The following is a 134,877-nucleotide window of genomic DNA, read 5'->3' as shown; positions in this document are numbered from 1 at the left end:
AGAAGCAGAATCCACAGGAAGAGAAAGAACATTATCACTCCTAGAATGCCTTTGGCATCCCCTGCAGGGATTGGTTGACTGTTAAAGCTCAGTTTTAACCCAGTCAAGGACTCTGACCAGGCAACCTGGTGGTGTAGAAAGTGATTTAGTGAAAGAAATTCTGCTTAGGAAGGGAACAAAGGGGTGGCAATAAGTAGACATCCCTTTCATGAGGATGACTTCTACTGACGCTGCCTCAATAGCTGCTTTTCCCATGTGGATAGGACATATTCCACGTGGACATTTTAGTCCCAGGGATCAGTGGTTGCTTGGGACAAGTCCCTAAAATGCTACCAAGTCAGATCCCATATCCTGGAATGCACTTGTGTGCAAGACCATTGACCAAGCCCTTAGGAGTTGCAAGGCAGAGCACCTCAGAGCTTATCACGGGGATTATTTCAATAGTTTATCTACACCGAGTAACTTCTCACACCCATGGATAATTTGACTTTGTAACTCTTTCGTCACCATGCAGAATTTAGGGGATTTCTCTCCTAATCAGACTAAAGAATAGTAGATGGTGGTGAAGACTGCGGACAGCATGCCCACCTGATTTAGTTCTGTGAAGGTAGAATGAGTGGATTGCACTTGGTTTATATTTACTTCCTGACCTAAGTTTACTTTCCATTTTTCTTGCTTAGTCTGTTTCATCCATACAAGTTAAAGACACTGATAGGCATTGGTGAAGTGTATAGAGATCAGGAATGATTGAACTACATCATTGTTACCCTCCTGACCTCTGCCTTGCCTAGAAGCAAAATGCCAGGATTAGCTTACATGGCACAGATGAAGATGTGGTAACAAAAAAGCTATTCCGTTAATCTGTAAATTTTTTTAAACTTCAATCTTGAGTTCAAAGAGATCAACAATATAATTTTAAGTCAGCTGTGCTGAACTTTCCAATTTGAATTTGTATGGTAAAGAATCAACATTCTTGTTTTTGTTATGTTTCTTAATTTTACCTTTCCATTTTTTCTATTTATCCGATTATTTAAGTTTTCATAAACTATGACCTGTGTTTTCTATGTAAAATGAAGATATTCAGGGTTAATATTTTAATATAAAGATTCTTGGGTTTTTTTTTTTTCAAGATCAGCCTGCAAATTCTGTAAATATTCTGAATAGGTATACTAACACAGGTGAAATGAAGTTAGCTTATTTTCACAGAGTTTAAGCTACATCAATAGTTAGGTAAGTTAATGTGAGGATAAATAATTATTTTAGGGCCCTGGTTCTCTGCCTTGGAACCCACTATCTCAATTCAAAGGTATTTGACAGCCAGTATGCACTTACATTGTCTTTAATGCTTGTTTGTTGGTTTGACTCAAGAATCAAGAAAACAAATTTCATGAACATAGCACCTTCTATAGTTTTATACTTTTATAAAACACTTCGTTAAAGAAGTATGGCAAATGTCTATGTATTTTAACATAACAATGGCTGCTCTTTTAATATTCACCTTTGGTACAGCTATAATAATTTATATTAGTCATTTTTATTCTCATAACTGGTTTCCTAAAAGAGAAATCACTATTAAAACAATATCCACATAAATGGAATAAATCATGAGGGAATCAGTACTAAGCACCTTGTAAATTATTGTTTAGACAATAGACTTCTATAGGTACATTAGCCTGTAAAGTCCATTTAAAATAGGACTTGATGAGATTAACTTTTTAAAAGATTTCCCTCTAAATAATTTACCTCCCTTGCATTGTAAATATATTGATGTTAATAAAACCCCAACTCCTACTCACAAGGTTTTGGCTGCTAATACGCTAATAAAAACTAGTTTGTGTAGGAGACAAATGTGCGCCTGTAGTGGGTGCAGAAAGAAAGCTGACTTAGAGTCTACTGAGGATCGGAATCAAATTGGGAAATTCAGCCCCCGAAAAATAATATCCTCTGTTAAACGAAAGAGGGTTAAAGAGACCTTATTGCTAAGAGTTTATTGTTTAATAGTAATAGTGTTTTAGAGTATCCCATTTAAATGCAATATAAATATGTAAATATTTTACTTTGAAAGCAAGTGTATGAATGTATTAATATTACCACTTCAGTGGCTCTTTGTGACTGTGTTTCTAAAACAAATAAGCCTTAAGCACTTTTGTTAAAATTGTCAAATAATCCTTGTATGTAGTTCTCCAGATATGAAACATGTTACAAGTTGTAAATTTAAAACAATGCTTGTGCTGAAATAAATAATTTAAATAGATGCACTGTTTGACTGGCTTTTCATACCTTCCAGGATCATTTTCAAAAGTAAAGGTTTCAGGGGAAATACAAAAAGGGGGGAGGAAGGGACAAAAAAGCTTCAATTTCTTTTCTGTGGCTGTTGCACAAGGCCAGCATTTGTGAGTGGTTTTAAAAACCAGTGACTTTGGTTCTTTCCTTTGTACCCAAAAGCAACCAGCGAAGAAATGGAGATCAGAGTGCTTGGTTGCATAAGAGAGCAATTGAGACGCCTGGCATTTTCCTCTGAGGTTCTCACAATTATAGAGGAAGAAGGAAATACTTGGAGTTGGGTGAGCCACTGCCTACTAGCACTGACAAAAGAGAAGCAGGTCTAGCTAGTTGAAATGTAAGACATACAACATTAATTCCTACTAAACAAATGAATAGAGTTGTGCTAATCTTTTATCTGTTCTAGAAAAGCCATCCAAAGCCATTTTTTCTACTAAGGACAAGAGAGTGACATTATCTTGAATACAGTGTTTTATTTTACTCTCCTTTATTAAAACACATTGCATCAGCTAGGATTTTTAATTGTAGAAAATATAATCATCTCTAGCTGGTGCAAGTGAAAAGCACGTACTTCCTACCACACACATTGCAAGGCTGAGGAAATTGATATTAAGCTAAAATTCCAGGACCAATTCTTAAAATCAAGTCACCAAATTGGACTGCCACAGGAGCTGCTGTTACTTATGACCAGGTAGTTGCAGAATCAGGAGGTGGACTGAGCCAATATATTGCATCACCATATTCATTTGCAACAAAATCACTCCAATAGAAATAAAAGCATCCCTATATAAAGACTTACACATAAGAAATCTTATTACCACAATGCTTGTTATGGTAAAAACTGGAGACAAAATGAAACCTCAGATATAGTCTCTCAACACATTACTATACATATGTATTATATAATATACACTATTTATATTTATCATTAACTAAATATATTATCCAACAGCCTCATAGGTAGTTGCCTCTTTGTTTTTCTTCTCTACTAAACTATAGGAGCTTTTAAGTCAACACAGAATGTCTAAAATATGTTAGACACTGAATCAGTGTTTGCTGAATGAATGAAATTTTATTTCTAATTAAGAATTTGGTCAAGGCATCAGTTGATCTGAAGAGATATGCTTTTTAAGAGATGGATTAAGATTAAAAAAAAAAACAGGCTGGTAGAGATTCAGCTAAATGAGTGGGCAGATAGAATTATTGGCTTTCTTGATATGTTCTCCAAAAAACTGGGTGTGACCACAGTGTTACATATTTTAGTGGGCCATATTTTAGTGTCATCCAGTACCAGCTAACCCTCAGATTATTTCTCTGGAAATTGTTTATAGAGTTTGACTTTGAAAAAATGTGAACAAATTGTGTTCCAATTTTTTGAGCGGTAGAGAGGAGGGAAGGTTCCTATTTAAAGCATGTAGGCGCCCCCACAAAATAAAATTTAGCAATGAAAGTAATACCAAGTACAGAGGCACTTTAGCTCTATAATTTACCAGTTCCTGAAAATCTTTGCAAAGTACACTGTCTACAGCCTCGACTTGGCATCACTGAAGCAGAACAAGAGAACTGATGAAAATACAGAGAAGGTTTAGCCCCAGTGACAGCCAGGACAGGCTCAAAGGGTGCCCCGGGGCCGGGTTCTGCTCAGGGCTGAGTTGGGCCCAGAGGGTGCTGATCCCGTGTCCATTCCGGGGGGTAGGGGCGGGGAGGCTTGGCCCAAACTCTCAGTGGATGCTCAGTAAACACTTGAAAGCAGCTGCGTGGAAGGGGAAGGAGAATTGGAGGGAAACCCTGGCCAGTGAGTCCAAAAGGGAAACAAAACAGACGACAGCGAGCTCTGCGGGCGCCGTGTCAACAGAGGGCTGCGAGCCATGGCACCGGGGGGCACAGCGGCGCCACGAGTGACCTGCCCCTGGAAAACCCACTGAAATTCCCTTCCAAAGGCCTTTCCCTACACCACACTTCAGCTCCGGGCGGCGCGGCCCTAGCCCTCGAGCCGCGCGCATCACCAGGGTGCCTGCGCCCTCCGGGTTCCTCCAAGGAGCTGACAAACTCCGGGCGCAGGAGGTGGGGGCAGGGCGCGCCAAGGCGGGGCGATGGCGGGCACAGACTCGCGCCCCGGGTCTCGGCGCCCGGGCCCCGATCGCGGTTCTTGCAGCAGACAGAGGGGAGGAGGGGCCGCTGCCTCCAGGACGCGGGACCCGCGCACGCCCCGCCGCCCCGGGGAGAGCGCGGGGGGCGGGCCGGAAGGCGAAGGCGCACAGGCCCGGCCCCAGCCCCGGCACTGCCCCGGCCCGCGGCGCTCTCGGCCCCTCCCCAACGCCGCCGCCGAGCCGGACCGCCGCGGCCCGGCCACCATGCGCCGCCTCCCGCGCGCCCTGCCGCTGCCCCTGCAGCTCGCCCTGCTCGTGGCCGCCGGCGCCCCCCAGGCGCCGGTCAGCGCGCCGCGGAGCCTGGTGTGGGGCCCCGGGCTGCAGGCGGGCGTCGTCCTGCCCGTGCGCTATTTCTACCTGCAGGCCGTCGCCTCCGAGGGCCAAAACCTCACCCGCTCGCCCCCAGGTAGCGTCCAGCCGCGGGCCTCCCCCGCCCGCTGCCCGCGCCCCGCGCCCCGCGCCCCGCGCCCCTCCAGGCCCCGCTGCGCGCGCCCGCCGCCCCCGCGCCTGGCCGGATGCTCCCGCCGCCTGCGTGGCGTCTTCCGGGCGTGCTGGGTTGCCCGCTTTCTGGTTTGGTCCACTCCTCCTCCCCGGACACACAGGGGCAAAGGAGTGACCACAAGTCTTTGGATGGATGAATGAATGGACGCCCAGGCCCTGCCACTTTCAGTGTGCAAGGCGGATGTCCCGAGTGTGCGCGCAGGGTGTTGGTGCTGTGTGCGTCCCTTGCTGGAGAGGGGCTTTCCTCCGCGATCGGGGTGTCTGAATTGTTACCGCGTCCAGGGAGTGCCTCTGCGAGCTGAGTGACCGCCTGGACGCGCGTGGATGGCCGTGGTTTGAGTCTGGTGGGCTGGAGACAGCTCCCTCCTTACTGCACAAAGAAAATGTCAGCAGGGTGAAAGGGGGCGGGTGTGCAGGCCAGATGCTGGAGCTCTTAGAGGTTTGAGCCGTTGAAAGCAGATTGCAGAAATTAGTGAAATTCCGTAGAACTCGCTAGGTGTCTCTACCTGGGGGGTGGATCTTGTCCTGAATGCCTCATTCTCAGCCGGCCTCCTATGTTCTCCTTTGCACCTACCTTTGCAACTTCTTGCAACTTGTCCTGCTGGTTTCAAGTTGTTGCCAGTCAGGATTTGCTAATTTATGTCCAGCCAACTGGCGCTTGTGTTTTCGCCAAAGAGGTAATCAGAGTAACTGCCTCCCCTGCCTGCCTCTGGACACGTGTCTGCTGTGTTTAGTTTAGACTTTCCCTGTCCCTGAAGACCAGATTCTTAGGCCTAGAGTCAAAGTTTTTCTTCTATGAGGTGCATTTTCTTTAGTTTCTAAAATAATTTTGTAATGTTATAATGAATGGGGGGATTTCAGAAAGAAAAGATTTAGAAGATGCCCAATCTGAACTGTCCATTGACAAAGGGTTAAGATGGTCAGTTTTATATTTTTACCATAATTAAAGTTAATTAAAAAGTTAAATGACTTTTAAAGAGATTATTCAATAATGCTTACCTAAGTGAAGGATGCAATAAACAGGAAAGAAGTGACAGTTTGTTTTTAATTTTATAATGAATCAGTGAATCTGTCGCTTATTCATCAGTGTAATCAGCCTTTAGACCATGAGGGTAAGGAATGTTGTGCATTCCTTTTCCTCAAAAGAGTTTCTCCCAAAATGATCATAAAAGTTTTACATATCAGGAAAAAGGCCATAAGAAAAGTAAGCCTTCCACCACATCTTTGAGACAACCTCACTTTCATCCCTTGAGGTTCTGTTTTGTTTCCTTCCAGGGGACTTGATTTTTAGTTTCCATTTAAAAAGCTGCCCTGTCTTTCTGAAAAGCTCAGCAATCCGTGGCTTATATTATCAGTCACCATCACTCACTTGCAAGTCCTGAAAGCTTTCCTTCCCCAAGAATGAACTGAAAGATGGTCTACTCAGTATAGACCATCATACATGTCTTACCAAGACCCCTTTATTATCACTCCCACTTAGCAGACTTGCCTTTTTTGAGCTTGAAGGGTCTCATGCAGGGGATCTCAAACTGGAGTCCACAGAGATTAGGGGTGGGGAAAAAACCCTGCCCATGTTTTTATTTTCACTTTCCTCTGACTTAAGTTGAACATTTCCTTCCACTATGACAGTAGGCCAGCATCTGGCCGGATGCCTGGCAGAGAGGCCCTTCAATATTGTAGAAGAAAGAATTGGTGGGGGTGGGTGCATGGAATATGAAACAATCAGCCTGTCTCTCCTTCCTAAGTCAACTCACCTCCTAGCTGCCTGGCACTTTAGTATTTTAATCTGTGCCTTTTGTTCTCTTTAATTATTTTGTGAGGTAGGAAGGATAGATAGTATTTTCTTCACTCTATGCATGAGAAATTGAGTCTCAGTGAAGCTAAAATGACTTGCCTGTGACTCCACAGCCACAAGGTGTCTGTCAAGACCAGACACCCAACACTTTGATTTCCAGAGCTCTCTCCCTTTTATCAAATCAGCTATCATAGGATTATCACGCATCAGTTTTCACTAAGGTGCTGGCGCACCCCAATGTGTGTGATGAGGCAACCAGACTTCTGGGGGAGGATTCCATTTAGTTTCAGGGCATTCTTTGCCTTGGCCAAAGGCAGGGTCAACATTTTTGGTGCAGCTGCAGAGGGCTGAGATATAGGCCCTGAACAATAGAGGTGATGACTCCAATTGTTCCTGGAAGTAGCAGAGGTTATGCCTCCAACTTTGAATTTTACAAACCCATAGGCTGACATTACCCACCTTAGAACCTTGGTTTCCTGGTCTGTAAAATGGGGGTGACAAATACCGACCTCACATGTTCTTACAGGAAATAAATAAGAGTAAAGGTATCTGAAAATCTCACACTCAGGAACTGGCACCTGAGTGCTAAGTGAGTCAATATTTTTAAAAATGTGTTTTGATTTATTTCCAAATCAAGAATCTTCAAAATGTCTGATTCTTATGATCTAATAAGACTTTGGTACTGCTGACCTCCCTTTGCATAGTCAATGCATTTCCATTCAATTAGCTGTCTCTCTTAAAGGAGCTTGAATTTGTAGAGCAGAGAGAGCTGAGAGTCCATTCTGTTAGCCCCAGGAAAATGAGAATTCACATTCCTTCCATTTGCAGCTATTTGATGTTGCATCTTCTCATTTTTCTCTTCTGAAACTAGAATTGCTCATTTCTGTTATTTTTCTGCTCATTATTTTGCATTGTTCCTAACAGTCTCACTCCAGCAATGACAGGGGCATGAAAGATTACTATAAAGATAACTGAACAGAGCCTCCCCGGTGGCCCAGCGGTTGAGCGCTGGGTTGCGAAGCTGCCCGCAGCCTCTGCAGTGCCGGTTCGATCCCCGGCTGCTCCCCGGCCACCGGAGGAGGGTCCCACATGGCGCGCAGACCTCTCCTGCCGCCCGCTGCTCCCCTCAGCAGTGTACTTCGGTCCTTCTGCCTGCTCTGCTCCCTGGCTCTGGCTCTGGTGAATTCTCTCACCCTCCCGCGCTTCTGACTGTACCCAGTGCTTGTATAAATAAATAAATAAATAAATAAATAAATAAATAAATAAATAAATAAATAAATCTTTAAAAAAAAACCTGAACGGCGCAGCAGACCTCTCCTGACTCACCCGCTGCTCCCCTCAGTAGTGTACTTCTGCCTGTTCTGGTCCCCGCTGTCTCTGATGAATCCTCTCACCACCCCCCCCCCACATCTCTGGCCTGTACCCCAGTTCTTGTATGCATAAATAAATCTTAAAAAAAACTGAACATTTTAAATAGGCATTTCCAATGGCCATCTTATATTTTTATATATGCGTTTGAAATATTAAATGTATTTTCATATACATTTATTAGTATCTTATAATACATGGCATTTAAAGTGCTATTTCAGCAACCAAAAATGTTATAACTGGAGGGAATCATAGGAATCTAGTCTAAATTTAAAAATAAGGAAACTTTCAATTTAAAAATAGTGAAATGTTTTGGAGTTAGTATTCTTCTGTAAATCCAGCCCCACCCCCCATCACACAGTTATTAATATCTTGCATTTATCGGTCTTATTTAAGATCAAAAATTTATGGAGAACAGGGTTATTTGATCAGGTGACAGGAAAACTGTGCTGTTTGGGGGCATGGAGGGGAGATAATATATGGCAGAAAAAAGAAGTGCCTAAGTGTCAATCCTGGGCCACAGTAAGTTCGTCCCAAGACCACTGTTTTAAACCCTAAGGAAGTCAGCTAATGCTCTTCAAAAAGAGAAGGGGAAGTTGTTAATTAGGTTTTGTCTGCCCTGGAACAGAAAACCCCCTGAATTTTGGAGTTAAATCTTCCTTGTATAACTCTTTTATTTCAACCTGAGGAAACAAGTTTAAAGAAGTAAACTCTACCAAGGGTGGGGGGGGGGGTTGGGGGGTGTGTGTGTGTGTGTGCACGCGCGCGCGCGTGCATGCATGCGAGTGTGTGTCTGTGGTGTTCTCTTTGTGCACAGACTGGTAACTGGCTATAATCTATCTCTACTAAAAGTGAATGGCCTTCGAGCTCTGTAGCAAGATGCCAAATACTATATTAGTATTCCTAAATGAAAGAGCTGGTGGATTTTTAACCCCAGGGGCTTTAAACCTACCCAAAGGAAAAGAGACCAAAGAAGCAAAAAGTTAATCTCTTCCTTGCTGTTTTATAAATGGATTTTGTTCATTCAATAACTCTTTATTGAATGATTAATGAATCATGTTGAATCAGATCTTTGGTTTGAAGGCACAAATCAGACATAACTCCTGGCCTGAGGGACTTTCCAAACTAAATTGGTTTGTCATTGATGCTAGAGGAAAAACGAACTTCTATGTGGAAACATCTCCCCAAATAATTGTTAAGACCGAATGACTATGAAATAGCAGATTATAAATATTTGTTTTTTCTTCCAGGTCAAACATTATTCAAAGTAGTCATCAAACCTCTTTCGCCTAAAGAGTTAGTCCGGATTCATGTTTCTAAACCTTTGGATAGGAACGATGGGACATTTTTGATAAGATATAGGATGTATGAAACCGCCAACGAAGGGCTGAAGATAGAGGTCCTCTATGGTGAGGAACACGTGGCTCAGTCTCCCTATATTTTGAAAGGTAAGTGACCATTGCAAAGTCCAGAGCCAGCTCTCCACACAAACCCCTGCCTTTCAGAATGGGTTACAATGACTTTGAAGTCGTGTGCAACAGTAAATATGGTCTAAGTATCTCCTGGAGCTCTTCAAATTGAACTTGAAATCCTTAGGGATAGAAAATGAAGTAATTAATGAGATTTAAATGGCCAGATAAAATCTTGTGTACTTACACAGGTGGTTTTCTCTTCATCCCTTTTATAGAGACATATTTCCATCTAGTGCCTTCTGCCTGAAAGATCCCTCAGCATTTCTTTTAGTGTTGAGGACGCTGGTGATGAAGTCTCAGGGAGGGGGGTACATTGGTCCATCTTACTCATCTTGGTCTGAAGTAGAAATCCTCAAGAATATGAAATACTTAAAAAATGCTTTTGAAGTAAATGTGAATATATTTTTATTAATTAATTTATTTGTATGTATTTTACATAATTATTCATTTTTGTACAATATTTGCTTTCGCCTATCAGGTATAGTCCCATAAAATTCCCACCTCCAGTTCACCTGAGCACCATCACCGAAGTCCTTTGTGCTCTTCCTGCCCCTGTTTTGAGGGAGAGGGATCTCCCTCCCCATTCCCTACAGAATGTCTCTGATTTATAGGTTCCTGTTAATTTTGATTTTTTTATTTGTAATTTTTTTCCCGATCTCTTATTTGGTTCCCCTATATTCCTCCAATAAGTTAAAACAACATAAATTTCTATCAATTCTCTTTGAAATGATGTTTCAGAGAAGTTTTATACTTATGACTGGGCACTTTTATTTATTTATTATTTTTTGAAGATTTATTTATTTATGCATACAAGAACTGGGGTGTAGGCCAGAGATGTGTGTGGGGAGGCGGAGGTGAGCGGATTCACCAGAGACAGAATTGGAGAGCAGAACAGGCAGATCTACTGAAATACACTGCTGAAGGGAGCAGCGGGGAGAACAGAGAGGTCTGCTGCACCATGTGGGTAGCTCCCTGGCCAGGGATTGAACTCCAGCTGCAGTGGCTGGTGATAGCTTGGTAAGGCTGTGTCTTTAACCATGCGCCACGAGGGAGGCCCCTGGCTGGGCATTTTTAAATTACCCTGCCTGATGCCCCTGAGTTATACCTTTTCTCCTTGAGTTGTGCTGTTGGGGGTGATTTTAGGAATTGAGAAGAAAAGAGGCCATGTTTTCTTAAACCTTCACTACCTCTACTACATAATAGTGCCTGCAAAGTAATACACTCACTCCCCTTTTCCTGGTTAAAATATAAGTTGTTTTATGTTCATCTGCTCTATAACTCACTAGAAATGAATTTCTGAGCAGATGGACCAAGAGCATGTGCTAGGCCAGGTTTTCTAGAAAGGATGAGAAAGGGTCCCAGAAAGTAGGATAGGGCTCTCACATGTCTTTTCACCACTGATGGGCGCAGGGCAAATTATCCCTGCCTGGACAATCTCAGATTTCACCAAGAAGCCACCCTGTGGTCCCAGCAGGGAAGCAGCATCTCCCTGTGTTGTTAATGGGGCGTGGCCCTATGTGTTGTGCCTTGTAGGACCCGTGTTCCACGAGTACTGTGACTGTCCTGAAGAGGACCCTCAGGCCTGGCAGCGGACCCTTTCTTGTCCACCCAACGAACCGCAGATTGCCAAAGATTTTGCTTCTTTCCCCAGCATCAACCTCCTGCAGATGCTAAATGAAGTTCCAGGAAGGTTCGGGGACGAGATGGGTGCCATTGTTCATTACACGATTCTCAATAATCACGTCTACCGGAGGCCACTGGGGAAATACACAGACTTCAAAATGTTCTCCGATGAGATTTTGCTGTCACTGGCAAGAAAGGTATGAGGATGAATTCACTGATTCCAAAACTATATATATATTTTTAGATGTAATATTTCAATGCCTGGATTAATAATGGCAAAGAATGGAAATGGATTCCAGGCTTGGAATTGTGCGACTAGGATATCTGTCACTCGAGTGCTCCTGAGTTCTTGACCTTTATAGATCTCTCTTTCCTTTCTTTTTTTTTTTTTTCAATTTTTATCTAGTTTTATATATTTTTGACATCATTCTTTTTTAAAATTTTTTTAAAGATTTATTTATGCATACAAGAATTGGGGTACAGGCCAGAGGTGTGAGGGGTGAGAGGATTCACCAGAGACAGAATTGGGGAACAGAACAGGCAGATGTACTGAAATACACTGCTGAGGGGAGGAGTGGGTGAGCCAGGAGAGGTCTGCTGCGCCATGTGGGTAGCTCCCTGCCTGGGGCTCAAACTCGTGCTGTTACAGGGCAGGGAGAGGGGCAGCCCAAACCCCACAAACCTGCCTATTCTAAATGGGTTCTGCCACCTGCCGCATCAACACAAAACATATGCTACTTTAATGGGAAGGAACTTTAATACAATTAGGAAACAATGCAGAAAAGGCGAAGAATCTAGTTTCTAAATGAAGCACCCAGAGTTACCCGCCCCCTTGTGGGTAAAACTCCATCCAAATGGGATTGGCCCAGAGCAAGGCCCCAAGGCCTGCCACAAGTCTAAAGCATCTTCCAGTGGGGACCCACAGAAAAGGGTCAGAAACAACCAAACAAGCCCGGAAGGAAAAGAACAAAATCAAAATCAAGATAAAAGCTGCCATTGTCACCTCCCCACGGGTCTCACCCACATCTGTGTCACCCAGTCCATGACCAAAGGGCAAGCGCAGTTTCTTCACGTGTCTCTTGGCTCCATGTGCCTCCACCAGGTCTCCTTCTGGCTCCATCCTGCTTCCTTCCTTCCTCAGTCTCCTCTGCAGCTTCTTCTCTCCCTGCTCAGCTCCACTCTCCCTTGGTTGGGACAAGGAACCTGGAACTCACCCTTTCCTGGGGACCACCCTGTTACAGTGCTGCAGTGGCTGTGGATAGCTTCATAGGTTTGCGTCTTAACCCCTCGCAGCACCAGGGAGGCCCTCTTTCCTTTCATTTTTAAGTGAAATGGGTTAAACCCTCACCCCTGGTGAGCAGGCAATACAGGGTGCTCCTAAGATTTCTGTGAATTCCCAAACTTTTACAGGTTTCACGGTCAGTTCTTGAAGTCTTGAAATCTTCCTGCTGAATATGCCTTCCATTCAAACCTCACTGTCTATAGCTACCTTCTGCTCATTACCTGAAAAGGACTTGACTTCAGAACATATTTCCTTCTTTACCCCAGGCACTTCTGAAAGGTAGTGTGCATAGCACATTTTGGTGAAGGTTGAATAGCAGAGAGATTATTTTGTCCCAGTGCATAATAAGCAAAACAAAACACACAAACCCCCCAGCATTTAAAAACAAGTAACCTTTATTAATCAGCCTCTGTCATTCCTGTCCTTGAGAATGTCTCACTGGCTCTCCTTGATCTTCAGGGTTTGGCTCCTTACTAAATATGGCTAGGGTCTGTTTTTCAGAAGACTTTTCCACATTCCTAACAACTGCCCTCTGCCCTCTGTTCAGCCTCTCTTCACATTTGCAAAACTGTGAAGCACAACAGTTCAATCTACCCCTCCCTTCGATTTTCCTGATCAGGCAGAGTAAGGGGTGAGGGTAAGCATTTATTTTTTCACCTTTCTTACCTACAAAGACCATCAAGATCATTTTCTAGACCAAAAGTCAACTTTGCTAATAAGATGAGCTCTGCAGGTTCCTGAGTGAGCTTAATGAAGGCCACAGCCCATTCTTACCCTTGATCAGCGGTCCCCTGCCTCTCTTCAGAGCCCATGCCAGGAGCATATGAGCACCGTAAGGTACCTGCTCACAAAGGTGGTGCTTTCCTCCTGGGCTCACGGCCAGTCCACTCGGCCCTGGGTGACTCTCTCACACCCACTCTGCCTCTACAGCAGTGGTTTTTAACTAGGGTGGATTGGGCTCCTCAGAGGACATTAGACAACACTAGAGACATTTTTGGTTGACACAAGGGGTCGGGGTGGAAAGTTGCTACTAATGTAGGGTGGCTCCAGGCTAAGGATGTTCCTAAATATCCTGCCATGCACAAGACAGCTCTCCGTGGCATAGAATTATCCAGACTAAACTGTCCTTTGTGCTGCAACTGAGAAACTCTGCTTTATAGTGAGAATTTCAGGTAAGTAGTTAATGAGACCCTAAATGACAGCAGAGAAGCAAGGGCATAACCTGTCATAGCTCTGGCCTTCTCCTATGTTCCAGGTTCCTTGTCCAGTGACTGGGAAGACTCTAAAATAAATGAGACTCACTTCTGGCCTTTGATCAGCTCTCTCCAGCAGGACTTAGTTTGTTATTTGGGAGTGAGGGTGGGGCATGCATACAAACAAATAATTGTACCACAACAGGCTAGCCCTATAAGAATAGTAGGAATCCCAAGTCCCAATGTCAGAGGAGAGTGAGTCAGCAGGAGGTCGCCTTAGACTAGGCTGTGAGGGGAGACCGCCACGTGAGTAGGCAGAAGAACGTCCAAGTGTAGAAAATTACTAAATTATTAAATTTTTACCCATTACTGTGGGTGTCATTTTCAGAGTATAGCCGAAAGTTTACTTGGCACATGCACGGATAGAAGAAAGAGCTTAAAGCTAAGCTGGAGCAAGATAGCTGGACTTGGGATTCCAGCCAGAGTCTAGGCCTCGTCCTGTGTGCTTAAGGTTCTGTTAAGTGCGGTGCATGAATCGGCACATACATTGCCCTGGTATCATTAATTTGGGTTTTATAAACCTGCCATGTGGAAAGCAGGTTATAGTACAGAGAGGGTGGAATCAGAAATGTTGTAAGGAGGCTATGCAACAATCAAGGCAAGAGATGATAAAGCCCTAAGCTTAGGCAGTGACCATGGAGATGGAGTAGAAATTCCAGGAGCAGAGGTAGATGTAACAAAGAGGTTTGATAGTGAAGGAAAACAGGGCTTGGGTCTAACGTTGTAGATTCTCCCTAAGGTAGCTGAGTGAAAGTGTCCTTGAAGTCACCCATTCATACCTTCCTACCCAATTTTTACTTCCATCACGCTAAACATTAGATTCCACTTCTGATCAGAGGTGCAACTCCTGCTGAAATGAATTTGCTGTGTATCATCCTCCTACTGGATTTTCACATACTGCTGATGACCGAGAGGTATTCTCTCTTCTGCTGTTGTTTTCAGATGTTTAATTATATCAGAAATACCTAAGAAAGCCAAAGAATAGAAACATTTAATAACAAAGACGGAAAGGAAGTCTTCCCTGTACTGATGCTTGTGCATTTATTTAGGTCCGTCTCCCAGATTTGGAATTTTATATTAATCTTGGAGATTGGCCTTTGGAGCACAGAAAAGTCAACGACACGCCCGGCCCTTTACCTATCATTTCATGGTGCGGCTCTCTGGACTCCCGAGACATCATCCTTCCAACCTATGACATCACCCACTCCACACTGGAGGCAATGAGGGGTGTTTCCAATGATCTCCTTTCTATTCAAGGAAATACAGGTAAACAGATGTTCATTCTCTGTGATAAAGCTTGGAGACTAAAAAGGTAAAAGGAAAATCTGGTCACAGAGAGTATATAATTATATTTTTAAAACAATTGTTATTCTTTTCTAACCAAGAAAAACAGCAGTGTAGACTATAGTGGTTTGTTTAAGATTCTTCTAAACCAAAAATTAAAGATATGTAGGTTAGGCTAGTAATATCCAAACCCACTGTAAACCTGAGTCTTCTTTGACTTGTACACTTGTAAATACCATTTGAAAATACATTTTTGGTAAAATTGTCACTTAAGTCTGCCTCCAAAACTTTTAGATTCCTGGATGACAGGAGAGATAATTTTGAAAAATATAAAATTATATGAGATGTTTGAGAATTACAGTAGCTGTATGATTTGGATATGACCACCTCCAACACTTTGTAAAGAATTCTGCCCTTCCTCTTTCTGCCTATCCTGATCCTTTAAACTTGAATTCCTTTCTCCTTGTTTGAAGGCCAGAGATTGATGGCACAACACACTTTTTTATTAAACTGAATGCCTTAAGCAGAAAAAAACTCTGCCTACTCTTTATAGCCTCTTATTTATTGCAATTTGGTAGGTGTATTGAGTAGCTGAGAGCAGGAATTTTTCTTGGTAAACTCTCCAAAGAATGTGAAATGAAAACTGACCTACTTTTTATTTAATAACAGTAAATTTCTGAAAAGTATGCTGAAATAGTAAAAAGTGACCCCTCTCCAATGTCTATGTTTTATGATTTATCCCTTACAACAAGGACCTGTGTTAGCTAGTGGCTTTTTTGTATTAATAGGAATATATTTAAATAATCCTTCCAGAATATTTCCTTCCCAAGAAAAAGAAGATGTAAATGTATGTATGTAGTTGAGTTTTACATATATATTTACATTTACATATATATTTACATTTACATATATATATATATATGGTTGTTGGAAAAGTCATGACTCATTTTTGCTTGAAAAACATAGAAAAAAATACGTTGTGATTTTTCCAACAATCCGATGTTTTTGTACTTAACAGCATATAGGAAAAAGTCTTCCCTGTATTCAAAATTCTGAGCAACCTCAGGATTAAAGCTGGGCCTATGTTACTTAGTTATATAGTTTGCCCTCATCACCCTGTCTAAGAACAAAAGCCTAGCTCATTCCTTATTGTGAAGCACCCAAGACAGAAGAAACTTATGCTTGGTGACTGGGCCAACTCTTTTGCTTTGAACTTGGCTATTATGTTGGCTATTGCCAGTATTGTACAATAGAAACCCCAATATTTGAATGAGCTCTCACTAGTAGAAAAATAGATGAATTTAGAGCATTCTCTTGTACAGCACAGCTAGAAGGATCTGTGTTAAAATCCTGGATTTGAAAATATCTCAGGCAAATTGAGACTCCATCCCAGATTTTTTGGAAATAGCATCTAACTTGAGAAGATGAGTTGATAATAACAGTGCTTGACAATGGTAGATTAAAATACTTATCTTTACCATTTGAAAATGTCAGTTTCATAATTATGTGTATATTTTTGCTCTCAAATTTCTAGGACCTTCCTGGATCAATAAAACAGAGAAAGCTTTCTTCAGAGGTAGAGATAGCCGAGAGGAGAGGCTGCAGTTGGTGCAGCTGTCCAAAGAAAACCCAGAGCTACTGGATGCAGGAATTACAGGATATTTCTTTTTCCAAGAGAAAGAAAAGGAACTTGGAAAAGCTAAATTGATAGGTTTCTTTGATTTCTTTAAGGTATGCATTTAAGTCTTTCTGGGTGAATATAGGTGATAAGCTAGTGTTGACAGACTATAAGATAGCTGAGCTTGATGGATTTCTTCTGTCTTGAGAATTGATACAGATTTTCTCATCAGGCATAGGATGGGGAATTATAAAATTCATCATGGTTTCCTTTATGGTTTTGTTGTTGTAGGCGATGTCTACCAGATAGCTCCAAACTGTGTTTAATACTCATAGTACAAGGATTAATCTGAGGTTCCGGTGCATTTATATCTCTGTTTTTCAATGTTGATGAGAAGCAGAAGTGAAGCCAATGACTTACCATTTTTGTCTGTCTTAATTTTCCAGTACAAGTACCAAGTGAATGTGGACGGAACTGTGGCTGCATATCGGTACCCCTATCTCATGCTGGGCGACAGTCTGGTTCTGAAGCAGGACTCACCTTATTACGAACATTTCTATTTGCAGCTAAAACCTTGGAAACATTATGTTCCAGTTAGAAGAAATCTTAGTGATCTACTAGAGAAAGTTCAATGGGCCAAGGTATGCTGGTCTGCAGTTTTAGTTTCTTTAGGAAATTGCAAATTCACCAAAAGTCACCAGTGTTAGTTACATGAGCTCAATAACAACACATTTTATTTTGGCATAATATAGCAAAAAAAAAAAAAAAGCTGTATTTAGAAATTTTTTTATTTAAAGATTTATTTGTTTATATAAGAACTGGGGTATAAGCCAGATGCGCGGGAGGGTGAGAGGATTCACCAGAGACAGAGCGGGGGACAGAACAGGCAGACTGACAAAATACAATGCTGAGGGGAGCAGCGGGTGAGACAGAAGAGGTCCGCCTTGCCATGTGGGTTTCTCTCCGGCCGGCCGGGATCAAACCTGTACTGCAGAGGCTGCGGACAGCTTCACGGTGTGGCGCTCAACCACCTGCGCCACTAGGGAGGCCCTGTATTTAGAAATTCTTATTTCACAATCATTCAGATTCATACATCCAGAAACAAAAACATACCAAGTGCAAATTATGGATCAAAAAGACTAAACTTAAAGTGTTTCATGCACAAGAAGACATTTAAGATAATCATAGCACTCTTTTCTTTTCCCCAGTTAGAAAAAAGTCACAAGTTTATAATGAATTCATGCTATACAACATCCCAAGAATCATAAGTTCCCGTAACATTAGAATTCTTTTTTTAAAGGAAAAGTATTAAGACTATGTTATGTTTTATTTTGAAACTCTAAAAATGTAAGCTTCTTTATAAGACTGTTTCTAAGTTTCTGAGAAGCAATATTTGGTTATAGAAATAACTGGGTGTCAGAGGCAGAGTCATTTTTGTGACCCTTTATAAAGAGTCAGAACTATTTGCAAATCGCCTTCCCTGTGTTCAGCCTGGTAGAATATCAGCTGTCATCCCAAACTAGAATTAGGAGCACTGACTATTCCTGGTGCTGAAGAACAGCCTGCAGGCACTGATGCTGAATTTTTGATGATAGCAACATAGTTTTTTGTTTTATAACAACATTTTTGGCTATGACTGCGTATTTAAAATGAACTTTAAAGAAATGATCACATAACAGATTCGTTCTATTCTAGTATTTTAATATCCTGCAAAGAGGGTTACGATGGAGGACGGTCGATGAGCCTGGATGGTTAAGAAACCACCAGATAGTCACAATGGAGGCCACGTGTGGTGCTGCAGTGGGGGAGGGGCCATGTACTGGCCTGTGGAAGAAGGTCCAGACATGTGTGATCATTTCTATGCAACAGATGACTCGGAAAACACTTTGTCTATTTCTGTAGCCTTGTTCTCAAGTTATGTTCCATCATGTGCTCACTCTCACAGGGTGCTCACATTCAACCTCTCTTCTCTCCTACTTCACACTCTCCTTATCTTTTTTGTAGATCACAGGAGTAATTTTCATTTATTATTTCTTTTTAATCCTTCCAGGAAAATGATGAAGAAGCCAAGAAGATTGCAAAAGAAGGGCAGTTGACTGCTCGGGATCTGCTTCAGCCGCACCGGCTCTACTGCTACTATTACAGAGTCCTGCAGGTCAGTTCAGGGGATCTGCACCCCTGGGTCACATGTATCCAGACCCTGGGGCTCAGAGTCACGCTGTTGGAACCTGGCTATGCCAGGGACCAGCCTGCAGGAAGACAGGGCTGGTGCTGAGACCCTTTGTGGCCGCCATCTTGTGTCTACCCTCAGTATTACGAAAACGACGCTTAGTGTCTTTACAAGTATAGCTTAAAAGCTCCTCCCATCTTGTCAGTACTATCTTTTATTAAACACTTTATAGAATTACTAGTCTAGGTGTTCTCTGAACCTCAGAGAATAACATCTTTCATCATCTGGAAAATTAGAGGGTTGGTCTAGAGATTATTAACATCTCTTTCTGCTCAAACTCTCCACCTCTTTGTTCTCACTACTTAAGATTCATGCTTTTACTATCATAGTACAGAGGAGAAAGCAAATGTTTAACTTGCTATATAAAACAAGTAAAAAATATTTATAGTAGTTCTAATACATCAGAACTGGATACTGAAGTACAAGTATTTATTAGGAATTTAAGGTGGGCTCTTCGAGTAAATACCTGATGTTTTAGTCAGTGAAATCGAGCCAGCAAGAAAAAGATAAGAAATTAGGTTTTTATTTTTAACCTAAACTTCTTTTTCTGTGGGTAAAAGAAAAGGTAAATTTCCTCAGATGCTGGTGGGTAATACATTCTCATAAAAAGTAAACTGATAAATCATACCATTTATTAGAAACAGCCTTTTCCTTTAAATGAGTTCTATCCTCTCTACTGGGTTTGCCTTATTTTTAATAAAAAGAGTTTCCTCCTACAAAAATTTTTAATTAGGCTCATGTACTCAATCCAGTATTTTGTTGGGTCTGGCCAGGGCTGTTCAGCTAAATGCATATGGAATCACTGAACTCAAATATCAGTTCATAGGAATATTTGTCAGTGACCAGAACGGGTGTACATTTCAGAGACCCGTGACCATTTAAAAACTATGTGTGATGACAGGCCTTAAGGGTGGGTGTGTGAGGCCACTAACTTTCTTTTGAGGTGCTTGTCCTCTCTGTTTGCTGATGTCGGTCTTCAACACAGTTAATTAGTCATTAACAAGTAAAGACTTGCTGTTGTTTTAAGGGGAAGCACCTGACTTGACATCCCCTTAGGAGCGGTTTCTATCAACTCATAAAACTATGGCTTGGGTTTCCTTGTGAGTTTACCAAATATTGCACTAAAGTGGATGATAACCAAAGTGTAACTTTCCGACTGGAATAAACCAGACCTCCGGTTTTAATCTGAAGACAAGAACAACTGGAGTCAAAGGCATGAGTTGGGGGCGGGGGTAGTCCATGGAACGGAGCGTGGACTAATCTTTCAGCTCTTGCTCACACATTTCAGACCTATGCGGCGCGCCAGTCCAGCAAACCTGAAATACGTGATGGGATGGAGCTCGTGCCTCAGCCCGATGACACCTCAGCCAGCTGTCAGTGCCCCCGGGAAAGGTCTTTGAGAGAAGAGCTTTAAGTCATACCCAGGAGCACTCCTGTGAGTGCTCTCAGCATCTTTTTTTTTCAATTATATCATTTTTTTAAATGAGGTAATGTCAGTTCACAGCACTGTGTGTGTTTTAGGGAATAAGTTCACACCTCTCCAGGGGTACAGGTATCACACCACGCCCACCACCAAACCAGGGACTTCTGGAATGGAGGTGGGCAGCTAGAATCCCACCTGAAGAACACAGCTTAGAAGATCTGAAGGCTGGTTCTCCTGAAGGCTTTCTAGAATGTGGATGGACAGAGCAGTATTAGAGCAATATTCCCAGGAGCTTCAGAGGTGCATTTATTTTAAGTAAAAGCTGCTATGATCCATATCTCAATTACTCTACAAAGAAAACTGGGAGATCTTAGCAGAGACTTGCCAAAATAGAAATCACTCCCTATGAAACTGTTTACATCTTATTTATTGTTTTGTTTTGATCCCTGGCTTATTTTCCCTCTTTCCCTTCCTCTAATTGTGAAGAAAAGAATATCGGTGCAGTGTCCCCACCATTGCTCACTGCTTAATTCTCCTCCTACAAGTCGCTTTTGGTACCCAGTCTGCACGGAAGGTCTGATAAGAATAACTAAGGAAGAGAGGATGACTTTAGCAGAGGTAGCTTGGCGACTGTGGAGGGAATTTTTTAAAAAATATTTTTTATTGAGTTAATATGAATTTACATTGTTTCTGTAACAGAAGTGTATGATCGCCCCTTAGGGCATTTTGCAATAGCGCACATACCACAAAGAACCCATAGTTGGAAGGAATATTTTTTAAAGCTCACGCATGTCTTCTAAGCTAAGTTTTATGAAGACCTGAAGCCAACTTAAGGAGATACTGTGCCATAAGCTAGTAATTCCCAGACTAGCTAGTTGTACACCCATCAAGGGAAGGTCCTCTAGTACAGCAATGGGGCAACCCTTTGGAGCTGTTCACTATCTATGCACTGATTGAACAGATAAAAGATAACTTTCATCTTTCAAAGGGATACTTGGAAACCTCTACAGAAAGCTGCAGGAAGCCTAGTACTTGGGAATTCACTCTAAGCTGACAAAAAAAGCAAGTGCCCCTCCCTCCTAGTGCCTTTCCACTTTCTCTGGGTTCATTGCTAAAATAACAGCCTTGGGAAGGTCCCTTTGCCTTTCAGGACTGGGTCAACACCTAAGACTTAAGGCCCAGAGATTTACGTCACATTTCTTGTCACCGTGATACAGTTCCTGAAAGAACATACTCCCAAAAGCAAGAGCTCTCCACAGTCTCAAATATTTACTCGCCAAATAGAAACCTTTGCTTCCTCTGAAAATAGCATAACCACATTAGTTATATCTATTCTTTTTTTGCAGATCAAATAAGGACATAGAATTTTTTTTTGACTAGACAAAAACAAAACCACATTTGAGAACAATTATACAAGGAAAATACTAATACCCACCTATTACCGTCCAAACCAAAAGTACACAAGTATGAGACAGGGACAAGCTATGCTGAGCCCACCCAGAGGAGTCTGTGCCCTGCAGACATTGCCCATGAACTTTGGGGCTTGTTAGAGCTGAGATACAGAAAGGAAGCTTGCCCTTCTTCACTCCTTCACCACTACCTTTCACAGCCAGGTCTTTCTTAATGGGGAATGGCGTTGACTATTGATGTCTTATATTTAAAAATTTTTTTATCACCTGAAGCCCAACAGACCTGATAGTTACAAGTGAGTTGAGACAAACTGGGCAGCTTAGGAGCATAGAACAGAAAGGACGTGTTTGAGAAGTTAAAATGAAGTGCAGCCCCTTGGAAATTGTGACCAGAGAGAGCAGCCTTGATCTTGATGGTCTTCCATGCACCAACTCAGTCACAGCCTTTACAAAGAGCTTGTTTTATGTGGCTTTCTGATTTGTTGATGCAACTATAACTCAGTAGATATAGAATCGCTAAAACCTTGATTCCTTCTGTTTCAGTTCACCCCATACCTTAGTCATTTTTAACACTTCAACTTTCCTGAAATGGCTTTCTTTATTCTTGTAATTTTATAAATAATGCAGAAGTGGCAAATGGGCAGGTATGACCACCTTGGGAGAAATACCTGATTTTTCAAGGGAAAAGAGGGATGTATGGATATGCAAATATATATAATAACTACATTCGTCTAAATAAGCTATCCACATGTTTTTTGCAGCAATGTTTGTTAATAAAAATGTTGGAAACACCTTAAATAGTCATCATTGTGGAATGGGCTCAATAGATTTTTACCAAGGAATACAGTACTACCATTAATAAGAAATAAGTAGCTCTAAATGCATTATCATGGAAGATTTCCGTGTCAGCAGTCAGTGGAAAAAGCTAGTTACAGAACAAGCAGAATGTGAAATCCTTTATGTAAAAAACTGAACAATATCCCTGTGGTTGAAATTTTAGAAGGACTTTCACCAATACCTCGGGAAAAGAAAATGGATATTTATATTTTCCATATGCTGTTTTTAAATAGACTATATATTAGACTTTTTATACCATGAGACATATACACTTTCTAAATAAAGTAAAATTTCAAAATAAAATTTTGACAAAGAAATTTTATTTTTTATGAAAGAGAGTGTAACTACCTATAATTGCAATATTTCTGTAGCTGGGTTGGTCTAATTTTAATTATGTTGTGTCTAAAAAAAAACCCTCTTCCACCACCATTCAATCCCTAGGAAATAGAAATCTAATATTAGAGGAAAAGATAACTGGATTTGATACCATTATTTTTTTTATGTCAGATGAAAATGCAGTATTACAAATGTCTTAGTCTGTTTGGGTTGTCGTTATAACAAATAGGTCACAGGCTTAAATAGCAAATATTTATTTCTCACATTTCTGGACGCTCTAAGTTCAAGGTCAAAGTGCAGGCAGACCTGTTGGCTGCTAAGTGTCCACTTCGTGTTTAGCAGACTGAGGACCCTCATCTCACCCTCACAGGACAGAGACCAGAGATGGAGGAAGCAAGCTCTCCTGTTTCTTATCAGAGCACTAATCCTTTCATGAGGACCCCAACCCCACCTTCCTGACCTAATGATGTCCCAAAGGCTGTCTTCAAATACCATCCCATTGAGGATTAGCTTCTACCATGTTAATGGGGGTGAACATTCCATCCATTATAGGCAGGGAGAGGACAGTTGCTTTCCTGACAGCCTACAGCCAAGGACGGGAGAAATATAAATCTCTTATTTGGAGGGAAAGGAAATCACCTTATGGTGGTGAGGTCTGTTCGAGTTCAAACTGCTGAGGGCACCATAAACCAGACTCTACAGTAGAAACCCTTTTACACACAGAACCTCAGTCTATCCTTTCACAACCCCAAGCCAACCTCCAGTGGCTCCTTCCAGACCCTGATATCAAAGTTAGTTATCTTCTCAACCAAGTTCTCTGTGTATAAGAAAGTTGCTAACTTTACACTGATCATATGCTAATCTCAGTGGAAACTTCAAACAAATCAATACAAGTAATACATAAGACAACAGGAATGGGACCTGAAGACTATGAAATGAAGATATCAAAGAAATAAAAACAAAAAAACAAGACCAGTTACAAACCAAAACAAAAAATAGAAAATGGCAGTGAACACTGATGTCTCAATTATTACCTGAAATGTGAATATAAACACCATTCAAAAGGTGTAGGGTAGATGAATGGATTTCAAAGCTAAGTCCAAGCTTTTGATGTTTCCATCTTACCAACTAAGACAAGAAGACTTAGTTTAAAAATGGAAGCAAATCCTGTAAGTAAATGACTATCAAAAAAGTCAGGTACAGCTATATTTACATAATGTTTCATTTCTGAGTTCACAATTTCATTCCAATGGTCTGTCTGTTTTGTTGTTGTTGCTCCAGCATGATACTGTTTTGATTGCCAAACCTTTGAAATACAGTTTGAAGTCTGGGAATGTTATCACATTCCACCACCACTTTTCCTCTTTTTCATCATGATTGTTTTGGCTATTTGGGATCTTTTAAGTTTCCATATGAATTTCAGTAAAGTTTGCTGTAATCTTTGAAGAACGTCATTGGAAACTTTTTTATAGTTTTTTAAAATTTTTATTTATTTTTGCATAAAAGAACTGGGATGTGGGCCAGAGGTCTGGTAGGTGAGAGAGTTCACGAGAAACTTGATAGGGATTACATTGAATTTATATATTGATTTGGGTAGAATGATCATTTTAACAATATTAATTCTTCCAATTAATGAGCAGGATTTTTCCATTTTGAATCTTCTATTGTCTTACAGTTTTCATTGTACAGTTCCCTCACCTCCAATATCTGATAGAAAGAACACATCTTCCATGTTGTTGGGTTTGGAGATTTATTCTCTCTGTGTGGTGTAGTTTTCCCTTGAGGACTCAGGTTGCCATCCTTTGTGTTTTTTTCATTCCCCAGTATTTGCTTTAGAAAAATTAAGAGTGCAGGGCTTCTCTATTTCCAGTAGGTGGCACTGTATGTCTGGGAGACTAATCTGTTGTTGGGGTTCAGTGAATGGTGGGAGCTCCTGTCTGGGAGGGGATCTGCTTCTGTGGTCTGTCCTCACACTCCTTCCTCCAGTTTGTTGGAGCCTCATTGATTTCTGTGGGGTGTCTGTTTAGGCAGGTCTGGCCTTGCATTTGTTCTGGGAGCTTACTGGGACCAGTGCTGACATCAGCGGGACTTCCACTAAGCTGACTGGGCCCCACGTGTCATCCAGGGAGTTCACTTGGGCCAGCACAAGGCTGTTAGTGGCTGCAGCCACAGAGTATCACTGGGCGTAGCTCTCCCCACCCCATATTTGTCCAGGGAGCTTACTGGGGCCAGCTCTGAGGTCATCATCCACGGTGGCAGAAGCAGGGCTTCTCCGGGGTGTGGATAGCCCCCTACCTCATCCAGGGAGCTTACCAAGGTTGGTGCTTAGCTTGTCAGTGATGGCTTCAGGGCTTCCACTGGCCGTAGGTCAACACCGCCCACCCTCACCCCACCCCAAAACACACATCTAAGGAGCTGAGGTTGGCAGCAGAGGCGGTGGCTGTGGCACGGCTCCCCTGGGAGTGTCTTGGCCCCTCATACTCATCCAGGGAGCTTACTGGGGCCAGCGCTGAAGTCAGAAGCAGCAGGAGTGGCCTCATGAATTTTTTCACCGCAATTCTCTCTCCTCTTCCACAAGGGTCCTCAGTGCATCACTTTCTCACGGGGCACTGACTCCATCCGCCATAGCTTTCTCTAGAGTTCTTGACCTCATTTCCTGAGCTCTTCACCAAATCCTGGATTTTGTTGTTTGCTTATTTAAAGCTTCTGTCTCTACCTCTTCCCCATTGATTCTATTTCTGAGCTCATTAATTTATTTTCTGAATTTTCTTATATCTTTTTGATGAGATTTTTGAGTTCTCTTGTTTGACTCACCTTCCTGAGTTTTCTTCTATCTCTTCAGGTTTTAATAGATCAGTAGCAGTTCTGAACTCTCTATCTAATTGACTAGTTAGAGATTAATTAGCGATGCTTTCACAATCCTTGGTGTGGCCAAAGGATGAATTCAATAATTCTGCCTGGGATGGCTTCAAGGAAGAATTCACAGAGAAGGAAGAATTTTGACATATATTTTGAAGATGAAGCAGGAGTTTTTTCAGACATACAAGGAATGTATTGTTCAAAGAAAATTAAATTACAGCACGTGGTGCCATGGACTGTTGGTTGGGATGTTATGACCTGGAATCAGATAGGTCTTGGGCCCAGCTGGACACTTCTAGTAACCATGATGGGTCATAAAATGTTACAAAACCAATTATATTTACTCCCTTAAGGAAACCAGAGAACAAAGATAGCCAAAACATTGATCATTGATTTAAATACAATGACGCATCTTTAACCATAAATAGTATAACTCATGTGGGGAACGTGGTGAAACATAACAAAATATGACGGAGGAGTATTATCTTTATATGTATCTTGTTACCTATTTCCATGAACTATAGGACCCCCTCTTCCTTGTCTGCGCCAGACTCATGGACACAAAGACCCTGAGAATATTCATATATCATAAAATAAAAAAAAAACTAACAGGTGATAAAACAAAGGGATAATAGGGAACGTTATGCCGTATAAGTATGAGAACTTGGTGCCAGATTCTCAGAGACGTCCTGTCAGTAAGGATAGCATTGATCATCAGGCTAAGAGGGGGTGTCGCAATTTGTATGGAAACAAATACCTTCTACTCTTCCCTGACCTCAGCCTATCCATGACACCATTTTCTTCTGGGTGGGTGTTGTTAACCCGTGAGTCATGCTGGAGCACGGTAATGAATGCTGCCCGTGGTGGCACAGGACAACACATGCTGATGCTGAAGTATTGAGAGGTTTATGTAATGGAATAAGTGTTGATTCAAACACTGAGTCTTTCTAACCCTTTTAGACTCTTTCAGAACTGTGTTCTGTCCCCACAGCACTGGATCATTGCAGGGACATGCAGAAGATTGCAGAATCATCTGTTTTAGGGCGGGGTATTCCCTGGAGCCTTGTTTTTAGAACCTGATGAATTCTTATATGCCAGGGGAGAAATAGGATCCAAAACATGTTTTTCCAAAATGCTTTTTTACCACCATTGACATACAAAGGGGCAGGTGCCCAGCCCCAGGTCAGAGGGATTCCCAGAATTCCTTAATCATAACTGGATGAGGCAGTCAAAGAAGGGAAATTGAAAGTTTCTTTGATCACATTGTCACAGAGGGTGAGGTTTCAGCACTGTTATCCCATATAAGTACCTCCATCCTGCTTACAGCAGCTCTAGCTGTGCCCATCTTACACAAGATTGGTTCACACCCCACTAATAGTGGGTAGAATAGTGGGTTTATGCTGCATCCCACACAGGGAGAAAAAAACCCTACTAAGGTTTCAGCCTACAGTGTCCTCCAGCTCCAACATCTCCTTGACTCTACACAAATGCAGGAATCTGTGACAGGATGACAGACTTTGCCTTGGCATCCTCTCTGATTTCTCTGTACCTGCTCCTGCAGTCTTTACCTATTCTGTGCAATGTGGATGCTACTCACTGCTCTACAATCCTGAAGTCCAGTGTCTACAAGGGTGGGGACCTGGTACTGCATGGGTTCCTCCCTCTCTCCTCCTTGAATGTACAACCAGACATAAAGCAATTATATTTTCTGCTCAAAACAAGCCAAGGGACACCTAATGAGTAAGTTCTCTTTTCTGTGTGTGTGTGTGTGTGTGTGTGCGTGCACGTGTGCGTGTGTGTGTGACGGTCTGTGAATGCAGTTATGTGCTGAGTCCCCCCAACGGTTCTCTGAGGTGTGCACAGAAACTGCACAAAGTAGACCAATGAATTCTGCATGTTCTATCCTTTCTTTGTCCTTCTACTTCTTTAATTTTTATTTTCTTCCCATTCCCTCCAAAACAGAGAGAGAAAATCAACTTTAAAGTCCAACCTTCCTCTCATGTTCATTCCTTTGATCTAATCCAAGTTTGTAAGAGTTCTCGTTCTGCCCCATCTTTATATAGTCAGACATTTCAAACTTGACCTATTCCAGCAGGTGTGTACTTGTTTCCATCTGTACTTTGAATCCATCTTTCTAATTGTTGAGTAGATGTTAAACGTTTTTACATGTTAATCAAAATCCATACACCTTCTTTGGTGAAATTTCAGGTCAGATATTTTTCTTATATTTTAAAATTATTTGGTTTGTTATTATTTCTTTATATGTTCCAGATGTGAAGAGTCCTCTAGCAGATACATCATTTTCCATTGCACAGTCTTAGTATGTGCTTTGTTTTCCATTCTCTTGACAGTGTTTTTTAAAGAGCAGAAATTCCTAACAGCCATAAAGTCCAATGTATCATTTATTTCTCTGTTCTGAATTATGTTCTGGTGTCCTTTGATATCAAAGATAGCTTTGCATAATACAAGGTCACAAAGATTTCTGTTATACTTTCTTCTGTAACTCATTTCTTTATTTGGTCTGTTATGCATTTTGAGTTTTTAGTTGTCCATAACGATGAGTTATAAATCGAAGTTAAATTTTTCTACACATGCATATATTAACTTTTCAAGACCATGCTTGAAAAGATTTTCTTTTCCTACTGATTTGACTATGCATTTTGATCAAGTGTCAATTGTGTGTATCTATTTCTGGACTTCCCATTATATTACATCAAGCTGTTTGTCTATCTTTATGAAATTACCACACTATCATGATTGTCTAGTCTTACAATAAGACTTGAATTTGCTATTAATCTTCCCAGTTTATTGTTATTTTAAAATAGATTTTTAATCTAGTTGTTTGCACTTCTATATTAATTTAGCAAATGACTTAATTTCTACCCAAAAAAATGACTTTCGTGATTATGATTAGAAATGCATTGAATGTATGTATAAACTTGGAAAGAAATGACGTCTTAAAAATATGAACCTACCAAAACAAGCACACTACATATGCCTATATTTTTGCCTTCTTTAATCTTAGCATTATTTTGTGCTTTTCAATTTATTAGACTTGCACATTATCAATTTATACATAGATAAATATAATTTTTATATAATTTTAAATTTCATATTATAATAGATATTTGCCCATCTATACAAATACAAATTATGTTTGTGTGTTGCACTTGGATCAAGAAACTTTTCTAAACTCACTAATTTAGCATTATTTTGTAGTTTCAATTATGTTCTAACATAGGTAATCTGACCCCTGTGAATAAACACAATTTTCTTCTTTTCCAACCTGGATGTTTTTTATTTGCTTTCATTGCTCTTTCTGGAACCTAAAGTAAATATGAAACAGACGTGTTGAGAATGGGCACCCTCGACTTGTTTGAGGTTGGGAGAAAATTGTTCTTTCTTTTCCCATTAGGTGTAATGTAGAAGATAGGTTATTTGTAGATTCTGTTTATCAAGAGGAAATTTCCTTATGTTTTTACAAAGTTGACAATTTTCATCAATAATCAGGCTAAATTTTCTCAAAAAATAGCTTTTTTGCATATAATGAGATTGTGATAGATAAATCATATTGTGGTTCTACTTATTTCATTTTCTAGTATGTGAATTTCATTGACTAATGTTCAAACGTTCTATGAAACTTGAATTCTTAGGATAATCCCTCACTAGGTTATGTATATTATCCTTCATTGTGATCTGAATGTTTTTTTCTTCTAAAATGCATATGTTGAGAACCTAAAACAAGCCTGATGGTCCTGGAAACAGGACCTGTGGAAGGTGCATAGGCTCCTCCCTTATGAGTGAGGTTAATGAAATTATAAAGCCATCCATAAATCTTTATCTTAAAATTTTGACATCCAAATGGATTCCCTAATATGTTACACAGGATGATTGCACACAGATTAAAAACTGGATTAGGACAAAAATCATTTTCTATTGCTCTTATCCAAATTGTTTATTCTTGCCCAATAATATGGTTAGTTAGAGCCTTCTATTTTTTGATTGACAACAACACTACATTGAACGAGTTTGCCAGGGATTTGCAGATAGCCCAGGATTGACACACAAGATGACAAACCACCAGGACCCTGGTATCAGCTCTTTCTCTGTATCTGCTTTGGAGCAACTGCATTTATAAGACAACTGAGGACTTGACGACTGTCATCTCCATAAGGAGGAGAGAGCGATGATCAGAAAAGGTAGGAACCTGAGACACAGTCCTGCCAGGACTAATATTTGGGCACGGCCTGAGTCTATGGGCTTCTGGCGGCTTGTTAACCTACCGTAGCCAAGGAAGCTCACATCTCCTGGAGAGAACTCAGCGGGATTGTTGGGGAGCTGATGCTGGGAGGACTAGGGATAATTTCAGCCACCTGTGGTGGTCACAAAACACCTCCCTCCCATGCCCAGTTTCTTTGGCTTCCTGAGGCCCAATAGCCTCGTGTAACTGAGGGAGTGTGTGTTTCCCAGATAATGCTTGGTCTGCAGGACTAGCTGGGAGCAGATGGTATCACAGCTGCTCGCACTAGCTTCAGTGGTCCGAAAAACACCCATCCTTCCCACACTGAGACTCTTTGGGCTTCCCACACCTCACTTAGCTCACCGTAGCTAAGGAAACATATGCCTCCGGGAAATAGCTCTGTCTGTGGGACTGGTGAAAAACAATGAGCGCATCTATGGTTGATTTTGACTATGTTTCAGCTCTGCTGAAAAACACTAGCCCTCCCCCAATCTGTACTCAACAGATTTCTGGACAGTCTGCCTACTACGCGGAATGCAACATCCCATGTTATTAGCCTGTGACCTAAGTCCACACACTGCTCATACCTGAACCTCAGGTGAACGGCTAAAGGGTCAGTTAGAATCTGGGGTTTCTGGAAGAGCACTGCCAGTGGAGTCAAGCTTGACATGAAGGTGATTGTACATTTGTCCTTTGGCTCAAGCAACTGCATTTCAGAAGGCTTATACCTTTGGAACTCTACTGTCAACAACCTCCTTACCCCCTTGTCACCAATCACCACTCTGTAGAATGGGTTTTTGGGTCACCACACTCCACTAGCTCTTGGACTCCACTCATACAGATTGATGATGAAGCTTCAACCAATACAGTAACAAAAATCACACACCCAAGGCCAATATCCTAGGCCAATACCCTGCAATTTTCAATTCTAACTGCAGGACCATGACAGCAGTACTGAGAAGGAAGGATGTCTAGCCCAATCCATAGAAATAAACAGAGTACCAAACAGGATGAGGGGGCAGAGGATTCAACCCAATTGATGAATCAAGATTGACATTATGACCATGTCTGCATCTAGCTAGCACATCTATAATCTGTATATGGTGTCACACAAGTCCTCTGTGAAATGCTCTTGGCAAAAACAGATCAACAACAGATGCAACCAAGTGATTCTCTCTTGGCAGGTAAACCTCCTCCAGATGCAGGATTTGTGTTGATAAACATGGCATGTGGGGTTTTCTGTTGAGCTGCAACATGATACCCACAACTGTATCGCAAGTCAAAATGAATGGAGGGTGATGTAATGCTGCATGTCATTTATGTGCAATTCTGGAGTATTTACTTAGAAAATTTTCTGTCTTCAGTGGGACTTCAGTTTCAAATTATAACAGGTTCTCATATAACATCATCTTGTTTTCGTTTTGTTATAAAGATGAAAAGAAAAAATGAATCATTGTTGACATTGATTGAAATGATATTTTTCAAGGATCTGTTTATATTATACAATATTTTGCTCATGGTATCCAAGAACCCATCAGTGATGTTAAGTGAGGAATGAATGTATATATTTAGAAATCATCAGACAGTAATTCCAAAGGTAAAAAGAGCAGCTGTAAAATATGACTCAGAAACACATGACAAAGCACAGGCAGATCAAAATGGATCCAATCTGTAGTTTTCATTCATATTCTGTGGTATCCAAAATTGGCACATAGAAATATACTTCTTTTTGAACAATAAACTGTGGCACTCTGATGAATACTTTATGTGTTTCTCATATGAAATCTGCAACATCGTGACAGCCTGGATTTTGATCCCACTTTTATATGTGAGAACGTCCACGAGGGATGCAACACTCTGGGATTATCCAAGTTAAAAGGAATTGTCTAGATTTTGACATCTTCATGTTGTGCCCCTGAATGTGTGAGGATTCCCTTTCAAGAAGCCTGACAAGATTTTATTAGTCTGGGTTATACCGAGTCCAATGTGTTAGTCAAGATTTGGGGAATGTCATTGTCAATTATTTAATTTCACCATTTGCCTTATGGCCAGGCAATGTCTTTTCTCATTGGACCCCAAAATGATAAGCACTCACACAAAAATTAAACTTCTCTGAAAAAGAAAGTCTGGGTGTGTAGATGGGGTGGAAGTAAGGATAACCTGGTAGGTATGGGACTTCCATCTCTTATTTGAATGCGTTCCTAATTTACAAATGTGCCTCTCCTGTAGAGTCATTCATTTCCAAGGAATATCCAATTTACGAACAACACTGGGAACCATATATTCTCAGACGACAAAAGAAACTCTATGGAACAGAGTGTTATCCTAAACATTGGCATTTCTTGCTGTTCATGGGCTCCTGGTAAAAGTAGGAGAGTTTGTCTCCAATGGTCCAAATAATCCAAGCTTGATCATCAACACAAAGATGATAGAATACCCTGCTGAATTCAAAGAGGTATAGCGTGATTTCAAAACTGGCGATAGACATTATAGAGTCCTAACATTAAGTGTGCACCCTTCTGATTCATCACTAAAATCACATATGAAAAGAACAAAATGTCTTTGTACTATCCAATCTTATTTCTACATCGTCTAGAGGCAGTGCCAATAGAAAGAAGAGGCACACGTGGGGAATTTTTTGTAGCCAGAATAGGAAGGGGAATTGTGACAAATTTTTCTTGGGAAAGATCTTTCTCACACTTTTGAGAGCTACGTGGAGCTCCTTCCTCTATGTCCATCTGCACGTGAATAAGAAAAGCTATAGCTCTAATTGTTCCATAAAATTATTATAAGGCGTAGCAGTACAAAGCTTATTGGGAGCAAGACACTGGAGAAGAATTATGCAGAATCTGCATCATGGTGAATCAACCTTGAGCCAACCTTGAACAGCCACAGTATAAGCCAACCTTGAACTCCACGGGCTCACGCTCCTGTTTGAATTGCTCAGCCTTACTCACAGTTTGAAAGCATTCTCCTTGTGTCAGCAATAGAAAATCTTAATTGAGTGCTATTAAGTATTACATTTGAGGGTGCCATTATGCACACTGACAAAGGGTCAAATTTAAAAACCATCTTAATGTTTTTGCTTCCCCCCAACTCCCCAGATGCACAGCCCGAGAGTATCTAAACCAGAGGTCTCTGCCTCCCCGGGTCTGTGACCCTCCCCGCCTTTGAAGATTCCTTGGGCTTTTGTGTTTCTCTGGATTGGAGCTAGAACACACAAGTATGAAGAAATTGACCATATTTGGACAAACTAAGGAAGCCAAGACTTTTAAGGGTTTAAAATGAAACGGAGGCCTGAGAGATATGTGCATGCTGAATCCAGATGTCAGTCAATGAGTCTCGGGCAAGGTGATAATAGATGGAAAAAGAAAAGCCACTCGTGTTCCTCAGCATTAAAAAAGATCCCTCAAACACGTAGGTGCACATGACATACTATGCTGAATTCTGGATCTTAAAGTTCTCCCATGTGTCCTTTCTTCCTACAGAGATAGAAGCCAAAATAATGGAATGAGCCATTACTCATTTTCACAGGAAAGACAAGTGCGTGTGTGCACACAGAGGGCCTGTCCTTAAGCGGGTCCTTGTTCTGTCTTTAGCCAAGAAGCAGTGACAATAGGAGCCTGGGGCTGTGGTTGGACGGACAGAGAGTCTCCTCTGTGAGAGATTTCTGAAGATTTCCCCGGTTCCTCCTATTGGGAGAAATAATATGGAGAAAAAGCTGAAATCAATACCTCAGAAATGAGCAAAAACTTCTAGCATGACAAGCCATTTAGAATTTCTCTAAGATCCAAAGTTCTTACTATCTGACTTTACAGGCTTTTCCCCCCAAAATCACCCATGGTGGTCCTTTTATTTATTTTCTCTTTTCACCAACAGTATGTTTACTGTGGACCAGGCAGCATTCTGAGTACTTGATACATGTAACTTCATTTACTCCTCACAATAAGATAGTCAATATCCCCATTTTATAGATGAAGATGAAAAAACTGAGGCACAGATCCACCAAGTGCCTTGTGCAAGATACACAGCCTGGATGAAGTAGCTGATGTATTGCTCTTAAACACATCAGGGACAGATAACCTAAACTCTAGAGGATAAAGGACAATCCTAATGGGCCATATTGCTTTTTAGAATTTAAAATGCTGTGACTATAACTGTCCACCTGTCTTTGGTCTTTGGATTCATTCACTGCAGAGGTTTTCAAACTTCAGTGTATGACAGTAAACTTGGAAGTTAATAAAAACAGGCCTAGAACCATTCAAGGAAGACAGAATCCCAGACTTTGAATTATCATGAACTCCTTCTGGTGGGAGCTAACCAAAGTTCAAGAAACCACTGAGCTTCAAAAGCTCCCAATTTTGAAGTCGCTTCCACACTTAAATAAATACATACATACATCCATACATATATACATAAATAAATAAATAAATAAATAATTCTTTAAAAAAAAAAAAAAAGATACCGGGAAAGAAGCACAGCTGTGCCACAGGGGGCGGTGCTAGGTGGTCCCACCACATCTGTCCTCAAGGGCTTCAAGGCACCCGGCTCTTTGGCCCCAGTGGTGAACACCTTTGGTGCCACACCCAGCTCTCTCTATTGGAGCAGGACAGCCATACTCTGGCTGCCGGCATGAATTACTAATGACTTACAACTTCCTCCTTCTCCAGGAACCGCCCTCTGGGCAGCCTCTCCAGGGAGGTTAAATCTTACTCCCCAAGAAACTGGTGGTGGAATTGTTAGGGGGAAATGATGTCCTGAGCTAATCCCATACAGGCTTTGTGGACCCCACCCCCACTCCAGACTAAAGCCATCAGGACATTGGGAAAGACAAATCCCATCACCACCAAGGGGAGGGTGGCTGGGACCTGAGGGCAGAGTTGGGCAGCCAGGTTGGATATAAAAACCAAACACGTGGGCCTTGCTCTCTCTCTGGCTCACGATCGCTCGCCTCCTGGCTTCACCGCTCCTGGCTGGCGGCCAGCTCTCAGAGCGCCATTTTGGGATTCCTAATCGGTGGATCGGGTAGGACTCATTTAAAACTTTGTCTTCCACTTTTCTCCCAGAGCTGTACATTTCCTCATTTCCCCTTCCCTTGTCAATAAACCTTTTATTGACCTTTCACGTGTGCCTGCAGTAGAGCATGGATAAGTCCTTTTAAGCGCGCGGGTGAGGACCCACAGTCAGGCACCCCGTTTTGTATCGGGGTTGCTCTACAACAGTTTGGCGCCCAGCGTGGTTTCCAAGTTACACCCGTGGTTGACCAGCCCAAAGTAACATTCCTTGCGTTGGTCACCATAAGCGCACTAGTTCTGCAGGACTAGCAGTATAATATTTGTCTCTAGTCCTGAAAAGTCTGTTTTTTTCCCTGTGCGTACAGCCCTTGTGGGTGCGTTTTGACTCAAATATGGCCTCAACCATGAGCCTATACAATTTCATCCCTAGAATGACAGAGTGGGGAGCAGAACTGGCGGATCTGCAACAGGGTGGTCCCCAGGAAAGGGGGAGGTTCCCTGCCCCACCCAAGGGAGGGTGGAGCTGAGCAGGAAGAGGAGAAGCTGAAGAAGAGACTGAGGAAGGAAGCAGGATGGAGCCAGGAGACCTGGAGGAGGCGCATGGAGCCTAGAGACACGTGAAAAAACTGCACTTGTCTTTTGGTCGTGGACTGGGTGACACAGATGTGGGTGAGACCCGAGGAGAGGTGACCATGGCAGCTTTTATCTGGATGTTGATTTTGCTCTTTTCCTTCCGGGCTTGTCTGGTTGTTTGTGACCCTTTTCTGTGGGTCCCCACTGGAAGATGCTTTAGACTTGTGGCAGGCTTTGGGGCCTTGTTCTGGGCCGATCCCATTTGGATGGAGTTTTACCCACGAGGGGGTGGGTAACTTTGGGTGCTTCATTTAGAAACTAGACTCTTTGCCTTTCCTGTATTGTTTCCTAGTTTTATTAAAGTTCCTTCCCATTAAAGTCTCCTATGTTTTGTGTTGATGCGGCGGATGGCAGAACCCATTTAGAATAGGCAGGTTTGCGGGGTTTGGGCTGCCCCTCTCCCTGTCCTATAACAGATCCACTGAAACACACTGCTGAGGGGAGCAGCGGGTGAGACAGGAGAGGTCTGTTGCTCCATGTGGGTTAGCTCCCTGGACAGGGATGGAACTCATGCTGCAGTGGCTGTGGATAACTTCACAGGGCTGAGACTTAACCCCTGCACCACCAGGAAGGCCCTCTTAGACTCTGCTTTTAAAGAACCCAACCTAAGGCAGGTGACAGCGCATGTGTGAGGGAACCAGATGGGGAAGGTAGAAGTACAATGGCTGCCGTTCTTAGTGTTTCTTATCTCCTGTAACAACTCTGAGGACCCAGTATCCAGGTCACTACTTGGAAAAAGCCCACCTGTAGGAGTCCCAGCACTCAGGAACTGATGGTTTCCCACCAAAGTCTATTCACAATTCTCTTACTCTAGATAATTTTACAAACCAGACATCATTTTTATCAGACAACCCATCCAGTCTTTACTCAAGCATCATCTTCTCATTGATACTGTCATGACCCCTTTATTTGAAATTGAGCTCTTCACCCACTGTGCATTGCTGACTTCTCTTCATTGCCCTGTTTTCTACGTATATTCCTTTGTAACATACTGTATAATACACTTTTTGTAGTTTAGTGTCTGCTTCTCCCTCCCCTTACTGGAATATCAACTCTATTAGTGCAAGAATTTTTGTTAATGTGTCCACTGCTGTTTCCCCAGCAACCTATCAATAAAACAGGGCCTGGCATATAGTAGATACTCAATAAATATTTTAACTGAAAGTTGTTAAATAAATTTAATTTTTGTTAAATATCATTTGGATATTTGTGGAATTACTGGCAGTGGGGTGAGGGAGAGAGACGAAAAAGAGGAGGAGACAGAAAAGAGAGAAAGACAGAGAGGGAGGGAGGGAAATAGATCTAGAGGAGAAAAGACGGAAGAGAAAAAGGAAGAACATTTCTGTTTGGGGCTCAAGACCCAGAAAATGGGACAATATAAAGCAAGAGCCTAATGCAATTTCTCTTTTCTTTCAGATCAAGGAGCCAGGAAGTTCATAGAAGCACAAGATGCTGGATTCGGTTCAAGTGCACAGGAAGGCAAAGCAGCTGGTCTTACCATTTTGGTTTGAGTAGTAGAGCGAGATATCACAGTGCTTTCCACTTCAGCCTCTTTCAGCTTCCTACTAAACCATTTCTTGTATTCCATTCGCACCTGAAGAATATAGGGATTTGTGTTATATCCAGAGATTGTTTTGGGAGAAAGGACCCTAATAGGAGAGACTAAAAATATAGATGCCAAGTCCTAGTCTCTACTGCTCATTCACTGGTTTTCTGTGTAATGTTTACCATGCTATGTTGATTCATTTTATCAAATTCAACCTCCTCAGTTATACAGAATTTAGTAAATGCCAGGCACCATAAGGACTCTATGGTGGTGCTCATCATGATGATGAAAATGAAGGTGATGACAATGATGGTGATGGAGGTGATGATGGTGAAGGTGATGACAATAATGAAGGTGATGATGAAAGTAATGAAGGTGTTGAGATGGTGGTGATGAAGGTGATTATAAGATCATGATGATAGTAATGATGAATATGTTTATTCTCATGATGGTGATGATGGCAGTGGTGGTGGTTATGATGGTGAAGGTCGCCATTTATTGAACACTAGCTATGTCAAAACATTATAAACATACATATTTATCATTTAATTTTTATATAGTCCCAGTAAAGAAGCTATTTATCTTATCCCCAATTAAAGATAAAGAAGATAAAGAAGTTGAGGCTCTTGGAGGTAAATTAACTTGTCTAAGGTCACGAGCATTCTTGTCATTATCACTTCCAAGACCTGACTCTAACCCCTACATAAACCACCCCCTGTGAGTCCATGAATTGCCTTTGCCAAACTTCCTTAACATGTTCTTTAAAATACATTCAAATATTTACTACTCAACATTATTTCACCTAGACATTTAAGTAGTATTTTACTTCTCTGTGTAAGGAATATCAAGCATCATGAAGATGCTAAAAAAATAAAAGAGGAAGCATTAATGTGGGGTTTTTTTGCCATTAACATCTTAATTGCTGGTATTTCCATTCATTGGCTTTGGGAAACTCTTCCCAATCTCTCAAAAATTGGAAAATTATAATAATGAGCCTCACTGAGAGTTTAATGTATGCCAAGAACTGTGCTAGTAGATTCATATTGCATTTTCTCACTTAATCCTCAACTGTCATATTTGCAGATAAGAAAATCAAGTCTCAGAAGGGGTAAACAGCCTTCCCAAGGTCACATAGCAACTCATTCAGTGAAAGAACTTGGATTAAAGCTGAAGCACCTCTAAGTTTGTGATCAATTATCCCAAATATTCCAGGGTCCCTCCCTACAGTGCACCCCACCACAGGAGAATGATTAATTCTCTCTCTGGTAAATTCAGGTATGGTCATATGCATTGCTTCTTCAGCCTGCATTTCAGAATGAAAATAATGTAGATCAAGTCATATCTGTGTAGCATGAGCAAGTAATAAAAGTTGATTGATGTAAACCCCTGAAATTAGAGAGGGAGGGATGAATTGTTTCAGCAGCGTAATCTGCTTTATCCTGACTGATATACGCTCTGATACAGACTGAATCGTATTTCTCCTCATGCATACAAAAATGCATATGTTAAAATCCTAACCTCTAATGTGACTGTATTTGGAGATATGACATTTATGGAAGTAATTAAGGCTAAATGAGGTCATGGGGATAGAGCTCTTCTCCAACAGGATCACTGTCTCTATAAGAAGAGTCATGAAAGCTCTTTCTCATTCCCCCATGTGAGAAGATAGCAAAAATATGACCATCTATAAGCTGAGAAGAGAGCTCTTACCAGATCTAGACAGAATTACAGCTTCCAGAATTATGCAGAGATAAATTATTGTTGTCTAAGCTGTACAGTCTTATGTTATTTTGTTATAGCAGCAAAGCAGACAAATGCATACTCCTATGTTAGAATAAGAATTGTTAGGATGTTAGTGAGCCCATGGCATACCAAAATCAGTCTATACCTTCTTCCCATTATCAAGGCAACCCCAAGATACAAATTTAAAAGGCTATATAAGGGCCTCCCCAGTGGCGCAGTGGTTGAGCGCTGGGTTGCGAACCTGCCTGCAGCCTCTGCAGCACCAGTTCGATCCCCGGCTGCTCCCCAGCCACCGGAGGAGGGTCCCACATGGCGCGCAGACCTCTCCTGTGGCCCGCTGCTCCCCTCAGCAGTGTACTTCGGTCCTTCTGCCTGCTCTGCTCCCCGCTCTGGCTCTGGTGAATTCTCTCACCCTCCCGTGCTTCTGACTGTACCCAGTGCATGTATAAACAAAGCAAACAAATAAATATAAACATGCCTCTATAAAAAAATTAAAAAAAAAAAAAGAAAAAAAAAAAGGCTATATAAGGGGAAGAATACGAACAATCATTCAGTTAGACTTTGGGAGGAGGCTGGTTAGGGACAAAGTACTTAGCCTTACCTGGCGATTAAGGAGACAGTGTACCACAAAAATCAAAACCCCCTGTAGGACATTGACGATGGTGAATATGTAAGCAATGACTGATCCTATTGTCTTCCCAACTTCTTCAACCATAAAATAACCAAGACCCCAAGAACAGCCCAAGATAAACAGTTGAGCAATGGCCTTAAATGTCATGACTCTGAAAATGAAAAAGAGTAATATTAACTATCATTGATCAGTACATGCTGGGCACTGTGTTAAAAACACTTTGAACTTATTTAAACTTCATAACAACCTCACAATTTAAGAATGAGGCAGAATCCATGCTTTTAATCACTGCCTCTGAGAATAATTTTTCCTACTCTTAGAAATGATTCATCTTCAAGTTCTTTTACCTGGGCTTATTGGGAGATTTGTGGAAAATGCCTTCTAGACATTTGTGTTGAGATCTTTGGGTGATGAGATCAGCACTTTGGACAATAACACAACTTTCTTCAAACAAAAATGGTGTCTAGTATAATAGAGCACGGTTGTTGATGGGAGACCCATCAACTGGGAGAGCCAATGAGTGTGAGTGTGTACACGTGCAAACACATGTGAACCTGCTCTCACACACAGAAAGGGAGGAGAACCACCTGGAAGTATGACACTCTGACCCTCCAGAATTGAGGAAACTGAAGTTAAGAAATGTTGTCTGATCTGATAAACAGATGAAAGTCAGGGTCTGAAGTTGACAGAAGTTCCTCTAAGTTTTGTCCAGACAACTCACCCATGCAAGGTTTTTATTCTCACTGGTGTAAGAGCACTTTGCTCCTCTGATCAATGGAATACTAGTAATTCTCACCACATTGGTTGGAGTTATGAACATTAAATGAAATCATGTAGACACATGCCCACCACGTAGAAAGCTCCTAGTTAATAATCCTTGTAGTCATTATTACTTTATGTCTTTTAGATCAGAACCAGTAAGAATTGAGTACCTACAACAAAGGAGAAAGGAATCCAGAAATTGGGTAGACTCTCAGCAGAGATAAAGATAATGTTGATACTCTGGGCATTAATTTAAAATTAAGTTTCATTTCTTGAAACTCTTGGCATTAATTTCATGTGAAGAGTGTGCTACATCAAGAGATGCCCAATGGATATTTGTTGAATAAAGAGATGAGGGGGGACATTGTATACTAAAACTGCAATTTTTGCTTCTTCTATATGTTGTCCCTCACATATTCTTTACACTGTACCAGGAAATTTTTATATCATATTTTTGCTTGGGTTTTACTTCCATGGGCAGAATGCACCTGTAGGGAAAATATGTAGGTATCATTGACCTAGTACTTTCATACCTGGTGTCCTGTATGGTGGAAACTTCTTTATTGAGGGAGGAAATCTTGCTTTTCAAAATCCATAGAATTTGGAAGTAGAACACCAAGTTTATCTATGGAAACAGCATAAAGAAATGATTTGGAATTTTCTTTTTAGACCATGTTGTATATAGTCAACCCAACCTGTGGTGTACCTAAGAATCTGTTAACAAATGACACAGGTTTCATTACTAATTACTTAGCCTTCCTAATCTAACACACAGTGTATCTGGTGCTTGATTAGGAAGGCTAAGTAATTTATTATTTGAACCGGGACATCTTGAAAGTGAAGGCATGCAATTAATACCAGGACAATGGATGTAATGAAAAGTTTCTGTCATAAAGGAAAACAGGTCACTCTAAAATAAAATCACTTTACATAGAGTAGATACTTGTTAAATGTTTGTTGACTGAAAAAGTGTAGGATTTTTTAAAGACTGCCCAGGAGAGGGTTATATTACATCAGAGCAACCAGTGAGATAGGGGAAGTCAGATAAAGATACATGATGATAGTAGTCCAGTAAGAAGGGTGTGTTACAGTAGGTTGTATTTCCCTATCCTCATCTCATTTCTGGATAAGCACACTCCCTAAGCTTGGTCAGCCCAGGGCAGGCATGTCCAATAAGCAACTATTACTAGTCACGTACCAAGATAATGACTGCCACTGGCCCCATGAAGCTCCAGATGAACCCTTTCTCCAGTTTGAACCAGCAGCTGTTGAGAGAAAATAAGCATTAGCTGTCTGTTCCTTAGGAGGAGGCTTGGATTCAAGTTCCATCAGCAAGATCTAGTAGTGTCAGGAGCTATTTAGTTCAAATCTGAATTTTAGGTACAATCAGATGTGGGTCCTGACACAAACTGTATGATCTGAACCCCATTTTTCCAAGTGTAAAGTGGGGCTAACAGAAGTATTGATAAGACCGAATGGTTCCTGTGGCTCTATACCAAGTCTCAGACTTTCCTCTCCATGCAAACTAATCATCAGTTTGTTGATATTGACAAAGTAATTTTCTGAGATTTTGTTTGACAATGTTTTGAACCAATAGATCGCTTTGCAAAGAACAGACTTGACATTATTGGGTCTTTCTTGGCAGAAACATGGACTTTGTAACAGGTACTTATGGAGAGACCCACTCATTTTGAATCTTCTTTGATTTCTTACATAACATTTTTGTAGTTTTCTTTATAAGATATTATAGGAAAGATTAAATGAGATAATGTGCACACATTTCTGGGATATAATTACTGCCAAATAGTTATGGCTCAATAAGTGTAGGTACCATAATAATAATGAGTGCTAGAATAAGAAAGAACAATTTAACTACAGCTATAAAACTAGCAACACTAATTAAACTTATTCCATATACCATGTACTCTGGTACCAAAATACTTTGTATTCGGCCATAACTTATGTTGAAAAAAGGTAACATGACTTGCAATATGAATCTAGTAAAAGTAATAATCAATTGTGAGCATTCAGTAGACAGGAAAGTCCCCACACTAGCATTTTAGCCAAGCATCACAAAGTAAGGTCCATTAGCCAAATCCAGTTCAACCTTTAGTTTTGTAAAGTTTTATTGAAACATAATCACACGCACTACTTTGCATTTATTTATGTCTTTGTCTGAGACCTAACTGTTTTCACAATAACAGGGCAACACTGAATAGTTGCCATAAGTCCATTTGGCCTGCAAAGCCAAAAAAGGCACCATTTAGCCCTTTATAAAAAGTTTTTCAACCCCCGATCCACCCACCTTTATATCTCTAGAATCACTGTGAGAGGAAGTGATGTTCAACGGGACACAGAGCATCTCTTGGACTTCAAGAAGGGCAACCTCATACGAGTTGCCTGCACAAGGACACCTACCTCCTCATCCAGTCCCATCGCTTCAGTACTAGATTTTCAACTGACTTTGCACAAGTTTGCAAACTTCTTTAGTGAGGCAGAAAAACATGGCTATTAATAGCACTGCCTTGGAAATTCTGACTTACTCTCATCTTGGCTGTGACCTTGAGAAAGTCTATTAAATACACTAAGCCCCAGATGCACAAGCTGACCTTGCAGAGTCACAGGGAGAATGAGAAAAGATCCTGCATATATCGGAAGCACTATCTTATGCATCACAAGTCTTCAAGATTTGATGCTATTTTTGTTATTCTTTTTATATTTTGTATATCAATCTCAACCTATTCAACTTACTTTTCCAGAACCTTGCTGAACAGACAGCCCACAAGTTCTTTACATACTCATGGATTTTTTTTCTCTGAAGTTCCTGAAGTTGCATTCAAACTTTTGTTTGAATGTTTGTGTGTGCATATTTCTAGAAAAAAACAGACCCTAATTTTCACCAAAATTTTCAAAAGGATCCAATCCCAAAGATACTGAGAACCATTGTTCTAGGGATTTCCAAGAGAAAGTACACTGCAGACTAAGGAAATACTTGTTTGAAACACATTTTACAACTGAAAATAGATTTACATTTTTTAAAATGTATTAGCCATGGATACCACTTCACCATAAGTGCTTACTGAGTATATGTTCCATAATTTTTGTGTCCTCCTATTGCAGACGCAGCCACAATCACAGCTGGAATCCCGTAGCCAAAAGGGTACATGAACCTCTTCTTGAATCTGCCTGCACTCGTGTAGTTGGCCACCTTGAGGTTCCTGACAGTGAGGAAGAGGTGTAGCCCTTCCAGGAACATCCAGGTGAAGGCGGCCAGGTACAAGTAGTGCAACACCCCAGCAATGATGGAGCACAGCACCTGGTGGGGAGAGGAGAGGTAAGAAGGTGGAGCCAATGCATAGAGAACCCTAAAGGCTCCTAATAGGAAACTAATTAAAACCACAGACCTGTTCAGCAAAGTGGCAGGTGACAAAATCATACACAAAAATCAGTTGCCTTTCTATAGGCAAATAATGAGCTAGAAATTAAGAAAAAAAAATCCCATTTATAGTCACACTAAAAAAATTTAAATATCTAGGGGTAAACCTAACAAAGAAGGTGAAGAACTTATACAATGAAAGCTATAAGATGTTCCTAAAAGAAATAGAAGATGCAAAGAAATGGTGTGATATTCCCTGCTATGGATTAAAAGAATCAACACTGTCAGAATGGCCATCCGATCCAAAGCAATATACAGATTCAGTTCAACCCTAATAAAAATTTCATGGGATTCTTCAAAGAAATGGAACAAACATACTGAAATTCATATGAGCCACAAAAATCCCAAATAAACAAAGAAATACTAACACAAAAAAGGAAGAATGGTTGAGAATCCTACCTATACAAGCTCATTTTCTTTCTTAATCAGGGAGGTAGATTTGAGTTTATCTCCTGTCTCCTATCTACCAATCGATTCTCAATAATGTTTCTCAAACTTTGATGCCATAATATAAGCTTCTATGTATAATACATCAGTGAGTAAGTCAATTGCTTGGCAATAGGGGATGGAGATTCAAGTGCAGACAAGTGTGGCTAAGACACTGCCCATCAAAAAATCCAGTCCGTCCTCCAACTCATTTCTAGAATATAGATCTGTCACTAAAATGTGACTTCCCAGCCAGAGACCAAATTTTGCAGCACCTCTTGCAGTCAGGTATGACCACACGACTGAGGAATGAGGGAAGGTGACATGGACCTCAACTCCGATGGGAAGAGACCCATAAAAATCTCCTTCACAGGGGGCCTTCTTTGTGGCCCAGGCAGTTGAGCGCTGTGCTGTGAAGCTGTTCACAGCCACTGCAGTGCCTGTTCGATCCCCACCAGCAGGGAGATGCCCACATGGCGCAGCAGACCTCTCCTGTCTCGCCCACTGCTCCCCTCAGCGGTGTATTTCATCAGTCTGCCTGTTCTGTTCCCTACTCTGTCTCTGGTGAATCCTCTCACCCTCCCGCACAACTGGCCTGTACCCCAGTTCTTGTATAAATGAATAAATCTTTTAAAAAAAAATCTCCTTCGTGGGACTCTGCCATGCTCCCTTGTCTTTCCAGTTGGTTAACACATAAGGACTCTGGGATGACAGTGAATGCTGCCTATGGCATCTAGAAGAGCCCTCATGAGCCTGGGGGTGACGGATAAACACCCATCCAACCTGTGTGTGCACCTTCTACTAATATATAAGGGGACAATTATTCTTGCTCTAAGCCGTGGACATTTTGGAGTTTATTTGTTGTAGCAGCTATTATTATCCTGTCTAATCTCACCAGTCTGATTCTCCACCAGTTTACTAAAAGGCCCCTCAAAAAGTGTGGGTCCTGTCTAGAGTTCTACAGCAGGAGAGCTCCCCATACCATCACTGCCAACTATTGCCTTTCTCTCCCTCTTTCCTAAAGACATGATGCTAGATTCCATTGTGACAACAATGTACCTGGGGAAATCACCCACCTTAGGCTCTGTTTGATCCATCCCTGTGAGGAAGAGGAAGTGGGCCAGGAAGAGGCAGATGGACAGCTGCAGGTGGAGGGTGGTGCTGGTGTTCCGGATGGTCCGGCACACAAAGAAGGTGACGACTGCCAGGAAGAGGCAGAACAGAGAAAGGCTGAGCCCCACGTAGGTGATCACGACCAGGACAGGGTCCGCCTAAGAGCCACCAAACAAGGAATCACCATAGTTGCCATTGCTGCAGGTATGAGCCTTGTTTAGAGTCACATGAGTGCCCAGTTCAGTCCCTCAAATAAGCAACTTAATCTTGCTGAGACTTGGTGTTCCTTTCTTCAAAATGGACGCAGTAATAGCATTTACCACTCAGGGCTATTGGAAAAACCAGACCATTAGACTGGCACTGTCAAATCAAAATATGTCAGTTACCTATGTAATTTTAAATTTTTCAGTTGTCATATTTTTAAAATATAAAAAGAAACATATATTTTACATTTGTAGAACATATTGGCTCAGATACTGTATTTTCAAAGGTGGAAATGAAATCAAACAATAAAATTATGTTTGATGCAAAAGCTTTTACTCTGCTTTTAATTAAATTAAAATTACATAATTTGGTTCTTCAGTTAGCACATTTGTAGAGGCCAACATCACAAACCCCATGATGGCTGGTGATCCTACTGCACAAACAACACAAAGTAATCTCCACAACAGCGGGGGTTTCTTTATCTTGTTTCCTGATGCATCCCCAAAGCCTCGGACAGCATCAGACTTAAGTATGACTTTAAGTATGTGTAAGCATATATGAATTTGTTGAATGGCTAAAATGAGATAATGCCACATAATAGTGGTCATACCATAAATATTCAATACATGGGAGCTTAAAAAAAATAGGGGAAGAAGTTAGGTTACTTCCTTTAAACTGACATTATCCCAGTCATATTAGGCAGCTGAGGCATTCAGGAGGGTGAGCTTTTCCATGGGCAGCAATGAATGCCTTTTGCTCACCTGGCGGGGGAGGTCTGCCTTTCTTTTGCAGAGTAACAAATGTGTCTGATCCCAGATCACCTTGGACCTTTCCACTGTATGGGATGACAACTCAACTTCCCTGTGTAGAAGGAATTTCTCTTCTACCTTGAGTCACTCTGCTCATGCCCAGGAGGTGTAGCAGCTTTCAACAAGGGATGAAGGGAATTGGTGTCTAAACGCCCCATTCTCTCTGTTCAGTTAGGATGAGTCTGAGGTCTGTCTGCCACATGGATGGTCAGAGGCAGAAGGAAGGCGGTTCCCAATGCTCACCGAGGAAACCAGCCTGGTAATGCTCTCCACATGGACGCTGTCCTGTCCCCCTGTCACTGACCCTCTCGCCTCCAGGCGCTTCCTGGCATTACCTCTCAAGCAAGCTACTTCCTTTCCTTATCTCAGAGTTGTCTACTGTGACATAGAAAGAACAGCTTCCTGGACACAACCAGATTCACAGGAAGGGAGTAATCCCAGCGCAGTACCTGGGGAGCAAGAGCCACGAGGACAGCAAAACTGGAAAGGTGGAAACACTGGCACGTGGTGTAAGAGTCGTTGCTGCCCACGTATGAGCAGCCCTCCGTGGACCAGGAGCCCCCCTGCTCCGATTCTTCCCAGTAGACACAGAGATGTTTCGTTCTCGCACCACTGGGCTGCAACGAGAACAGCGTGAAAATAGAGCTGCTGGTTTTGTTGTTGCAGCTGTCTAGGTTAATTGAGGAGCCGCTGGCTTGGAAAAACTGGATTGGGGAAATATCACCTGGAACCCTTGTGGGGAAGACAGTCTTAGCCCCACACCTGCTGTGGGGTGCATCCTTCATTTTAAATGTCTACTTCTCTGATCAAGTCAGAGTCCCAGAAAGTGACCCTAGGTCTGCTTCTCCTACGCTCCTCGTCATTGGTAGAACCCATGAGAGGAACTCGTGAGTGGGAAAGGAAATCAGGGATTTTTCTAGACTTCTCTGGAGGTTGTCTCCTTCTCCACCAGCGCAGTCCCTCTTCTGTGCCTCCAGCCCTCACTGGGCTCACCCACCTCTTTAGGCTTACATGGCATCCTAGCTGGCGATCTCTGGCGCCTCCACATTTCTTATCAGTTCTCTTAACCCTGAGTGATCAGAGTTGGATTCAGTTTCCTCCAGGACCCCAGTGACACCTTCATTGCCCCTTTGAAGCAATGCAGAGGGAGCCGGCCGGGTCTTGCTCACCTCGGTGTGCTGGAAAGTGAGGAGCACAGGTTTAGACAGATGCACTTTTTCCCCAATGGTGCCGCTCAGGACACGGGAGTTCAGTTTCACTTCCTGCAGCCCTCTGCTATCGCTGAAAAAGGATCCATTCAGAACACTTCCAAGAGTGCGGTAGGTGATAAGTGCCACTGTGCCCCTCGCTGAGAAAATAGAAGAGAAATCGTGTTAGACCGTCTGTAGTTTGGGGGAGTCAGTACTCGAGTGTTTTGTGTAACGATCATAAGGCAAACAATTTAGGGTCAAAAGTGGTCTCGGAAGTCCCTTAAATTGCCTAGTTGGTGTACTGCATACTGTTAGGGGTGCCGTGTTGGTACACGTCATACATATTGTAATGAACCACATGTTGTAAGTGACATATATGCAAAATACTCCATCAATATGTTGTAAAAACGCATGAGTCCTGGGACATTGAAATCAGAAAGTGTTTGCCCGATGGCCTGGGGGAGCTCAGGCGGGATGAAGAGACATTCCCATGTCCCACCTCCAGATCACTCTGGGGTATCTAATTAATGGAAAGGTATGCGGGGTGTGTGGTATTTAATGCATTCTCTCATCTCCTTCCCTCCCTTTTGTTTTTTTACTTTTTTTCTTTTTATTATTGGGTTATTGTTGTTGGTGTAATGCACCACATATGACGCAGGGGTGCAGGTCCACGCCTCTTCACATGTATGTTACCACAGCACACCCACCGCCAAGGCACCTAAGTCTCCTCCACAGTGGGAACAATTTATATATGCGACATTGCGGTCATTATTTAAATCCCTAATTGCTGCACAGGGCAAATCTTTTTATCTAGAGGTATTTTTAAACTGACATTTTCTGCCCAAAATACAGGCTTCCATTTTTCACATTGTACTGGGTTATTGTTCTATGAATGCAAAATATTTAGCCCTTAAAAAAGAGTAAAAATTTAGGGATATACTCTTTCTTAATCTTAAATTATTGTCACTGGGAGACTTGGTCACAAATCATTCATTTTCTAATAACTAAAGCAGCAACAATAAAAAAATTATTTTGAAAAGGACAACACCACAATTCAATAATGTGAGGGTCAGGTCATTCTTTAAACTCAAGGTAGATTTCTTAATTTCAACTTTTAATTCCTATCCTCAACCTTTGTGAGTCCCCTCCCCCTGGCCCAGTCACCTAAATAGGAGACAACAGTGCTTAGGATTTTTGGAGGTCAGACACAGTACCTCCTGGGGTTCCTTTGAAAGCTTCAGTACAGTCGATAGTCATTGTGTTATTTCCAGCTTCCAGAAGAGTCTGCTTGTGTGTGCCATTGCATTGCTTGGTTTCAAAGACTGGAAACATTAAGAAAGTGAATCTTTGCTCATTTCTCATGCCTAAGAAATTATTTAAGAACTTCTTTCTTTGAAGGACGCTCTATCAGAGCAAGACCAGCTGGCACATGCGCCCACATCTCTGGCCAGTGGGGATGAAATGGTAAAAATTGCTTAAGCAATACACACTTGCCACACAGCCCAGGGGAACAGAGGGGATGGCCATAATCCCCCAGGCTGGAACCAGGGTGGGCAAGTTGAGTCTTTGCCACAAAATATTTAAAAGGAAAAAAAAAAATACTGATGAAATGCATAATGAGGAAGCAAGTTAAGTTTGTTTTTTTTAATAGATGACTGGATCAAGAAGATGTGGTACATATATACCATGGAATATTACTCAGCATTCAAAAAAGATAAACACATGCAATTTGCAGCAACATGGATGGCGCTAGAAGGGATCATGCTCAGCGAAATAAGCCAAAAAGAAAAAGAAAAATACCAGATGGTCTCACTCATAGCAGGAATCTAGAAAACTTAAATAAGGGACCAGGAAAATGAATAACTATAAGAAAGAAAATATCAAAATCAACAAAAAACTATGAACCAGAGACACTTTTTGGGGGGTGGGGGGGGCAGGAGGGGAGGGATTGGGGTCAGAATGGGGAGGTTGCAATTGTATGGGGAATATAAAAATAAAATTTATTATTTAAAAAAAAAAAGGTTTGTTTTTTTTTTTTTTTTTTTGGTGGGACCCTTGCTGGCGGCCTGGGAACCAACCGGTGCTGCAGAGGCCTCTGGCAGCCTCGCAGCCCAGCGCTCAACCACTATGCCACCAGGGGAGGCCCGCAAGTTAAGTTTTTAAGCCAGAGAAGCTAAGCATTGAAAATTTTCTTTTAAATCAGCGAGGAGCAGATCTTCTGCTTTGTAAAGAATCCCTTGGGTGAATTCTCTCTAAGTCTATAAACATAAATGTCAGGTTTGACAAAATATCACCTGCATAAAAGTTTTTAATCATAAAAAAGCTCAGTGTTTCTTACTTATATCAGACATAGAACCTTCACTCTTGCCTAGAAGGCTCCCATTCAAAACACCCCTTTCCACACCCTGTAGAATTTCGGTAGCCTTTCTTGCAATGTCCTTTTTGCTATCAGCAGTCCTCAGTTCTTCCACCTGGAGACATAAAACCAATTAGGTAGATTCCAACTGATAGTTAAGAAAGCCAGGCTACACCTTAGTGCTTGGGTAAGTCCAGAAGACTCTAAAACTTATTAAGGTACGACTAGGTTTTGTGCTACCAAACTGCCATGTGTGTTCTCATCTATCACCCAAAGCCTCATGAAGGGTTCATCATTCATTCCATTGTGTTTATGAGAATATTAAGGCTCAAAGGATGAACTATCAGGAAACTATTAAGAGTGTCTTATGGAGGAAGATGGCCAAGGGGAAGTGACAAAGGATGGGATAAGGCTCCCAGTGCTTGATTCAGATCTTTGATGACAACTGAAGCATTTCAGCCTTTTCCCAGGGTTTCTCAATCTCTCTTGACAGTTGAGACCAGAAAGTTCTTGGTGTGGGAGGGTATCCTGTGCATTTTTGGATGTTTAGAAGTATCTCTGGTCTCTAACCACTAGACCCTAGCAGCACCAGTTGCTGTTAGATACCAGCTGTAACCCTGGTTGTGACAACCAAAAGTGTCCCCAGACATTGCCTGATGTCCCCTAGGACAGAGGGCTAAGTCGCTCCTGATTGCTGCTGTGTTCTAAAAGTCATGGGGAGACATGAGCAGGGAAATGACCTGGTAAGAGTGGCTGTTTTCCAAAGCCAGGCTTAATTTCACTCACCAAAGTATACTCCCGTGGCTGTGTCTTCTTACCAGAGTCCTCTGGGAAATAAAAGCAGCTATTAGATGAAATATGGTCGATGACACAGCCTGGGTCACATCCCTTCTTCCAATCACCCTCAAGTTGAGTCTTTCTCTGATCCTTCCACAGCCTATTTTAATCCCCCTCTAAGAAGTTCCAAATGTCTTCTAAGTAGAATTTTAACATGGAATTAGGGTGGGGCTTCTGGTTCAGTAATTCCACCAATATTATTAATTGAGCACTTTTTAAAAGTCAGGCAGTGATGTCAAGTTTTATGACTACAGGTTAATAAAGAGACAAAGAGGTTTGCAGTCTGGTGGGAAAGCACGAAGCAAAATAGACAAATAATTAAGCAATTGCAAGGAACCAACATGTTCTTCAACAACAGGATAAAATGACCTGGGGTACATAGAAGAGGATCCTAGTACATTGGGGGGCACAGAAAAACTTGAACTAAGAAAAGTGTAGTAATACATGCAGTTGTCTACACAACATAGAGATGGCAGTTGCTGCCATGAGCCTGAATGAAATCTGGGGAAAGATCACCAGGGACAGCAATGGGATGAAGGACAACAGCCAAGACAGCTCCGCTCTCATCCTGGCCTGAAAACCATAGACCTCTCAATGGCGTCCCGCCCCCTCACTTTTCATGATGAAGAGAATATTTGGACATTCCTACCATAACACTCTGGATGATCCATTCGAATGACAGCAGCCAACCAGTAGATGAGATTATTTGAGAGACAGCTGCAGTAGTAACTTCCAATAGTGTTTCTGCAGTATGAAATGTTCTTGCACTTTGCTGGTTTAATCTTACACTCATCAACATCTATCAATCAAAAGAAAGTGTTAGTTTTCATTCTCATAGAACTATACTATTCTCCCTTGTTTATGGAATCTCTACCACCCCTCATGCATAAATGTACCCCAAACAGCATAGCCTTGGATAAGATGACTCAATGCTCAATATTATAAACATGATAGGTCTCCTAAGTTGTTTTACAAACCCAATATGATTCCAATAAAAAAAAAAACCTATGCACTGGTTTTATGGAAATGAGTTGATACTATCATGCAAGAATAGCCAGAAAAACTGAGATGGAGATGAACATTCCCAGATATGAAAACATATTATAGACCCTCAACAGAACCATGAAGAGCTGGTGCATGAATAGATCAACAGAACAGTGGAATTGACTGAAAGTCCAACTACATACGGAGCTTCAGGATATGACAGTGACCTGTCAAATCGCTGACATGTCAGAGGTGTCAGCTAACAAAAAACACCATTTCTTGGAACTTGACCCAGGGCCTTCTACCTTCTTCCACAGGAAAAAAAAAAAAATCAGCATGAGAATGAGAGTGGAAGCAGGACAGAGGGTAAGGCCTTCTTGAAATTCTTACCGAGGACTTTACACTGAGATGACCCTGATATTTTCTCTCTTGCAGTATGATTGCATCTTTGCAGAATGAGCCTTTTGGGGCCTGGAAGAAAGGTCCTGCCCTGATCCAAACTCCAAGATGAGTGTGGGTTGTTTCTTTACCTTCACATTTCTCCTTGGGCTTGGTGATGTATTTGCCCCTAGACACGGATGACTGAAATCCATCTTCACAGACACACAGGCTGCTGTTGTCGGGTCTGGCATTTTCAGGGCAGAGGGGATGGAAAACTGTGGAGAACATAAGCTTTCCTTTACTTACTCAGTCATCGCTCAAGAAATATTCACTGAAATGTGCAACGTACCATTTACTGTGCTTTCACGAATGTCCTCTTGGGATGAAGTCCGTTGGCATCCTTTTTGCAAACACCCCACTACTGAACACAGTACCCCACACATATCCCACTTCTTCTGCCAACACCACTTCTGTGTGACAGGACTTTCAACTGTCAGCACCTGATTTCTTTATCTGAGGGCTTTCTCTGGCCACCAGTGTCCTCCTAGCTCACTGCATAGCAAATTAACAAGTCTCCTCCCCCGGAATTTGTTCCCTCAACCAATAACCTACAAATGTCAGTGTCATTAAAAACTCAGCTTCCTTCTTGTCAAAAATAATTACAGAATAATAACAAGTGTTGGTGCAATGTGGGGAAATTATAATCCTAATGTGCCGCTGATAGGAAGGTGAAATGATGTGGTTATTGTGGAAACGGTATGGCAATTCCTAAAATGAATCAAAAATAAATGTTTAATTAGAGTTACTCTATGATCCAGCAATTCCACTCTTGGGTATATACCCCAATGAATTGAAATCAGGGTCTTGAAGAGATATTTGTAGACCCGTGTTCATAGCAGCACTCAATGTTCATAGCAGAAATAACAATAGCCAAAGGGTAGAAATAACACAAGTGCCCATCAAAGAATAAGAGAAACAAAATATGGTCTAGCCACACAATGGAATCTTGGTCAATACATGGGGCAACATGGATGAACCTAGAAGACACTAATAAATAAAGAAGTTGCTCACAGAAGAACTACTATGTGATTCCATGAATGTAAGGCACCCACAGTAGTCAAGTTCATGGAGGCAGGAAAGTAGGATGGTGGGTGCCATGGGCTTTGGGGAAAGAAATAAAGAGTAAGTGCTTCATGGGCATACCATTTCAGTTTTGCAAGAGGAAAAATGTTCTGTGGGTGGATGGCCGTGATGATTGCACAATAATGTGAATGTACTTAATGCCATTAAACTGTCGCTTAAACATGATAAATTTTATGCTATGTACCTATTAGCATAATTTAAAAAATAATAGGAAAACAATTCCTTACCCACTGAGGGGAATAACACTTAAGTGCATGCTCCTTAGTGTCCAGCAGTCCCCAGGGACTGAATTTCCGAGTACCCACATGTAACCTGGTTGACGCTGGACTCTAGGGTGTCTCCTGTCTTCTCAGCTAATGTTCCAGCTAATGCCAAGCTGGTGCTTCCTGGAATCACCTCTCAGATAAATGAATTTCTCTCAAGTCCTTGTTTCAGAGCGTACATCTGGGAGCCACACAACCCAAGACATGCAGTGAAGGCAGAAGTATCTCCTAGTGTGATTTGGGACATAGATTTTTGAGAAAGAAAGAGCAGAACCCAACATCCACCAGCTGTATGAGGGTCAGTGGTCAGTGGAGATAACATGAGGATTGTCGTCAGAGTGACGTCACGAGGACTGAAGGAGTGCTGTGTGCAATTAGCTTAGCACTGAAGTGTGTGAATGGGGGGTTCCTGCTGTGGGTGACTGGCACTGGATCCTGCTGGAGACCCTCCAAGGGGCTGTAGCTAATGTGCAGTGCAAGGGCTAAAGAAATGGGGGTGATGATGGTAATGATGGAGAAGCAGGAACAGTCCTTGGAAGCTCCAAAGAGTAGATACAGAGCAGAAGGAGTTTAGGGTTCCTTCCTCTCCCTGAAGATAGGTTCCCAATCCCCTTTCCTTGCCCCTGAGATGCCCTCCCAGGGGGAAACCATGTTCAGCCAAGTCTCTGGCAACGTGTGAGCAGCTCACCTTTGTAACTCCTCACTTCTGCCACTGACAGAGCCAGCAGGACACTGAGGCCTGGAAGAGAGAGATGACATAGTTCAGATGGGAGGTGCCCGAGGAGTCTGCTTGGCAGAAGCCTGGGTGAGGAAGGTGTTGTCTCCCACTGCCCAGTTATACATGTGCTTGATTCATTATAGTTCCTCTGGGCAGGCTATTAACACGAGGGCATTGGGGGAGGGGCAGGAGCACTGGCGCACAAGAGGAACATTTGATTGCAACTGGAAGAGGGTCTTCACTCAATTCCAGGAACCCCACTCATTAAACCCCAACATCTGAACCCCATCACTCTCACAAAAAGGCTTCATTTTTAACTCCTATACTGACTCCTGCACAAATTCTTTCCTGCTCAGAAGTCAAGCACCTCCAGGGCCCCTCAGCACTCTGGGCCCCATCAGAAGTGTATGCTCTGGGGCAGGTTTGCATGCAGGTAACGTGTCGTGTCTCTCTGGAACCCATGGGAGGCAGCCAGAAGTGCCTGGGAGTGACGCCGGGAGTGGCGCTGGGAGTTGCTGTCCATTGGAAGACAAATAGCCTAACCTCCTCGTCTTCCTAAGGCACATTAGCTACTGCCCCTTGGAGGGTCTCCAGCAGGATCCAGTGCCAGTCACCCACAGCAGGAACCCCCCATTCACACACTTCATTATCTGGCATTTCCTAATCTTCTCTTATGCTTCCTGAGATCCCCTCCCAGGGAAACCAAGTATATCCAAGTCTTTTTTGGGGGGAAAGCAACTAAGAGACTCAGTATGAGCGTTTCTAATGAAACAGACACACACAGTAATTTCTGGAGAAAGTGCCAAGGTTTGGAGAACAGCCAAAGCTAGGAGACTGGGAGACGGGTACTTGGGAAGAAGGGTGTGGAATTCTTTAATCCACTCACCTGAGAGCAGGGGCAGACACCTGCTTCCCATAGCACTGAGATGCCAGGACAAAATCCGAGAAGCCCTCAAGGAGGATGTGGCCGGGGTCCCTGGAATGAAGAAACCCCATGAGTAACCATTTCCTATGGTAACAAAGTGTAGAAACCAAGTGACTGATGCTTGTCAAAAACTTTTCAATTTTGCCTGGGTTTTGACCCAACAATGCCACTTCGGGGAAATTATCTCCAAAAAAATGGTGCTACAAGATTGATCATAGCAGAGCCGCCCATAGAAAACAAGCTGATGGCCCAGCAGGTGGGGAATGAGGAGGTGCATCTCACAGAGAACCCCGCTGGAATTTAAAATCCTCCTGTTCTATTGCCAATCATGAAGATGCAGATTGTGGGAACTTCCACAGGGCCATTTTCTTCACCTTTTCTTTATAGAAAAGGTAACACTATTCAGCTATGAAAAAAGATACACTTTTATGAAATAAGTCCCAAAGAGGACAAACACCAGATGGTGTCACTTATTTGCAGAGGATAGAGACACTGAAGGGTCAGATACAGTCAAACTAATAACAAACCCTAGAAATCTGACTGTAGATCCAAGGTTACCAGAAGGGGGGGGGGGGTGGAGGAGAACAAAGTGGGAGTCATTATGCTATTATTACTGCAATTGTGTATGTTTGAAAGGTTCCTTAATGAAAAGGGAGAATGATTTCATTAAAGGCATGCTGTTAACTAATTCTAATTGTGGATCTAGACGGATGATAAATAGACAGAAAGATGGTAGATAGGTAGGTAGATGATAGATGATGATAGACTAGATAGATGATAGATGGATAGATAGATAGATAGATAGATAGATAGATAGATAGATAGATAGATAGATAGATAGATAGATCACGCCGAACTGCTTAATAAAAACTCGCCATCTTTCATGCATGCTGAAGCATGTCAGTGTGTATCACGCTCCCCCGTAATACACACATTCCTTGCCCAAGTAGAAGTGGGAAGAAGAATGTAAGACAGATGCCCCATCACAGCTTCTTTCAACACACACACACACAAAACCCAAGGACAGAACTGTGTGCTAGCATTTGTGTAAAATAACAGAGATAACAAAGAAAGTGTCGGCACACTACACATGGTTATGATATCATCTGACTGCCTTTGGCTAGCACCTAATTATGGGTTAGGCACTGGGAGATAATTACTCAATACACAGGCCTAAAAGTTTCCAAATTTAGAACTCTATATTTCTATATTTATAACATATATATAACAGATATACCAGGGACACTATTTTCTCTATTTTATGCAAATGGGAGCCATTTGTATACTATCTACATACAGGTGTGCTTATGCAAATGCAGCCATATATGTATATATATATATATGTACAAACATGTACATTCATCAAATCCATGTATATATGTTTATGGGTTAGTACTCGCATGAAATAATTCTGGAAGATGCCTAAGAAACTCATGTCAGTTGCCTTTGAAAACTACAGGAAAGCAGGGGCAAGGAGATTTTCCCATCTCACCCTTTTGTACCATTTGAATTTTGAACCAAGAGAAGGTATTTCATGTTTTTTTTAAAAAAAAAGTTAATCTTAAAGAAGAAAACAATGAAGGGACTAAGTATGCTACAAATGAACCTTGCAGAAGACTTTAAAAAAGCAATGCAGTTAATATTCACCCGAAGAAGATCATTTCAAAATTTAAAAAGCACTGTCCTCGGGAGATGGTAGTGAACAATTAAGGTTTCGATAAATTTTGTTTTATTTTTTTAAGATTTTTTTTATATTCCCCATAGACAAATTTTAGATAATAGGGGATCGTTAACTCCAGTCGCCACACCATACACCTGTCTCTAGACTTACTACCTCTTGCCTAACAGAAATGTTGTACACTTTGATCAATATCTACACACACACACACACACACACCCTCTCCAGTCCCTGGCAACCACCACTCTACTCTGTGCCTCTGTAAGTTTGGCTAGTGTAACTTCCACCTTTCACATATAAATGAGATCACATGGTGCTTTCTGTGTCCAGCTTACATTATGTATCCAGAAATACTGATTTAGAGATATTTTTGGCCATAACCCACTGAAGAAGAGAGAGAGAGAGAGAGAGAGAGAGAGAGAGAGAGAGAAGAGAACCAAGTATTATAAATCAATTATCACTTTATGTGGCATCTGCTATTTTGTAATTGTAGTCCTATTCACTTCCTTTAAAATATTCTTTGTTACTCATTAAGTTTCACGACCCCATCCACCACCATTGGGTCATAAGCAATGGTTGAAAAATGCCTAATTAGGCCATGAATAAAATAAGCATTCCTTCCTCTGTGAGACTGACATTTAACTAGGCTGACGCTTTTATTATGGAGATGTGTGGCAAGTGATAATTCATGGTAATCCACTATGGACCTCAGTAAACTCACCCATCTTTTTAGATCTTGTTTATTACCTTGTAAATAACAAATAACCTATACACCACATTTGATTCAGACTGTTTCTTGCAACTTTCTCATTTCAGTTCACGCCAAACTGCTTAATACAAATTCGCCATCTTTCATGCATGCTGGAGCCTGTCAGTGTGTATCATGCTCCCCCGTAATACACACATTCCTTGACCAAGTAAAAGTGGGAAGAAGAATGTAAGACAGATGGCCCTGTCACAGCTTTCAATAAATAAAAACAGGACCTGTAATAGGCCTTCTTAAAAATTTTCCAGTGCCAGAACATTTTTCTAGACCCACAATCACAAGTGAAACATTTCCTATTTTCCATGGAAAGATACTAAACCAGTTCCTACTTACCCACAAGATGACAAATCCTTGCTTCTCAGCCTAGCAGATTCTCAGAGTGAACAAAAGAGGAAGCTCTTGCTTTTTATCTTGAGCAGCAATTTCTCAAGGAGTCTTGTGGGTGGATGAGAAGGCTGAGGTGTGGCTGGAGAGTACAAAATGCAAGGTCCATTAGTTCTCTTTCATTAGAGTAACTTTAGGTAGTACATTACCAGGGTGGATGACATTATTAAAGTACCTCCAAAAATATGTTTGGAAATGGTGATGTTATCTAGTAGAAAAATCAGATAATGGAAAATGGCAACAACTTCCATGTATGCCAAGGAAAGGATATGACCTTGAATAGGTCCTTCAGTCAGTCTTGAAAGCCGGAGTATGGAGATAGTGTATCCATGTACTCCCCAGCTCCCTGTTTACCATATCCCATCTCATTGTATCACTGCAGGGAAATGCCTTGCCTGTATTCTTGGTCTTTGGAATAGGGCTACCTAACATGATCACACTCATCTACTTGCCTGGTAAAATTCCTGATGGGTCTCATTAGCATCACATCCTGAAATTTCCTTCTTGTCTGTACTAGAAGAATCCTAGTAAGATCCAGCCCAGGTTGGGCAAAAACCCGTTAGTTTTACAAGTCCAAGTGCACACCTAGTGATTTACTGCTCGTCTTGGTTTTATTACACCTGAAATATAGTCTTATTATCCCTAGTAGTAACCTCTTCCTTCTTTTGGTTTCCCATTTATGTATATAAACTAACTAGAGCCAATGCAATGAATATTCGTGTATATATACCTGGAGATGGCTGTCTAGGTGGGCTGGCATCTGACTTCTCCAGGTGATACTCAGAATGTTTTTCCTGAGTGGCAAATGAAGGAGGGTTTAGGCACTGGCAGCTGTGCTGTACTGAAAATTGTCTGAGTGTTCACCGAAATACCTAAACTCAAGAAGAGTCCCCAAAATTCTGAGCATTCAGTGTGCTGATAATATAATTCTGCATGTGATCATTTGCACAAATAGAAGCAACAATTAAACAAGGGTATAGCACCCAATATTATCATTTTCAGACAAGCTGTTGCAAATTAAGCTGTTAAACCAGCTCAGTATCAGATACTTGGATCTCGAACCCTGAGACCCAACTTAGAGAGCCCATGCAATTGCCCACTTATGTCACCCTAACTTCTTGGGAGTCAAAGCTATTACCCTAGTGTTAGGGGGAAAGGATGGCCTGAGCTAATTCCATACAGGCTTTGTGGACTCCACCCCCACTCCAGGCCAAAGCCATCAAGACATTGGGAAAGACAAATCCCATCACCACCAAAGGGAAGGTCGCTGGGACCTGAGGGTGGAGTTAAGCAGCAGGTTTGGTATAAAACCAGACACGTGGGCCTTGGGGGCGCTCTCTTCTTGGCTTCACAGCTCTTGGCTCACTGCCAGCTCTCAGAGTGCCTTTTGGGATTCCAGATGGGCGGATCAGGTAGGACGCATTTAAGACTTTATCTCCCACTTTTCTCCCTGAGTTGTACATTTCCTCATTTCCCCTTCCCTTGTAAATAAATCTTTTATTAACCTTTTGTGCGTGCCTGCTAGTGGAGTACTAAGACCCTTTTAAGCATGGGTGAGGACCCACAGGCAGGCAATCCATTTTATATCAGGGCTGCCCTGTAACACTAGGACTGTTGATCCAGGGCGGAGATACTAACCTGCTAGGATCTCTCCTTAAGATGGGACTCTAGCCCAGAACCTTCAGGAGACCAGTCTCTTTAGGGTGGGACATGAACTCACAATCCCTGGAAGATCAAATGAGGTGCAAGCACTTACAATGAAGTCACTCACCCATGAGAAATTTGTTTCCAGACCTTTCTTCTCTTAAATTGTAAATCACACTGAGTACCTGGAGCTCTGAGACTTAGTAGGAGGAATCCAGACAGTAAGTATCAGAAAAAAATGGACTAGATGATCACTTAAGTTCAGTAAGAGAGAATGCTTGCCCCACTGGGGATACAGAATCTTGAGCAGGGGATCCTATCTGGGGTGTCTGATTTGTAACAAGCCGAGGGGCTCTCTGCCTAATGCACACCAAGCCATCCTATGAAAAAATGTATTTGCAAGTCTACTGGCAAAAAGACAGGAATTAAAACTCACGTCTCTCTTGCCACCTGAGGAAAGTGAAAGAGCTTAAATCAATCTGAGAGAGCAAGATTGAAAACAAAGGGGTTAAATTTTATTGGCTAAGAAAAATTTTATTGGCTAAGGAGCACAGGAATGTAGATAGTCACACACAAAAGAGAGAAACTAGAACACTATCACACACCATACATGGAAATCAACTCAAAATGGATTAAAATTGGATATAAGACCTGAAACCACAAAATACACAGAAGAAAACAGAGGAAAAATACTCTACCACTTAAGCTTCAGTGATATCTTTGTGGATTTATCTTCGGCAGGAAGGAAAACCAAAGAGAATATAAATAATTGGGACTAGTTAAACTAAAAAAGCTGTGCAGCAGAGACTGTAACCAAAATGAAGAGACACCTTACTGAATGGGATAATATATTTGCATACCATACATCAGACAAGGGACTGATATTGAAGATCTACAAAGAGCTTATTCAACTCAACAAAAAGAAAACAACTCAATCAAAAAATGGGCAGAACTAAACAGGCACTTCTCCAAAGGAGACATGCAGATGGCCAAGAGGTATGTGAAAAATGTATATCATCACTTATCATCTGGAGCATGCAGATCAAAACCACAGTGAGGTAACACTGTGCTCATATCCTAAAGACCAGAAACAATACGTGCTGGCGAGGGTGTGGAGAAAAAGGAACTCTCTTGTACTGTTGGTGAGAATGTAGACTGGGCCAGCCCCTATGGAAAGAAGTGTGGAGATTCCTCAAAAGGCTAAAAATGGATCTGGCATACGACCCAGCAACTCCACATCTAAGCATCACACAGAACATGAAAAACACTAACTTCTAAGGGAAACTTGCACTCTTTTATAGCAGCACTATTTACAACAGCCAAAATATGGAAACAACCTAAATGTCCCAAAACATATGAGTGGATCGAGATGATGTGGTATACACACACAATGAAATATGACTCAGCTATCAAAAAGATAAACTTATACCATTTGCAGCAACATGGATGGAGCTAGAAGGGATTTTACTGAGTGAAATAAGGCAGGAGAGAGATGAACTCGAGATGGTGTCACTTACATCTGGACTATAGAGAAACCAAACAAGGTTCAGACAAAACCAAACATTAAAACCAACCCTTGAAAGCTGAGCACAGAACTGAGACATCCAGGAGAGAAGGGGAGGGTGGGAAGCAAATGTTCTATGGTGGAGGATTATGGGTTCTTTGGTGGTAGGAGAACTATGGTGGCCACACCTGAAGGAGACATCCCATACTGTCAAAAAATTAACAAGAAAAAAAATTTAATGGCGCTCCATTAAAAATAATAATAATAATTAAAAAGAGAACTGAAGTCCGTTGGATAGAAATAAATGGACCTATTGGGGGGAGATCCTTTTTTAAATGACTAGATTCTCCTGGTCTTTCTGAATGTGATCTGGGTGGTCCTTCTTGTCTTCTTGACTCCAGGAGTTTAAGGTCAATTAGTTCTGTGCTTGCAGGCTGGATGACTCATAGCCTGGTGTTTCTGCAAGACAAGTTCAAAAGAGAGTTAACCACACCCTACTGTTCCTGCTGAAGGAGATCAGCCTTCTTGCACACCTCCTGCATACATGGGAGATGCTCAGGAAGACTGGTTACTCAACAAAATGGCTTAGTTCACCACCTTAAATACCTTCAGCTAGGAGCAAAGGATGTTGGGGAAGAGCAAGGGAAAGGTCAGTCATGGGGGTCACCGGGAAAGCAACAAGGGCATGACCTTTATGCAAATTTAAGTTGCAGCCTTTACCACTGACAAGAGGTAAAGAGATAAGGTCTTCCCCAAACAGCAAGGGAAACACCCTAAGAAAAGATTTTCCTTTACTCCTGTAAATATCTTACGAAAGGGTAACCTCCACCCAGCTTTCAGAGCCCCTCCTATGCTTCTGCCAAAGAGATATATTTTTAGAGTAGCAGATTTTGCTCCCCTATACTTTTTTGGAGAGTTTGGATGCAAAGCCCCAGAGAGGAACATAGGGATACAACAGAGTGACCCCACGAGCCAATAAACAGAAATAGTGAAGCTGTTGGACAGAGAATCTGTTACTGACCTTCTTTAATGCCCCTTAGAAACCCCCTCTTTCCTTGGTAGAGAGAAGACTGTCACTATCACAGAACACCAGGCCACTTCACAAGCCAAGCAAATGCTCATCCTAAGGAGCAACAGACACAGCAAGACCACCTCTTGAATGCTTAGCAAGAAGCCATTCACTTTGGGAGACTGAAATAATCAGCTTTCTTTTTTTTTTTTTTTATAAATTTTATTGTTATATTCCCCATACAATTGCAGCCCCCCATTCTGACCCCAATCCCTCCCCTCCCGCCCCCGCCCCCCTAAAAGTGTCTCTGGTTCATAGTTTTTTGTTGATTTTGATTTTCACTTTCTTATAGTTATTCATTTTCCTGGTCCCTTATTTAAGTTTTCTAGATTCCTGCTATGAGTGAGACCATCCTGAAATAATCAGCTTTCTGTGTGGGGAGATCAGAGTGAGGCCGGAGGCGCGGGGTGGGGGTGTGGGGGAGGGTGAAAGAATTCAGTGTGGAGAACAGAAAAGAGGGACTTATTTATTTAAATACACTAAGAGAACCAGCGGGAGAGACAGGAGAGATCTGAGCCCTAAGAAGGAGCAGGATTTGGGGCTCCTTCTTATTACCATTTCCCATGGGCTTTTCACGAGTCAGTTGGCCCAGTTAGTGTTGGGGTGTCTGGTCTTGGGCAATTGACCTTAGACCCAGAACGTGTCCTGGCCTGGCTTCCCTGCTCAGGGTAAAAGTGATCAGTGTGAAGGCCTGGTTCCCACAGCATCATTTTCAAGCCTCCCAAACCTTCCTGCTGGGCAAGGGGTGGGGGCTTAGAGTTTAACCTTATTAAATGATACCCTGACACGTTCCATCCTTTTCCACACTGCCCTGTGCACTGGGAGATCGCTCCAACAATGCATCATGAGGTCCCTCTCGTGTTTGTCCTGGAAAGACAGATGCCTGGAGGAGAGAGAGGCCATGGTATATTGATTTCCCTAGCTCCTCCTTTCCTGCAGGCACTGCACTTTTGGACAGTGGCTAGATTCCCCTGTCACGTGCTCACAGGCTTTCTGGGTTCCTGTATCTGCCCTCTCCCTCTGCTCTTTTAAGTCCCCCCCAACACACACACATTGACAGCCCCAGAGTGCACTGCTATCCTTTTTGCTTTCCCTTATCCTTGCTATGAGAGTGTGATTTATAATAAGAAATATATATTTGGTCTGTTTCTGGCACAGAGTTCCTCAAACCCCTGGAATTTCCTGAGCAATAAGAACAATGGGAGCATCTTTTGTTATAAAGTTTGATCTCTTGTCCTTGGTTCCTGAAATTACCTTAGAACCATCAAGCAGAAATGGGATATTGTTATTGATAACAAACTCCTTATGATCACTGGATGGACATGAATGAGTTGACTTTTGGAAGTGTCTGAGGACTGGGGCTGGTTTCCAGGGAACCCAACCATGTGATTTGAAGGGAAAAACTTGCAGCCCCTACCCCTCATGTCCTGGAATGGGAGAGAGAAGGGAGGTTGCCTCAGTCACCAATGACCAGTGATTGAATTGAGAGTGTCTATGTGGTGTATTCTTCATAAAAAAACAGAGTGGGTTTGGAGAACTTTCCAGTTAGGGATCGTGTAGAGGTCTGGGGAGAGTGGGATCCGGGAGAAGGCATGGAAGATCCACAGCTTTCCTCCTACCTGTCCCATGCACTATGCCATCTGGCTGTTCCTGCGTTTTGTCCTTTCCTAATAAAGCAGTAATCTGGTAGTGAAATGTTTCTTTGAGTTCCATGAGCTGCCCTGGCAAATTAATCAAAGCCGAGGAGGAGGTCATGGGAATCTCTGGTCCATGTCAGTCAGTCAGAAGCACGGGGGATCACTTGGCTTTGGGACTGTCATCTGAAGTGGAGAAGGTGAGGGGGAGAAAGAGACAGGCTTGTGAGACTGAGCCTTTAATCCATGGATCTGGCACTGTCTCTGGGTAGACAGCATCAGAATTGAGTTGAATCGTACAGCACACAGCTGGTGTTGGAGAATGGTTTGGTGTGTGGAAGCACTTACGCGTACACACACACACAGGAATTGGGTTCAGAGCCCCCTGACCTACTCACACCTGTATAAATGGTGTCTTTACTATACCCTCTTCATTTAACCCATTTGACTGGGAAGCTGCTTCTTGCCAAGTCTCCAGGTAATGCACCTGGCCCTATGTCAGCTCTATCCATTCTAGTAAGAAGCCAAGCCTTTATTTTGTTTTTTTAATTTATTTATGCATACAAGAACTGGTGCACAGGCCAGAGTTGTGGGGGAGTGAGAGGATCCACCAGAGACAGAGCAGGGAACAGAACAGGCAGACTGCTGAAACACACTGCTGAGGGGAGCAGCAGGCATGACAGGAGAGGTCTGCTGCGCCATGTGGGTTGCTCCCTGGTTGGCCAGGGATCGAATTCATGCTGCAGAGCCTGCAGATTGCTTCATAGCACGGTGCTTAACCCCTTGCACCACCAGGGAGGCCTGCCAAAGCTTTCTTAACTGTCACAGAAGAGGAACCACATTCAAGAAGGAAACACCATTCTTTTACCAACATGCAGGCTAGAAGCACGAAACGCAAACACCACTTCCTTCTTTGCCAGCTTTTTAAAGAAAACAATTATTTCTCAGAAAGCTTCCCACATCTGGAAACGGTAGCATTTGGCAGAGGAAATATAGTGAAAATGTTCCACGTTGAAGAATCAGACCTGAGAATCCAGCGGAACCCAGTGTCTCTTTCCTAACAGAGCCGGTAGCCTATACCTCACCTAGTTTATCAACTCACGCAAATGCTTGTCTGCACCCAGCGCACTGGAAGCCTGGAATATACTGTCCCTTCTGTGTCAAACATGCCTCTGTGCCACATGTGCTTAGTACCTGAGACAGCTGAGAGCAGGACCCCACACTGATGGTCACACAACATTTTGACTGTTCTAAAGGTTACTGAATGGTTGACATGGTAAAGTGTATGTGATTTTCAATTTATTGGGAAAAAAAAGAAACAATAAATAATTACTGGTCCCACTCAACAAGGAACCTGGGTTAACCCTGTGTTGATTTTGACAAAATCATGGCCCTTCCCAAGGATTTTGCTGGGCATGCTTTTCTATACAATTCAGACAACAGTGCTTTTTATTTTATCTCTAAACATATAAAATGCTGGTGGGGAGAACAGGACATGGTATAACGCATGCAAAAAATTTATGGAAGGACATGTGTCTGAAGAGGTATGAGCCTCTGCTTCTGAATCACACACAACGTTGCAATTCATGTTACTCAATAAAAAACATATATGGATGTTCATTTCAAAAATTTTGATACTGAAGCTTTCTAAATTTTCTCTTTTTATTTTAAGTGGAATTAAAAACACAGGATGGGTTGGAGGTGGTTAAAAATTAAATAGAATGCTACTGAGAGAATATCAGAATGCACAAAATAAGAAATTGTAATTGCTGAGACTTGGTGCATGAGACCATGGTGCTCTGGTCTTCATGCAAGGGACTAAAAGAACTAATAAGCTGACCTCATTCTCCTCTTTTACAGTGTATTTGGGTTTTTTGCCATAACATTGGTATATTTTGGTATTTTATTTTTTGCTATAACATCAATTTACACTGCTGTTTATGAGAAGTATAGGATGTCCCCCTCCAGGTGCTGTTACTACATCACACTCACCACCGAGACACCATGGTCCATTGAGTTCCCCTGGTCCTACCAGTGAGTCCCATCAGCCAATGAGGTCAAAAAACTCCATTGTTATAGTCCAACAATGTCAGTATTCCAGGAACACACTGAGTAGATTTGGAGGAGCCAAGGGAAGACCTCCAACCCATTTGGATTTACTTACTAGGTCCCCCCCCACCATTATAATGTTAAGTTCCATGAAAGAAAAGAGAAGGTAATTTGTGAAATCTACTTTGTATCCAACAGATTCCATCTTGCCTCCAACAGCCATGTTGAGAACGCTAGGTGATTTCCTGAGAGCAGCCTGACTCAACAGCTCTCTACTTTCTCTGTATCTGTGATTATGAAAGAACAGCAACTCCACATTTTCTCCTTCTTGGCCACTGGGAAAGAAACTGGAGACCATCTACTAACTGTTACAAAAGACACGTCACTGCAGCTTTCTGTGGGAAGATTCTTGCCAACCAATCGTTTGGGAAAAAAAAAAAAAAGGACCTAAGACCCAATGCAAACATTTCAAAAGAAATGACCCAAGTTCAGATCACTACTTCACTCACTAGAGTTCCCTACCCCTGACCCCGAGGGGCAGGCCTTGGGACTGCCTCATGATCCTGTGGCCAGGATCATGACCCTGTGCTTTCTTAATAATGCTGTGCCTGATTGTTTCTTGGCCAGCAATGCCTCATATGTGTCATCACCCCAGCTTCTAGAGAGTCAGTAATTTTAAAATATCCCTTGGGTGATTGAATGACTTGTGAAAATTCCTTAACATCTCCAAGCCTTCTTTCTGGGTGTTCCCCTCTCTGTCTCACAGGGTGTTTGGGCTAAACCAAAGGAAGAATGTAAATGCTTCTGGCAAATAAGTGGGATACACTCTAACATCACTCCATGACACCTACCTGCAGGGGTTCATGGGCATTGAGGTTTTGAGAAGTTTCCACTGGGAGGAAAAGAGAGCAGAGACAGAGGGCAGAGAGTGCCAGTGTGTTCAGCAGATGGAAGTGGCTACTTGGAGGCCCCCAAGTGAAGAGAGGCGTGGTGTGGATGTGGCTACTTCGAGGCCCCCAAGGCGCAGATGTGACTGCGCCCAAGGGCAGCAGCTCTGGGGCCCAGGAGGAAAGAGCAGACCCACACAGGGGACAGAGCCTCCTTCTCACAGGAGAAGGATGACTCAGTGTTCTGTGGGTGTCAGGCCCTGGGTGAAGCTGGTTGTGCTGAGGGGGGCATGTTTGATAAGGTGCCTGAGGAGCTTCGAGGAGGGCCAAGAAGAGAAAGTCGGGAGAAAGACATCTGAGAAGATTATCTCATACTAGTTCAGCAACACCCACAAACTTTTGAGGAAGGATTTTTTTTCTGAGAAATAGGGAAAAGAGGAAGAAAGAGAATCTGAATAACTGTGGTCAAAAAGCTAGATATGTAAATTGAGCCACCTCGTATTTGTAGCACAGACAGATGCCTTTGGGATGTTCCAAATTCACTTGGATGGATAATGATATTAAAATGGATAATTATAAAATAAATAATTTATATTTATATTATATTACATATGGATACTTAAAAAATAATAGGAATAATTATAAAATAAATTTTTAAATGGATAATTATCAAAGTTGGGAATAATTTATGAAGCAAGGTCACACAAGTGACATAGCAAAATATATAAAGACTAATTTTAAAATAGGGAAAAAACTTATCACCTTCTGATGTTTTTTATATTTTTTAAGATCAAAGGACTTTATTAAGGTATATTTGGGAGGTAGCTAAAATGCACTTAATTAAAAGCTGAGCTTTAAAACAAAATAAAATTCTTTTACTGATTAAATATGCTTTGGCAAAATCATAAAAATGCTTGAACACATTGCGTATAAACACATACAAGTGTTTAAGCACATGCCTTAATATATTCAAGAAATCTCTGGTTTCAAATGTTATTTGAATAAAAATGAAATCTATCATATGTTTCATTTCACTGTAATATTGCAAAGAAACACTTCAAATAATTACCATGTCAAAAAAATAAACATAAGTAAAAAAATTGTAAGTCACTCTGGTAATATAAAAGCATTGCATTTCAGGTTCAGTAAAGCAGAATGATAATGGCAAACAATCTCTAAGGTCTTTTAGTAAGATGGTTTATGGGAATGTCTAAGAACATTTTTTTAAATGCATTTTAAAATCTCATTATAATGATCTTCAAACTGGTATCTAAGTAATTAATACAACCTTCTTTTTCATACTGACGGTCAGGAGCATGGGGCAAAGTAGTCAATACTGTTGAAGAGGAGCTTTTGCACACCTCCTCACTACCCTGGGAGCAGCACATAATAATAACTTACTGACACAGGGTATGTAAAAAGGCCAGTCCCTTGCCTCACCCTGGACCAATGCTGAGGCACAAATCACACTCCAGAGCTCACCATGGGAGCAAGTTGAAACTAAATTCCAGCTGAGACCATGACGTTGTCCAGCTCCCTCTCCCGCCCCATTCTGCTTCCCTCAATTCCTCCCCTCTCAGAATATTTCCTCAATATATCTTGGGCACCAGAATCCTTATTGCAGGCTCTGCTTTTAGGGAACTGACTTAAGTCATCTATTGTCATTGCAGAAATAGTATTAGCAATGATTTTAGTATTGAAAACTTAAAAAAAGAAGTATTTGAGTGAGATCTTCAAGGTCATGGCATTATTTATAAAAGCAAGAGGAGTTCTCGGGGACAGAATAGCAGAACAGTGTCCTGTGACTACACGGTAGATTAACACACTTCCTTCCATTGATGCATTCATTCAACAACCATTATTCATTCAATCGGTGAGCCTAATCTTCTGCTGGGTCATAGTAAGACCAAGGTAAATCTGACAAGGAATTCATAGGGTACCTGGCGGCAAAACACATGATCATCTGATCATAATCTAACATGTGGAATATTAGAAATTTTTTAAATTGATCATTTTAGGCACATGGAACATAAAAGATAAGGGAGGAAGACAACCAGGTGACTTAGAACTGATGCCAGAAAGCTCTTCTATGAGTAGAAAAGTTATGTGGACTTCAAATTACTGTATTCCTACTGGCTTTCTTTTTGACAGTCTAGGGAAGTTGGACAACTTTTGTGCAGTTAAAAACATTTTCCTTCAACCAAACTTTAATTAAGACATAAAAATTTCTTCCCATTTTAACTAAATTTTAAAACATTTACACAATACTTTAAAGTTTAACTCGAAGATGTTCGTTAGTGTTGTTTGTGGTTCTGAAATGTTGGAAATAATGCAAACTCCACTTAGATATACTATGATACGTATTCCATAGAGTATTGTGTAATCAAATAAAGAAATAAAAGGTTTTTTAAACTTTTATTGATGTCCCCTTGGTTTACAAGTTTCAGGAATACACCATCACATCTCAATGAATGTATATAACACACTGCACCCATGCCAAAATCCTATCATGATTTGCTACTGTGACATTTACCCCTTCTATACATCCCTCACAGCCCCCTCACCCTCTGGTAATCACCATTTAGTTGCCAGTCAAAGAGCTAATTTTGTTGGTATTTTGTTATTTTTCTTGCTTTGTTTCTTTTTATTCCACACATGAATAAAATGATCTGTTCGTTTTTCTCTTTCTGACTTACTTTGCTTTGCATAATTACCTCAGGTTCCATTCATGTTTCTGCAAGTGGCAACACTTCATCCTTTTTATAGCTGAGTAGTAGTCCATCATATGTCTACCACATTTCTTTATTTAGTCATCTCCAGAGAGCATTTAGGTTGTTTCCATGCCTTGGCTATTGTGAACACTGAACACTTTGCAATGAACATAAAGGTACATATATGTTTTCAAATTAGTATATTCTTCAGGTAAATACTTCAAAGGGAATTACTGGATCATGTGGTAGTCCTTTTCTTAATTTTTTTTTTTTTTTGAGGAACCTCCATGATATTTTCCACGGAGTGTGCACCAATTTACGTTCCCATCAACAGTGTATGAGAGTTCCTTTTATCCACACCCTCACCAACACTTGTTTTTTATAATTTTCTTTATATGGGCCATTGTCACAATATGAGGTGATATCTCATTGTGGATTTGATTTGCATTTCTCTAATATTCAGTGATAATAAGCATTTTTTTTCAATGTATCTGTTGGCCATCTACACATCTTCTTTGGAGAAGTGTCTAATCAGATAATCAGTGTTTTAAAATAAGGGGACACCTAGGATATAGTCCTCTTTCCTGAAAAGCCAGCTATAAATCTGCCTTGAGAAAAACCAAGGTCCAGGACTAGGGGGTGGGGAGAGAAGCTCTCATCTCAGGCACACATTGAAGGGACACCCAAAAAAACTAAGTAGTCAAGAAAAAATAAGTAATCCAGAACTTTATTCAAATATGCAGAATTTACAGATCTGGTAGCTAAGAGGAAATGAACACCTAAATCCTTTTCTTTGTATATTTGTATATCAATGCAATATTTTTAAAAATCAAGAAAATCTGCGAAAAACAAAACACTCAAATGCAAGATCTGTGCTACCCTGGGTCACAGCTGGGTCATAGCAGATCCTGAAGCAAAAGGGAAAATTGTCACCCCTACACAAAAGTTTAAAATATATTTTTAATATTTATATTTTTTTAGAAATTGATTTTGAAAACAGTATTGATGATTTTGCTTCCATTTAATCCAAGGAAGTAAAATTGTAATAACTTATGGCTTGGGGATAAACACAACATTTAAATTTTAAATATTTTAAATTCTAACAACCTTACTTCTCTATTTTTCAATCCTTTTCAACTGTCCTGGGGATGGGTGGGGTTGGGGTGGTGGAAGCGCATTGTAGATGGTCAATGTACATTTCTTAAGTGAATGAATCTTTTTTTGAACCCTGTAAGTTATTTGAATTTTAAAAAGACAAAGTTATTTCATTTTATATTTGTGGGATTTGAGAACCAGTTTTATTCTGAGTCTCTCTTCTCCCTCTAGTGGACACACGCTTAAAGTAAAAAAAAAAAAATGTGTAGAGTAAGAAAATTCCTATTATAAGCATCACAGCTTTATGCATTTATCGTAGAACTACAGGATTTCTTGTAAGGTGACTATTTTGGACCAACATGTAACACTATTGTAGAGACAGATATAGCCATGTACACATTTCCTGTCCAAAAGAACTTTATTCAAACAGTGTCAAATTTATAGATCTGATAGCTAAGAGAAAATGAAGACTAAACTACTACTCTTTCTATATTCCAAATTGCTGCAATTAAATGTGAAATGTTGACAAACCATTGGTTGCAGTATTAGTTAGCAATGGCTTCAAATAATGCTTCATAGCAAATTGCTATTGAAACTCAATGCCTTAAACAATGAAATTGCAGCACCTGAGTCAATGGGTTGGCTGCATTGTGTCAAGAGCTCAGATCCCAGATCAGTCAACTACAGCTGTGTGATGCTGGGAGAGCATTACACCATATCTATGGCAAATCTGCAAAATACAATTCCCTATATTTATGAAGGCCATGGTCTAAGTTGGAGACACCCAAGAAAAGAGAAATTATAACACAAAACTAGAAGGCAGGAAGACCTAGGACACACACAAAGGTGATATCTAATCCTACAACAGGGAATTCAAAGACTGATCTTTTATGGAAGTAATAACTTAAGCTCAGACTCAAAGAAATGATAGAAATTAGTCAGATTTTAAGGGAAGGCGTGCAAATTCCCAAAGTCAAGAAGAAGACATTTTTCTTACGGCAAGTATAATGGTACACATTTCTCATTATATAAGCTCTGCTATCAGCATGGAAATATTAGGGAGGGTCCCATTGTCCCCACCCAACTTAACGATGGACAGAGCTGACTGCCAGGCAAAGCCATATAACACAGAAGACACACGGGAAGGAAAGGAGATAGGTCCCTGAAAGAACTTAGAAAATCAAAACACCTTGTAAAGAGTATTATCAACAAGTGCTGCAACCCTCCATTAAAGTAAGGAGTCTATCCCGAAGACTGCTCCTATTACCAACAGCAATCATTTCAGCAAGTTGCCAAAGTAGCCTGTGTGCTTTATTTCTCCCCAGGGTTCTCTCTACAGTTTTACAGATTATTTATTTAAAAGCAGAAGGAGTCCCTGTCGGAGGCTCAGCTGGCCAATCACTCACCGAGGGCTGCCTACATGGCAGGCTCCTAGAAGATGCCAGGGAGACCCCCGGGCACTCAATGAATTCAGGAGCAAAAAAAAAAAAAAAAGGTAAGCAGGTGTTCTTGGTCATGCCATTATTTCTGTCATTTCCACAGAACTCTGGAATGCAAAGAGCTGCAGAACATGGAAGATGAAGTGTAGTCTGGAGCAGAAACTCTGTCAGTGCAAGAAAGCATCACGGGAAGCCATCGGACAACCCATCAGTGCTCTGAAGCCCAGGAGCCTCAGTGGGTCCCTGCACTTTGGTTCAAGCCACAAAGACAATTCTGAATAGACTCCTGCAGCAGGCACCTCTTTTCTTCAAATGTTGCTCCATCAAGTATTTGAAGGCAAGAAAGGATTTTAAGTCTGTGAGAGAGAAAAGAGCATTTCCACAGAATCAGGCAGGATTAGTACCAATGGGAGTCCAGATGTCATGGGTCATGGGTCTTATATAAAAGGAGATAAATTTGGCAGCAAAAACTAGAAAAATAAACACTAAAATGTTAGCTGGGGTTATCCCCAGTGTGGCAGATATGGAGGGTAAACTGAGGTCACCCTGAACTTCATCAATGACAGCTCCCACTCCAGAAGCAAGAAAGACAAATACATACAAAGGTGTGAAATTTTTATAAAAAATATAATGTTTTATAAAAATATAACATTGTATCTTATATGATGGAGTTCTATAATATGCCATCATATGTATATTTATAATTGTATAATACATCCTATCGCTCTGTGTGTTTATGAATGAGGGAAACAGGCAGAATTATAACTAGCTCAAAAGAGGATGCAAAGGCCAAATATGTATTATATGACCATATATGTATATATTACATAATATCTGTATGCATGCTATATAATATACATTATATAATGTACACAATGACTACATCGTGTATTGTATCTACACATAATATAGACTACATATGTCTGTTCTTTGTTTTCTCTTGATACATAATATATACATAATATATATATAACATATACATGATACATGATACACATTGTGTAAAATATAATGTGTGCAATGTATACATCACATATTGTATCTGTACATAATATAGAATACATACATCCGTCTGTTCTTTGCATTCTCTTTTGAGACAGTTACAACATGTCCACACTCATTAATCACCACTGATTAATGAGTAGAATAAAATCCTTAACATGGCTCATTTTATATCTATAAGAGTTATGATTTTATATTTTTTAAGTCTCATAACTACCAATAGACAGAGCTGAAGTTCAAGACCAGGAAGCATGTCTTCTGAATCCCCACCCCTGAACCCCACATCTTATCAGATGAGCTAATACAGATGAACACACAGTAGCTATTCACTGCACGGTGGTACTTGGTATAGCTAAGTGACAGGAGTTCCAGCTGGCCAGGCCCGGCATAAAACACACGCTCACCGTTTTGGAAGTGGAGGGAACGGATGATAATAAGACCCCCGAGGTCTGGGACTGGGAGCTGGGTTTGGCGATGCAGGTAAACCACCTCTTGTATTCTTCCCGTACCTGGAGGTGGAGACACACCACGGGGAGATGAATCACTCCTAAGTGCAAGGATCTGGGCCCAGCCCAGGCACAGTTCCCTGAAGGATGGGGAGTCGCAGACAGGGAGGGCAGCAGCTACACACCTGGCGGCTGAGTAGACAGTGAATGACGAAGATGAAGGCCCCCTGCAGGCTGTTGATGATGGTGAACAGGTATGCCATGACACTGGCTAGTGGTCCAATCTGGAAAATCCCCAGCACCCAGGAGCACCCCAAAATGAAAAGCTGGGCAAAGGCCTTGAATGTCAGCAACCTGGGAGAGAAGATTTGCAGAGGATAAGGTTCTGGGAGGTGGCTGTTGTCTTCATGGACTGTGCTTTCCAAAATGATGTGAGGCTGACCCTGGGGTGGGAATACATATGGGGTGGAGTTCCAAGTCTAGATGCAGGGAAGTTGGATCCTAGAGGCCCTTGAATGACACTGACTACAGACACACCTGGGCACAAAGTTGTGAGATTGTAATACTATTTTTTAGAAAGAGAGGCGCGTGACAACACAGTGAGGGTTACAGGTACAGGATCTGGGCCAAACTTCCTATTGGCCCATCCACTAACTCTGTGGCCTTAGCAACTCAGCCTCACAGGTCTCAGCTTCCTCGCCATGATGTAGGGACAACAATTGATATCTACAACATAAGTTCGTTCTTATTATCTAGTCTAGTCTGAATAACAAGATAGCAAGACTCATAAGGTACTTAGAATAGTGTCTGGCACAAAATAAGCATTTCTGTTAATTGCTTTTATTCTTAAGTAGGAATATGAAATGTGCTACATACAATACAGAAAGAAGTACAGGAGGATATGACAGTTTCCTATCATTTATATAAAGAAGGTGGATATAGGTATGAAATATTCTAGAAGGAAGTTCCACTTGAGTGGTAATGGTTGCTCAGGGTAGGATAAATCAGGGCATCTGGGAGGTCTTAGAAGAGAGAGGCCATGACTTTTCATGTTTTCCTTTTTTCACTGCCTAATGTTTCTGACCATTGCATGTGCTGATGTAGCTTTACCTTTTTGCATTAACTTTTTAAGAATAATTTTTAGAAAAGTTATTTAAGATGGTTGGATGATGGGCTGCAACCATGGCAACAAGCAAAATATTATCAAGTCACTAACAATAAAGCCTAGAAAATATCTGGTTTTAGTAGGTTCTTAAAAATGAACGTTAGCTGAATGGTAAAATCAAGAAATATAAATGGCCTATAAGAATATGAAAAAGTCCCACATCTGTAAAATGAAATAATATATATATGAAACTAAAGTAGATAATATATTTCACCCATTAAATCAGCAAAACAATGCAACAAAATGATAAATTGCAGTGGTTGCCAAAGCACTCTTAGAAACAAATTTTCTGAAAAAAACTTGTAAAATATACTAAAAGTGTTACAATCCTACTTATCCTTTAACTAAGGCAATTTCATTCCCAGTGTGATTAAATAATTATAGAGATGCAGAAGGTTTACCTACAAAAGTATTCAAGACAATATTGCTTATAATAGTATAAAAAACTGGAAACAGCTTAAATGTCTATAAATAAGGAATAATTTGAATAAACTGCATTGTGTTCTTATAAAGAAATGTTATAAAAAGGAAAGCATTGTTGATAAATTCTAATTAAAAAGAAAAATATTCATGTTATTAAGAGAAAAAAAGAATTATAAAGATAAAATAGAAAGGGCAATTCTGGTTTTGTATGCACCAGAGAAGACTTAGAAATGTATTAATAGTTACAATATGAAGCACTCCCTCCTCTTAGCAAATGTGCTAAATACTTCATAAGCCACATCAAATGGGTAATATTAATAGCCCCTGTCAACAGAGAGAAAACTGTCTCAGAGGAGTTTGCCTAAGGCCAACAGTTTGCAAGTGGCAGAGCTGGTGTTTGAGTTCCCATGTAGACGCTGTGCTACCTTGTCCTGGGCACAGGATGAGGCATATAAAAGGTTCTCCGGGAACATTTGCAGAAAGAAGGAAGCGGAGAGGAAAGGAAGGCGGGCCCACACCTGGTGTCTCTGAGCGTGGAGATTTCAGCATTGACGCTGGAAAGTTTCTGCCTCAGGATCCACAATGTCCAAGTTAAAAGGAAGAAATTGACCTATGAAGTCAAGCACAAGGGATGGAGAGGCTGGATACACAGACAGACACCGGCCAGACCATCTATAAAAACAACTCACCCACATTCCAAAAAGCCAAGCAATAATCCCTGTAGCAGTCAAACCCCAAAGACCAGGTTTCAATTGATAACTGACAGTCTCCCTGATTTCTGGATCCCACTTCCAACTTAGCAGCAAAAGATGCACCTCACAATCACAAAGCACAAATGCCTGCTTCTAGTCAGTCCAAGTATAGTCTTCCCTCCTTGGCCAACAATGCCTAAGCCCTCCCTGCTTTCCGCTATAAATCTTTCCTACTCCTCTGCCTGATCTTGTTTTCCCTTTTTGTCTTGTTTTTAATCGAGGTAACACTGGGTTTCAGCACTGTATATGATGTAGAGGTATAGGGTCACACCCTTCAGATGTGTGTTACCACACCACACCCTCCACCAAGGCCACATCATCCTCCACCACAGTCCACTGGGCCCCCTCCCCACCCTGCTCTCCCCATCTTGTATCCTCAGCTCTACAGTCAGGTTTCTAGGTCTGTTAGTTTGGTTTTATTAGTCTGTTATAAGTTTGGTTTCTCTATATTCCACATATAGGTGACACCACCCGGTACATGTCTTTCTCCTTCTGACATATTTCACTGAGCACCATCCCCTCTAGGTCCAGCCCTGCTGTCACAAATGCACTGCCTGATTATGAGTCTCAGACAGAGGCAGGTGAAAAGGAGGCTCTGACTCCCTAACTATAGCAATCTCCAAATAAATAGCCTCTGCTTATTTTGCTTTAGGTGATCCTCATTAATTTCCACTGGATGAATCCAGAAAGTTCTAATCAAGACCATGGCTTAGGACATACACTGTGAACTTTAGTGGAGGGTTTATTCTTTTCTAAAGCAAGCTTTCTTTTTTTTTTAGATTTATTTTTATTTATACAAGAAGCGGGGTACAGTCTAGATATGCAGGAGGGTGAGAGGATTCACCAGAGACAAAGCGGGGAACAGAACGGGCAGACTGACTGAAATACACTGCTGAGGGGAGCAGCGGGCAAGACAGGATAGGTCTGCTCTCCATGTGGGTTGCTCCGAGGCCGGTGGGGATTGAACCAGCACTGCAGAGGCTGCGGACAGCTTCACAGTGCTGCGCTCAACCGCCTGCGCCACCAGGGAGGTCTTAAAGCAAGCTTTCTTAGGGAAGGGTTTCTCACATTGGCACTATTGGCATTTGGAACCAAAGCATTCTTGTGGGGGAGAGGTTGGTGGGTGGAGGGCTGTCCTGTGCATTGTATGGTGCTTGCCAGTCTCCCTGGCCTCTACCCACTTAGATACCAGTATTACTCCCTCCGGGTTGTAACAACCAAAAATATACCCTTCTTTAAGGGGCAAAATTGTTCCAGTTGAAAACCATTGCCTAGGGGCATGAAATTCAATATTTCTTTTCCAGAAGGGCCAAATATTCTTGAAAATTTAAGAATGGGCAGGAAAAACACTGCATTATTATTTTCCCATTATTGTTCACACCTAATATCTATTGAGCACTGGCCAATGCCAGGCATTATACTGAACATCTCACACTCATGATTTGATCCCTACCACCTTGTGAGTGGAGTCTAGAGGGCAAAACTTGGCATTTGGGAGAGCTGTAAACTATGATGATGGTGACCATTATTTCACAGCATCCATATACATCAAAACATCAATTCCTACATCTTAAATATATACAATTGCAATTTATCCATTATACTTCAGCTGAAAAAAATTCTCTCCTAGCTTCCTTTTGTCCCCATTCTACCATCTTCTCTCACCTCACTTCTTCCTCTGCCCCCACCAAATGCTCTTAATTTCTTCTCACCTATTCTTTCATTTAGCATTTGCAGTCAGAAGAGAATGATATACCCATCCCTTTGGAAATACAAAGGGTGGATAAATTGTGGTGCCTCCAGGGGGATTTGCAAGTTGGCTTGAAAAAAAATTACAAGTCAAAGACAGTATACACCCTAACTTGGAAATCTCAAGAATCAAAGGATCAGAGCAAAGAATAAAGGAGCAGGTGAGCTCAGCTTTGTGTCTTCACTGGCACTTCCTGGTCCCTCAGTACCGCTTGCTCCTCCCCCAGAACACATGGCACCAAGCAATTTGCTTACCACAATGATTGAGCAAACTGGCCCCAGGAAACTCCAGATGAACCCCGTCTCTGTATTCAGCCAGCAGCTATGAAAAGAAACGGGGAACTCCATGTTGATCTCAGAGTCTTGACAGTTAACTCAGGTTAACTACAGTTAACTCAGGTCTCAGTCACCCCAACAAATGCACTAGTGGGGAGAATGCTGAGTGACTGGAATAAGTGTCCTCATGATGAGTCAGGTGGCATTACAGTTTTCTATGGACCACACAATCCTTTTAGACTTTCTTCCGGGTAAATGTTCCTGGATGAGCTTGTTCTCAGCTCAAACCTATGCCTTCTCCCTTCAGAGCTCTCCCCTGGCACACTCTCAGGCAAATCTCAGCTCAAATGTCACCTCCGGACTGTGCTTGGCTAAGTATCCTAAACCTACTCCTAACGCCTTCTCTAGCAGAGCTTGCTGGTTTTTATGTCATCTATCAGTCATAAATTATCTTGTTCAGTTGTTTATTTACTTGCAAATTGTCCACCTTCCCCCAGACCATGAGGGGCATGAGTGGTTTGTTCATCTCTAAATACCCACCATTTGGTGCCAAGTCTGGCATGGATGAGTCATTCCATAGTTATTTGCTGAAAGGAAGGAAGAATGCATGGGAGGATGGAAAGAAAAATAGAAGGAGGGTAGGATGAAAGGAGCATGAAAAATGGGGCTTTTCCCTTAATAGAATAGGGTCCCTGGGTACCCGTTGGTCATGTGGTTACAATCTCAGTTCAGACACTAGCTATGTGACCATGGTCAGTTCTGCAACTGCACTGAGCCTTAATTTTCCTCCGTAGCTACCAGTTATTGAACTGTTATTTTATGTACTATTGGGCTCAGGGTCAGTAGCACAGTTTGTGCACTGAACAAAATATAGGGGACACTATTTTTAAAGTACACAATGAGATTCTTAATCCTAACACAGGATTTTTGTCGAGAAATACTAAAGGTAATATGTTTGTAAAGTGTACAGAATTTAGGTTATGATGGGTCATCACTTAATATAAATTGCTTCTCCTCACCACCTTATTTCATGACCTTGCCTGAAATATAAGCCATCAGCAAGTAGGGAGGAACCCTGGATATTTAACCCCCCCAAACACAATTCAGCAAAATGCCTATAGCACTAGGATGACAAGAGGGGGCCCTGGCGTTGGAAAGACCCAGATGCAGGTTCTTACACTGCCCCTTTCTCTCTATGTGATGGTGAGAAAGACTTCTCATCCCTTGAGCCTCAATTTCCTCATCTGTGAGTTAAGATAACAACAGTTTCTCAAGGGCCTGTGATAGGATTAATGAAATAACACAGTGAGCTCATGTCTGCTCTATCCACATACTACTTATTAACTGTCACCTAATTTTTCTCTCAAAATTAACTCACTATTTTGACTTATATAAAGGGAATCATGTCTGTGAAAGCATGAGTTTGGCATGCTGGCAATGTTTTTTTCCTAATGCCCTATAAAATAAACACAAAAATATTTTTAAATGCATACGCTCCCACATATTACTTGAAATCACCTTTCATGAAATCGTATGATAAATATTCCTCACTTGAAAACAGACAATGCTAATAATGATGGTGAGGATTATAAGAATGATAATGATCAGGATATGTACCATTTTACTCGGTGCCAGACACTGTTAAATGTTTTGCAGATAACAACTCACTTAAACCTCCCAAAAACACTATGAGTAGACATTGTCATTAGCCCCAGTGTATGGATAATCAGTGCAAGCATTTAAAGGTTAAGTCACTTGCCCAAGAGGGCAGTTAGAAATTAGTGGAGCCAGGGGCCTCCCTGGTGGCGCAAGGGGTTGAGCACCACACTATGAAGCAATCCACAGCCTCTGCAGACCGAGTTCAATCCCCGGCCGGCCAGGGAGCAACCCACATGATGCAGCAAACCTCTCCTGTCTTGCCCGCTGCTCCCCTCAGCAGTGTATTTCAGCAGATCTGCCTGTTCTGTTCCCCGCTCTGTCTCTGGTGAATCCTCTCACCCCACCATCTCTGGCATGTACCCCGGTTCTTGTATGCATAAATAAATAAATCTTTTTTTAAAAAAGAAATTAGTGGAGCCATGATTCAAGCCCTAACAAGATGGCTTTAGAGTCCATGATTTTTTTTTTTTTTTTTTAAGATTTATTTATTTATTTATACAAGCACTGGGTACAGTCAGAAGCGCGGGAGGGTGAGAGAATTCACCAGAGCCAGAGCGGGGAGCAGAGCAGGCAGAAGGACCGAAGTACACTGCTGAGGGGAGCAGCGGACGGCAGGAGAGGTCTGCGCGCCTGTGGGACCCTCCTCCAGTGGCCGGGGAGCAGCCGGGGATCGAACCGGCACTGCAAAGGCTGCAGGCAGCTTCGCAACCCAGCGCTCAACCGCTGTGCCACCGGGGAGGCCCTAGAGTCCATGATTTTTAAACCATACAATCAAACCCACTGTTCACGTCACTGCCATTCTAACTTGGCAATTTTTGTAGTAACGTCCTATACTAGTGCAAACAATCTCTCTTGGATTTGCACAGAGCACTCCTGTACATAGCAATCCTGAGGCCGCCAGTAAGGATTCAGTAAGTGGGTATTGCAACAACTGCTACTATTCCTGCTCTTCTTGTTATCCATGTGGTTATCACCAGAAACGCTGGCAGCAGGGTCTTCAGGGTGAGATAAGGGTGTCACTCACCGATTGTGCATCCCATAGCCCCTTGGCTGCACACTGGCGGAGATCACCACCACCAGCGCCGGGAGCCCATAGCCAATGGCACAGAGGTGCAGCATCTTGATGCTGCGAGAGTTGAAGTAGTTCACCACTTTCAAGTTCCTGACCATGAGGAAGAGCATCGCGGCTTCCACCAGCATCCAGAAGAAGGAGGCGAGGAAAAGGTAGTGCAGAAAACCCGCAATGAGGGCACAGATCATCTGAAGGGGAGAAGAACATGCCACTCAGAACCCCCTCCACCCTACCTTCCACAGAGCAGGTTGAGGGGAAGAGGGTCAGGGAGGGTCTGCTTGAATTGGAGATCCCTAAACACGGCCTGTTCACTCACTCCACACATATTCACAGAGATGTTCTTCACCGCAGGAGGTAGGATGACTGCTCATCCTGACTTTGCCAGGGACTGAGGTCTCCTGGGAAGCATGGGAGAAATGGAGCATCTGTCACTCTGCTTTAGAGGATGTTTGAAGGTATGGGGAATGGGTCACTAGAGACAGCCCCTGTGCTGGCTGGTTGTTTAGTAAATGACTTTCACTGGCACATGACCACAACTTTTTATGCAGTGTCTACAACTGCTTTTACACTTAGACAGAGGAGTTTAGTCACACTGCAGGATGTCACAGCTGAAAACAGTTATATGTGCCTCTTTTACAGAGAAGAGTTGCCCACTCTGGAGAAATGATGGCAACAGGACACACAACTAGCATTTAGTTCTCAAGAAGTCTGTGAAGCCAAACATCCTTCAGTGAGAGAGGTGACTGCACCACGGGTGATCATCCTGGCTAAAATGTCATTAATGTTCCTTTTGGGAAAACCCTGAGAGTCTACTGGTTGACAAAGGTCTTGCCAAAATTTCTTGCTCTCATGAGGCTCAAAGTCAAGTGGGAGAAGTAGATATACAACAAGTAAAACAATAAATAATTAACAGGATTTCAAAGAAGTGCTGGGAAAGAAGGCAAAATAGGGCAATAAGATATAGACTTTCTCAGTGGTAGACTTATTGACATTTGGAACACTATTGGCAGATTACTTTCTGTTGTGGGGGGCTAGCCTATGCATGGTGAGATGTTTCACAGCAGCCACCAGATGCCCCTCCCAGTGGAGACAACCAATAATGTCTCCAGACATCAAGTATCTCCAACAAGGGCAGACTCATCTCAGGGGAGAACCAGTCGTTTAAAGGGTGCCACTATAAAATGTAATGTGATTAAGGAAGTGATTTTAAACTGAGACCTATCACAAGGAGTCAAGCAGGTGAGGATCTGGGTGATGAGTGCTATGTAAAGAGGGCACAGCTTGTGCAAATGTACTGCGGTGGGAACTAGCATAGAGGAATGTGAATAAGGATGAGCAGGGGGAGGTGGGATGATGGGGCTAGCTGGGGGCAGTCGAGGGATGTGAGACCTGGTTGTCAGTCTTGTCCACAGCAGCCAGGAAGAGAAGCTTGGCCAAGAAGAGACATATGCAGAGGTGCAAGTGGAGGTAGGTGTTGTGGTTACGAATGGCACGACACAGAAGGAAGGTGATGATGGCCAAGATGAGACACACCAGAGAGATGATCATGCCCACGTAGTTAATGATGAACAAGGAGAATTCCATCTGTCAAAAAAGAGATCCTCTGTTAGACCCAGAGAGGAACCAATATTCCCTGCCCCCGCAACAGACTCCTGGTATGGGCAGAAACAACTGGGGATGGTGAGGTGGTGCTTTTCACCCTCTTATACTCAGAGTAAACTAGATACTGTCCATCATCACTCTTTGGCATCCATTAGCTTCTATCAGAGCCCATTCCAGTCGTTGCTCTGTTCAGAGGAATATATGACTTAGGACTTAAGAGAAATCACTTCCTCAAACAAGTCACTTCCTCAGACAAGTTACTCAACCTATTTCAGCTGAGACCAGTTCTCTTATCTCAGTGACGCCTCATTCCACGGCTACAAACTATAGTTGCCAGAATCTTCTGGTGCTAGGATCCTGGGTGTGATTTAGGTTCTCCAAGAAGATGCATGAATGAAAGTTTTGGAAGGCAGAACAGAGGCAGCAGACACCAGCTTTTCACAGGCAAGAGTGAGTGATGGGCGGACTGCATGCCGACTGGCTCGTCTTAGTTTCCTGGATGCAGGGCCACCTGACAGCAGGTGTTTCTGACCTCTGTGTTGCAGAGGGGTAACCTTGAAACCAAAAATCACAATTACAGCCCTAAGACTTCAATGCTTCCATCGTTTCCAGAAATTTTGTGAGCTCAGTCTTGGTCTGGAACCCATTCTCTTAAGTTCTAAACAGCATTTAAGACCTCCTTGGCAGGGAATTGAAACTACCAGGCCTGGCAGGAGAGGCAAAGATAGTCACCATGGCCCAAATGATGATGCCTTTCCTCTCTACCAAATCTGTTCACTCTCCAAGGCTCTTCACATACTCCATTTCCTTCCTGATCTATCACCAGGTCTCACTGAAATACTTTGAATTCCTATACCACAATCTTTTGCAACATTTGTACAGCTCAGTGGAAAGAGACCTTTGAAACAAGACTGTGCCAAATTGAATCTCATCTCCACCAATTACTAGCTTCATGTGACTAGGCAAGCGACTGAGTCTCTCACCCGCCATATAAAATGCGTCTAAAGTCACTTAAAGTGTTCAACACAGGGTAGGTATTCTGCAAATGACATCTGTGATTGCAATGTGGGCACCTGCTTAGAGTCATTCATTTGAAATTTGAGTTTCCCATCCAGACCATGAATTCTCCAAGGGCAGAGCATGGCACACACTCTGTCTATGACTCCCTCTCATAGCACCCAATACCGTGAGAGGCCCATAGGGGCTGTTATTCAACATTTTCCCATAGAATTTGGGAGCAAGTGCAGAACATCGGTACTGACCGTAAGCTCATTAGAAGCCATGATGATGGCCAGGTTCGCCATCCGATTACAGCTGCAGACAGTATGTGTCTCCGAAGCTTCAAGGATCGAACAGCCAGACGGTACCCACCTTCCACCCTCTGCATCTGTGCTCCAGAAAACGCAGATGGGTTTCTCGAACTCCTGCTTTGGCTGAAAAAAATGAAAGACCCAAAAATCCTTTTTGATTGTTAATCTACTTATTATTTTAATTTAGGGGTTACATGTTTTATACCTCTGTCTATGCACAGTTCCACTCACCCTCCACCAAACCATCTGTGCTACTACCCTTTTTACTTCCCTCCCCAGTTTTTAATTTTTTTTTTTTGGTTGAGCATCTCTCTTGAATGGATTCATGTGACCTATGTCAAGAGTCATCTGGAGCAAGATGATGCAGAATAGTTTTTCTGGAATGGAAAAAAAAATGTTGATATTTCAGTATAGTGATAGCTTGGGCTTGTGGGGCAACCTGCCTCTGGTTGCTAGAGGAAAACTCCTTTCATCAAATCCTTAAGTCCCTCATTCACTTATCACCCATGCATTCAATATGTTTTATTGAGCACCTAGAGCATGCTTGATATGTGTTATCTATGGGAGCTGCCAGGAAGTAAAATAGACATGTTCCCTGTCCCCAAGGATATCGTTCCCTCAAGAGGTCTATTTGGAGGATTAGTTTGAGTTGGGGATATTATGGAAACTTGCTGCCTTAATGGATCCCTATAAAAAATGAGAGTTAAGCCCACTGGGGAACAGAGGAGGTTCCCAACAAGTAAAAGGGGAGCTCCGTAGAGACTTCTTCACAAACCTCAGTGTTCTCCATGGTGTAGATGACTGGATGAGAGAAGCCATCTTTCTTCTCCCCCGTCATGATCCCCCCAGCAATGCGAGAGTTCATCTTCAGCTTTCTCTTGCCCAAGGAGGGTCGGGAGTGTTGGAAGAAGCTCTCATTTAAAACAGACTCCAAGCCAGCAAAGGAGATAAAAGCCACCCCAGTGATCCCTGCAAGTTCCCCAAGTGGAAAAAATATAATCATTTGCTCAGTTCGGTAGTTATTATAAATGACCCCACATACACCCACTAATACCACGTGCATTTCTGCATCTTCTCTGGCCTGCTCTGAGGAGTGGGATACAGGTGGACTTCCAGGTCAGTGATTCTCACTGACTTCTCATTTGATCTCTCCAACTGGAGAAATATAGGCTACATTTTTGAAGGACAATTCAACTCAGCAGTAGAAAACAAAGTTCCTCCCCAAATTTATATTTGTTTAGTCTCTTTGGTGGATTTTCCTCTCAATGTTGGTGCTCTCCTTTCCTAGGCTTACTTTTTGGGCCCTCCAGAGAGCACATAAATCAGGAGAGAGCAAACATAGTCACTGCCTACTTTTTTGTGAACAAAAATTTCATGTAACTCAGCCACACATACTCATGACATGTTGGCTATGAATGCTCTTGCACTAGAATGGTAGAATTGAATTATGGCACAGATTCTATTGGCCTAAAATATTTACTAGCCAGCTCTTTACAGGAAAAGTTTGCCAAACTTTCATACAGATTAGCACTGTCCTCTAGAAATACAGTATGAGCCACATATGTACATTTAAATTTTCTAGTACCTACGTTTTAGAAAAGTCAAAATCAAGTCAAATTGATTTTAGTAATGTATTAACTCAATGCACACAAAAACATCATTTCAACATGTCATCAACATAAAGTTATTAATGAGATATTTTATTTCTGTCTTTTTCTTTATACCAAGACTTTGAAATATGGTGTATATTTTACCTTTACAGTTTAGTCACATTTCAAGTCTTCAATGGCCAAATGTGGCCAGTTGCTGCCATATTAGATAGTGAAGGACTCAATACTCAATATTTTGAGATGACCTATATAATATCTGACTTCTACTCTTCTTAGTCTTTTGGCTAAAGTCAAGTATAAGATCTGACTTCCACAGCACATGGAAAACTCCCTGGGAGTAAGGACTATTTCTGCCATCATTGAATCCCTCAACATCTGGCACAGGCTTTGGTACCTAAGAGGTGATCAACAAATATTTGCTGATCTAATGCACCATAGCCTCTCTTTTTAATGCTCAAGAGCAGATCTGTACCTGCAGATCCAGATTCCTCAATTGTGGAACACCTAATCTTCATCTCATCCCCTTTGGCTTTAAAGTTAAAAGTTACATGATCTTCAGTGCACTCTTCGTTGATAACTTTGCTCTCAATATCTGAAAGGCAAAAGGCAGTGTTTGCTTGACCTAACACAGAAAGTGGGTCCTGAATTTAGTTTCTGTCCAATAAAGGTATATCTCCTAGTTGCAATTGAAGAATGGAAAATTCAGTTCATCATGGAAAAAAATCTTAAGCCCCTTAATGATGATGGTAGCATCAAACAAATGAGAAACCTAATTGGCACTTTAGGAGTGAGCACTTACACTTTGGGGAGTGCATCAGAAAAAGATGGGGTTGAACTCAACTGCGATGGGAGATGACAGAGTCATGAGCTTCTACTGCTTCAAATTTAGATGAGCTTTCCAAAGTCAAAGGAAATAGTAAGGGACTAGGGCAAGCCCAGCATAATGGGCAAAGGCTTCAGTTCCACAGTTATATGGAACTAACTAGGAGGCACAGTTTTGCCATTCCACAGCTATGTAAACTTTGCCAAAACCTAACCCCTCTGAATCCTAGATTTCTCACCTGGACAGATGTGATGCCCTTTTTCAAACTCTCCGATATCCCTCCATCTTACTTCAAATAAAATCCTAAATGCCTACGATTATACAAAATCTGCCTCCCCTTTCCATTATGACCTGTTCTCCTTAAGGGGTTTTACTCTTTTATCACCTTCTACTCCATTTCAACTACACTGGACTCCTCTTTGTTCCTTGAACTTGCTAAGTACTCTTGTACTCTTTCTACAGATAGTTACAGAACTCCCTTCCATCACATCCCTGCCCCAGTGAAACTTTGCTAACTACAATATTTAAAATAGCAATGCTCTACCTTATTTCTGACCCTTTATAGCCTCTTTACCCTGCTGTATTTTTTTAATAGTTCTATCTCTATCTGGTATACTAGATGTCTGCTGTTTGATTCAATATAAAATATAAAATTCATAGAGATAAGTCTTGTTCACTATTGTCAGCAGTTCCTCCTAGGTACACATTAGGATGGAACTTCCTAGGGTTATGTGATTTATATTAGTGTTAGTACCCCAAGCAGGGTGCTGCTGTAAAAGGTCCATAGGACCCATTATTCCAAGACAGTTACCTATCACGTGGTAAGGATAACAAGGTGATAGGCCATAGTTGTATTAGGAGAGGATTGGTCATGTGACAGTAACAAAAAAAACCCAAAATTTAGTGAATTAGAGATAAAAAGTATTTCTTTCCCATTATTGCATTGACTTGGGGCCATGTACTGTGTTACCCTGATCCTGGGACCTGCAGACGTGGAGAAACTATTCTGAAACATTGCCAGTCATGGCATAGGAAAATAGAGCTCTGGAAGGACTCACAAAATTCATTGACCTGAACTAGTCACAGAATCAAGCCAGGAAGCACAATCTCTTGCCATGGACCCTAAAGAGAAATCTAGAAATATTTGAATACAGCAAATGGCTATTGTACTTTAACAACTGGCACACAATAGGCATGCAGAAATTATTTGTTGAATGAATTAATGACACACTCTGAATAATATCTGGCAATGTACTCTTAATCCAGGCATTCAATAAATGGGAGATGTGGGAAAACCATGCAGAATTACATTGCCAAAGTCACCCCTCAAGATCAAAACCCAGGTATGACCTAGCTAGGGAGGATATAGCTTACCTAAGTATTCCAGCTGAATAGTTTGGCTTGCATTTGCTGGGCGTTTCAGAAAAGCTGCCAACGTGGTGCTTTCCACACTCTCCAGTAAGACTGTGGCCAGGGCAGATGTCTCTTCTTTGGTGAAATTAGACCATGTGGATGTTTGTTCAAGCACAGAGGCAAATTTCTCAGCTGATCTCTGCAAGGAAGAGGTATGTGCTCTCTCTATCTCTATCTCTCTCCCCACCTCCTCCCATCTTTCTCCAATAAAATAGCAGCTGTCCTCTCACTCCATCAACATAAGGGTTGATGAAAGATATAAAAACATTATTTTAAAGTGATATATGTCAAGAGTTGGAAACAACCTAAGTTCCCATCAACTGAGGGTTAGATAAAGATGTGGTATATATACACAGTGGAATACCATTTAGCTATGAAAACAAACAGAGGAAATCCTGCCACTTGCAAAAACATGGATGGACCTAAGATTATTACTCTTAGTGAAATAAGGTAGACAGAAACGAGCACCATATGACTTCACACACGTGTCATACAGAGAAACTAAACAAATGAACTAAATAAAACAAAAATAAACTTTTAGACTGTAAGACCAAATTAGTGGTTACCAGAAGGGAAGGGGAAAGAGAAGTGAGTAGATTGGTTATAAAGGGTCAGTTATTCCGTGAAGGATAGAATTGGTCTTTTAGTGGTAAACTTAATGGAGGACATTCATATGTCGATTTATATTGATGCACACCTGAAATTATAAAATTTTCTAATGCAGTATTTCTTCAGTAAAATGAGATAGAGATTGACAGTTTACACCAATGAAATAACTAAAAGGGCATCCATTGAGACTTCTTTTCCTGATTCAGATTGGAATGAAAATTGGGGTCACCTTTATGGTGTGTAATAAGTCAGCATTTCTAGTAGCATAAATTCCCCATGCCCTTTGACTCAGCGATTTTCCTTTCTGAAATTAGTCCTTCCAGAAATAATTTAAAATTATGCAAGGATTTTGTGCAATCATGTCCATTTCTGTATGACTTACGGTAGCAAGAAGTCTAAATGTCTAGAAGATTGGTTAAATAAGTGGGGTCATGGGGTCATAGACAGCTACTTAAAAATGATGTTATCAAGCAAAGGGTCTACAAGTTATTGTTACACAAAACAAATTAGAGAATAACATGTACATATTAGCTCATTTAGTTTAAAAACCACTACTTTGATTTGAAATTTTATATTTAGGGTATTAATGTTTCTGGCCCACAAAAAAATAAAAATAACACTGATTTTGAGCCAGGAATTATTTTAACTGTTTTATATATGTTCATTTAATTTGAAGAGATCAATAAAGTAGAGGTTGTTATTATTGATGTTTTGGGATGGGGAACTAAAACAAAACCAAGGTTTGAAACTTGACAGTTCAGCATCACTAAAGGAATCCTAAACACTTCTCTTAATCTCTCATTGTATGTGCCCAATAAATGAATTCAATGTGTGTGTGTGTGTGTGTTATACATGCATTCACCAAAAGTAAAAAATATGAAAAGATGCACCTCTAAATGTTGACATTGATTATGTCTAAAGAATAACGTTAAGGAAAGAAAATCATTTATAATAATCATAATATTAATGTTAATACTCTTGTGCTCCATCAAGGAGCCATACCAGATCGTCTAAGTCTGCTAATTTTGTGTAATAAAACTCTATGATGTTAAGCAATGCATTTCTCAGAATGCATCTCCCATATGTTGGCCAATGTATCACTGTATTTACGCAAGATGAACGAAAATTCAGGTGCACACATATATACACACCCACGCAAATGAATGTTCATAGCAGCTCTATTGATAATCACCAAAGACTAGGGTGGTGGAAGAAACAATTTAAATGTCTTTCAAAAGTGATGAATAAACAAATGTGGCTCATCTACACAATGGAATATTGCTCAGACATAAAAAAGATGAAGCACTGACACATACTACATACAACATGGATGAATCTTGAAAACGTGATGCTCAGTGAGAGAAACAGACAAAAAACAGCACACGGAGTATGATCTATTTACATAAAATATCCAGGAAGTGAAACCAACAGAGCCAAAGCCTATTAGTACTTGCCGGGCACTGGAAGAAATAGGAGCAAGTGACTGCTTAATGAATCTGGAAATCCCCTTTGGGGCAGTGAAAACATGCTGAAACTAGATAGCGGTGATAGTTGCACAACTGTGAATGTACTGAATGTCACTAATGCTTACCAGAAAATAAAAGGGGAACTGCACTATTGATAAACAGAACATTGGTGAATCTCAAAGGCATTATGCTGAGTAAAAAAAAAAAAAAAAAAAAAATGGCTTCAGAGACCACATAACGTGTGATTCCGTTAATATAGCATTCTTGAAAAGATAAAAACTACAATGACAGAGAGCAGATCAGGAATTTATAGCGACTAGTGATAGAGGGAATAGCGACTAGTGATAGAGGGAGTATCATAAAGGAGGGCGTCCTCTGCTGGCGCAGACGGTTGAGAGCCTCACTGTGAAGCTCTCCGCAGCCTCTGTAACGCCGTTCAATCCCAGCTAGCTGGGGAGGGCCCCACATGGTGCTGCAGACCTCTCCTGTCTTGCCCCCTGCTCCCCTCAGCAGTGTATTTCGTCAGTCTGCCTGTTCTGCTCCCCACTCTGCTCTGGTGAATCCTCTCACCCTCCCGCACATCTGACCTGTACCCCAGTTCTTGTGTAAATGAATAAATAAATCTTTTTAAAAAAAGGAATAAAGGAATTGGGGGGAGAAATGGAACTGTTTTGTATCCTGACTGTGGTGGTGGTTACGTAAACCCACTCAGGTGGTTTACTCATAGAACTATACAGAAAAGCATGATTTCACTGTGCATTAATTTGTAAAACTTTACTATAATAGATTAAACATTAACTCACAACCCATTAATTATAAAGATTAGTTTCCACACATTACAAAATAAATTTACCAGTAACTCAAAACCCACCAATTATAAAGAGGACTTTCTGCCCCAAGATGTTCAAAACTTAAAACACAGTCACAAAGACTTTATCATTACCTTCAGAGAAACGATGGTTCTATTTTCACAGGTTTCATCCAGAACATTGAAAGTGGTGTTTATTAGCTCACAAAAGGAAACCTGTGCCCCCAAGGAAACAACATTTGTGAGTGAATATTGATCAATCCATTCCCTAAACTTAGCCATCAACCACTCCATTGGGGATAAACCTGAATTCCTGAGACATCATGTGTTCTCAGGGAAATAAAAAAATCACCATTTGATCAAATTGGAACTACAGCACAACTATTTAGTGAAGTAAAAAGACATGGCAATCTGAAAAAAAAGAAAAAGAGGTCCAAATGGAATATTATACAGTCACCAAAAAGGAGTGAGCCACTGACCTATACTATAATATAGCTGAACCTTGAAAACGTAAGGCTCAGTGAGGGCACACTGTGTGAGTACATTTATATGAAATATCAAAAACAGGCAAATGTATAGACACAGAAAGTAATGGGTATGGGGGCAAAAGTGTATGAGTACAATGTTTCCTTTCAAGTTGATTTTTTAAAAAAGAGGTAGATTTGAGGAGCCGGTTGTATACCATTGTGACTGTACCACATGCCACTGAACTGTATACTTTTAAAATGGTTAAAATTGTGCAACTCTGTATTTCACCACAATTTAAACAACACAGAGGTAAAAGTACATAAGAATTCCATAGTTAATTTACAAGCTCATATTTAAAATAATGACATAGGGCCTCCCTGATAGCCTAGCGGTTAAGTCTCAGGGCTATCACTGCTATGGCCTGAGTTTGATCCCCAGCCAGGGAGGTAACCTACATGGTGCAGCAGACCTCTCCTGTCTTACCTGCTGCTCCCCTCAGCAGTGTATTTCAGTAGATCCACCTGTTCTGCTCCCCACTCTGTCTCTGATGAATCCTCTCACCCCCTGAACCTCTGGCCAGTGCCCCAGTTCTTGTATGCATAAAATAAATAAATAATAATAATAATAAAATAATGACATCAATCCTGAAGCATCGCACGGAGTAGTTACTCACTGGCATGACTTCATTACACAATAAGGACATGCAATTCCTCTTTACCTGACCTGGGGACTATGTGTCACCCACCCCATTTCACACAGGTTTAGCCCCAGCACCTTCACCAGTGATGCAACACCAACATCCTTTCTCCTTTCAGTAAAAGAATGCCCAAGTTTTAGATAAACAAATGTCCTCTTTTCCTGCTTTCCATTTGGTTAGGTATGACCACACGGCTAATTTCTGGACAATGAGGAGTGAGTCGAAGTGATCCTTGGCCTTGAAAGGAAAACCATGTCTTTCACTTACCCTCTCCCCCCGCCCTGCCCCCATCAGCTGTAATGCAGATGATGGCAGGGTCTGCAGCAATCATCTTAGGCCATGTGGGAGTCTTGTGTTGATAATGGTCAAGCATTATGGAGCCACCACATTAGCTCTTAAAGCTGACACTCAGATGAATACAAAGGGAGACGTAAGCTGCTGTCTGGTGTAGGCCACTCTTATTTCTGCCTTTGTTAAAGTTGCAAAGCAGCACTCTACATAAGAGACTTCTGGGAAAACTTCCCAAGCTAGGAACCTTCAAAAATATTTACATGTTTGGACTCCACCGCTGCTCCCACTTGGCATAGCTGGACCCGCTCATTGTCAGGTAGCACATCTTCTTTGCACTTGAAGGGAATCTCTAGGAAAAAAAAACAAAAGCAACCACATCAAATTTTAACCACAGCAAGATATGTCAGAAGGCAGGCCTGATTTCATCACCCCCTGCTTAAATTTCACCCAAAACCATATTACACAACATAGAAAATGAAAAACCTACAGCTGTACACTATATCAGGGGCTCTGAGAAGTGTGATATTAAAAAAAAAAAAGAGCAGGTCAGAAAAGACTGTACATAATATGATACCATTTTTATAAAGTTCCAAAGCCAACAAAACTAGACAGTTTATTGTCAAGGAATATCAAACATGGTGGGGCAGGGAAATTTTTTTTTAAGGGAATTATAAGCACAAAATTCTAAATGATTTCCCTAGTGGGGAGACAGGGAGATAGAATGGGAAAGATACATGCAGGAAATGCAAAGGCATTAATGGTATTCCAGTTCTAAAGTTGGCAAGGGCTTCACCTATATTCATTTTATTATTATACTCCAAGGCTTCCATCTAAGTTACCTTCTTTTTAATGTACTAAATAATCCATAAGTAAAAAAAAAAATAAATCTTTCATGGTTCCCTGCTATTCTTGGCAAAAAGAATTTGAAACTCTTTACATAGGACAAAAGATCCTGCAAAATCTTACCTCTGCCCACCTCCTCAGATGCAGCTAATGCTATTTCCCTCTGCCTTCACCCTGTGTTAGTCTCAGGGCCTCTGCACATGCTGTAGCCTGTGACACTGATCTCCACTCTTCACCTGGGTCATTCCTGTTTTTCATTCAAGTTTCAGCTTAAATGTCAGTTTCTTGGAGTATATTTAATATCACATTAGTCACTCAAGAGTGCACTGTGATTTTTCAACTGTTGCATTTATTGTGGCTATTAAATAATTATATGTGTTTTCTCTGCCTCCTTCCCTAGACTGTAAGCTACATGAGGGCTAATATGTCGATCACATTCAGGACTGAATCCTCGGTATCAAGTGCAAGGACTTGCCTAGTCAATTACTTTTAACTAATTAATTCATTTTAATTGGTTATTTCCATTAATTGGCTATTTAATAAATCAATTGATTGGTTTTTATTTATCAACATTTAATTAATCAGTGGATTTGTTTTTATTGATTAATGCTCTAAAATAATTTATGGAGTGAATTAATGAATGAGCAAGCAGATGACTGAAAAAAGGAAGAATATGTCAATGAGATAAAAGTAACAGAAGGACCCAGAAGTTGGTCAGTAAAGATTTTAAAACAAAAGCAAGACACAGATTTAGATAAACAATTGCCCTTGTGTGCCAAGACACACAAGGAGATCATTACTTTTGCAGCTGAAGTTGCCATATTCCCAGGAGCCTTCCAGATTGGGATAAAAGCCCACAATGCAGCCACAGGTGTACGAGCCCGGGGTATTGGTACAGACAGAATTTGGACCACAAGGTGATGGATCTTGGAGGCACTCATCAATATCTGCAAAGAACACAAGCATATCAAGCAACCAGAGTAAAAAAGAGATACTTCTTTCCAGAGATATCCAGCAAAACCTCTGTTTACCTCTGCATTCCACTTCTTGGCCTGCCAGGGTCAATTGTCCATTGCTTGGGGTAAAGCCAGGGTGACAGGTGCAAAAGTAGCTCCCAGGAGTGTTGGTGCATGTTGCATTGAAAAGGCATGTATGAAGGCATTCATCAATATCTATGGTGTAGAGACAGAGCATGGAGTTGTCACTAAAAATGGTTGCCCAACTAGGGATTATGTTTCCCAGAACACTCAGCAACTAGGAACCACATTTCCCAGAACCCTCTGCAATCAGGTAGCATGAACTCTCCTCATCCATATGGGCCATGTGACTAGTTTCCTCATCCATGTGGGCCATGTGACTAGTTTCCACTCATGGGATATGAGAGGATATGACCTAAGTCAGCTCCGGGCCAAGGTAGTTAAGAAGTGGGGTACCTTCTCTCTTTCCATGCCACTGGCTAGAATCCAGGATTTCAAGATTCTAAGGGATAGAAAAACTAACAGGTGCAAGGAGACTGGATCCTTCTACCACTAAATGGAAGAAAATTGCCCTCTAGCCAGGTATATCTACATTGACTGTTATAAGAGTTAGACATTTCAACTGTTAGTGGTGGTTCTCCATGGAGGGTAACTTGCTTTCTACAGGGCATTGGACAATGTCTAGAGAGATTTTTGGTTGTCACTGGGATCCAATGGGTAGAAGATCAAAGATGTTGGCAAGCATCCTACAATGTATCAGACAGCACCCCTCAACATAGAACTATCCAGGCCAAAATATCAATAGTTTCAAAGTTAAGAAATCCCGGCCTAGTCAAAACAGCATGATGTCATGTCACACAGGAACACAGAGCTACTGATCTCTCTCAGGGTCTCTGAGACACAGAAGATATAGGGACTGGAATTTCCTGGGAAAAAAGAATTAGTAAGGAGATAAGGACAAAACCTTCGATATTTCTGTGTCAATTCATAAACCATGAAAAATAAATAAGCAGCATCCACTAGCAGCTTATGAGGACATAAGGCATTTTCTCTGGGTAATAGCACAGAGAGTTGGGAGAAGTCCTTGTGATATGAATGTATACTAATCTGGGGCCTCAAATGACAGGAGAATGTCTCATGGTTGGAAGGTGTGGGGAAGTAGTTTTTTTCTTTGTGTCATAGAAAACATCTCTGACCAATAAGTGCTTTTCTTACCCACTTGCAGAAAGCATCAACTACATGTGCTCTCTGGGAGACAGCACAGCTGGAATTATTTTGCATGTGGAGCTGGATTAGGGGATGGTTTTCAGTTTCTGTTATTGCTTCTCCAGTGAGCTAGAGGGTTCATTTCCCCTTCCTTTGCATCTAGGCTGGAATTGTGACCATTAGAATGTGGTAGAATATTTTGGGACTTCCAAGTTCAAGTCTTATAAGGACTGCAAGTTTATGCTTCCTTTCTCTTGGAACTTTCCTTCTTGGAAACCAGTTATCATGCATAGTGGAAGTTAAGGCAGACATGAAGAAAGGTCCATGAAGAAAACTGAACTCCCAGCCAGAGACCAGGGCCAGCTACCAGCCAAGTAAGCGAGAAGCATTTTGGACATGACAGTCACTCTGGTGCCCCAGAAAAACCAGGTGATCAACCCATAGAATCATGAGCAAGAACAAATGGTTGTTGCTATAAACCACTACATTGCAGGGTAGCTTGATTACCATTGAGAAATTCTTCAATATCACTGGGAGAATTACCTGTGCATTTTAAAGCCTCTGGTTTTCCAAGGGTCCAAATGTCAGGCGAATAGAACCCAGGCAGGCAGGAACACTTGTATTCTCCCGGGGTGTTTGTGCAGACAGAACTGGGACCACAAAGACTCGAGTTTCTGGAACATTCATCCACATCTAACAGAAAACTCATCTAAGTCAGCAAGAGGAATGATGCTAAGACTACAGCAGCAACTCACAGCCTCGCCAGTGAGGAAGTCAGTGGGTTTCCTTGACTCCAAACTTACCTTCATATGCACATTTTCATCATATATGGAAAGGAAACAGCTAAGGCATGTTTATGACTCATACAAATCTTCTGATGAGACTCCCCTGGCTCAGGATAAAATCTGAACTCCTCATTGGAGCATACAAGACCCCAAAAGTCTAGTAACAGAGAAGCTTCTTTACCTCATCTCTTGCATCGAGCCCCTTCATCATTCATGATTATTGGCTTCAGCTTTGCAAATGAACTTGAATTCAGCCGAGACCCACCCAGTGCCCCCACCACAGCTGTCTTTGCAAGCAGGCTTGGACCTGATTCCCCAACAAACCCTTCCATCTACCTTCACATGTCTCTGCTGGGCCCTGGAAATTCATGTTTCCACTGCTGGATTCAAATCCTGAGTTACAGGTACAAGAGTAGCTTCCAATACTGTTGTGGCAAGTTGCATTATCCGGGCAAGTGTCAGGCTGGGCACATTCATCCACATCTGGTGAATGGGAGAGAAAGCCCAGGTGAAGGCTGCTGAGGAGAGGACAGGATACTGCAAACAGGTTTGCTCTAGCTGTCCTTAACTTGTGGCACACAATGTTGAAGCTTCCTAATACCCGTGTTCTCCTAACCTCCCTTACAGTGAGGCAAGGTCATGAAATTAAATTCTGGCCAATGGTATATAAGCAAAAGGATGGCAAGTAACTTCAAAACATAGATTGCAGAAATAGATTGCAGAAATAACCATAGACTTTTATTCTTCCCTGAATCCACACCTTGGGATGTAGATTGTGTAGCACAACATGACTTTGTCACTCCTGTCTTTCAGGTGTAGAATCCAGCTGGTCTTATGGATTGAGTTGGTCAATGGAATGTAGCAGAAGTGATTTGTGCCAGGTCCCAACTTAGACTTCTACAGATCAATTTGCTTCCACTCATTCTTTGGCCTCTTGGCCTCTGCCTTATTCAAGCCCCAGATCAGCCCAATGACGAATGAAAGACACATGGAAGAAAGACAGACCCTCCCACATGAACCCCACGCATGTGAGGGTGTCCATCTAATCTCAGCAAAGCTGACCTGCGCTGACCACAGATGCATGGACAAGCCCAAATGAGACCCAAAGAACTGATCTGCAGAGTCAACCTAAAATGCCAATTCGGGGACTTGAGAACTAAACAGATGATGGTTGCTTTTAGCCACCGATTTTTAGGGTGATTTGTTATAGAACCCAGGCAGGCAGGAACACTTGTATTCTCCCGGGGTGTTTGTGCAGACAGAACTGGGACCACAAAGACTCGAGTTTCTGGAACAAATGAATTGGAAAAATCCAATTGACTTCACGTGTGTCTGACTTGAACTCAAGAGGGGTGTGATGAGGGCTTTGATCGATCCCTGTATTGCTTGATGGGGTCACTTCCTATCAATGAAATTGGAGCAAAATAGCGCTGGCCCAGGCCCAGGGAGATGGAGTTCTTATGTATAGGTAAGAACATTCTGACGTGGTGTGGAAGATGAAACGAGGGACAAGACGAGAGGAAGGGAGAGACTGACAGAGACTGCTGCTGTAATGATGAAATCTCCACCAAGGACGGTGAAGATGGAGCCTCCCTGGTGGCACAAAGGGCTAAAACGCAGCACTATGAAGTTATCCACAGCCCCTGCAGAACAAGTTCGATCCCCAGCCAAGGAGCTACCCACACGGCTCAGCAGACCTCTCCAGTCTCCCCACTGCTCCCCTCAGCAGTGTATTTCAGTCAATCCACCTGCTCTTCTCCCCACTCTGTCTCTGGTAAATCCTCTCACCCCCCACACCTCTGACCTGCGCCCCAGTTCTTGTATGCGTAAATAAATAAATCTTTAAAAATATATTTTAAAAAAAGGACAGTAAAGATGGACATTTAGTATTTAGTATATTTCCCAAGACAAGATGGCTGACTTGATATGCAGAGGAGGGAGGTTCAAGGATACCTCACGGGTCTTAATCGAAATACCTTTTAGGAAAAAGTTCTGCAGTTGGGTTTGGGATCCCCTTAGAAGAGGGTTTCTTTACCTCAGCACTATTGCTATTTGGAACCAGATCATTCTTGGTTGTGGGAATGTTCTGGGCATCTCTGGCCTCTACCCACTAGATGACAGGAGTATATCGCACACACACCCCCCCCCATCACCATCCTTGAAGATTAAAAAAAAACCTCCAGAGAGTGCAAATATTCCCTGGGCAAAAAATCACTCTAGGGACAGAACTCAAGAACTTCCTGGCCCACTGCTCATCTGAGCCCCAACTTTTTCATCCTGAAAATGAGGATCATAATCGCTACCTCATAGGATCAACAAATGAGATGATAAGTAGGTACACAAAGAAAAGAAAGTGACGTGCACCTTCACAGATGGAATTGCGAGAGATGAATCCAGCCAAGCAGCTGCATGTGTAGTTTCCCAAGAGGTTGGTGCACTTAGAATGCTCTGGACAGACCCCATCATTGAGGCATTCGTCGTCATCTGAGGAACAAAGGAGAGAGTACAGATCAAAACAAAGTGGGTGCCTGAGTTTGAAAACACACGTGTGCACCTGGCGGCAGCTGTCCACCAAAACCCCGAGAGCACTACCTGTGCAGGTGAAAGGGCCTGACTTTGCAGGGGTCCAGTCATTCCCAGTGGGGGAAGAGAAACCTGGCAAACAGCTGCATCTGTATCTTCCCGGCAGGTTTGTGCAGATGGCGTGAGCACCACACTTGGGCGGACTTTGAGAACACTCATCAATATCTAGCCAGAGAAAGAGTCTGAATTACAAATTTTTCTTGTGTGGCAGGGTGTATTTTCTTTTTTTTTTTTAAAGAAGTTCTTTATTTATTTGTTTGTTTGTTTGTTTGTTTGTTTTGTTTATACAAGCACTGGGTACAGTCAGAAGTGCGGGAGGGCGAGAGAATCCACCAGAGCCAGAGCGGGGAGCAGAGCAGGCAGAGGGACTGAAGTACACTGCTGAGGGGAGCAGCGGGCGGCAGGAGAGGTCTGCGCGCCATGTGGGACCCTCCTCCGGTGGCCGGGGAGCAGCCGGGGATCGAACCAGCACCACAGAGGCTGCGGGCAGCTTCGCAACCCAGCGCTCAACCGCTGTGCCACAGGGGAGGCCCTGGCAGGGTGTATTTTCCCAAGACAGCTGAGCAATTCCATGTGAGTGTTGCCCTCCCTCCCCCGAGGGGCGGGGTCTGAGCACGAGGTGACTGTGGTGGAAGTGACACCGGGTCCTCAAAATACCAGGCTGGCCTCAAAAATGTCCTGCACTTCCACCTGGTTCTCTTGAGATGCTCATTCTTGGAACTGGCAGCTCTTCTGTGAGGAAACCTCACTGCAGTGAGAATGCAGTTCACCTGGCACGTGACTGAGCCCTCTCCCCACAGCTCCGGTGGAGGTGGGGTGGAGGGGGGAGCTAGGGGAGAGGAAGGAGAGGAGGAAGGGAATAAGGAAGCAAGGATATAATGCTGGAGAGGGAGAGGGTGGGAAACAACGGCACCCGCTACCCAGTCAGCTTCCACCTGATTTTCCTACCAAGGGCCGGAGGGTTCGAGGAGGTGCGAGCTCACCTTTGCATTCCACGCCTGGGCCCTTGAATCTCTGCAGTCCGTTGCTAGACTGAAAGCCTGGTTTGCAAGAGCAATAGTAACTGTCCAGGGTGTTGGTGCAGGTCGCATAAGCTGGGCACATGGTGGCATCGACACACTTATCCGGACCTGGCGGTGTAGACGGAAGAGTAGAGATTAGAGCACCAGGCCGAGGCTGCAAGAGAAGCCAGCATGAGAGGGGAAGGCGATTGTTGTGGTTTGAATTGTCTCCAACAAAAAGATAATGTTGAAATCCTCTGGCCCTGGGAATGTAAGCTTATTTCAAAAAAGGGTGTTTGTAGATAGAACCAAGGTATAAGTTGAGATCATGCTGGAGTAGGGTGGTCCCTGAATCTTATATGATAGGTGTTCTTATAAAAAGAGGGGGAGGGGCCTCCCTGGTGGTGCAAGGGTTAAAGACGGCGCTATCAAGCTATTGCCAGCCACTGCAGCATGAGTTCAATCCCGGGCCCGGGCCAGGCAGGTGACCCACAGGGCGAGCAGACCTCTCCTGTCTCGCCCGCTGCTCCCCTCAGCAGTGTATGTCAGTAGATCTGCCTGTTCTGCTCCCCATTCTCTCTGGTGAATCCTCTCACTCCCCGCACCTCTGGCCTGTACCCCAGTTCTTGTATGCATAAATATATAAATCTTTAAAAAAAAAAAAAAAGAGATGAAGCGGCACAAGCACATGGAGAACACCAAGTGCAACAAGGCAGAGACTGGAATGGTGTGTCTACCAGTGAGGCATACCCAGGATGGAGGCAGGCCTGGGAGCTGGAGATGGGTATGGATCAGACTCACCCTGCAGCCTTCAAAGAAAGCATAGGCCTGCTGACACCCTGCTGTTGGACTTCGGGCCTCCAGAACCGTGAGCCACCCAGCTTGCGGCTACTGGTCACGACAGCCCTGGGACTCTGCCACAGCAACCAAGCTGCTCCGTCCAGGCCCAGGAAGACCCTAGACCCTTGCGACTCAAAGTTTGGCTTGTGGGCCAGCGGCATCAGAGCTGCCTGGGAGTTTGCTGCAAAGGCAAAATCTCAGCTTCTGCCTCAGTTCTCCTGAATCAAAATCTGCATTTTGACAAGATCTTCCAGTGATTTCTGTGCACGTGAAAGTGCAATTCAAAGTACGGACCACAGAGAAGTAATCTCTGTCCCACCCGTGGAAGATCTTGAAAAATCAGATGCAGATTCATCAGCTCTGTTGATGAGCTGAGAGTCTGTGTGTCTAGTGGGCCCTTGAAGGATGCTGACGAGGCTGGTCATTGCACCACAGTGACATCAAAGTTCCAAGCAGAAGAGTGTGAGCATCAGAACGCAGCCTTTGGAGCAAGGGCAAGTGGGTTGAAGTTCCAGCAGAAGACGTCAAAGCAGAAAGTGGTAGCTGTGCCCCCTCCTCCTCTCTTCTGGGTGGTTATCCAGTTAGAGGGTGGTCCAGCTTTTCTTGCAACGAAGTGTGATCGTGTAGCAAGTTCCAGACAATGAGCAGAAGTGGTAAGTGCAGCTTTAAGCCCTACCCTTAAAAGAAGGAGCATTCTTCTCCACTTCTTCTTCCCCTCTTCACCTGGGCTGACATGGCCAGATCATGTGGGATCTTCTAGACCATTGCCAGTGACTTCTGTGACATGTGGCCCAACTTCCAGAAGAACAATGGCTGGGGGCTGGGGGGCAATGATACACCTGGGTGGATACAGCCCAGGGGGGAGCAGCGGGAAGAATGAGATTCTGGATTGATTTTGAAGATGCTACCAATAGGATCTTCCAATGAGTTAGATGTGGGGTGTGAAAGAAAGAGAGGAATCCATCAATGTCAACTGGCAGACTGAGAGGTCACGGGATTATCATTATCAGGGTGATGAGAGTCAGGCCCTCTCCTCCCTCCAACAAACCTTGTTTATCTCCCTTCCCTGCAAGATGCCTCAGATTGTATCTCCCTTCTCGTTTCCAGCTTCCTCTTTCATCTGCAGAGGCAACATTTCTCTGTGGACTTCCGGCTCAATTACCACTTGTGGTCTCTAGCTTCTGTGAGCTTCCCACTACTCTTTTTCTCTAGCTCAATCTCTCAAGCTCAAGTCCACCCAAAAGCAGCATAACAACCCAGTCCTGTCAACTGAGATCCTGTCAGTCTCACTGGCTCACCTCCTGTGCTCCATCAGCTATGCTCACCTTCGCCAGCTCCCCAGATGCTTTGCAGTCTCAGGTTCTTTGGACCTCACCCTGCAAATCTTGGGGCTTCATAATCACATGAGCCTATTCCTTAAAATACATCTTCACATACACAGATAGATGATGGTAATGAAGAAGATGGGTGGATGGATGGATGGACAGACAGATAGCCATCCTATTGGTTTCCTTTCTCTGGAAAGTCCTGTCTAATAAACACCTACGATATGCCAGGACTGTTCTGGACATAGTGGATTCAGCAGTGGAACAAGATGTGCAAAATTCCCCACCATCACATAGTTGATAATCTGGAGCAGTGGGGTTGGGGGACATAATGTCAAAAGTAGGGCAGTCACCACGGAGATGGTGCATGAACTGAAACATAAAGCTAATGGAGGAAGCTATGTGTATGTGCAGGGCAATGCATTCCAGGCCAAGGGAACGTTCTTGCAAAAGTCCTGAGGTAGGCGGTGTCTGATGTGTGGGATGTATGTGTGAGGAGTAGAAGGAGAGATGAGGAAGTGAGGGAAGGGAAGGAGCAGATCCTGCAGGGCCTTCTGGGTTTCCAGATGGCGTGGGCTTCTATATGGGGTTGGGGGTGTGGAGTGATGAGGAGGGAGAGGAAACCCTTGGAGGATCATGGGCAGAGGAGGGGCAGGACCAGACTCAGGTGCTCACAAGCCCTCTTTGGTAGCTGCTTCTGAAGGGACAGCAAGGCAGGAGACCAGGGTTAACTTCACTTAGACCATCCACCTGAGACCCACACTTGACCCTTAATAAGCGAAACAACATAATGGATGGTCATAATAGACCTAAGTGGAAAATGAAACTCAGAGGCAAAGAGACTCTTTAAAATAGAATGAGAGCTTGGATCTCATAGGTGCCTTCCACACACCAGGCCCCTTCCATGTGTTTCCTGCAGCCCCCCAATAATGCTTCAAGGTAGGATAACCAAGTCATCCTGGTTTTCCCCAAGTCTTCCCCAGTGTTAGTGCTCAAAATCTAGCATCCAGGAGTAAATCCCTCACCTGTGGAAAGCCCAGACAGTTGGTCACCCTACTTCAAGGTAAACATTTGTGACTCCCATTTACAGATGTGGAAATGGAGACCAAAGAGTTTGTGTGACCTAACCCAGGCCACACCTAAGTCGGAAGTGCTAGAATGGAGTCCGGGACACCCGGCCATACCTGGCTGTGCCCCCTCACGCAGTCCCAGCCTTGGCCCTGCTGCAGCCCATCCAATAAGAACTACATAATTTTGTGTTTCTTGGGGGAAGAAGGAGGGAGGGACAGAGAACAGGGAGAATGAGGAGGGAGAATCATCAGCCTCAATCGCCAATCTGCAAGCAGAGGAAAGGACATTATTAGGTTCCTTTAAGAGCCAGCCATGAACCACACTCTCACCCGATCCGTATGCCCCTGAATGCCACGGATTATTGCAGGAAGTTAAGAAAGCAGGGGTGGGCATGTGAAGAGGAAAACCAGTCTCTTGACCTACATCAGCTCATGAGTTCTTTATACCTTGCCAGATAAGAAGCCGGATGTAGCCACTACTGGCTTTACCACCCACACCCACTTTAGCAGGTTGGCGCACCCATTCCTCCTGCCGTTTCACTTGCCCAGAAGCCCAGACTGACACGTGAAGGAGGCTCAGCGCCCCGCCTGGCCCTGGCCTCTGGGCAAGTGGACCTTGCTAGCACAACTCACGAGAACTTCCTGCAAGATCAGGCTGTGTTTGAACCTCTCCAGATACAGCCAGGTGAGTGGAAGTGACATGTGCCAAGCTTAGGTTTCATAACACGAATTTGTCTTCTCCACCATTTATTTACCTTCCTGCCACTGGCTGCAGAAATTCCGAGACCTTCTATGGATAAACCACAGACATAATCATCACATGGGAGAGTCACCCACTAGAAAGAAATGCCTGCATTTGACTCTTAAACAAATAAGAATTAAATTTCTTTTTATTAAGTCACTGATGATTTGTGGCTCATTTGTTACAAGAGCTAGTGTTCCTCTAACAAACACAATTTAATCAAGCAGCCCCTTAGTGTAAACAGTTTATTCCAAGCTCCAAGTATTAAAGTATGGCCAGACCGCTTCTCTGAATATACTTTGGAATACATTTCTGCATGAGAATTTTCTGTGTCAAAGTGCATGTGCATTTGATGGCATTTTATGAAGTGGAACATGTATTAAAATGAGCAATACTGATGCATTAACATTAACACACCTGTTTATGCATTTTTAATCCCAATAGCACCAATTTTTCTCAAATGTTACATCTTTTCAATTCCAATGTTTTAATTCTTATATGTCCTCTACCATGACATTTCCCACACTCTCAGCATGGGGTGTGTGTGCCTTTCATTTACCCACGTAACGGGCCAGCATGTGCTGCATCCGGAGCTGCGGAGGTAAATACAATCGCTTCCTCGCCAGGCAAGGCTTTCCAGGGTCAGAAACAATGATAGGCTTTTTTTTTTTTTTTTTTTTTTTTTTTAGAGGCATGCTTTATTTATTTGTTTGCTGGTTTGTTTGTTTTTTTTGTTTTTGTTTATACATGCACTGGGTACAGTCAGAAGCGCGGGAGGGTGAGAGAACCCACCAGAGCCAGAGCAGGGAGCAGAGCAGGCAGAAGGACCGAAGCACACCACTGAGGGGAGCAGCGGGCGGCAGGAGCGGTCTGCACGCCATGTGGGACCCTCCTCCGTGGCCGGGGAGCAGCCGGGGATCGAACCGGCGCCGCAGAGGCCGCGGGCAGCTTCGCAACCCAGCGCTCAACCGCTGCGCCACTGGGGAGGCCCAACAATGATAGGCTTTTTAAATTAAGGATGACCTTTGTAGAAATATATTGATGTCATTTTCTCTTCTATTTATAAGGATGTGACCCTCTTCCTGCAACCCTCTCTTCCAAAGGAATTTATCTTGCTGGGGGGAAATTAAGATGTCTTAGCAGCATACACACAATAAGAACAAAATGGTAGTGTTTCAGATTTTAATTACTGAATACAAATTTTTGAGTTCCCAGCAAGATAATAGACTTGAAAGCAAAACCTTATTAAATGAGTAAGTCTGGGGAATCTGATGTACAGCCTGGTGATTATAGTTAACAATGCTGTGTAACATACTTAAGTAGTTCTTAGATGTTCTCACCACAAAGAAAATGGTAATTATGTGACATGATGGAGGTGTTAGCTAGTGCTACAGTGGTAATCATTTTGCCTTATATAAGTGTATCAAATCAACAGGTACACTTTATACACACACTTTCATTTACATCTCAATAAAACTTTATTTTTAATAGGTAGGCTTGAAGGACTGGAAGATAGAGTTTCCATTAAGCTGAAGTATAGAGAAGACTCAAGATGGATGCAAGGGAAATATTTATCATACAGAGAGGAAAAAAATTGCGGGAAGCTGATAGAGGGATAAGATGAAATGGACCCTTCGGGTACCCTGCTCCTCTGCCACCCCACCCCAAGGCTAAACCTAGGTGAAGATGGGTCACTTCAGAAACTACCAGACAGAAATGGCAAATTTCAGGGGCATCAAAGCTAGGGGTCAATTTCTGCCAACAAAAGATGGGTGGAATCTCCTGGTCTACGAGAAGAAACTCGACTCCTGCTGTTGCCACAATGGTGAGAGAGCAGATGATTAGAACTAGCAGAAGGAAATAGCCAGCAAAGGGTTCAAGAAAACACTTCTGGTTTCTTATAGCCTGAACCCAGGAACCAGGAGCTCCATGAACCATACAGATCCTCCCAGAGGATAGCAGGAAAGGCAAAGTGAGGCCATGTGTCACCAAGAAACAAAACGCCCCACCCAGAACCCACATTTCACATTCACAGGCTCCTATCAGCTGACCCAAAACCAACCTTCAGACACCATCTTGGGAGGAACCAGAATAAACTGAGAAAATACTCTGAGTTTCACAAGTGGGACTGAACTAGGAAATGGAGTTGCTGAGAACACAAAGAACTGGTGATGCTCTCCCTCCCCTACCCAGCAGGAGTTTACATGGAAGATGAAAACCCAACAAAACAAGAAAAATGCTTTTTTCAACACAGAGGTGTAGTTAGAGTAAATTCCGCCCATACTCCCACCACACTGCCTCATGTACCAGGTGCCACTTTTGATTTAAACTTCACAATATTCCTGTAGGGTAGGAGGCTTTGCTATCGTATTTCACAGCTGAGGAAACTGAAGATCAGAGAGGAATGCGAAGTGCCTGAGATCTCGCATGCCTGGGGCACAAAGGGAAGAGCCTGGGCTGGGAACCAAGAGACCTGGATGTCAGCCCTTGCTCTCTCAGCAACCAGCTCCCAGCAAGCATCCCGCTGTGTCTCTGCCTTCCTGAAAAGATGCGTCTCCTCCCCAGAAAATGTCCTCACACCACATTGGACATACGGATTCTCTTCCACCAACTTACCCCTTGCCATTGGTGCCAGTGTGGGTGCTGTGGATCCTTCACAACTGTACATACCACAATATCCTGTGAAGAAAGAAAACACCATGAATGTACACATATAGATACACAGTATCTCTGTAGTGATATACTGTAAAGTGATTCATTTTTTTAAATGTCTAAAATGTGTTACACCAGCATTTAGCCCTTCTTCAACATCATCATCAAAGTCATCATCTGAGTGAAGATATTGATGGTGGTGGTGGTGATGAAGGTAATGGTGGTAGGGATGATGATGGTGAGGAAGATGGTGATAGTGATGGTGAGTGTGAGTGTCCATCACTATCACCATCTTCCTCACCATCATCATTCCTACCACCATTACCTTCATCACCACCACCACCACCAATATCTTCGCCTTTCTCATCACCACCACCAATACACCACCATCATCTTGGTTACCATCATCATCACCACCATCATCAACATTGTCAATATCATCAGCAGCACTCTTGGCTAATTTAGATTGGAATAAAGGGTCCTATTAGCTAATCTCAGAGCTGATACTCCACAGTAACAACTCCACATTCCTGCATTTGGGACACAAGTTACTTGTACCTTCTAGTGAAGTCTTCTGATTAACAAGTCCTAGATTCTAAGCACCGTCATTCATGATCACTAACTCAAATTTTCTTGTTCATTAATTATTTTAGCAAACGAACCATCCCACCCTTCGTGTTAAGCATATGAACTCTGGAGTCAAAATACTTGGGTTTCAAAATCTGGCTTCACCAATTACTGACGGTGTGACTTTAGAAACAAAGTTTAATCGTTTCATGCCAAAGTTTACTCTTCCATAAAGTCAGAGGAGCAAACCCACCATACAATAGCAGAGAAAACCCACACTTGTTGTTTAGATTGGACTCAATGGCCAGGACTCACAAAACGTGAAGAAAAACTCAATATAGAAAATTAATAAGACAAAGACAAACAGACACCCAAACAGGGAGAAATCAGAGAACAGACAGGAAGGCTCTGCCTCACTGTCAAGGTGTCAGAACAAATATCACCCCTCAGAAATGTCTTTCCTGACTTCTCCTTTCAACATGATCCCTGCTCATGCTCTGTAACAACTTCTCTCCTACCACTTCCACTTAGCACTTATCTGAGGCGTTTTTGTTTATTATTTGCTGCAGCGCAGTATAGTGATAACTCGTACCGATGCTGAACGAGACTGCCTAGTTTTAAATTCTGGCTCTATCCCTTACTAGCTAAGGGTCTTGGGCCACTCTTTTGAGTCCATCTCCTCCTCTGTAAAAATGGGGCTAGTAAAGACCCTGCATGAGAGAAACGTTGTGAAAATTGAATGTACTTTCTATTTGAGGATCTTGAAGTGGTGCTAAGTGGGTGTTTGCTATTACAGGTAGTGCATCTCTTCAGTCCACCCCTCTTACTGGTCTGCCATTCCCATCCCCAGAGCAGGAACCAGAGCAGGAACCTTGTCTGTTTGTTCACTGCTCTATCCATAGTGCCTAGAATAGCAGCTGTCATCACACAAGAAGCGCCCGGGAAACACACATCAAATGAATGACCATAAAGAAACTGTTCTGACAGATACAATTCCAAGCTGAGTGGTTTTTTATCAAAGATCTTTTATCAAAGGTTGTCCAGCCTGGAATTATGATTTCTTGGCTGGACAGTCCCTGAGCTTCCCTTCCCACACACAACATTTCCAGCCCAGGCCTCCCTTGGCACCCCCATTCACCCTCACACTCACCGCAGAAAAGGAACACGCTGAAGCGCCACATCATGCTACGGTTCTGTGATTCGAAGAGGGGAACCTTCTCTCCCTTCCTCGGGTTTTCAGCAACCAAGAGTGGGTAAAAGGAAGGGGTAGAGCCGGGATTGCTCAATGTAACCAGAGCATCACAGTCCTTTCTGCTGAGTTGCTACCACTAAATAAGGACAATGGGGCAGGCCCTTAACTTTCCCCTCTCTTCACAATGAGTAGTTACTCCTGTTGGCGTGTCGCTGTTCTCTCTCCTTGTTCTCTTTCCTGTTGTCTTCCCCACCAACACCTATCTCCCATCTCTCATCACCTTCTTTCATTGCACCAATAATAAATGAGATTTCACCATTTTTTCCCAAGAAGGCAAATCCCAAATTTAAGGGCATCTCTCCACCCTGCTCTATAAAAATAACCATCCCTGCCATCACATGCCAGGCACTGTACTAGACACAGGCCAACTAAATTTAACCTCATGTCAACATTGTAAAGGAGACATTTCTTTTTTTTTTTAAGATTTATTCATTTATACAAGAACTGGGTTACAGGCCAGATGTGCAGGAGGATGAGAGGATTCACCAGAGACAGAGTGGGGAACAGAACAGGTGGATTGACTGAAATACACTGCTGAGGGGAGCAGCGGGCGAGACAGGAGAGGTCTGCTGTGCCATGTGGGAATCTCCCTGGCTGGGAATCGAACTGGCACTGCAGTGGCTGCAGACAGCTTCACAGCGCTGGGCTCAACCACCTGCGTCACCAGGGGAGGACCATAAAGTAAACATTTCAACCCCACCCACTTTACAAAAAATTAAAAAGGAAACTAAGGTTTGGAGAGGAGATGTGACTTAAACCTGAAATTTGGGACCTCCCTGGTGGCGCAGGTGGTTGAGTGCAGCGCTGTGAACCTGTCCGCAGCCTCTGCAGTGCAGGTTTCATCCCGACCGGACAGTGAGAATCCCACATGGCAAAGCAGACTTCTCCTGTCTCGCCGGCTGCTCCCCTCAGCAGAGTATTTCTAGTCTCCCTGTTCTGTTCCCCACTCTGTCTCTGGTGAATCCTCTCGCCCTCCTGTGCATCTGGCCTGTACCCTGGTTCTTATATAAAAATAAATAAATCTTAAAAAAAAAAAACCTGAAATTTTTTTTTTTTTTTTTTTTATAGAGGCATGCTTTATTTATTTGTTTTGCTGGTTGGTTTGTTTGTTTTGTTTATACATGCACTGGGTACAGTCAGAAGCGCGGGAGGGTGAGAGAATTCACCAGAGCCAGAGCGGGGAGCAGAGCAGGCAGAAGGACCGAAGTACACTGCTGAGGGGAGCAGCGGGCGGCAGGAGAGGTCTGCGCGCCATGTGGGATCCTCCTCTGGTGGCCGGGGAGCAGCCGGGGATCGAACCGGCGCCGCAGAGGCCGCGGGCAGCTTCACAACCCAGCGCTCAACCGCTGCGCCACCAGGGAGGCCCCAAAAAACCTGAAATTTGAACCCAGAGCCTTCTGACTCCAAGGTTTAACCATTTCATCTTCCTTCATTTGTCTACTATATCACAGCAACACTTCTACCTGGTCCTCAGCCCCCCTGAATACACACAAGGAGGTGAGGGTGGAGGGGATTAAAGTGACCATTAACCCAGCTATAGAAATCAAGATCCTTAGGCACCAGCGCCTTATCACAAGGCATAAGGCCCAAGCAGGTGGCAGATGCTGCGGGGAGTGTCCGGAGCACAGACCTGAGGGTAAAGATATAGAGATCGGGCCCATCCTGGAATCTCTGGTCCCTTTCAGATTCTCAGTTATCCAAAATCAGCAGCAACCAGGCCACTCCACAAAGGACTGATCCCTCCCAAACAGAAGACTGTGGGTATCAGCCAAGTCTCTGCACTGGCACAGGGCAGCAGTCCTGCCCACCTGTGACTATGCAGGTGCCTCTTTTCACCAACTCTCTCCTCTGCAGGGCAGCAGCCTTCCTGCCTGCCTGTGACGTGTACCTGCTGGGACTTCTCTTTACTGACTTCCCTCAGCGGAGGTTGTTCTCCTCAAGGCGCCCACCTGCAACCATGCAGGCCTCTCTCAGCAAGCCTGTCACTCTCTGGCAGCTCCTGCTGCCCACTTGTTTCTATGCAAGTGTCTTTTACTCTTCTGTCCCTTTCTCTAATAAACCTGCTCTTTAAATATAATTAATGTCTCTGTCTCTTGGAGAAACCCTCCTGGGAAACTCGCCGCGTGCCGCTGAGAGGGGAGCTCTGGTTACTGACACCTTTCCCGGAGAGAACTCAAAGGCCCCGCACTCCAAACCCACTGACTCCAAAAAGCACATCATCCCGCAGTCCAAACTCAAAACCACATCGCACTCACGCAAACATACCCCCAGTCTCTTATTATGAAGGTCTAGGAGAATCTTAGCCTGGGTCTCTCGGATGCAGACACTAAAGCAAGCATTCTTGTGAAAGCAGTTTATCAGAGAGGTGAGGGGTGACGGATGTGGGCATGTGGGTGGGGAGGTGAGAAGAGGAGAGAAAGGATCCACAGCGGGTTGTTATCACGGTCGCACGGTCACACGGTGAGAACCTGCAGCTAACTCTTACTGGGAACCTCTGGCAGACAACAGGGAACATCCTCTGCGGTCATCCCACGGAGGAGCCGGGCAAAAAGGATCTTTATGCACCAGCTCTGAGTCTCCCTGGTGGCCTAGGGATTCAGTCTCAGCACTTCTACTGCTATGGCCTAAGTTTGATCCCCTGTCAGGGATCTCCCCACACGGCGCAGCAGACCTCTCCTGTCTCGCCCGCTGCTCCCCTCAGCAGTGTATTTGAGTAAATCCACCTGTTCTGCTCCCCACTCTGTCTCTGGTGAATCTACTTACCTCTTGCCCCTCTGGCCTGTACCCCAGTTCTTCTACACCTCCCCCCCCCCCAAAAAAAAGGCATATACAGCAGCTACTGCCCAGGCATGGACTGAGGCTTGTGTCAACACATGACAAGCCGGAACTGGTCTTTAAGCAGACAGAACGGGTGCTCGGCCACATCTGTCTAGTAGACCCTAAGAAGTTGTCAAGCCCCATAGCTGGCTTTTCTCTCTGTAATGCAAGGACCTGACTTAAGGGTTGATATGCCAGGTGTCAGGAAGCTTCTCAAATAGTCACATTGCCAGGTAAGCGGCTGGATGGAAGCCAGCCTGGTTGCCCCTTAAGGCTCTTTTATTTTTCATATTCTGGTTCATTTACAAAACTGGCCATTTGGGGCCAACTATGGGAGTATTTCCCTTTTTCTCTCTTTCTTCTTGAACTTTAAATTTAGCTCTTATGTTTCAAACTGACCAAATAAGTGTGACCCTGCAAAACCCTAGGCCACCCCATTCTCAACCCAAATAAAAGCTGAGCCCCCCACCCCATCCCCGTCACCCCATGACTTTGCTGTGTGCTGCTTGGTGCCCCTCATAAGCTCCAGGGACTACAAGTGATAAATGTTTCTTTCTCCAGACTTTCCCAGGGGTTATTGCTGGAGGGGATCTTGCAGTCATAATAAAAACCCCAAGGGTCAGTCCAGCAACATTGGTTTTTAAAAGGAAAATGTCTGTGGGAAGCTCACCTGGACCCTGAAAGTAACCCCAGGAATTTCTAGTCAATAGCTTTACTATCAATAGGCCAGAACTGGCACAATCACCAAGGACGATTCATCAGTGGTTCCCTATTTGTGCTTCAAGGGGCCCTGCGGCATGAAGCTGCAGCTAAGAGCAGGCACAAAAATACACCACATTCCACCAAGAAGCAGGATTGCCTGGATTGGATTAGATTGGATTGGATTGGATTAGAATTAGATTTAAGAGCACCGAAGGATAAACCCAATACCATACACCAGAGTTCAAATCCCACCTCTGTTGCTTGCTAGTCAGGTATTGTCCTGGGAAGGAGCTTGATCTCTCTAAGCCTCATATCCCCACCTGTAAAATGGATCCAGTACTAACAGGACCTATCTCATGGGCTGATGTGAACGTCCAGAGCGGATACATGGTCCATGTCCAGATCAGAGTGAGAACAGGAAAAACTCCAAGTGTTGGCTCTTATGGTGATAGAAGCTGGGATCAGACGGTCCTGGGACCACACCCTGCCTCTGCCAGGTGTTCCCAAAGTGACCTTGGAAGATGACCAGCCTCTCTGGACTTCTGCTTCTTCATCTGGAACAGGGGTAGCAATAGGGTGGCTGTGGTGGGGACGCAGTGATGTGGAATAGCATCATCAGCTCTGAGAGGACCCTGGGACTTGGATTTTCTCTTATAATCTTTGGTCAATGCGTCCAGGATTGTGGACCCTAGAGGCAGACAGACCAATATGTTAATTTTAACTTATGGCTACAAATTCTTTGAAAAGCTTCTCTTCAGGAAAGGGAACCTAGTTCTTCTCTCCTTGAGTGTGAGCTGGACTTAGTTACTTATTTCTAAATAACAGAAATGGATGATGGGGTATTGCGTGACATCTGAGACATCTGATGTAATGCACATCATTAGAGCCTCCTCCTCTCCTTGCTGTCTCTTTCCAGGATTATTCACTGGGCATGGGGGGAGAAAGCAGGTGGACATGCCAGCTACCATGTTGTGAGGAAGCTCAAGCATCACTGAGAAACACACATGAAGAGGAGCTGAAAAATATTCTATTCTTTACCCACTCATCCAACCGTGGGCACAGGCTGTTTGGCAGCTTGACTACCGTAGACTATCTTGCAAATAACATGGAAATGCAAGTTTTCGTATCCATTGTGTGAATTCAAAGGGGTCATTGTGGACAGGAGCTTCCAGAACAGCCCATGAGCACCAAGGCCCCCGTCAGCACTTTCCTGGGTGTCCCTGGGAGGACTGTGGGGGTGATGGTCATTCCTTTGACAGTGAAATGTGGGTATTGGGACACTGTGCATTGGAGTTGATCTGATCGTGAAGATTTGCTTTAGCCCCAGCAGGTGCTCAGACTCTCGAGTGACCTGCAGAGAGTAGGCGGGGCTCGGCTGGCATCCAGGACCCCTCAGCACCTCCGCAAGTGCAGAGGATATGCTGTCTGGAGAGGTGTCAGCTGACAGTACCATGCATGGGACACTTCTTGATGCGTCTAGTTAACCGAGTACCCAGATGGTCCCGATGACTTCGAGACCATCCTCAACAGCAACATCAATGCCCCAACATGGGGACCTACCTGGCCATCTCACACTGCCCTAGATGGCCCTCAATGAAGAACCTGTAACCGTCACAGGGTTCATGGGCCCCAGGAGCATTCCTCAGGATGCAGGGAGTGAAGTGCAATGGTTTCTTTATGGCTTGAGTCACAGCCAGTCAACTGCTTATAACCCTAAATAAATATATGTTATTTGCTATAAATGAAAATGAATCAACCAAACCTGGTAGTTTACGTTTCCTAACTGCACTCAGATTGAAAGAAATATTTCTTGACAATACTTTCTCATTAATAGAATTTGACCATATTCTTTTGAACCTACATTCTCCATGATGGTGTGAATTGTAATAACATACCATTCCATTTCTGGAGTAGACCCTGGTCTTTGCAAGCACACACTCTCTCTGCAAATTCCTGCAAGGACGTGTGGCTGAGCTCCAAGCCAGTTCCGGGAAGGTCCCTACTTCTCATCCCATCTCACAAGAGGAAGAAGGAACAGCTGAGGAGCTATCGCCCGAGACCTCATTCAGGCACTACCAGAAGTAGAACCAGAAGAGAGAGTGGAAATGCAGAAGGTTTGAAAAAAAAAACAATATATCATCATATTTTCTCCCCAATTACATCCCCTCCCAAGCTTGAGCAACAGGGACCAGATCGCCAAGGAACTGGAGAAGAAAGAAAATGGGCCTCGAGGCCTAAGTCTTTGAGAGAGAAGAGGTCCTGGATGGAGAAGGATGCAACCAGGATAAGGGACGATGTATCTGTGGACTTAGAGAACTATCTTTTGTGGAAGAGAGGAGAGTCGTGATGTTCTCTTGTGGGGCCACCGTAACCAAATACCATAGATCGGCAACTTAAACCATAGACATTTATCCGCTCAGTCTGGAGGTTGGAAGGCCAAGACCAAGGTGCCAACAAGACTAATTTCTCCTGTGTTCTCTCTGCTCAGCTTTTAGATGGCTCCCCCTTCTCTGTCCTCACAGGGCCCCCCTTCTCCCTGCAGTGTCTGTGCCCTAATCTCTGCCTCTTACAAGGACACCAGTCACATTGGATTAGGGCCCACCCCGGTGACCTTGTTTTAACTTAATTAAAGACCCCATCTCCAAATACAGCCACGTGCTGAAGAGCTGGGAGTTAAGACTTCAGCATACCGTGATGGGAGGACAGAATTCAGGACATTACGATGGGGATCCCTCACAAGTAGGTTGCAGTCCCCTAAATGTGAGATAACATAACAATAGAAGTTTTGTTTACGACATTATTTTATGACAGCCAAACAAAGCTTACAAAGGAAAGAACTAGAAACTAGCCTTGTGACCCCTTAACTCAAGACTCAGCAACTTTTTCTGAAGAGAGCCAGAATATTTACAATTTTGCAAGACATAGCCTATCTGTGGCAACTGGGCCATTACAGTGTGAAGCCACTCACACATGACCCTGAAGATGAGGTCTCCCCAACATGTCCAGAGCAGGCCTTCCCAAGACATGTCACTTTGGCATGTGGATTATTTCCAGCTGAGGTCAATCAAGGTCCTGCAGGCTCATGAGAAAACTTTACCACTCCCTTAACTACCTAGAGGAATGAAAACTGGAGGTATTACTCAAAATTAGGATTTTTACCCCTCCCCCCCAAAAAAAAACCTTTCTATTGAAGAAACCTACCCTGATGGCAGGGCAAACATCTAATTACAGGTCTGTGCCATCTAAGTCATCTTCCCCACCACTAGACATTTCCCCCCCGCCCTTTACACCATGCTTCAATCTCTCCTTCGCTCAGGTCTCAGCTCACTGTCCGGGAGGCCTTCCCTGGCCATCCCATCAGTAATAACCCCCAACCACCATCAAGATGCTCTCTAGTCTGCTCTTCTGCATTATTTTTCTCCATGGTGATGCTCTCTAAGGAAACAAGGTGCGGTCACATCTTGCTCAGCCTTTTCTTCTGCCCCATCCTTCTTCCTGGGGCCAGTGTGCCCAGGGCAGCAAGGGAGATGCAAATTCTCCAAGGCCCTGCAAGCCATCCTAAAGATCCAGCCTGGTGCCTGGTGACAGGACATTGGTTGTGCTTTTGTCATGTGGATTGTGCATACAAGAGACTGGAGACAAAGCAAGTAAATGCAGCTTCGAAATCAGCTATGGCAGGTGTATTTATACATGGAAGTTGGCGAATAAATGACAGCATCTACTGACTGAACCCCCTGGGTCTGTGGGTCTCCATCTCTCGATGGCTGGACCTCAAGCTCCCAAGCCTGATTTCTGCACCTGCCCTTCCTGGCTGGTCTTTTCAGAAGGTCTAAGCAGAAAGCACTGTGGGTACTGAAGCCGACCGAATCAGCGAGAACAGCAGGTGGCAGCTCACAACTGCAGGACTTAGTGGGGACACCCTCAGGACCCTGATCCCCAGTCTCAAATGCCAGGGAAACATGGCTGCAGGGTCCCTGAGAACAGACTTTCCTCCAAGCCCATTAGACATGATGGGCTCCTACAGGAGAACCCAGCGCAGGAAGTGAGTTTGGGGGTTGATGTGTGCCTATTGCCTTGATGGTGGTGAGCACTTTGTAGGTGGGTGGATGCCCCAAACACATCATGGATACATTCAACATGGAGAGCTTTTTATATATCAATCGCACCTCAATAAATTGCCTTGTGAAAGAAAATTTGACCATCTGACTTCATTGAAATTCCACCATTACAGAGTCATTCTTTTGGGTCATTTTTTTTTTCCCAGAAGCTACAAGGGTCTGGCTGCTAGCAAGTGCCTGGAGTTACTGCAGAAGACGTGAGCCAGCAGAGCTCAGCCGCCTCTGCAGCCCTCCGCAGCCCTCCGCAGCCCTCCGCAGCCCTCTGCAAGAAGTCAGGGAAGCCCCTGACAGGTGGACACGGGCAAGCTGGCCCAGCAGTGAGAACTGCTTCGGTGCACAGCTGCTCGTGCGCCAGCACCTCCTGGAGGCACAGGGTTTGGTCCCTGACCAAGATGGCCTGGGGTAAATGTGGGTGAAGGGTGTTTGTGGGGGGGAGTACTTGAAAGAAATGGTGTCATTGAGGCAGCAACAAAGTCTCTGCCTCTCTCTGTCCCACCAGATAAGCTCTCCCATCTCCTCCCTTTGCCCTCTTACATTCTTACATTTTGGGGGAGAAGAGCGGAACCTCTCGTTTCTTCAGCTCCTCCACCTGGTTCTCCCTCGTCCGCTATCCCTGTGGACATGACGTCCAGAGTGTCGGTTTCTAGCAAGACTCTTAAAGGAGAGCTCTGTGGGTCCAGGTGTGTGTGTGTGTGTGTGTGTGTGTGTGTGTGTGTGTGTGTGTGGTTGTGAGGGTGCTTCCCCTAATTGTTTCAGGTAAATATGGATCAGGGTATCATTGGGCAGCGCGATGATTCTGGTCAGTTGTGAAGTCACAAGTATCAGAAGCCCTCTCTGGTGGCCCTGTGGGCTCAGCTAGACAGGACTGCACGCGCGCACACAAACACACAGACATACACACCCCCCTCCTTCCTGGCCTTTACCTTTCCTGCCCAAGAGGGGACGCAGGTGCGGTGGGACGCTACCGCCACTGTCCACCAGGGGGCAGGCTTGGCTAGAATTTGGCGCTGCCGGCGGCGGGAACGTCCGCAGGTGTCTGAGATTTAGAAAATCTGTTTGATCCAGTGGGTGTCTGTCCGCCTGGGTTTGAAGTCGGTCGCCAGCTATTTCACAGGCTCACAGGCGGACGTCTTCATCTGAACTTGCACGTTCTCGGGACAGTGCGCGTGAGTGAGTCTGTGTCTATTTGGGCCCCTCCCTGTTATGCATGGAGGTGATAGCCGTGTGTGTGTGTGTGTGTGTGTGTGTGTGTGTGTGTGTGTGTGTGTGTGTGTGTGTGTCTGAGCAGCGCACATCCGGGCACCTGCCTGTTCAAAGAGGACGCCTGCATTTTTGCCTCTGTGGGTACGTGTTTCTGTTCATTTCTGTCTGCTTTTGGCATTTTGCAGGGTGGTCTTTGGGCTGAGGGTCTGTGGGTCCACACAGCCAGTTCTGTGCCTGTGTCTTGGAGTCACCTGCCCGCTGCTGGGGGTGGCATGTGCTTTCTGTCCGTGTCTTTGCGTCTGCTGCCCCGGCACCTGAAGGTGGGGGGGGCTTTCATACTGTGAGTTCCTATTTGTTGTATTTTCCCCTGGGGCGGTGGGGGCGGGGAGGGGGGGCTGTGTTTCTCCATGACAATCTGTAAGATTGTTTGGCCTGTTATGGGGGAGGTATCTTTATGTCATTCATTCATTCACTCCCTGGCATTCCTGAGCTGCCGCTTGCTGCTCACCCTGTGATATGCTGTCTGGACTGCATCGTGTCCAACCCTAACTCGTGTGTCAGCTTCCTCGCGCCCAGTGTCTCCCAAGTGACACTATTTAGAGATACAATCTTTGAAGAGGTAACTAAGCCAGAGTGAGGTAATTGAGTAATTAGGGTGTCCCCTGAGCCAGTGCGACTAGTGTCCTTGTAAGAAATGACACACAGACACACAGAACTGGAGAAGACACAGGGAAGAAGAAGGGGGCTGCCTACAGACCAAGGAGTGAGGCCTCAGAAGAAACCAGTCCTAACGCCTTGATCTTGGACTTCCGGCCTCCAGAGCTGTGAAGTGTCTGTGGTTTAAGCTCCCAGATAGGTGATGCATTGTTACGGCAGCCTGAGAGAGCAAATGTGCCAGTTTTTGTGACTGAATCAGGCACAGAACTGCTTGCAAAGTGCAGGCAACTTAACAGGGGACCCTCAGCATCAGTTGGCAGTTATAACACGGAGCTGCGGGTTTCATGCTTGGAGGACAGTGATGCTCAGGCCCCCGAGAATGAGTTCGTGACCTCGACCTCATCAACAGACAGCACCAGACAGCCCAAGCAGCCATCTTGGGTAAATCCCTGGGTGGCTAAGGGAGAGATGATGGGAGAGTCAGAGGCCCTCCTAGCCACAGACTCTTTGTGACTCCATTCCCTCCCCAGCATCCCCTTCCCAATTTCAGGGTCCTTCAAACATGGCAAACACTTCACACCAGACTCCAGGGGCCAGGTCCTGCACCTGGCAAGGTGCACAAGGCTGCCTGGGTACTGGCTTACCTGAGGTCAGGAAGAGAACTCGGATATACTAAAGTCCCTACCCCCCCTGGAGTGATGACTAAGAGGGTGACTTCACACTTATGAGGTCACAAACTAATCCTGTCCCCTTGTACAGTTCTCATCTTTCTGCATCAGGAAGGTGAAGTCACTTTCCCAACATGTTACAGCTAGTTTTATGGGTGGAGCAGGCCTGGGGATCCTCCTGCAGCCCTGGCCTTGAACTTCTACTGCCCAGGAAGTTGGCTTTGAGATGGCTTGGGAGAATGAAATGGATTGTCAGTACTAACCACACCAGGATAGTAGCCAGGACTGTCCGGGAAGACCAGGAGGTAGAGCCCCCCCCCCCCACCAGGCCAGTAGCCTGCAGGCCCCAGGAAGGGCATGGAAAATGCAGGAGGCGACAAGGAAGCAGTGACATCTCCAAAGGCAGCGGTGAGACAGAAGATAGCCATGGAGGCACGGCCGTCTCCCCAACGCCCCTGTGCAGAGCCCCTGGAATTTAAACATAATCTTTTTTTTTAAGATTTATTTATTTGTGCATGCAAGAACTGGGGGACAGGCCAGAGGTGTGGGGGGTGAGAGGATTCACCAGAGACAGAGTGGGGAACAGAACAGGCAGATTGACCGAAATACACTGCTGAGGGGAGCAGCGGGCGAGACAGGAGAGGTCTGCTGCGCCATGTGGGTCTCTCTCTGGCCGGCAGGGATCAAACTCGTGCCGCAAGGCTGCAGATTGCCTCACAGTGTGGCGCTCAACCCCTTGTGCCACCAGGGAGGCCCTAAACATAATCTTGGGGGAACGGGCTGAGGAACCCAGACCACATAGATAGAGATTCTACCGCTCAGCACAACTGGAGGGGCTCCAAGGAGTACCGCAGTCCTACCACAGGAAAACGAATATGATCGAAATCTGTGAGTGTAAAATTCTTTCTTGCTACATGGGAACCCCATGTCCTTCTTTGGGTCTTATTTTAAATGGCAGGGGAGCGATAAAGCTGGAGGCCTGGAGTTGGCGAGTGGATTTTTGTCTGTGCCCAGGATCCCTCTCCTGTCTTTCCCCTCCTGGGCCCTCCAATAACACCAGCGGCTCTGTGCATCATTTTATTAAAGTCCTCACCTTCCCGACAGGACCCAGGAAGGCAATATAAATTAATTCTGAGTGGTTCTCAACCCAGGAGCCCCGCCAACTGGATGCTGGCCTCCTCAGTTCATCTTGGACTCGGCCTGCTGGGACTGTCCAGGCCCCGGCCCAGCTGTCTTTCATCTGGGCACAGGACCTGGAGGCTCGACACTCTCCCAGCATGCCAAGGCTCAGCAGTATTCAGAATAGTCCTCCTCCACGTAGTTGGAAGGGAACCAACCCACCTGCAAAGAGATGAAGAAGTGATCAGAGCAGCCTCAACACAGTCTCTCCACCCCAGTACCTTTGCACCTGCCACACTTTTACCTGGAACCACATTCACCAGATAAACACGCAGAAGACCTCTGCCTCTCCTGCAGTCTGCTATTCACATGTCACTTTATCAGTAAGGACTTCCTAACCACCCTATTTAAAACTCCAAACCCCACGCATCCAATAGTCCCTAGCCTCTTTTCCACCCTGTTTTTCTCCGTAGCATTTATCACTATCTGATTAACTGTAGATGTTACTTATGGGTTTGTAATCTTTTTAGACATACAGACATACACACACACTCTCTCTCAATATGAACTCCACGAGGTGGGGATGTTTCTGTCCTACTTACCACTGTGTCCCTAGAGCCTAGACTAGTTCCTGACACACAGTGAATACTTCATAAAATATTTGTTGAAAGGATGAATGAATAGATGGATGATGGTGAGGTAGATAGATACACAGACAGACAGACAGGTGGGTGAATACTTTACAGCTCAGACTTTACTAAAGTAACCCCCAAAGGCTCTCTTAAACTCCACCTGTCCTCCACTATACACCCTTCACCCTCCACATTTCTTAACAAAATCGTTCACCTAACTAATTATTCAGATCATTTTTTCATGTTTTCGCCAGTAGAATGTAAGGTCCTAACCAGTGTCCTTGTCTTCATTTTACATATGTTTTTGAGAAACCATTATAAATGAGGGAATATTCTAGAGGCTAGGTTCATCAGCAGATGAGACAAAGATGTATCCGCCATTATGAGACTAAAGTAAGAACAGGCAGAAACAGACTTTCCTGAAGAATGTTGAGGTCCCTCTCAATGGTCCAAAATGAGCCAGGCAAAAGAACATAAAAGGCAAGAGTGGTTAGTCCCAGCTCTGCCAATCCATGCACTTAATATTTCTTGAGAACCTACTATGTGCCAGGCACTGTTCCCAGCACTTGTGATATTGCAGTGAACAAGTTAGACATCAGTCCCTCCCTTAGGGCTCCCCAAACATGCCCAGTAACTCTTTCAGCCCAGGGCCTTTACATGGGCTGCCCCTCTGCCTGGACTATTTCCCCTGCCCCCTCTATAACTGCTTTACCTGGTTAACTTCACTTGCCCCTCAGCAACTAGCTTGGCCTCTCTTTCTGCCCCACTCCCAAGGTGGGGCAGAGGCTCCCCCAAGGCTCCAGGTTGCCCTGTGATTTCCCATCACAATATTGACCATGACCATTGTGACTGTTTGGCTATAGGTCTATTCTCACTAGACTGTGAGTTTCCTATTATATTGCACTCACTTTTGTCTCCTCGGTACCTGACATTCTACTGGCGAAAACGTGAAAAAATGATCTGAATAATTAGTTAGGTGAGCGGTTTTGTTAAGAAGTATGGAGGGGGAAGGGTGTGTACTGGGGGACAGGTGGGGCTTAAGAGATTGCCCAGCTCACAGTAGGTGCTCAGTAAATAAAAGCAAGTTGAATAAGTTTAAGAAGCCTCCATGTCTCTTACCCCACTGTAGCCAGGGAAGACCTCCATGTGACCCGGTCCTCACCTGCTCTATCCCATAATTCCAGTGTAGCCCCACTATGGCCAGATCATCCCCAGGCCTCGCCCACATTGCTCCCTCCCACTCACCCTGCCATAGATCTCTCCTCGCCACCAGCCTTGTTGTCCCTTCTTGCTAAGGATCTTGATGATGTCGCCTTCCTTGAGGGACAGCTCTGATCGGTCCCGGGCACAGAAGTCGTAGCGGGCTTTGGCTGTGCCGAAATACTTGAGGCTCCCCACTGTGTAAGGGAGACAGAGCAGAGATGGGAAAAGGGCCAGAAAGATACCCCCAATGGGTGGCGCCCCCAAACTTTCCCTCCAGTATGGTTAGGAGCTGGGCCCAAAGGCCCTGGCCAGAGAGCTCCTACCTGGAGGCTTGCTGATGGCTCTTCTTTCGGGTTCCTTGAAGGGGAACTGCAGGGTGGTGTCTAAGGACTTGAAGCAATCCTTCAGGGAGTTCTGTTGGTAAAAGTCCACTAGCTCCTGGAAGGGGGACAGTGCAGATGTTATCCTGGTAAAGCAGCCCACGGTGGGGCAGGGCGGGAAGGAAGCACACCCAGCTCCTCAGGTACTGCAAGCCCCCTTCTGTCGCCCTGGCAAGCGGCTCCATGAATGTGCCCCATGATGGAAGCTCATTCTCTTCCTGGCCCAGGACCATGTCATGGGGGAAGAAACCACATTGCCTAAGTCAGTTTTCCTAACAGCCAATTCACTTCATGATAAATTTACCAAATAATTAACTTGTATGATGACCAGGTCACCAAAATCACCCACCCCCGGCCCCGACACACACATACACTCTGGGCATCTGGAGCCTTATTTTTATAATGAATTATAACAATATTAAATAAACAAAGATCATAAAAATCTAATAATCCTGAGAGATGAACATGCCCATGGCTCCCCTCTATAAAAGGGGATAAATTGCATCATAGAGAGCTGAGTGCCCAGTCCAGGCAGACCCAGGAGTCAACCCCAAAGGAGACAGCAGAGCAGCAGCGAACAGTTGGTTTCTGTAATAAGAATGATCTGGGTTCAGGGTTTCTAGATTTGTGATGCTTGTGAACATTTCTTCCACAAATGCTCAAGCCTGTTCTAATAGTGGGGAAACAAACAAGCAAGTTGAAATTAAGCGACATTCTGCAAAACAGAATGTCGTGTACTTTGGAGTTCTAGGCTCCGTAACTGCCAATATTATCAAAGAGAAAAAAAAATACATAAAAGACCAGGGAACTACTGCAAAGTAAATGAGAGTAAGAGGATAAAAAATAATGCATATCCTGAGGGTAGGGGGAGAACAGCTATAAAGTGACATAATTGGGGCAATTGGGGAGTTTATATTAAATAATAATAAGGTTATGTAATAAGTAATAATTTTGCATCGATGTTCAATTTCCTTAATATGATAATTATTCTGTGATGAGATACAAGGATGTCTTGGTTCTTTGAATATTCTTTGTCTTGGCCAAAATATTTATGGATAATGAATCACAATGCCTGTAACTTTCAAATGATGCAGAATAAGTGTCTGCGTGTGTGTGTGTGTGTGTGTGTGTGTGTGTGTGGAGAGAGAGGCATGTTAAAAAAAAAGACTAGTGACACAAAATAAATCTCCATGAAAAGTTCACAGATGTTCATTACACTATTCTAGTAGATTTTTTGAAATTTTTCAGAAATAAGAAATGGGTGGGGGAAATTTGGGAAAGAAAAAGTGTGCATGGAATGAATTAATAGTGCCTACTCTTCCTAGGGAGTCGAAGATTCATTAAGGATTAAGTGAAATCAGAGACATCCTCTTCCCTGCAAAATAATGAAGATATATACATACATACATATATATAGATATCCAGAAAACCCAGAATTATATATATACATATATATATATATATATATACACACACACACACACACACATATACAGCCACTGCAGCACGAGTTCGATCCCCGGGCGGGGAGCTGACCCGCATGGCACAGCAGACCTCTCCTGTCTCACCCACTGCTCCCCTCAGCAGTATATTTCAGTAGATCTGCCTATTCTGTTCCCCACTCTGTCTCTGGTGAATCTTTGGCCTGTACCCCAGTTTTTGTATGCATAAATAAATAAATCTTTTTTTAAAATAAAAAAGATACATAGACCATGGGTAAGATCCATGTGCTTCATACTGATGGGCACCAAAGCAAGACACCAAAGCAGCAAAAACATTGGAAAGGCCACTGAATATTCATTCAGTGAAATGATCACCAAACAGTAAACAGGGTCTTGAACCCTGACAAGAATAGGGCTTCTGCTAGTCTACAGGACTAGATGTAGTTTGTCTGACCCATCTGTGAGATGGGAGCTCAGCAAGGCCACTGAGGGATTAACCTGAGTCCTGTCTGTATAACGTGCCTGTTGTTCAGCAAATGCTCTGAATAACTCACTGCTGCTGCTCTTCCTCTCACTGTCATCAGGTGAATGAGTGTAAGGCCAGTTGCTCTATAGCATCTTGGAGGAGGCTGCTGTGAGTTTAAGGATGGAGAGATCTTTGGGTGAGTCCTGCCAAGATAGTCAAAGTCTGGGCCCTTATGGTCCTTACCACAAGCCCGCGGAAAGCCTTCTTCTCTGTGATCCGGTAGAGTCCTTCCGCTGTCATGATTTTAATGTGCTTGACCTCAACATTATACCTGGAAGCAGGGAAAGAGAGGGCCAGATGGTACTTGAGCCCTGAGTCTGGAATTCAGGCTCTTCCCCTGCCAAGTCTCAAGCCCAGGCTCCTGCCCAACTGTGGAGGAAGAATTGTGGCCACTTTAGGGAGGGAGCAACCACTGAAGCCCAAAGACTGAGGCTGCCTCCTGCTGCCCCCAGAAGCTCCCCTTCTCAGGGACCCTTACTCTAGGCCTTCTCACTTTTTCCTGACTTCCTCTAATTTCATCTTTTCTGACTCATCAAGTTGTTGAAAGTCAAAAAGATGTTGTAAAGAAAGCAGTGTTCTAGAATAGATAAGGCAAGATCCCCACTTCCACCAATATGTGGTCCACAGAATCTAAAGGATATGAGAAAAAAGATGCATTTCCATCAATGTGGTAGTCACAGAATAGGACTCATTTCCACCAATATGGCGGACCACAGACTAGAAAGGAGATAGGAGGACACATCTATTTTTGTCAATATGGCAGACCACTGAACAAAAAGGTATTGGAGGAGATGCCCACTTCTGCCATTATGGTGGAGGCATCCATTTCCACCAACATGGTGGCAGGTCACAGGCCAGAAAGAACAAGGAAGGGATATATCCACTTCCACTAGCATGAGGGACTACAGATCAAGAAGGGGGTGGGAAGAGACATTTACTTCTGCCAATATGGAGAACTAGATAACCAAAAACCCTCCTGCTATGGAAAATTGCTAGAAATGCAGTGGGGGGAAAAATTGCTGAGCTCCTAAAAATGTGTGGAAATCCCCAGAGGTCAAAAATAAGGATGAAACTAAACACCGGAGAGTAAGCTGCTACCCTAAGGGGGATGTTGATATTGGTAACCAAGGATCTCACGGAGATACTTAAGATAAGTTACTGGGAGGGTGGGGAGTTGGCTCTGGAACTCCCCCAGACCCTACAGACTGGAATAGCAAAAAGGACACCCTCAGGAGAACAGTGACTTAGAAGAACCATTAACTAGGGGAGCAGGACCACAAGAAAGCGTGTCCACTCAGACCCAGAACAGGAAAGTCCCCCTTAGAAGTGCTGGGAACACACAGCAGCCTCAGGACATGCCGAAGCGCCTGCCTGATGTAGGAGACAGGATGGCATCTGCCTGGTTATCCATCTCCCTGAAAACAGAAAATCTCCAGTGGTCCGGGAGGAGGGGGCAGCCTTGTCACCCTGGCCCAGGGCTCCGAGGTCTGTCCCCAGTGCCTGGGGAAATGAACCCTGACACACTCCTTTTTCTTCACATCGCAAACTTCTCTCTTCTGTTCTCTCTCCCCCTTTCTAGAAACTATAAATGGAATGACCAGAAGTCAGGTTCCTATTGTGAGCACCCCCGCGGTGCTGCACATGTTATTAAAGTGTCTCTCTCTTGCTGGTCTCTCTGGTGTCTGTTTAATTACTGTCCAGCCCCTAGAGGTACAAGAATAGTGGGCGACGAGCTTCCTCCCCAAGGAGCGCATGTCTTCCGGCCTGCCTTCACCTAGTTTTGGGGTTTGCACTTAAACCACCTGTGTTCTCAGGGAAACAGGACTTTTTTTTTTTTTTACCCAAAAATATGTTAACCTGAAAAGGAATTGAACCTGTGGGTGAGCTCAACAAAACAAAGGTAAAACCTCTGGAGAAACAGGCAGTCAAGCAATCCCCATGGTGAAAGGCATCCTTTTAGGACAAGACAAAATCACAAAACCCGAGGGAAGAAGTCACCTGAGCAAGAAGTTGCCATGAACCAGCGCCTTCGGGCCCCGAGCAAGGGCCTTTCTGCAACTCCGGGAGAAGGTTAAGCGCCTCTCCCAGCCTCCCTGGCACCCCATCTTTCTTACGGACTGTCAGTCAATGAAAATAATAATAGCACTAAAACACCAGGACCTCAGGCAACTGCCCTGAGGCTGGCTCCCTCCTCCCCAGGCACCGCGGGGTGGGGCCGCGGGGGGGGGGGGGGGGGGAGACAGGTCGGGAGGGAGGGATTACTTAATGCTGATGGCAAATTCCGCCGCGTCCTTCACCCTCTGCCGCACCAGGAAGGTGCCGTCCGAGCGGTTGGCGAGGATGCTCTCGGCGCCGGCGCGCTCCATGGGCCCAGCGTACCTGCGGGGACACCTGCGTCAGGTGCGCACAGCCCCGCCCGAGCCCGCGCCGAGGCCACCCCCGCCCCATCCCTGTGATTTTTTTTTTTAAAGATTTATTTATTATTTAACTTTGCGTAGAAAAACTGGGTGCAGGTCAGAGGCGCAGAGGGGCGAGAGGATTCGCCAGAGACAGAGTTGGGGGCACAGCAGGTGCATCCACGGAAATACGCTCCACGGGGGCGCGGTGAGGGGAACAGGAGGGGTCTGCTGCGCCTTGTGGGTCACTCCCTGGCCGGGGACCGAACCCAGGCTGCTGCGGAGGGCCTATGCGGTGGTAGTGCTGAGACTTAACCCCTGGGCCACCAAGGAGGCCCCCCCTGTGATTTTTTTGTTGTTGTTGTTTAAGTTGGTTGCAGCCTGGATCCAACAGCCACTTCAGTGGCTCCTTTGATCATTTTATGGTCGTTAATTTCTCCATATTTTAAAAGTGAGTGCAAGAAAAATCCACGACTAACAAAATGTCAACATTTTTTAAAGGATCAGATCTAACCCTGGTGACCTCCCGCTCCAAGCCCTGCGGCAACCTTATTTACAAGTTTTTTTTTTTCTTCTTATCAGGGATTTGGGGACCTTGATTTTTTTTTAATAGAGCATTAATACATTTTGGATCTCGACGCCTACGTCGTCCGCATCGCTTCAACCTTGCACCCAAAGGGAGTGTCTCCTCTCCTCACCCCTGCCCAGGAGTCCATCCCACAGGTGAGGCGGGGCGGGCACACCCTCCGGAGGCCCCAGTTTGAATCCTGGACCCGCCACTTCGTTCCTTTGTAAGCTCAGAAATTGATTTTGCCACTCAGCGCCCCAATTTCCTCTTCTTTTTATGAGGAAGATAAAACTGCCCGCCACAGAGGGATGTTTTTGTCAAGCGGCAGTAACGCAGGGGAAGCAACGCAGGGGAAGCATCGCCCCGGGCAGGGGTGGGGAGGCAGAGACTTGGAGCCCGGCCCACGTGGGCGGGAATCCCTCCTCCTTCCCTTGCTCGCTGTACAACGTGGGACAAATCACTGCCTGTTCTCTGTGCCTCTGTTTCCTCCACTGCATTAAGGGAGTCAGAATACACCTACTGCAGAGGGCGATTAGGAGGGTTAGTGAGCTGGGTGAGGCCTGCGGCAGGCTACAGGCTCCCAAGCGCATTGGGTCTCAGATGCTGCGGGTTGTAAAGGGCTCCAGTCTTTTGCATGAATTAAAAAAATCACTGGTCCAACCACTATGGGGAGCTGTGTGGAGAGTCCTCAACCTGCTAAAGATGGAGCTTCCATATGATCCAGCAATTCCACTCCTAGGAATTTACCCGGAGAACACAGAAACATTAATTCAAAAGGGCACCTGCACCCCTATGTTTATAGCAGCACTATTTACAATAGCTAAGCTATGGAAACAACCCAAATGCCCAAAAATAGATGACTGGATCAAGAAGATGTGGCACATATACACCATGGAATATTACTCAGCAATCAAAAAAGAGAAACTCATGCAATTTGCAGCAACATGGATGGAGCTGGAAGGGATCATGCTCAGCGAAATAAGCCAGAAAAAAAAAAAGAAAAATACCAGATGGTCTCACTCATAGCAGGAATTTAGAAAACCTAAATAAGGGACCAGGAAAAAGACTAATTATAATAAAGTAAAAATCAAAATCAACAAGCAACTATAAACCAGAGTCACACTACAGGGTGGGGGGGAGGGAGCAGGATCAAAACCAGGGGGGTGGGAATTGTATGGGGACTATAACCAAGATGAAAAGGCATACATTGTGCAAAAATGATGTAAAAATATATATAATTAAAAAATAATAAATTAGTTAAATTTTTTTTAAAAAATTTAAAAAAATCGAGGCCCCTAAAATTAGAAGACTGTACTCCAGTGATTGTAAGAACCATTCTAAATGTCAGAGATGTTAAAACATGAAAAAATGTGCCATTTTAGAATTGATGAAATGTGGTAACTGCTGGTGCTAACAAAAACAGCTAGTAAAGGTCTTACTGTGTGCTAGACATTGGACTAAGCGCCCAACAGGTAGCTCACTAAAGCCTCATAACCACCTTGGGAAGGGACGCTGTTAGTATTTTCCAGAGAGGAATGCTGAGGCACAGAGAAACTGAGTCACTGGCCCAAGGTCACACAGCTGCTAACTGCTGGAGTAAGGATTTGAACCCAGGTCAGTGGGCTCCAGAGGCAACACTGCCAACTTCCACCAATATGATGCAGTGGGGTCTCAAAAAGGGAAGGGGATGCCAGCCCAGTGAGACCCTAATCTCCCAAGGTTGGGGACATGGTTTGTCTGCTGTCTCCTCAACAGCCCAGGGCTGCACCCAGCTGTCAAAGCCCAGGGCTTGAAGAATGAACTACCGATTGGTTTGGAGGTGGTTCCCATCTCCAGCCTGGGCAACCACCCCTGAGGTCCCCAAAATGAAAACAAGAAAGGTGTTTCTACTCACCAGAGATGAACAGACAGGTCCTGAGGGGGACCCTGGGGACAGAGACAAGGCCCAAACTTAGGGCAAATAGCCCAACTTGGCAACAGACTGGAAGTCGCACCACTCACTCACTCACTCACTCATTCTCTCACTCCACCACCACTCGGGAGTGTCTACTGTGACAGGCACCATCTTCCTGGGAATACAGCCCAAGACCTGATGGGAGAGACTGCCCATTATCACATTAGTCAGGGGATGCCTTGCCAGCTGTTTTTGCATGCCCTTCAAGCTAAGAACGGTTTTTTACAATGTTAATGGTTGACAAAAAGCAAAAGAAGTAGCATATTTCCTGGCATGTGAGGATTCCATGAAATTCACATGTCAGGGCCCATATGTTCAGCTCTGTTAGAACATAGTAATTTATGGCTCATCTACGGCTGCTTTGGCAGGGGACGTCTACACTTCTATGGCAGGGTTGAGTAGTCCACAAGGAATGGTCTGATCCTGGAAGCTCAAAACATTTACTCTGTGTTTATTTACAGAAAAAGTTTGCCAATCACTGATGGAAATAAATGGGCAAGTGCTTGCTTCTAAAACTTCACACCCATTAGGGTGGCTGCTGAAGAAAGGAAGCGAAAGAGGGCAGGGAGGGACAGAAGGAAGGACAGAAGGATGGACAGACAGACAAGTGGAAAGAAGGAAGGGGGGTAAGGAAAGAAGGAAATGAAAATCACAAGTGTGGGCCAAGGGATGGAGAAACTGGAGCCCATTGGAATGTAAAATGGTGTAGTCGCTGCGAAGAACAAATGGAAGTTCCTCAAAAATTTAAAAATAGTGTCACCACATGACCTACAAGTCCACTTCTGATTGTGTACCCAGAAGCATGGAAAACAGGAACCCACAGAGACATTTGCACACCAATGTCCATGACAGCATTGTTCACAAAAGCAAGAGGTGGAAGCAACCCCAAGAGCCCATTCACAAGTGATGGATAAACAAAACGGGGTCCATCCACACCAGGAACATTACTCAGCCTTGCAGGGAAGGAAATCCCGACACATTCTACAACGCCCTTGAGAACATGGTGCTCAGTGAAATAAACCAAGCACAGGAAGACAAAGACTATATGATTTCACGCATAAGAGGTCCCTAGAGGAGTCAAATCCATAGACAGACAGTACAGAGGGGGGTGCTGGTGCTGGAGCGGAGAGGGTGGGGTTAGTGTTTAATGAGGACAGTTTCAGTTTCGAAAGATGAAAGTCTTGGAGTTGGATGGTGGTGAAGACTGCGCCACGTACTTACTGCCACTGTCTACTCACACAGTAGTTGAAAGGGTCAACTTCATGTTAACACATTTTAGCATAATTTTAAATAATAGTAAAAAGAATATGAAAAACCACTACCTCTATCTAGTTCCAAAGCATTGCTCTAAAGAAAGCCAATGCCCATTGCCTGTAAAGGAGTTAACCCCAATCCCCCCACATCCAGCACCTGAACACCACCAATTTGCACCAATATGGATTTACCTACTTTAGATAGTTCATATAAATGGAATTATTGCAAAAGGGACACAATACCACTGCAGCATACACTTTAAAATAGTTCATTCTGTGTTGGGCAAATTTCTCCTCAATTCTTTAAAGGAAGAAAAAATGAAATGTTCTATGTACAGTGATAAGGAAGTATCCCAGGATGTATTCAGCATGGGGGGCAGGGAAGAGCCAAGCTGCAAGATAGTGATTAAACCTTATAAATAAACTGCGAGGGAAATGAGAACCTATATTTGCACCCACTTGTATTTTCATTAAAAAACTCCAGACAGACAAAGAAAAAACGTGAATAAAGTAATCTTGTAGGGTGGGTGGTGCTGGGAGCATGGGGCCTGGAATGGAAAGGCAAAGTGTCATTTTTTCTCTCTTTTCTCAGAGCCTTCATTGTCATGAGAGAGGAGGAAGCTAGCGTGGGTGTAGGGGAAGGCGGAAGTTGGGGAAATGTCCAGATCGTGGCTTCTGAATGCCACATCCCACAGAGAGGAGCAGAGCTCTTTGAAGAAATGGTTGATTCCAAGATGGGGGCAGGGACGGACCAGAGACAGCTGGTGTGGTGCTGGAAAATAAGGACAAGCTCCAATAATGATGAGGACATGTCAAAAGAACAGAAGAGTCGACCCGAAGGACCTCCTGCTTGCCAAGGCTGAGACAATTTAAAGACTCCAAAAGCATTTTCTGAGAGATAGAGGCCAACTAATTGATTAATCAATAGATAGAGAGGATACATAGAGACACACATATACAGGATGATAGATACAAAGATGATCATTAGACGCATGGTGATTGATTGATTGATATATCAATACACAGATGAGTGATATAAAAACACAGAGATACATAGCTGACTGATAGATGCACAGATATACACAGGTGAGGACACAGATGATCATTAGATACAATGATCATTGATTGACTGACACATATATGATTGATTGATAGGTATATATAAATAGACACAGATGCATAGAAGATAGTTAGATATAGAGATACATAGATGATTGTTAGGTAAATATATAGAAGACTGATTAACAGGTGGATACATACATAGACAATTGATAGATACATAGCTGATCAATACATAGATATACAGGTGATCATTAGCACATGATTGATAGATACATAAATATCAGATACATGGATGCTAGGTAGATGCCTAGTTAAGTAGGTATATTCACACCTACGTACACATACATAGATTACAAGAAATGACTCTTCCTTTCTAATGTTTCTGTAGAACATTAGCTAATAAATTTGGAAGGAATGATGGAGTGGAAACTCACTATATAACCTCATAGTGTAGGGAGCTCCAGACCACACAAAAAAAATCTGTAAAAGATGTTTTTTAAGAAAATTACAAAGTCGAAACACAGACTATGGATTAAATAATAGCATGATGTCAACAGAACCATCAGCATGCTAGGATTGTGTGAGAGAAGGTTTTCAGAAAGCATGTAGGGATATAGGGGAAATATGTCTGTAGACTGACTTTCAAATATTTCACGATTAGTAAATAATAAAAATTTTAAATAAAGGTTGCAGAGAAAGAGGTCAAACAGGACATGTCAATAACCAGTGAATCAGGGCTAAATTAGTGCATTATTCTCACTTCTCTGGCAGTCTGATATGATATAAAATTAAGGTGACAAAAATAGAGGGGGGTTTCCCTCTTCAGGCTCTGGTGTGGGTTATGACAGAGAGCGAAGGAACAGCTGAAGCTGGGGGAGAGTCGAAAAGATTGGAAGTCATCATAGTAAGCTAGGGAATTGGTGAGTGGACCACATGCAAAGAACAAGAGGCTGGCGGAGAAGGTTTTTAGGAAGGATGTAGGAATGAAGGGGAAATATGTCCATAAACAGACTTTTCAATGTTTTTAAAAATATCTGGTGGGCAAAGAGGTATGGCTGGGCATGACAACCCAGGACTCTAATCAGCGCCTGTGAAGGAAGTTGGAGACTAGCCAGCCTTCTGAAACCCTGCTCCTCCCTGTATGAGGGAGAAGACCTTCCTACGAGAATAAAGGGGGAAAAGACTTAAGGGACTCACATGCACGTAGGGCTTGACCCTGTTACAGGGAAACCAGCCAATTTCATTGGTAGATGTATTCCTGCCCTAAAATGGCGGGAGGGAAAGACATGAACAGAGAGGTTACCATATACCCACATAAGTGTGCATCTTTCTACCCAGTGGCTACTCCAGCTGTCCCTCCATCTCTCTTTGACCTAAATGGCCCAGAAAGGTACAACCAATATCAATTTCCTGGGAAAATGGTCAGCCCAAGAAATCCCTGTCTAAACCACCCTCTCCAGCATATCCTCCAGAGCAGTCTTCCCTTGCAGGAATTCAGTGGGTCCATGGCCCCTCTTCCCAAGGTCACCAACACCTACAACCCCATACTTGGGTCCTTCTTCATCACTCCCAGGGCCCCAGCCTGTACCTCCCACCAGCTCTGCTCGGCCTCAGCCTTGGTGAGCTCCACAATGTCTCCATGGCTGAGTCGCAGAAAAGGTCCAAGGGCTCCTGGTGGTGGAGGAAGCCCATAGTATTCCTGACACACCTCCATTTTGGGAAGGCCTGGAGAGGAGGAAAGGTAGTGGTATGATGTGATTAGTAGTCATGGATTTCCAAACCTGAGTCTCACCACCCACCAGGATGCCCCAAATTTTAAAAACTGACAATATTAAGTGATGACAGGGACATGGAACAACTGGAACTCTCCTACACTTTTGGTGGGGATCCACTTTGGAAAACCATTTGGCAGTACCTATAATACTAAAAGTCAATAAATTTCTACTGTGTGATTCAGCAATTCCTCTTTAGTATATAGTCATGCATCTTTTAATGACATTTTGGTCAACATGTATGAGAGTTGGTCCCAATAGGCTCTAGCATATAGCCTAAGTATGTAGTAGGTTATACCATGTAGGTTTGTGTAGTTACACTCTATCATGTTAGTATGACTAAATCACCTAAAGATGCATTTCTCAGACCACATCCCCATCATTAAGTGACACACGTCTGTACTCCCAAGAGAAATGAGAATACATGCTCACCAAAAGTAATAGCCTAGAATGTTCACAGCAAATTGATTATTGATTGCCAAAAACTGGTAAAGAACCAAATGTCGTCAATAAGATGGATGAACAGATCATGATATAAATACACTGTGGAACACCACACAGCAATGAAAAAGAGCAAATGTACTGGTACAGGCAACCACATCAATGAATCTCAAAAGCATGTACAATAAGCAAAGTCAGAAGTAGAAGTACATGCTGCCTGATTTCATTTTTATGAAGTTCAAGGACAGGCAAAACAAATTCAAAAGGATAGAGGTCAGATAACAGTTCTCTCTGGGAGTTTGGTGTGTACCAACTAGCAGAGAACATGACCAGCTGTGCTGTTCAATAAAACTCTCTGTGATGACAGAAATACTAAATAATCAGTATTGTTTCATATGGTAGCCATTAGCAAGAGGTGGCCACAGAACACTTGAAATGTGGCTAGTGTGACTGACTCCATGGATTTTTAAGGGTATTTAATTTTAATTAATTTAATTAATGTATATCAGACAGTGAAATTCCAAAGTAATGGAAATATTGTATACTTTGATCTGAGTGTTGGTTACATGGGCAGAAATTCACTGAGCCATCCACTTAAGATTTATTCACTTTAAACAAACAACCCAATCAATGAATGGGCAGAAGATCTGAACAGAGTTCACCAAAGGAGGTATCTATAAGATCAACAGATATAAGGGGAAATGTTCAACTTTTAATAAGGGAGATGCCACCAAAACAGTGAGGTATCAGCTTACACTATAAAAATGGCACATATTAAAAAGACCCCCAACAAAAAAATGCTGGAAAGGATACAGAGAGAGAGCAATGGTCTTAATACATTGGTGGTGGGTTCCTAGGACTGGAGTAAGTGCTTTAGAAGCAGGACATTATGTGGTCATTCATATAATTGTTCAGATCTGTCCCTAGGCCAGCACCACTGAAGCAAATACCTGATTTCTTCCTGCCCCACACAGCGATCCTGACTCACCCAGCTCATTCTTCTTTTTGTCCTGTGCCCTACGATGTAGCTTGTCCTGGAGAGAGAGACAGAGCAATCAGTCATGGCTACCCATTCTCTGGCCATTCTCAGTCCCTGTCTGAGCACCCAGTAAAGGACTATGCCCAATGCTGGGGTCTCCTGGGTCCTCTTCGCCTTACTCCCCATGGTTTTTCATGCACAGAAAGAAGCATGGAGGTCTTACCTTCTTCAGAGTCCCTGCAAAATCTGTGGGAGGGAAAAGGAAATAGTCAGGATGGGAAATCCCCCATACAGAACCAAGTCCGCCTCCCACCTCTCTCTCACTTGTACCTTGCCCAGGTCGGCCACACGGGGGAACCCTCCCCAGACACTCCTTGTGTGCAGGTGCCTTGCACCGATGACAACGGTAGCCCTGATAGAAAGTGCCTCTGGGATTCAGGGAGAGATAAAGAAAGTCAATGATGTTGAATAGACACGTCATTTTGCCAAGAATGTGATGGGTCCAGTTGGGTTCTTTTTTAGGGCAGGAAAGACATGGAGAGCCCCCACCCCCACCTCAACCTCCCAGTTCAAGGGATTGGCAACTGGAGGAGGCACTCTAAAGTTGACCAAGCCCAGGATCCAGGCCCATCCTCCCAGACTCCCACCTCAGCAGCATCTGGCAAGCCTTGCAGGATGCGGTCTCCTCGAAGGAAAACATCTGGAAGTCATGTCCATTGGCAGCGGCATTCTCGGGGTAAATGTTGGAGCTGGGGAAGGAAGATAACTCAGGCAATGAGATACAAGCTGCAACTCGGATGTATCAGGACTTCGTTCCTTTTCATGGCTGAGTACTATTCCATCGTATGGATATATTCTATTGTGTTTATCCATCCACCTGTCCACTGATGGACATTTGGGTAGCTGCCATCTTTTGGCTATTGTAAATAGTGCAGTTACAAGTATTGGTGGAGACAGAAACATTAGTAGTTACCTGGTCCCGGGAGGCAGGAAATGGGGGGTGAGTACTAACGGGGTAGAGTCTCCTTTGGAGACAGAAACACATTAGACCTAGAGGTGGTGGTTGCACAACACTGTGAATGAACTAAATGTCACTGAGTCATGCACTTTAAAATGGCTCTATTTTTTGTTATGTGAAAAAAGAAAAAGAAAGACAAAGAAAAAGGAGGGAAAGAAAGGGGGCGGAAAAGAGGGTGTGGTAGGAAGGAATCCCAGGCAAGCACCTGAACCTTGCACAGAACCTGGATTCCAGGGACTGCAGCCAGCCTAGGCCTGCCCTTCCATTTCCCAGGGGAGGAAGCTAAGGTTCAGAATGGCCCCACAAAATGGCAAGGCAGAGGTGAGACTAGAGCAGAGAATTGCCTCCCGGTCCCTGCACCCCCGTGATAGCCCTCTGAGGCTGGAAAGGTGGAGGAAAGGACTCACAGGGCCATCTCGAACTGCTCCATCCACTTCTTCTTCAGTTCTCGCGTCTTAAAGAAGAGTTCATAGCCGTGGGGGCCTTGGTCCTCAATCAGGAGAAACATGTGTGTCCACTACAGGGAAGCAGGGTTCAGAATGAAG

The 134,877-nt window shown here is 43.3% G+C and overlaps 4 protein-coding genes across 9 annotated transcripts in view; 1 reads left to right on the top strand and 3 right to left on the bottom strand.

The window, feature by feature from the left end:
• Positions 1-4,637: 4,637 nt before the first annotated feature.
• POGLUT3 (protein O-glucosyltransferase 3) lies at positions 4,638-20,273 on the top strand (the record flags this gene model as incomplete). Of its 3 annotated transcripts, XM_084249247.1 has the most annotated exons (8): positions 4,638-4,839; positions 9,348-9,545; positions 11,103-11,389; positions 14,777-14,993; positions 16,546-16,742; positions 17,076-17,270; positions 18,680-18,784; positions 20,148-20,273. In XM_084249247.1, 8 exons carry the CDS (start codon positions 4,638-4,640, stop codon positions 20,271-20,273), a joined length of 1,527 nt encoding a protein of 508 aa, XP_084105373.1. The 3 variants fall into 3 exon arrangements, with proteins under 3 accessions (XP_084105373.1, XP_084105374.1, XP_084105375.1); XM_084249248.1 differs by lacking the exon at positions 18,680-18,784; XM_084249249.1 differs by lacking the exons at positions 14,777-14,993; positions 16,546-16,742.
• Positions 20,274-33,535: 13,262 nt separating this feature from the next.
• On the bottom strand, positions 33,536-55,070 carry LOC311181382 (putative adhesion G protein-coupled receptor E4P; the record flags this gene model as incomplete). Its single annotated transcript, XM_084249810.1, has 14 exons — positions 33,536-33,655; positions 37,110-37,205; positions 39,502-39,682; positions 40,827-40,918; positions 41,492-41,558; positions 43,374-43,609; positions 45,232-45,426; positions 46,731-46,898; positions 47,451-47,629; positions 48,686-48,793; positions 51,314-51,463; positions 52,179-52,304; positions 54,124-54,174; positions 55,040-55,070. 14 exons carry the CDS (start codon positions 55,068-55,070, stop codon positions 33,536-33,538), a joined length of 1,800 nt encoding a protein of 599 aa, XP_084105936.1.
• Positions 55,071-63,543: 8,473 nt separating this feature from the next.
• On the bottom strand, positions 63,544-107,354 carry ADGRE1 (adhesion G protein-coupled receptor E1; the record flags this gene model as incomplete). The annotated part of the gene is made up of 24 exons (XM_084249809.1): positions 63,544-63,550; positions 66,658-66,698; positions 73,345-73,449; positions 73,572-73,740; positions 75,493-75,584; positions 77,731-77,797; positions 80,435-80,670; positions 81,872-82,066; positions 83,347-83,517; positions 84,170-84,363; positions 85,477-85,596; positions 87,202-87,379; positions 90,259-90,339; positions 91,840-91,928; positions 93,223-93,369; positions 93,454-93,594; positions 95,149-95,298; positions 95,727-95,873; positions 97,755-97,874; positions 97,983-98,138; positions 98,957-99,103; positions 103,511-103,544; positions 105,929-106,059; positions 107,321-107,354. 24 exons carry the CDS (start codon positions 107,352-107,354, stop codon positions 63,544-63,546), a joined length of 2,952 nt encoding a protein of 983 aa, XP_084105935.1.
• An 11,520-nt stretch (positions 107,355-118,874) lies between these two features.
• The window catches only part of VAV1 (vav guanine nucleotide exchange factor 1), a gene marked incomplete at both ends in the record, with an annotated part of 51,195 nt that continues 35,192 nt past the window's right edge, over positions 118,875-134,877 (bottom strand). For 2 of the 4 annotated variants that reach the window (XM_084251467.1, XM_084251469.1), the window contains 13 exons: positions 118,875-118,928; positions 120,584-120,735; positions 120,865-120,979; positions 123,073-123,160; positions 125,152-125,268; positions 127,748-127,779; positions 131,320-131,385; positions 131,711-131,847; positions 133,324-133,369; positions 133,538-133,560; positions 133,645-133,742; positions 133,962-134,063; positions 134,740-134,849. In XM_084251467.1, coding sequence (XP_084107593.1) covers positions 118,875-118,928; positions 120,584-120,735; positions 120,865-120,979; positions 123,073-123,160; positions 125,152-125,268; positions 127,748-127,779; positions 131,320-131,385; positions 131,711-131,847; positions 133,324-133,369; positions 133,538-133,560; positions 133,645-133,742; positions 133,962-134,063; positions 134,740-134,849 — 1,140 coding nt within the window. The remainder of the gene's footprint in view (positions 118,929-120,583; positions 120,736-120,864; positions 120,980-123,072; positions 123,161-125,151; positions 125,269-127,747; positions 127,780-131,319; positions 131,386-131,710; positions 131,848-133,323; positions 133,370-133,537; positions 133,561-133,644; positions 133,743-133,961; positions 134,064-134,739; positions 134,850-134,877) is intronic. The other 2 variants (XM_084251470.1, XM_084251468.1) reach the window with 2 other exon arrangements.

Source organism: Talpa europaea, assembly GCF_964194135.1.
Source record: "Talpa europaea genome assembly, chromosome: 12".
NCBI classification, from domain to species: Eukaryota; Metazoa; Chordata; class Mammalia; order Eulipotyphla; family Talpidae; genus Talpa; species Talpa europaea.
This window is presented reverse-complemented; position numbering and strand designations above follow the sequence as displayed.